Source organism: Peromyscus californicus, unplaced genomic scaffold (genome assembly GCF_007827085.1).
Source record: "Peromyscus californicus insignis strain IS unplaced genomic scaffold, ASM782708v3 Scaffold_16__1_contigs__length_79575227, whole genome shotgun sequence".
Lineage (NCBI taxonomy): Eukaryota > Metazoa > Chordata > Mammalia > Rodentia > Cricetidae > Peromyscus > Peromyscus californicus.
Genome location: NW_026294458.1, coordinates 3,938,406 through 4,075,549, shown reverse-complemented (window position 1 = coordinate 4,075,549; position 137,144 = coordinate 3,938,406). Strand labels below are relative to the sequence as shown.

The 137,144-nt window shown below is 48.1% G+C and overlaps 3 protein-coding genes across 14 annotated transcripts; 1 reads left to right on the top strand and 2 right to left on the bottom strand.

Moving 5' to 3' along the window:
* Positions 1-26,053: 26,053 nt before the first annotated feature.
* On the top strand, positions 26,054-92,986 carry Med15 (mediator complex subunit 15). Of its 9 annotated transcripts, none has more exons than XM_052740069.1 (18): positions 26,054-26,191; positions 48,449-48,536; positions 60,768-60,819; positions 63,409-63,438; positions 65,488-65,700; positions 70,907-71,139; positions 73,042-73,374; positions 74,727-74,855; positions 83,514-83,633; positions 88,457-88,584; positions 88,700-88,827; positions 88,989-89,123; positions 89,193-89,256; positions 90,115-90,181; positions 90,530-90,690; positions 90,777-90,943; positions 91,365-91,467; positions 91,983-92,986. In XM_052740069.1, exons 1-18 carry the CDS (start codon positions 26,124-26,126, stop codon positions 92,188-92,190), a joined length of 2,427 nt encoding a protein of 808 aa, XP_052596029.1. In that variant the 5' UTR covers positions 26,054-26,123; the 3' UTR covers positions 92,191-92,986. The 9 variants fall into 9 exon arrangements, with proteins under 9 accessions (XP_052596029.1, XP_052596022.1, XP_052596021.1 ...); XM_052740061.1 differs by having other exon boundaries at positions 26,056-26,191; positions 91,365-91,463; XM_052740062.1 differs by lacking the exon at positions 63,409-63,438 and having other exon boundaries at positions 26,055-26,191; positions 91,365-91,463.
* A 704-nt stretch (positions 92,987-93,690) lies between these two features.
* On the bottom strand, positions 93,691-99,066 carry Ccdc74b (coiled-coil domain containing 74B). 2 transcript variants are annotated; one of them, XM_052740058.1, is made up of 8 exons: positions 98,094-99,062; positions 97,276-97,320; positions 96,302-96,361; positions 95,482-95,647; positions 94,520-94,703; positions 94,357-94,436; positions 94,227-94,283; positions 93,691-94,063 (listed from the first exon to the last, which is right to left on the bottom strand). In XM_052740058.1, exons 1-8 carry the CDS (start codon positions 98,350-98,352, stop codon positions 93,820-93,822), a joined length of 1,095 nt encoding a protein of 364 aa, XP_052596018.1. In that variant the 5' UTR covers positions 98,353-99,062; the 3' UTR covers positions 93,691-93,819. The 2 variants fall into 2 exon arrangements, with proteins under 2 accessions (XP_052596018.1, XP_052596020.1); XM_052740060.1 differs by lacking the exon at positions 97,276-97,320 and having other exon boundaries at positions 98,094-99,066.
* A 2,160-nt stretch (positions 99,067-101,226) lies between these two features.
* Smpd4 (sphingomyelin phosphodiesterase 4) lies at positions 101,227-126,024 on the bottom strand. 3 transcript variants are annotated; one of them, XM_052740055.1, is made up of 20 exons: positions 125,945-126,024; positions 123,239-123,319; positions 120,344-120,430; positions 118,547-118,689; positions 118,390-118,465; positions 117,850-117,958; positions 117,718-117,770; positions 117,464-117,615; positions 115,217-115,346; positions 112,421-112,492; positions 109,094-109,180; positions 106,086-106,231; positions 105,472-105,562; positions 104,938-105,038; positions 104,249-104,412; positions 103,921-104,117; positions 103,378-103,611; positions 103,142-103,273; positions 102,858-102,986; positions 101,227-102,661 (listed from the first exon to the last, which is right to left on the bottom strand). In XM_052740055.1, the coding sequence occupies exons 2-20, from the start codon at positions 123,275-123,277 to the stop codon at positions 102,332-102,334; spliced, it is 2,472 nt and encodes an 823-aa protein (XP_052596015.1). In that variant the 5' UTR covers positions 123,278-123,319; positions 125,945-126,024; the 3' UTR covers positions 101,227-102,331. The 3 variants fall into 3 exon arrangements, with proteins under 3 accessions (XP_052596015.1, XP_052596016.1, XP_052596017.1); XM_052740056.1 differs by lacking the exon at positions 109,094-109,180; XM_052740057.1 differs by lacking the exons at positions 123,239-123,319; positions 125,945-126,024 and adding an exon at positions 119,457-119,588.
* Between the last annotated feature and the right edge of the window lie 11,120 nt (positions 126,025-137,144).

The following is a 137,144-nucleotide window of genomic DNA, read 5'->3' as shown; positions in this document are numbered from 1 at the left end:
CCAAAGAAACCCGAGGAGTCTCACTAAGTAACTGTGGCTCCTCCCACCATTTCTCACTCTGCTCCTAAACCTCTCCAACCCAGGGGCTGGACTTCCCTTCCCTTCCCCCAGCTTCTCTTTCCTATATGATTGAACCCATTTTGGCTACACTCTCTCGGTGCTCTTGGCTCCCACTCTCCTTTCTCTTCTCTCCTTCCTCTCTTGCTCCCCACTCACACACTTTCATGCCCCAGTCTGTTCTGCTGGCCATGTTCAGTCTGGACCCTTCCGGATGCCTCTGGATGTTCTCTCCCTCAGACCTACAGTAAACCTTTTCCTCAACCATGCCTAGGAATGGTCATGTCCTCAGTTTCATTCACTTCCCATGCTGTCCGTCTCCAGTGCGGAGTCCCTGTCTATGGCGCTGAATAAATCTGTGGCCTCGAGGAACCACTGGGATCGTTCAGGACTGGCTTCCTGTTTAGTGTTGCTTTCTTTCTTCGAGTCTGGGAAAGAACTAAGCCTCACATGGCTCTGGCCCACACCTGAATCAACTGCCACTCCTGACCGTGATCCTGGAGGCTTTGTCCAAATTCCTCATGCTTGGCATTGAAAAAAACTGCGCTGAAAATCTAATCATCCTGTTTTGAAATTCCTTCTCCTTTATACAATTTCACTCATTTTCTTTCACACAAAATCCAAAATTCTTTTTTTTTTTTTTTAAACTTGTTTCTTTTGGTTTTGCAGTGGGAGTGGTTAAACCCAGGGCTTGGTGCATGGTCAGCAAGTGCCCATGATCTAGCTGAACTCAACCCATAAGTCTGCTTCTTAGTGTTTTTCTTTTCTCCTTGATTGCTTTGAGGCAGAGTCTCACTCTTCAGCTTAGGGTAACCTGGAACTCACTCTGTAATCCAAGGTAGCTTTAAATTTGTGTGAATTCCTCCTGCCAACCTTTCAAGTGTTGTGATTGTAGTCATCGGCCACCAGGCCCAGGTGAACTTTTATTTTTAACCTGTGTACAAGAGTTATAGTTTTATCAAAATGTGAAAACTGGAGTTACAGCTGGACGTGATGATCCATACCTTTAACACCAGCATTTGGGATGTAGAGGCAGGTGGATCTCTGTGAGTTCAAGGCCAGCCTGATCTACACAGTGGGTTCCAGACCAGCCAGGGCTATATAGTGAAATCCTGTATCAGAAGGGATGGGGAATTAAAATTATATGTAAAATACTCGATTTAACATATATGAGCCTGTGTTTCAAGATGCATTCCCAAATGCTGCACCAAGGAAACTGATAGTTTCCTGCTGAAAGACTACACTTCCCAGCTTCCCTTGTGGACTGCGGAAGTTGTTTCTGCCCCTTTAAGGGCTTCATCTTGTCTTCTCCTATGGGCACTTTGGCTGTGTGCACACGCTTGTGACACAAAGTTCCCTCTTGCTGTAAATAAACATGGTCCCACCTAAGGTCAGACCAAGCATCTCTTTCCTCTGCCATCTCTCTGCAGCTTTTATATAACTTTTTACTAATCTATCACATGGTCATTCTCAGTACAAACGCAATCTGTTTACAGAAACAAGCTTGGAGGGAGAGATCAAATTTTATGTCCTATATAGTCTTCTGTTATCTCTACCATATAGTATTCTGCCGTGTGTTGTCAAAAAAGGCCTAAAGCAGGTAAAAGAAAGCGAAAAGTAAACATAAAGTTTGTTTAATATAAATTAATATTCAAAATCAGGTACATAAAAACCGGTCATACCTTGATATCCTCCCTATGCTAATTCCCTGCCAGGTTCCACCCTCCTGAATGCTTAAGGGAAGTTCCTTGTCTGTGTATCCTGCATAATGGGCGTTAACAGCTTAGATGCAAGATTGTAAAATGTCAGTATCGAACTTCTGCCCTCCGGGGTTCTCCCATTGTGCTGTAAGCCTGTATTTAAGACCTCTTCTCTCCTTCAATAAACAGCATTTGGCATTTAAAAAAAAAAAAAAAAAAAAAGAGTCACAAGAGAAAAAAAAATTGGTCATAAAAGACTGAATGTTTAGCAGGTAGGTGGTGGTGTACACATCTTTAATCTCAGTACTTGGGAGGCAGAGGCAGGTGAATCTCTAAGTCTGAGGCCAGCCTGGTCTACAGAATGAGCTCCAAGGACAGTCAGGGATGCACAGTGAAATTCTGTCTCAAAAAACAAACAAACAACAAACAAAAGACTGAAATAGTAAAATGGGTTAAATTTACAATATACTTGCATGGTAGGAAAATCTCAGACTCAAGAGTTCCCTTGGATGGAGCACAGGTTCTTTTGAATAGGACACAATTTCTCCAAAGTTGCATACTAGCCTCACTTAAGGTCAAGGATTGTGATGGCTCTTCTTGGTTGTCAACTTGGCTACAGAGGAATCAATTAAAACCCAAAAATGGAGGGCACTCCTGTGAGAGATTTCTGTTTAATTTGAAGTAGGAAGATCTACATCTAATCCAGATATTTGAGGTAGGAAGACACACCATTAATACAGATCTCTAATCCAGAGCTAATCTGGGCCACATCTTTTGCTGGAAATCTATGTAAGGACATGGAAGAAGGAAGCTTTTGCTCTTTGCCTGCTTGCTCTTGCCTTTCCAGGAAGTGTTGTAGGAATTTAGCAGAGTCACTGTGTCCGGGGTAGACATTAGAATGAACAGCTATTTTCTAGAAGTACTTTGACCTTGAAAAATCCTTGTGGAAAACAGTGATTGTTTTCCGTGATTTGTAGAATTGTTTTACTGAAGGGGCATTGCAGCCATCCCGTGACTTAGGTCACAAGACACCTCAAGCACACCTGAGGCTCTTGTATTGTTGTGTATTGCAAATGATACATAATGAAAGACTAGAGTCATAGGGGCATGTGATGTTCTCCTTCAGTAAGACATTAGATTAGGGACCTTGGTATGCTACTTTGTGTAACAATCAATAAATATGCCTTTATACAGCTGTTTGGGTTTCAGTCCATCAGAGAGGCTGGACTTTTCCTGCTGCCACAAAGGCCTTAAAATTTCATCTTGGAGTGCCTTATTTCTTCAATCAACCCATGCTACACAGTGTACCCCGACAAGGAAGTCCATTCCTTCACTGGCATTAGAGCCTACTTCTTCAGGATTCCAGCATATACTGAAGACCAACTAAGGCATCCTGCCTTGTGGACTGAGCAACTACTAGATACTTGGACCATAACCAACCATTGTTGGATTAGCTGGACCACAGCCTGTAAGTCTGTCTAATAAATTCCTCTTCTCATCTATACATATTCATTCTATAAATTCTGTTACTCTAGAGAACCCTGACTAACACAGGATGCATGAGAAATAAGACTGCTGGTACTGCCTCTGGCTGTATTGGCCTGGCCATCTCTAGCCATGTAGGCCAAACCAAGAAATAACCTCCTCTTTATCGATAGAAAAGATAAATTACTCCTTATGTCTCATATGACAGGGTGTTTTAGTTAGGGTTTTCTAGAGTCACAGAATTTATGGAATGAATCTCTCTCTATATATATTCTCTATATATAAATAGATAGATAGATAGAAAGAAAGATAGATAGGAAATTTATTGAAATGACTTACAGGCTGCAGTCCAACAATGGCTAGCTGTGAAGAGAAAGTCCAAGAATTTAGTAGTTGCTCAGTCCCATGAGGCTGGGTTTCTCAGGTGGTCTTCTGTATATGCTGGAATCCCAAAGACATAGGCTCCAATGCCAGTGAAGGAATGAATGTGCTGATAAGGTGAGGGCAAGCAGGCAAAGAAGAAGGAACCTCTCCTTCTTCTGTTATTCAATATTATTTTAAGGTGTGTTACTTTTGTTTATGTTGCATTTGTTTAACTCTGTGAAGCTGTGTTACTGTGCCTGTGTAAACACCTGATGGACTAATAAAGAGATGAATGGCCAATATCGAGGCAGGAGAAAGATATATGGAGCTGGCAGGCAGAGAGAATATATAGAAGGAGAAATCTGGGAGGAAAAGAGGAAGTAGCCAGAGAAGGAGAACTCCAGGGGCCAGTCACCCAGCTATACCTCAAGCCATGGAGTAAGAGTAAGATTTACAGAAGTAAGAGAATGGGAAGAAGCCAGAGGCAAAAGGTAGATGTGATAATTTAAGCTAAAGAAAACTGGCAAGAAACAAGCCAAGTTAAGGCCAAGCATTTATAATTAAGAATAAGCCTCCTTGTGTGATTTATTTGGGAGCTGGTTGGCAGGCACCCCCAAAAGAGTTAAACACAACAACAGCATTCTTCCATTGTCCTTGTATAGGCTTCCAGCAAAAGATGTAGCCCAGATTAAAAGCATGCCTTCCAGCCTCAAGGTCCAGATCAAAGACATGTTGTCTTCTTGCCTCAAGATCTGGATCACAGGTGTGCCCTCCATTTCTGGATTGTAGTTTATTCCAGATATAGTCAAGTTAACAACCAAGAATAAACCATCCCACAGGGGGAATGGATTATCTTGCCCAGTGGAGTATCTCAGTCTGTGCCCGCATCCTAAAAATCTCATCAACAGAGAGGCAAATAACAATTATTCTGCCCTTAATGTCTCCAGAACTGACATATGAGGATTCTGTGAACAGGGGGACCTTGTACCTAAACCTACCACTGGACTAGCCTGGGACCTGCATACTGGTTCAGTTCACTATGCCCTTTACCCTGGCATTCAATCCTTCTTAGTGAAAGCTAATTTCAGGGTTTACACCACAACCATACCTTGATTAAAGGAGTATGTCAGACACTCAGTCATCAAACTCACAGCTTTGGAAAGTTATTCAGAATATCCAAGCTGTGTCTTTGGCAGTTGGTTTTATATATGTAGTATCAACAAATGATTCTATTATGTTTTATCCCAAGCCTTTAGATTCTTCAGGAGATGGCTGAGATCAACAGCTCTCAACCTGTGGGTCACGACCCATTTGAGTCAAATGACACTTTCACAGGTGTCTCATATCAGATATTTACATTACTATTCCTGACAGTAGCAGAATTACAGTTATGAAGTAGCAACAAAAATGATTTTATGGTTGGGGGTCAGCACAACATTAGGAACTGTATTAAAGGGCTGTAGCATTAGGAAAGTGAACTACTGACTTAGATGAAGGAGGTTCTCTCCAACCTGGGCTCACCCGTGGTGCTCTGAGAATATAATCTAGCCTCTAACAGATACAGAGCTCCAGGGCCCACAGGAGTACACAGGCTTGGGCACCTGGTGGGACCAGCCTGCATTCTCTTGAAGCCCACAGGAGTACACAGGTTTGAGCAGTGCTGTTTGTGGATATTTCCTAAGAAATACCAAAAGCCAAAACTCCTTCAATTTGGTTATCTTGTGTTGTTCGAATTGTAGATGGTCTTTTAATAAAAAAAAAACAAAAAACAAACAAACAAACAAAAAAAAACAACCCAGAGCCAGATATCAGGGTGAAAGCTGAAAGATCAGAGAAGCAGAACAGCCAGCCACTAGTTCTTACCTCTATGAAATCCTCAGCCTAAAGAGAGTGAGTTCCTATTTCCTTGTGCCTTATACACCTTTCTCTGCCCTGCCATATTACTTCCTGGGATTAAAGGCATGTGTGCTTCCCCAGAAAACTTTTGGATTGTCAAGTCCTGGGAGAGGTAGCTGTATCATTTGTCCAGTCTCTGCATAATGAGAAAGTGCAGGGCTTGTCTCAAGTCCTTGCTTAAGTGGTCGGTGAGGCTGGATCACCTCAGCTAGCCACCTCAAAATTGTCCTGAACAGTTTGTAGTCCAAAGCCAATCTTTGGGTGGTGTTTGTCATCTTAGTGGTGTTGTCCTGATGAAATTGTCGTTGTGGGGTCCCATATCCATTTGGAGACTTTAAAGTTGATGTTAGGTGTAGACATGATTCCCTACAGAAAACTGATAGAGACTGAAACCCAAAATCATGTACAAGAAGCTAGATGAAGCCTTTTTTCTAGGATTAGTTAGTACTCTATATGATCATTAATATCATGACAAAAGTTCAATATATATATTAATCTTATAAATTTTGACATAAAATTTATACCTTAAGAAAAGTTTTAAAAAGTCAAAATAAAACCAAAGAATTTTGAGCTTAGTGGCAATAGAATAGTCCCTTAATTTTGGTTTTCTTTTGTCCCATACCAGGTGGCTCTTCTGACATGATACAGAGATTTTGGATTTTCCTTTTAACAAGCATGCTTGGGTTTAGAGAAGGAGAGAGCCATGCTTTAACTCCAAAGCCAGCTTTAATTTTTAATTGAACTGGGACTACAAAAAGACTATTTGCATTATGTGTCTGTAGAGAAGAACAGAAACAAACATTTAGGAAGACTTATGAAATTTTATCCTGTTAGATATGTGATGTAAAAATAGGCCAATTTACTCTTTTTCTTGGGACATTTTTTCTGGATGATTTGTCCTTTTTCTTCAGATGTCTCATTTGTCCAGTGTTCTTTAGATTCCTTGCCCTTCATTCTCCTGAAAGACAAAAAAACAACAACAAAAAACAACACCCTAACTTTGGGGAGGTTCCCTTTTTGCAAATTATATCTGATCAAATGAAAGCATTTGTTAGTATAAGTTAATTTAAATTGAATGGTCATGCTGGTTGATGAACTATCACCTCTTTTAATTAAGATTGTTCAAATCAAACATTTATCAGTTTTGATGGTATCCTTAGCTTTTCTTTTCCTGTAGAAACAAAAGCAAAACCTCATCCCTAATATAATACATCTGGTTTCCATTCTGAGGTCAGCACATCTTTGAAGTATATAGGCTGATTTAATTCTATAGTTTTTTCCATTATCCAATGTCTCTCCACAGCTGTTGTTCCTTTCTCATTAGCATTGAAAAATTCAAAGTTAATAAAGCATTATGTAATCTATTTCTAAGGGTCTTTATTACCCTCTTTCTGTTTATTTAGCATATCCTTTAGAGTTCGATTTGATCATTCTATGACTGCTTGGCCTGTAGGATTATGTGGTATACCTGTAACATGTTTTATATTGTAATAAGCAAAAAACTGTTGCATTTTACCAGACATATGCTGGAGTATTGTCAGTTTTAATTTCTACAGGTATACGCATGATGGCCATAACTTCTAGCAAATACATGATTACAGAATCAGTGTTTTCAGAACTCAAAGCAGTTGCCCATTGAAATTCTGAATAGGTATCAATGATGTGGTGTACATATTTCAATTTTCCAAATTCTGCAAAGTGAAACACGTCCATCTACCAGATTTCATTCCTCCGAGTACCCTTTGGGTTACTACATCCTGCTGGTAGTGGAGTTTGATTGTATAAAGAACAAGTAGGACATTTCCTTGGCTTGTTGCCAGGTTATTGAAAAATCCTTTTGTAAACCCTTACTATTGATATGATGTTTTTTGTGAAATTCTGAGGTCTCCAGCACATTTCCTATCAATAGTTGATCAATATCATCATTACCGGCAGCCCCATATGAGATCAGATATGAGTTATATATAAGGAATGATTCCTATTCCTGATTATTTCTTGTAACTGAATAGCAAAGTTAATTCTGACTCATCAGGGATAAATTCTGCAGTCTCAATATGTAAGATCACTCTTTCAGCATACTGAGAGTCAATAACTATGTTGAGAGGTTCTGAAAAATCCTTTAATGCCATCAGAATGGCATATAATTCTGATTTTTTTGAACAGAATTATAAGGACTTTCAACCATTTTGCTTAAAATTTCTGATTTGTAACCTGCCTTTCCTTTTTGGTTTGCATCTGTATGAAATGTAGGGGCTCTAGATATTGGTGTTTCCCATACAATGGGAGGCAGGGTACAGTTAGCTCTCTTTATAAATTTAATTCTGTTGCTTTTGGGATATTTGCTGTTAATTGTTCCCAAATAATTACTCTTTGCCAAGGTTCACTTTCTGCCCATATTTGTCAATTTCATCATTAGTTAAAGGTACTACAATTTCTGCTGGGTCAATTCCTGCTAATTGATGAAGTCTCAATTTTCCTTTTAAAAATCAACTCAGAGATCTTTTCCACATAAGTTTTTAATCTTTTACTCTGTTTATTTGCTAGAAATATCCATTCCAATATAATATCTTCCCTCTGCATTAATATTCCTGTGGGAGAATGCTTAGAGGGTGAAATAACCAACATGCAATCCAGCTTTGGATCCACATGATCCACATGTGCATCCTGTACTTTCTTTTCCACCAAAGCCAATTCTTTCTCAGCTTCAGCTGATAATTCTCTTGGAGTATTTAAGTCCTTGTCACCATCTAAGGTTTTGAACAAATTACTCAATTCATCATTTTTTACCCCAATAGTGGTCTGTAATTGGAAATGTCTCCCAATAATCTTTGAAAGTCATTAAGAGTCTGTAGTCTATCTCTCCTAATTTGCACCTTTTGGGGTCTAATTTTTTGTAGCTCTATTTTATATCCTAAATAATTAATAGAATCTCCTCTTTGTATCTTTTCAGGAGCAATTTGTAATCCCTAACATGGCAAAATTTTCTTTACTTCTTCAAACATTCTTTCTAAAGTATCTACATTTGAATCAGCTAGTAAAATATCCTCCATGTAATGGTAAACTTTAGATTGAGAAAATTGTTTATGTATTACTTCCAATGGCTGTTGTACGACATATTGGCATAAGATTGAGTTGTTTAACATTCCCTGTGGGAGAACCTTCCACTGATATCTCTTAACCTGCTGGGAATTATTATAAGTAGGCACAGTGAAGGCAAATTTTTCTGTCTTTTACTTGTAAGGGTATTGAGAAGAAAAGTCTTTTAAATCGATAACTATAAGAAGCCATCCTTTAGGTAACAGAGTAAGCAAAGGAATTCCAGATTTTAGAGAGCCCATTGGCTGTAGTGGTATTTGCTCTGCCCATGACCTTGGGCTATATGGCCCAAAGGAGGCGGTGTTTCCTGCTGCTGTATGTGAGCTTTAATAAGGAGTTGGAGAAGAATTACATGCCCCTTCTCCCTGTGAAGTGGATTTGCTCCGGGTCAGATCAGAGGACAACTTCAGCTATCTACTCCATTTTGTATTCATGAGTGTATTTCCTCAATTTATATCATAATAAATTCTGTTACCAATTTAATAGACTCATGTGGATTGATAATAAGTGGCACCCATGTGACAAAAAGACCCCACACTCCCTGTAGCTTCTGTCTGTAGCCTCAGAGACTTGTGTGCTAGTTGCACGTGAGCCTCACTAGCACCCCGAGCCACGTGGTCCCAACCACGTGGATCTGAGCCCCACATGTCCCCACTGGGGCTACTTATGTGACCAAACCCTAATGCATGCAGGCTGGTGAGTTTCTCCACCCTGCAGGGCCCGTGCAGCCCAAACCCCCAGAAACGGCATCTGAATTGGCCTCTTCAAGAGGTAGATGTCCAATTTCTAGGGATTGGAGCCCTATCTCAGGTAAAAGAAAGTTCGAGATGGGTTGAATGCATAGGGCCAGAAGAACAGAGAGGAAGCCTGAGGCCATATGTGGCAAAGGTAGCAGTGAATCTATGGGGTCAAGATCTGTTACAGCAGTGGAATATCCAGATTAAAATTCCTACACTCTCAGAAATAAAATACAGACCAATGCATGTTTCTGGGAATAATGTTATAACATACTATAAAAAACAGTCACCAACCATTCAGGCTGTACATAGACAGAGGGCAACTGCTGTTGAACTCTCAGAAGTACCAACAGCCTTACCTTTAAAATGGCTAACTGATAAACCTGTCTGGGTTGGACAATGGCCTTTGAGAAAAGAGAAACTACAAGCTTTAGAACAGCTGGTCCAAGAGCAGTTAAATGCTCAACACATTGAAGAATCTACCAGCCCTTAGAATTCTCCTGTATTTGTTGTTAGAAAAAAAGTCTAGTAATTGGAGAATGCTGACAAATCTGAGAGCTATTAATAAAGTAATTCAGCCAATGGGCTCCCTACAGACTGGGGTGCCCTTGCCCTCTCTGCTACCCAAAGAATGGCCTATATTAGTTATTGACTTAAAAGACTGTTTCTTTACTATACCTCTACAAGAAAAGGATAAAAAAATTTGCCTTCACAGTACCTAATTATAATAATTCCCAGCCAGTTAAGTGATATCAATGGAGGATCCTCCCACAGTGAATATTAAATAGCCCTATCCTGTGCCAATATTTTGTACCAAAACCATTGGAAATAATTTGTGTGAAATTTCTACAATCCATAATTTATCATTATATGGATATCTTATTAGTTGATCCAAAGTTAGATACCTTAGAAATCATGTTTGAAGAAGTAAAGAAAATTTTGCCTTGCTGGGGACTACAAATTGCTCCTGAAAAAATATGAAGAGGAGATTCTATTAATTACTTAGGATATAAGATAGACCTCCAAAAAATTAGACCCCAAAAGTACAACTCAGAAAAGATCGATTGCGGACTCCTAATGATTTTCAAAAATTGTTAGGAAGCATTTCCAACTTGCAGGCTATCATTGAAATACCTGAAGATGGGCTAGTAAATTTGGCTAATACCCTAAAAGGGGACAAGGACTTAAATAGTCCAAGAGAATTATCAGCTGAAGCTGAGAAGGAATTGGCTCTAGTAGAAAAGAAAATACAAGAAGCACATGTGGATCGTGTGGATCCAGAACTTAAGTACATTCTGGTCATACTTCCCTCCAGACATTCCCTCACAGGGATTTTGATGCAGAGGGAAAATATTATTTGGAATGGATATCTACCACATATACCAAGTAAGAAGTTAAAGACTTACATAGAAAAGATCTCTGATTTGATTCTAAAAGGAAAATTAAGACTTCGCCAGTTGATAGGAATGGATCCAGCAGAAATTTTGGTACTTTTAACTAATGAGGAAATTTCCTTGTTATGGAAAGATAATGAATACTGGCAAAGAGCCTGCACTAACTTTTTTTGGAGAGATTAACAATTGTTATCCCAAAAGCATAAGAATAGAATTCATAAAGAGAACTGAATGGGTCCTTTCTCACATTGTCACAAAAGTCAATCTCTGGAGTCCCCACATTCTATACTGATGCAAATAAATCAGGAAATGCAGGTTATAAATCAGGAGACTTAAGTAAAGTGGTTCAAAGCCCATACAACTCTGTACAAAAAGCAAAACTGTATGCCATTCTTATGATACTAATGGATTTCACAGAACTTCTCAATATAGTCACTGACTCTCAATATGCAGAAAAAGTTGTTTTACATATTGAAACTGCTGAATTTACTCCTGATAATACAGAATTAACTTCACTATTTACACAATTACAGGAAATCATCAGAAATAGGGAACATCCTATATATATAACACACATCAGATCCCATATGGGTCTGCAAGGTCCTCTAGCACAAGATAATGACAAGATTGATCAGTTACTAATAGGCAATGTGCTAGAGGCCTCAGAATTTCATAAGAAACATCATGTAAATAGCAAGGGTTTGAAGAAGGATTTCTCCATCATTTGGCAACAAACCAAGAAAATTGTAAAAAAAAAAAAAGTCCTACTTGTTCCTTCTATAACTGAACTCTATTACCTGCAGGAAGCAATCCAAAAGGTATACAAAGAAATAGAATTTGGCAGATGTATGTGTTTCACTTCACAGAATTTTGAAGATTGAAATATGTACACCATACCATTGACACCTATTCAGGATTTCAATGGGCAACTGCTTTGAGTTCTGAAAACACTGACTGTGATTATACACCTATTAGAAGTTATGGCCATCATGAGAATACTTGTACAAATTAAGACTGACAATGCTCCAGCATATGTTTCAAATAAAATGAGACAGTTCTTTGCTTATTACAGTATAAAGCATGTTAGAGATATACCACACCATCCCACAGGCCAAGCAGTCATAGAAAGATCCAATTGAACTTTAAAGGATATGCTAAATAAACAGCAATAGGTAACAATGACTCCTAGAAACAGATTACATAATGCTTTATTAACCTTGAATTTTCTCAATGCTGATAAGAAAGGAACAGCATCTTTGGAGAGACATTGGACAACAGAAAAAACTCCTGAGCTAAACCAACTAGTTTACTTCAAAGATATGTTGACCTTGGAATGGAAACCAGGATATGTCCTACATTGGGGAAGCAGTTTTGTTTTTGTTTCTACAGGAGAAGAAAAGTTATGGATACCAGCAAAATTAATAAAATTTGCTTCAAACAAGAAAAATCCCTTGATGAGAATAAGTAATAGTTCATCCACCGATGTGACAACTCCATAAGTTGTAAGAAAAACTCAACAAAAAGGACTTGGGGCAGGATTCTGTTTTGTCTTTACAGGATAATAGAAATACCCATCTTCAAGAAATCATAAAGCCTTGGACAACTAGACATCTACCACATTAAAGGAAGGACCTATCAGTACCAATATACTCTACAGGGTAATAGCTCAATGCCTAACATCTTTAACTCTAGAATAGTTGTGGTCCCAATTCAATTATAAATCAAACTGGCTTTGGAGTTGGGATGTGGCTCTCTACTTCTCTAAACCCAAGTATGCTGATAAAAGGAAAAAGAGATTCTGCCTCATATCAGAAGAGCCAACTAGTGTGAGACAGAAGAAAATCAATAATCTAAGGACCACTGTTATCAAGATTCTATTTCTCTCCATGCTTATTTTTGATTTCTTAGAATCCTTCTTTACATGTCATGTCATCTTTAAATCCAAATTTTCCATTTTGATATTAATAATGTTCAAGTATTTCAGAGTGAAAATAAATCTTTCCAATAGCAATCTCTGAAGTCTCCAGAAGGAAGATAGGGCCCCACAACAATGACTACTTGGTCCAGAAAGATACCATTATACCTAAGAACATTACTCAATGATCAGCTTTGGACTGAAAATTCTTCAGGACAGTTCTAAGATGAGGTGGTCCATCACACTACACTTCTAGCCAGAATCTCAGACAATCTTATCCATTACTGAGACTGGCTTCAGACTCTATTGAGACCTAACTATCTACGCTTTCTTACAGAACCCCACAGAGATACCATTGTCCTCTAAACAGCACAAAGTAACTGTAAGAAAACAATGCCCCTCTCCCAAATGGTTCATTTTCCTCATGGTTATGGATGGATGGTTATAGGGTTGGGATGGAACAATAAAATTTGGACTCAGTATTCTCCTTTAAAAAAGGAAAAGGGGAATGGATAGGTATAGGATATTAAGGTAGATTATTGTATTTACTAGTAAACTAATTCAGTAAAATATCAGCCTTAGATAATTTGCAGTGATATGGATTCTTGTATATTGATACAAATGTAAACTATTCTTATATTCCTATTTAAGATAATTTATATATTGATACAAATACAAAACTATATTTGTTGTATTGTACACATATTCCTACTCCTGTTTGAAATATTTTGTATATTGATACAAATGTGAATATTATATTTGTCATACTGTATGTATGTTCTACCTCTGTTTAGGATATTTTGTATATTGATACATATTTAGGATTATTGTCATTTTGCATATTTCACTATACATTCCTGCTTCTGTTTGAGGTATTTTCTATATTGTCACAATTTTGAGGTCATTGTCCTTATATAGTACATCTGCATACACATTGTTATCTTGTTAATGTGAAGCCTTAGTCCTTAAGTTTTTTAAGTAGAGAAGATTTACAGAACTAAAGTCAACCATGCTTGTCATTTCTATAGTTATGTTAGTTAGGTTCTCCAGATTTACAGAAACATATGTCAAATGGATAGGTAATCTTCAAACACTTTATAGACCTAGAGAAGATGTCATTTAAATGTTTTTATAACTTAGAATTCTGTTGACATGAGACATGATTGCTCCCAGCAGCGCCGATCTGTTCCCCAGAGAATGTTGGGCTTCTGAGACATTGCTGTTTGGAAGTTTGTCCTTCTTGGCACAAAATGGCCTGCTGGGCAAAGAACTGCCCTTGCCTCCACTGCTGACAGTATGAATGCTGTCCTTTCCGGATGAGCAGGACACAAGGAAAAGCGACTAGTGAACTCTGCCAAGGCAGGGTAAGATGGTTTTTCAAAATTCCTGCTTCTGAAAATGATCTGTCAGATATTCTAGGCCTGTAGCCCAATTGGTTGCTCCAACAATGCTGAGAAACTTTAGATGACTGTCCAGGCTACCAGCTGTCTCCATCTATTCTCACAAGGATTTTGGAAATTGCTTGCTTGTATTTTCTGTTTTCTCGGGTATTATTATGTTCCTATGTTTCAGGTCTTTGATGGAGCTGAAGACTAGATAGTTACAGTTACAATCTTCTAATATCTTAGCTAGAACATGTTAGTACTAGAGTTAGAATCTTCAAGACAGGACAGCTATTGGAGTAATCTCAGGAATTTGCCATTTACCCGTGTTCTGGACATTTAGTATGTCTTTCTTGTTTGATGTTATGCTTGTTCGTTATAGTTCCATTTTTATTTATGTTATTACCCTTTGTTTTTCCTGGACAATACTTGATAACCGTTCTAATTGTACATAGTTTGCATTAAGATTAAATCCTTCTTATTTAGAAGAAAAGGGGAAATGTAGTGGTATTTGCTCTGCCCATGACCTTGGGCTATATGGCCCAAAGGAGGTGGTGCTTCCTGCTGTTGTACATGACCTCTTATAAGGAGTTGGAGAAGGGTCACATGCCCCTTCTCCCTGCTCCTGCCTGAGAGTTGGATTTGCTCCTGGTCAGATCAGAGGATGACTTCTGCTGTCTACTTCATTCTGTATTCGTGAGTGTATTTCCTCAATTTATATCATAATAAATTCTGTTGCCCATTTAATAGATCCACGTGGATTGATCATAATAATTGGCTGAATTACCTTGTTAATAGATCTTAGATCTGTTATTATTCTCCACTTACCAGATTTTTTTTTTTTTTTTTTTTTTTTTGACACAGGGTTTCTCTAGGTAGCTTTGCACCTTTCCTGGAACTTGCCTTCTCAGTTCTCTATATGAAATTCACAGGCCTCCCTCTCCTAGGGCTACTACTAGGTCTAGACACAATTTACATTGTTACTGGATCAGATAAACTCACAGAACACACTTCAATGTAACTTTTTACTATTGACTGCTCTCTGTATATCCTGGTTTGTTTATATGAAGATAGGAAAGCTGTCTCACTTCTGTTCACTTACATATCCTTCTCAGATCTGATGATGTTTAGAGAAGCCTCCCTCCTCCTTCACTCACTCAACCACTTCCATTCGGTAAATTTCCTCCGGTTATAGGTTTAAAGATATGTTTCATTGGGCTGAAACCAGAAAATGTTCATGCCTTTTAACTCAAAGCCGTAGCCTTTTGCTATGACACCAAGATGTAAATCTGTTCCAGTTGTCTCATAGGTTCCTGGGAAAAGTTCCACTACTGTATCAAGAAATCTGGTCTGATGAAAAATTTTGTAATTTCACTCTTCCTCCCAGACTCATGTCAAAGCAAATCCACAGGGGGTCCTCCAGATACACCAGCCCCTGCACCAGCTCCGAGGATGCCAACCACCAACCAAAGATGCCAACTGAGCAAATACTGTAACAAGCCTTCTGAGCTCCCTTAAGGAACAGACGCCTGAGGACTCCAGGATGACAGCCAACTGAATGCTTCTGCACTTACACCTCCGCCGTGTGTGACTCCCAACTTCCCCCTCCCACTTCGCCCCTTGTCAGCAGGAAGCAATCTCAAGAATTCAGTGCTGTCATTCCCTACACACACACACTTGCTATCCATAACTCACCTTTTTTTTTTTAATGTCGAATGCTGTTTATTGGAGGAGGGAAGAGGTCCGAAATACAGGCTTACAGCACAATGGGAGAACCCCAGAGGGCAGAAGTTCGCTACCGATGTTTTACAATCTTGCATCTAAGCTGTTAATGCCCATTATGCAGGATATACACAGACAAGGAACTTCCCTTAAGCATTCAGGAAGGTGGAACCTGGCAGGGAATTAGCATAGGGAGGATATCAAGGTCAAGGTCAGCAAGCAAGGCAACAGTTACCCAAAACGGGGACCAGGACCCTACAGGTCCCCCTTTTACTAAAAAATGAGCTTCTGACTTAGGTTGCCGGGGAAGTCAGCAGGTCACCTTACCCGTCATGGAGATGCCTGCCTAGGCCACACAGGCGCTCTGTCTTAGGTTGGTGAGGGCCCCCCAGGCATTACCCGTCTCTGAATACTCATTATCATATAGGCTCAATCATGTGTGAGCTGCAGAGTTAACTGCTGCCAAATATCTCAAAGTGGCTGGGCTTGCAATCTGTGTGTTCGACACAGAAAAGGCCAACAGAGGCCCTATCCCATCCATAGCCAGTAGGCTAAAGGCAACTGAGCCATTCTCTTCCTTAACGAGCCTTACTGCAAATTGGAGTCCTTGTAAGATGGTATCCCAAAAGCAAATGGAACTTGAGTTTATAAATTTATAATTTTCAAAGCCAATCGAAATGTATATAACTATTGAATTAAATTTATCATGCCCAATAGGATGAAAGATTAATTACCTGTTGTAGCTACTTTTGCTGCCAGGGTCTCCACTGTGCTAGCTGTAGTAAGCAATTATGAAATGGTAATCCCAGAAACAGTAGCAGCGGTGTCCACCACTGCTATAACAGCAACAATGGCAGCAGCAATGTCAAATTCTCTTCTGGAGCATGTGGGCATCCACTGGCATGGATACAACTCCAGGAACATGAACCGCCAAGGCCCATTTTTCTTGATCCCAGCACAACTTAGGCTGGCAGCTCTTCTGGAGAATCCAACCGCATGGCTACAGTTCCTAGGCTTATGTTAATGCTTGCCAAAGCTGGCCATATTGGGCTCTCAATTGGCATCAGAAGTGGAGAGTTTTTCATTAAGGCCCAATAGGTCTCTGTCATGTTGGGTTTCAGCAGCAGTCACAGGGCACACACAGTGCTCAGGAATCCAAAGAGGAACCTCATTGTCCTGAGGAAAGACATAAACAGAACCCCGGGCCTACACCAACACCAGATCGGGTCTCCTTCAAGTGCTAGTAGAAAGATCCTTCCATCGTTCCAGAGGGTGATTTGCAACAGGAGACCTCCAGTGCTTATCTTCAGTGGATACTCCAGCAGAAACCACCGATAAAAAATTTAAAATAAGCCGGGCAGTGGTGGCGCACGCCTTTAATCCCAGCACTCGGGAGGCAGAGCCAGGCGGATCTCTGTGAGTTCGAGGCCAGCCTGGGCTACCAAGTGAGTTCCAGGAGAGGCGCAAAGCTACACAGAGAAACCCTGTCTCGAAAAACCAAAAAAAAAAAAATTTTAAATATATAAAACAAGGGAAAGAATAGAATGTGGAGAGGAATGATGAGTCCCCAGTTCCCCCTTTTTTTACTCCAGCAAAATATGTTTGTTTGGCTCCTTTTTAAACAGTTCAAATTTTTCTTTTCTTTTTTATTTTTTTCATTTTTCACTTTTTCAGATTAATCAATTTATCCACCTTTCTATTATCAGCTTGATACAGTATGTATTCCCATCTTAATTGTGAAATGTTTCATTGAGGCTTGCTCAGTAATTGAGTAAAACCAAAACTTATTATAAGCCACAGTCATCCTAGGGTCCCCCATGATATATATATATATTCTCCATGGTACTGTGGGTTGTAGTCTGATTGTTCTTTATTTTATATCTAGAATCTACTTATGAGTGAGAACATACCATGTTTGTCCTTCTGGGTTTAGGTTACCTCATTCAGGATGATTTTTTCTAGTTCCATCCATTTGCCTGCAAATTTCATGCTTTCATTGTTTTTCTCTGCTGAGTAGTACTCCATTGTGTATATGTACCACATTTTCTTAATCTATTCTTCAGTTGATGGGCATAGGTTGTTTCCAGGTTCTGGCTATTACAAATAGTGCTGCTATGAACATAGTTGAGCATGTATCTTTGTGGTATGATTGAGCATTCCTTGGGTATATGCCCAAGAGGGCTATGGCTGGGTCTTGAGGTAGATTGATTCCCAATTTTCTGAGAAACCACCATACTGATTTCCACAGTGGTTGTACAAGCTTGCATTCCCACCAACAGTGGAGGAGTGTTCCCTTTGCTCCACATCCTCTCCAACATTGACTGTCATTAGTGTTTTTGATCATAGCCATTCTGACAGGTGTAAGGTGATATCTCAGAGTCATTTTGATTTGCATTTCTCTGATAATTAAGGATGTTGAGCATTTCTTTAAATGTCTTTCAGGCATTTGTGATTCTTGTTTTGTGAATTCTCTGTTTAGCTCTTTAGCCCATTTTTCAATTGGATTGTTCAGTATTTTGATGTTCTTTATATACTTTGGAGATCAATCCTCTGTCAGATGTGGGGTTGGTGAAGATCTTTTCCCATTCTGTAGTCTGTCTTTTTGTCTTACTGACCGTGTCTTTTGCCCTGCAAAAGCTTCTCAGTTTCAAGAGGTCCCATTTATCAATTGTTGTTCTCAGGGTCTGTGCTGTTGGTGTTATATTTAGGAAGTGGTCTCCTGTGCCAATGCGTTCAAGAGTACTTACTACTTTCTCTTCTATTAAGTTTAGTATAACTGGATTTATGTTGAGGTCTTTTATCCACTTGGACTTGAGTTTTGTGCAGGTGATAGATACGGATCTATTTGTAATCTTTTACATATTGACATCAAGTTATGCCAGCACCATTTGTTGAAGATACTTTCTTTTTTCCATTGTATAGTTTTGGCTTCTTTGTCAACAATCAGGTGTTCATATGTGCATGGATTAATGTCAGGGTCTTCAATTCGATTCCATTGGTCTGTATGTCGGTTTTTATACCAGTACCAAGCTGTTTTTGTTACTATAGCTCTATAGTAGAGCTTGAGGTCAGGGATGGTGATGCCTCCAGAGGTTGCTTTATCATACAGGATTCTTTTAGCTATCCTGGGTCTTTTGTTTTTCTATATGAAGTTGAGTATTTTTCTTTCCAAGTCTGTGAAGAATTGTGTTGGGATTTTGATGGGGATTACATTGAATCTGTAGATTGCTTTTGGTAAGATTGCCATTTTTACTATGTTAATCCTACCTATCCATGAGCATGGGAGATTCTTCCATTTTCTGATATCTTCTTCAATTTCTTTCTTTAGAGATTTAAAGTTCTTATCAAACAGGTCCTTCACTTGTTTAGTTAGAGTTACCCCAAGGTATTTTATATTATTTGTGGCTATTGTAAAGGGTGATGTTTCTCTGACTTCTTTCTCAGCCCTTTTATCATTTGTGTATAGGAGGGCTACTGATTTTTTTGAGTTGATTTTGTATCCTGCCACTTTACTGAAGGAGTTTATCAGCTGTAGGAGTTCCCTGGTAGAATTTTTGGGGTCACTTATGTATACTATCATATCATTTGCAAATAGTGAAAGTTTGACTTCTTCTTTTCCAATTTGTATCCCTTTGATCTCCTTTTGTTGTCTTATTGCTCTAGCTAGAACTTCTAGTACTATATTGAATAAATATGGGGAGAGTGGACAGCCTTGTCTTGTTCCTGATTTTAGTGGTATGGCTTTGAGTTTCTTTCCATTTAATTTGATGTTGGCTGTTGGCTTGCTGTAAATTGCCTTTATTATGTTTAGGAATGTTCCTTGTATTCCTGATCTCTCTAAGACCTTTATCATGAAGGGGTGTTGGATTTTGTCAAAGGCTTTTTCAGCATCTAATGAGATGATCATGTGGTTTTTTTCCTTCAGTTTGTTTATATGGTGTATTACATTGACAGATTTTCGTATGTTGAAGCACCCTTGCATCCCTGGGATGAATCCTACTTGGTCGTGATGGATAATTGTTTTGATGTATTCTTGGATTCAGTTTGCCAATACTTTGTTGAGTATTATTGCATCAATGTTCATGAGGGAGATTGATCTGTAATTCTATTTCTTTGTTGCATCTCTGTGTGGTTTGGGTATCAGGGTAACTGTAGCCTCATAAAATGAGTTTGGTAGTGTTCCTTCTGTTTCTATTGAACTCACCTTTTTATAATAATTAAAATGGAGAAATGTTAGTATTCTGACCCACCCCTTGGAGACCCACCTTGCGTCCTGATGTCATCTTATGTTAATTCCCCTTTAGGAGGAAAAATCCCTTCCCCTTACTTTCCTCCCTCTCACCAGAGGTAGTGTGCACCTCTCTCCTTTTCTCTCTTCCCCTCTCTCTTTCTATCTCTCTCTCCTTTCTCCTTCCTTCTACTCCCTCTACTTTCCCACCAAAATAAACTTGTCACATGGACATCATGTCTGCCATGTGAGTAACTTTCCACCGCCCACATGGTGTGTCTCACCCACTCCTAGACACCTTGTCCAAACCCACCAAGGCCTCCTGCACAGCGTCTCATTCCAGAAAGGACATGTGCTGAACTTCTTGAGCAGCACAGCTACTCCTGGTTTTCCTTTCCTTTACCTTAGTGAATCGTAATTCCATCCACCTTGGCTCCTGAGACACTGTGCCTGGCTTGGTGTTACATCTTACAGGTTGCAAAAAAGAGCTGTGGTAGCCCACACTTTTAATCTTGGCATTCAGGAGGCAGAGACACATGGATTTATGTGAGTTTGAGGCCAGCCTGGTCTACAGAGTGAGTTCTAGGACAGCCAGGGCTAAGCAGAGAAACCCTGTCTCAAGAAAAAAAAAAGTAAGTTCCCAGCCACCAAAATTATATATATGGTTTTAGTTTTTCAGTTACTGTAATATAAAGACCCTAACAAAAGCAATTTAAGGGAAAAGGAATTTGTTTTGGCTCAAAGGCGATATCATCTGCCGTGGTGAGAGTTGTGGTGGCCGGAGTATGAGGCAGCTGTTTTTGTTTTTTTTTTTTTTTTTTTTTCTGCAGTTGGAAAACAGAAAGCAATGAGTGGTAGCACTTAGCTTGCTTTCTCCTTTCTCTTCAGCCCAAGACTATAGCTCACAAAATTGTGCGGCCACAGTTAAGGTGGGTCTTCCCACTTCAGTAGTCCCTCATAGGCATGCCCAGAAGCTAGCCCAATCAATATGATTCCTTCATAGACATTCCCAGAAGTTCGACTCCTAGGTAATTCTTGATCCTGTTGAGTTGATGATCAATATTAACCATCCCAATGCTTAGTAGACGATTCATTTCAACTCTCTCGAGGAGCCCATGCACACTTGGCTACTACGTCTCACTTTCTGCCATTTTTCTGAGAAGTGCACACCCATGCACAGGAGTGTGCCTCACTTTCTCCTGAGAGCTCAATACTATCTTAAAATATGCTTATTAACATCTCCAACTGTATGCTTCATTGTTGCTGGCCCTGAATTATTTTCTGCATTAAAACCCCAAATCCCTGTTGAACCTAAGCTGATGTCCCTAGAAGATTAGGGCAACATCTCAGGACACTAGGTATGACATGTACAGAAGTGTCTCTGTTCCTTCACTGCTAACATGAATTAAAAAATGTCAGCACATAATGAGCAAATATCCTCAGGTTTCAGATCATCTTGTATTTTTTTCCAGGACTCTAGCAGGCAAAAACTGTATAAAGCACAATATTGTTTTTCAAACAATCGCTCATATCTACCCACTACAATGCTTTAAGAGCCAAGCACCTGAATGGGATTAACTGATGTCCCAGAAAAATATTCCAAATCTATGTTAGAGATTTTAAAAGACTGATAGATAGATGGAATCTTCAATAACTTAGGAGAGTTGAAATATTTTATGTCAGGAGCCAGCTTTATCCCAAGCATCATTAGCACTACAAATAGCCATTTGTTACAAAGTTCTTTGTTTGACCTAACATAATTGTGACTACTAGGTAAATCCTTTTGGAGTATACGGACTCGTGTTCCAACAGGACTAAGAATGTCACCAGACAGCGTCCCAGCCCTCTAGCAGGAGCACATCTGCTTTGCTGTAACCTTTCTGACATCTCCACCAATATATTTGAAAGTGTCTTGATTTATGTAACATTCTCCGTTCTGTTAGTATAATTCTTCACAAAACTCTCTTATTCCCTTTGAAGTGAGAGCTGTAATTTTTGTGTTGAAAACAGTTTTTTTTTCAGCATCTGTATGACTCTCTGCTTATGGTAGTTGAAGTGAGAAATGTCCCCCATAGGTGTGTGTATTTGAAAACTTGGTCCCCAGTTGGTGGTCTGTCTAGAACTTTCAGGAGGTGCAGCCTTGTTGGAGGAAGGGAGTTACTGGGAGTGTGTTGCCTTGCTCAACTTCCTGTTCTCCCTCTCTTCTTCCCCTGCATGGATGAAGTGTGATCAGCCAGCTTCCGTCCTGTTGCCATTCCTTCCCTGCCATGAAGACTATCCCAATAGAGCCATAAAGTACAAGTGAAGCCTTTCTTTTCTTCCTCAAACCGCTGTTGGTCATGGTATTTTATCTTAGCAACAGGAAAGTAATACATCACTGTTGATGATCTAGTGCTGGTCTGCTTTCTATTGCTGTGGACACTACAACCAAAAACACCTTGGGGAAGAAAGGATTTATTAGGCTTACACATCCTGATGACAGTCCATCATCGAGAGAATTCAGGGCAGGAACAGAGACAGGAAACACGGAGGAAAGCAGCGTACTGGCCTGTTCTTTTATGACTTGTTCTACTGCTTACTTTCCCAGGACCACTTGTCCATGGGTGGCACGGCCCACAGTGAACCGGGCCCTCCCACATCAATCATCAGTCAACAAAATACCCAACAGATATTCCCACAGGCCAATCCGATGGAGGTAATTCCTCAACTGAGATTCTCCCTTCCCCAGAGACTCTAGTTTATGTCAAATTGACAAACCAGCACATATAGTTAATAGGTGACTAGAAAAAAATTGTAAATGTATTTTGTACATTAGTTACTTACATTTTGAAAAATTTAAACAGATTTGCTATTATTCAGTCTGCTTATGTGTGGGTATGCATGCGAAGTCAGAGGACAACTTTGTGGAACTGGTTCCCTCCTTCCAACTTTATGTGTATTGAACTCTGCTTATGCCCTATTCTCTTCTTCTCTAGTGTGTAAAACAGTGGTTTTCAGGCTGTGCTGTGTCCTGAGAGTTTCCATTTCACAAGCTGGTTTTTAGTCCATTTTGAGGGTGGAGGATTGTGCTCCTGGGTGAATAAGTAAATAACGCCTATCATATAACTTGTAAGTAGATAACATCTACCATGTAACATATAAGTAAATAATGCCTATCATGTAACATGTAAGTAACAATGCAATATATAAGTAAATAACATCCATCATGCAATATATAAGTAAATAATGCCTATCATGTAATATATGAGTAAATAACATCCATCATGTAATATACAAGTAAATAATGTCGATCACGAAGTGCAGACTGAGAAATTACTTATTGCTGGGAGTAGAATGGGTGCATTCTGTAAGTTTATCCAGGTGAATTGAGACTGCAGAGGCATATGGGAATATTAAAATCATATTATAGAAATCAGACTCAAGAATGTATTGAACATGTCAAACCAACCAAAGGGTGCCACTCCCTCACACGAACTCTATAAAGTGGGGACAGCAACACCCGGCCCTGGCGGCTCCTCTGATAACCCAAGCGAGCGTCAAGGTGAAGCACTCCTGCTTGTTCCTGGGACTTTGCCTCCATTTGGTCCCCTTCAGTGGGTGTAGTCTCCTCGTGCCTCTGCCCGCCTGCCCCATGGTCTGGTCCCTGACTCTGCTTTTGTATCTGTAGCTGATAACAACTTCTCTCCTCAACCCTGACTCTCCTGAGGCCTCAACAGCAGCTACTTCGACGGTGGTTTTTCGACAGTGGTTTGGTTCTGTTATCTGATCAGTAGACGGACTCTCTTGCATTTCTATAGCCCGCGTCTGAAACGTCCTGAACTATGTTGTTGCTGAATATGTGTTCATTCTGTAACCACATACATATGTTTATATATTTTATTGGGTACTGTGTGATATAAGTTAATTTTGGCAATTAAGATTGGAATTAAAGAACCTGCATTTACCTTGGCCAGATTACCAAGCTGGGCAGGATTACCGGCAAATCGCTACCATTGAAACCACTGTACCTTGCGAACTTACTCTTTTTTGTTTTATTGGCAATTTAGGATGTGAAGTACTTTGATTTTAGCCTTCTAACACAAGATAGCCTAGTTTAGATGAGTTCACAAGCTGAATGCGTTTTCATGGAGCTCAGTTTCTGGCAGACAAGCAGTCCCTAACACCTTGGTGGGCACCTATGTTCTGATCTGCAAGTGGTGAGCTGAGCAGTCTCTTTTTTCCCTGGTGGTCAGGGCTTAAGAAACATTAGGCATTGTTCTAGTTTTATAAGCCACTGCCAACCTGAATGTCTCCTGGGAGGTGAACACTATGCACACGGAAGCGGTCTTCACCCTTTTCACTCTCATACACCTTGGAGATAGGCTCACACATGCTCACCATGCTGTGCCAGTTCACCACAAGGAAGACGGCTTGATTATTGTTGAGCTGTAACTGCCTTCTAAATATCTTGATGAACTTAGTCGTGTTGACGTGGTCGGGCACGAGGAACTTGGTTTTGCCCAAGACCAGCAGCTCCCTCTTGCCCTTTCACAGCGTATCCTTGAGATCTTGGTGGGGTGCAGCACATTTTCCACTCTCTGACGCTGCAGCGCTACGGCATGGCGTGGGGGTCACGGGTCAGTGGTCTTCGGCTTAAGCACAGCCACTTCCCTTGTCTTGCTCTTTATTTTTATTTTTTATTTTTTTGAGATAGGTTCTCTCTACGTAGCCTAGCCTGGTTTGGAACTCTTGTGTGATATGAGAGTTAAGATTAGTCATTAAGATTTGAATAAAGAACCTGCATTAGCCTAGTCCAGGCTGACCTTGAACATACCTGTTGCCTACTTTTGCCTCCCAAAGGCTGGGATTAAAATCTTGTACCATCATGCCTGGCAGTTTTGAATTTTCTTTTTAAGGCTCATTACACTTGGTTTTTAACCCACATGTATTTAAGACTTTTCCAAAGACAAAAACAAAACAAACAAACAAGCAAACAAAAAACCAACCTCCCTTTCCCAAATGCTTTCTTCTGTAATAATAAACAAATGGATGCTTTTTTTGAAACAAGGTCTCTCTACATAGGACCTGACTGCCCTAGAACTCACCATGTAAACCAGGTTGCCTTGAATTCAACAGAGATCTGCCTGTCTCTATCTCCAGTGTGCTGGGACAAAGAAAGTTCTTTTTTTGTTTGTTTGTTTTTGTTTTTGTTTTTCGAGACAGGGTTTCTCTGTGTAGCTTTGCGCCTTTCCTGGAACTCACTTGGTAGTCCAGGCTGGCCTCGAACTCACAGAGATCCGCCTGGCTCAGCTCCCGAGTGCTGGGATGAAAGGCGTGCGCCACCACTGCCCGGCACAAAGAAACTTCTTAAATGAAGACATTCATATAGTTTGGGAAAACAGAGACTTACAAAATTGGCTAATTACCTTATAATCGTTACTCTAAACTAAAATCGTGTAAACATTGAAAGGTGAACTCAAGACATACAAGCACGTCAACACTTAACCACTTAACAGGTCAAAATACTAAAAATGCCTTGTATTAAGAGATGAACCACTAAGAAGTAAGGAATATGAACTACAGAGAAAGCATTAATAGAAATTGGCTTTTGCTTCTCTCTCTCTTTTTTTGGGACAGGGTTTCTCTGTGTAGTTTTGGTGCCTGTCCTGGATCTCCCACTGTAGACCAGCCTGGGCTCAAACTCAGAGATCTGCCTGCCTCTGCCTCCCGAGTGCTGGGATTAAAGGTGTGCGCCACCACCGCCTGGCTTAGCTTCTCTTGAATATTGAACTTAATGATTCAATGAGCAGTGATCTTAAATCTAACATTGCTTTTTAGTGACAATACTAGTTTTATCTTGATAACTGTAAAATGTACATATATGTTAAATTAGATATTAAAATTCCAATATTATAACATTATTTAGGAAAAAGTGTACTATCCATTAGCAATTACTCCAACAGCAAAATTAGCCAACCTCAACACTGACAACAAAATATAAGTAGATCTCATATAGCGCGCGCATACATATAAGGACGCGAGACTCCATTTCCCATAACCTCCTGGTACTTCCGGCGTGGCCCGGCAGCGGGATCGCTCGGCTTCCGCGTTCGGGCCTGCGCTGTGTTAGAGGCGGCGGCGGTGGCGGCGAGGGACGCGGGCTACGGGCATGGACGTTTCGGGGCAGGAGACCGACTGGCGTAGTGCCGCCTTTCGGCAGAAGCTGGTCAGCCAAATGTGAGTGTGGCCGGGGGCGAGGACCGGGTGGTCGGACCTTCCCCGCGGGGCGGGTGAGGCAGGGCTGGACCCGCCGTCGACCCTGGCTGGCGGGAACCTGCGGGGTCCGCTGGGCGCCGGGGACGTGCGGGGGGTCCTTCTGCAGTCTCCCTGGCCTGTCTGGGCGGACAGGGACTGCTGGCTAGTTTTTCTGGGGTCGAACTCTGCAAACCCAGCAGCCCTGGCTAGTGAGTCATCGTCCTGAGCCGCCTCGTCATTTGTGTGCTTGAGTGCAAATTTTCCTCTGCTTAGATTGACACTGAATACAGAAAGAGAAAGAGGCAGCCAAAGAGTTACCAGGGGTACCGCGAGGCTTATTACAAAAAAACAAAAACCACATCAATGAGGTGGAGGAGGGTGGATGGAAGATAAAATTGGAAGATTAGTAGGTGTTTGGGCTGTGGGCAGTGGGGACAGAGAATAGTGTTCTTTTCTCTTCCACAAGGTGTGTGGACTTGGCCGAACGGTGGCAGGAAGCAGCTGTGGAGGGTTAGGGAATGAAGGGCTAGGGTGCCCCTGCTCACCGAGCTCCGCTGAGTGCTTGTTTCACTTTGCCGCTTTACTGAGCTTCCGGAAGCGTTTAGAAAATTGCTTGTGGCACAGCCTTTTCCCTGAGGGTTGGTACTGTCGGTAAAGGAACAGATAGTACAGTTGTGTCAATGCTCGATCGTGTTGTGGGTGCTGAAGTGTTAGGTGAGTAGGACTGGAGCAGCCTGGTAGAGTTGGTGACAGATTGAGCTCTAGAAAGAAAAGTAGGAGGGTGACAGGCCACCATCCCCAGCAGATGACTGGGAAATCATCATGAAGGACTGTTGTAGGTGGAGGGTTCTGGGTCTTGGGAGCAAAATAGTCAAGGAGATAGGCATGAGTGTGAGCAGGTGGTTAGTGATGGGGGTGTTGGGCAAACAACTTGTACCTGTGTTTTACATGTGATCTGCCTTGAGGTGGTCCAGCATTAATGTTGGGAAGGTCCCTGAGTCCCTGGAGATGAATTAAGGACCCAAGAGGCAGTTTGGGGAGTTTTTTGCTCTAGAGGAGTTGGTGGGGGTTCTGTTTTTTTCACTCACATTCCTGGTGCTCGATCACTGTCCATCTTATGGTTTCATGAATGGTTGTAGAAGACACAGTGCAGAGATTCTGAAGGCCCACGTTAGGTGAAGGGAATTGAAAGAGGAAGACAGATTCCAGAGAGAGGGGGATGTTTGGACACATCGGTGACTTACAGGATGGAGGGGGTGGGGTGAAGCAGTGTGGAAGGAAGGAAGCATCAGGACAGAGGAAGAAGTGGATACTGGATCAGTGGCTTGGTACCACCACAGAATAACCTTGGACCGTTTTGCATCAGTTCAGCAAACAAGTGTTTTGTTTTGTTTTATATGTATGAGTGTTTGGCTTGCCTGTCTCTAAGTGTGCCGTGTATGCCTCGTGCCCTTTAAGGTCAGCAGAGGGTGTGGGATCCCCTGGGACTGGAGTTCTGAGCTGCTTTGTGAGTGCTGGGAATTGAACCTGGATTTTCTGCAAGAGCAGCCACTGAGTGCTCTTAACCTCTGAGCCAAGTCTGCAGCCCACAAGTGCTTTATTGACACACTTGAGATATATCTAAGTGAAGTCTTAGGAGTGATCTGAGCCCCAGGGCAAGGTTCTCTGGGAAAGCCCAGAGATTTGGAGTAGTCAGTTGTCATCACAGACAGTGGGGGAGGGCTGTGGAAGGGTCTGAGGTCTGGGGGAAGATTGCAGTGTACTGGATGTGTCATAATGCAGCTTCCTGTGGGAACTGAGGTGCCTGCTACCTCTGTAAGATAGTGCTGCTTGTGTATTACTTTATTTTCTGTAGAAACAAATTATATCTCGTCATTTCTTTATGTCAGAGGCTCAGGTAAGATTTGGTGAGTGTTAGTTACAGGGCTGAAATTTAGATGTTGGCAATATACACTTTTTTTGTTTTTCGAGACAGGGTTTCTCTGCTTAGCCCTGGCTGTCCTAGAACTCCCTCTCTAGACCAGGCTGGCCTCAAACGCAGAGATCTGTCTCCTCTGCCTCCCGAGTGCCGGGATTAAAGGCGTGTGCCACCACCGCCCAGCTGATATACACTTCTTGATGGAACCTTTAGGGGCAGAACCTTCCAATCCCATTCAAGGTGCTGGTCAAATTCTACTGCTTAAACATGTAAGACAGAGGCATGTGCTTCCCTTCCTGGCCACTCCCCAGGGGTCAGTATGTGCTCCTGGAGATTGTGCCTTGTGCTTCCCTTCCTGGCCACTCCCCAGGGGTCGGTATGTGCTCCTGGAGATTGTACCTTGTGCTTTCTTTGTGGTCTATTCTAACATTGGCTGGTTTTTCTGATACTCTCCAAATCCAGCTTGGAGAACATTCTCTGCATTTCACAGGTCAGTTTAGAATAATGCCACATTATGTATCCTTAATCACATCTGTAAAGTTCCTTTTGAGGTATGGTGAAGGATAGTCATAGGTTTTAGGGAATAGGGCCTATGTATCTTTGTGGAGGGAGGCAACATTTGCTTACCACATTGGGGTGAGCATATCAAAGGTTGCCTTTTAAGAGCAACCAGGTGTCTTAGTTTGCTTTCTATTGCTGTGAAAAACACCATGACCAAAAAGCAACGTGGGGAGGAAAGGGTTTATTTCATCTTACGCCTTGTCCCTACCATCAAGGAAAGCCAGGATAGGAACTCAACCAGGGCAGGAGGGGCTAGAGAGATGACTCAGTCAGTGATTAAGACCACTTGTTACTCTTGCAAAGGCCCCAGGGTTTGATTTCAGGCCCCTACTTGGTGGCTCACAGCCATCCATAACTCCAGTTCCAAGGGATCCAAAGCCCTCTTCTGACTTGAGCAGGCACCCGACATAAACTGGTGCGTTTCTATACATGCAGGCAACATCTTCAGAAACATAAAAAGTAAATAAAAATTGGAGAGCTGTAGTGGTGCGTAGCTTTAATTTCAGCACTCGGGAGGCAGAGACAGGCAGGTCTCTGTGAGTTTGAGGCCAGCCTGGTCTACAGAGTTCCTGGACAGTCAGGACTATATAGAGAGACCCTGTCTCAAAACAAAACAAAACAAATGTGTATCAGCCCAGGAGTCTGGAGGCAGGAACTAAGGCAGAGGCTGGAGGAGTGCTGTTTCCTGGCTCCTTCAGGGTGTGTTCAACCTGCCTTTCTTTACAGCCGGGGCACCAACCCAGGTGGCACTGGCCACAGTGGACTGGGCCCTCCTTATCAGCCATTGACCAAAATTCCCCACAGGCTTGCAGGCCAATTGGATGGGGGCATTTTTAGTTAAGGTTCCACTCTTCCCAGATGACCCTAGCCTGTGTCAAGTTTACAAAGAAACGAAGCGAGCTCATTGGGTGCTCCCACTTCTTCGGTTTGCTTGTTTTCTCTCCAGGGTTTGCTTTGCTGGTGACTTGATTTCTTGTGTTCATAGAGTTTAAGAGGATTTATATTGGACTAATCTACACAGCTTTTGTTCCGACTTCTTCCACTGTTTATGCTGTTGTTTAAATTTGGCCATTTTGGGAAATGCTTCAAGCTCTAGTGATTTATAATAGATGAGGAATAATGAAAGCCCAGGGCCTGTGTATCTTTGTGGAGGGGGCAACATTTGCCTCCCACATTTGGGTGAGCACATCAAAGGTTGTAGGGAGTAGCTCAATAGGAGGTCATTCATGTAGTCCCCAGGAAGCCCTGGGTTCAGTTGTCGGTTGCTGGGGAATGTGGAGCTACGGAAACACTGGGAAGGTTCTGGGAACTTTCAGTGGAGAGGAAACATCTCTCATTGAGGAAAAAGCAAGTTTGACAGTTGTAATTGGGAGTCTAGTCTTCTTAGCTTCCACTGTGTCTACCTTTCCAGCCTTTCCTAGGTCACACAAATGAGGACAGCCTGTAGCCCCATGTCATCAGCAGGCCGTCCACTGCCCTGTAACCTGGATTATATTTTTGTAGCTCCCCTGTGATCCAGCTTCTCTGATCTTTTCACTTTAACATTCAAAATTCTTCCTTTATTTCTTTGGTTTTACTTGCTGGAGATTGAGCTCAGGGTCTTGGGTGTGCCCAGCATATCCTCCGCTACTGATCTGTACCTCTAGCCACTGTCTCTTTAAAACAATGGTTACTAAGTATTTAGGGTATTCAGAAGATTGTGACTCCACTGTTGTCATGAGCTACTTTCTTCCTTTCCATGTCTGCTTTGGTGTCAGATAGTTAGGATCCGTCCCTGTCCCCTCATCTAAAGTGAGTCACCTTCTGGTAGGTTTAATTCAGCCCTTTTTAGTTTCTCGGGGAACTCCAGTCCTCTGCAGTGTGCAGAGTACAGGAGGCAGTGTTTTTTGGGGTCCACCTGGCCAACCTCCCCTTTACAGTGACCGTGGATTATGTGTTGTGAAACTGGAATACTTCCCTCCTCTACACATTGCCTTTGTGACCTTGGCACTGCTTGACCTTTCTGATCAGGTCCCTCATCTGTGAAATGACACTAGTTTGTCTCACAAGGATACTGGGAGGGACACTGAAGAGACTTCTGTGCAAGCTTTGTAGGGTCTAGGGACCTCACAGTGACAGGAGAGGCTATGACTTGGGTTGATGAAGGTGGCCTCCCTAAGCCCAGGTAGTTTGATGCAGTGACATCTAAAGAAACCCAAAGGAGGAGAGTAGGTAGGAAATGATCGATTGGTTCATATTGACTCTTAATGAGGCATCTATACTTCCTGCACAACCACAGGAGAGAAACTATTCTTAGATCCTCCTAAGCAGGGTTTTGTGGGGCTTTCTTGTGGGATTTTTTTGGTTCATGTTTGCGTGTCCCTGGTCTTCAGGCTCTTGGAAAACAAGTGTGCGTCTGTCCTGACTTGTCCATGCCTGACACCAAGTAGGTTCACAGCAAATACATAAGCAGTGAGTGAATGCAAGAACATCATCAGTTACTTCTCTGTCTTTCTGTTTATGTGTGTAAGCCAGAAATTGATACTGTTCTCAGTTTCTCTACCGTATTTTTTGAGACAAGATCTCACTGAATCTAGAGCTCACTGATTCATCTGCACAGGTTGGCAGCAAGCCCCGAGGATCCTCCTCTTTCTACGCCCCGCCCCCGCCCCGCCCCCCGGGTCTGGAATTACATATTTATGCATCCAGCTTTGTACGTAGGTGCTAGATCTCAGACTCGGGTCCTCATTGCTTTCCAGCAAGCCCATTACCTACTGGGCCCTCTCCCTAGCCTGCTCCCTGATCTTAATTTTCCTGCTGTGCTGTTCTCCTCCCCTTCCAGGTAAGAACTTTGATAAACTGAGCACTGTTTTTGAGAACATAAAAACTGATAGGATATATTCAAAATGATCATAAACTTTATGTCAAGAGAAAATTTCCCCTGCTGACCGATGGTCTGAGTCTGTCATCTTCCTCTTGAGGCTTTTGTCTCTGGTACTCCTGAGTGTAGCATGTTTCTGAACAGATGCAGGAAGGGGTAGCTGCAGCTGGGGAAAGGCAGGACTGTGTTAGTGTCCTGGTAAAATGTCAGAAGGCCAAGGAGTGCATACTGTGAGGCCAGGGCAGACAGGCAGTTGCCAGTGATTTTTGGTGTTTGTTCTCTCTCTACCAAAGTCTCACTCTTCATGGTGACACATGTCTTTAATCCCAGCATTACCAGCCCTAGGGAGGCAGAGGTAGGCGGATCTCTGTGAGTTTAAGGCCAACCTGGTGTACAGAGCTAGTTCGAGGACAGCCAGGGCTACACAGAGAAACCCCATCTCAAAAAACCAATCAAAAGAGACAAGGGTCTCATGCAGCCCAGGCTAGTGTTGAACTCATCATGTATCAGAGGTTGGCCTTGAACCGATTATACCATACCCAGCTGTGTTGAGTTGGCACATGTTGTCTTCATGCACCTCCTTTTTCTTTTCCTTTTCCTTTTTTTAAATTTTTGGTTTTGAGCTAGGATATCAGTGGGTAGACTGGGTAATTTGAACTGGTCTGGAGATGCTAATATTGTAGGCATGGGCCCGCCACCATGCTCAGAGCCAGATGGACTTGTTCTAATTGTAAGGTGAGGAGGCAGGCTTAGAGAAGAGCTCCCTGCTCTCAGTTACTCTTCATATTACAGGTGGATGCTGGCTGGACCATCCTGTGATGTTAAAGGCAAACTACCTTTTCAGATCTGGGAGAGTAAGGTTGGGTCGTGGAACTGGGTAAGGGGATGCTCAAATTTAATCCCAGCCAAGTGCAGTGGAAGCTTTTAGACAGGAGCCTGCCACTGCTGAGTCTCCAATTTATAATGTCAGGAATTCTCCATAGACCCTTAGGAGACTGGAGGGTGAACCCCTAATGCCTTTTTTTTTCCTTTAGGAAGGCAGGTTGAGAGTCTCACAAACAACCCAGGCTGGCCTTGAATTCCAGGTCCTCCCTTCTCTACCTTGCTAGTGTTGGGATTACCATCGCCACACCTAAGTTCCTGATGATCTTTGACCTCCTGTGAACCTACTAGAGCTGACATACTTACATTAATTTTCTGATCAGAGATCTTTCGGCTGTTGCCTGATGGTGACTGAGGCTGTGACTCATTGAAGATGATGCTGGCCATTCTGAGGTTGGGGATTGTGGGCACGTTGTTTTCTGCCTGCTGCAGTCCCTGGCTGGGGTGAAGTCATCACCTTAAAGCATTCTTTAGGCTAATAGTTTCAATTAGATACCCAAGGGAAATTTTTTAAGTAATTCTTGTGAACTTTCCAAACTAAAAGTGGGCAGCTAAAAATCACAAAACCAAGCAGGACAGTTTAAAGACCCCCATGTCCTTTTTTTTTTTTTTTTTTTTTTTTTTTGTACTCTACGTTCTCCCTTTAGCTGTTCTGATACCCAGGGTGTATTTGGTGGCTGCCCATTGCCTGTAGACTCCACTCTTGAGCGTTCAGCCTTCCTCCAGGGCCTGCACCTGCCTGCCCTACCCTCATTCCACATTACATCCAACCAGGCTGCCTGTGGATCCTCAGATGAACCCAACTCTTTCTTTGACTGCTGTGTGCCTTGCTTGTTCTGCCTGAAAGACCCATCCTTCCTGTGGCTGAGCTGGGCAGCTCTTCTTCCAGGACACTGGGCCTCCTGTCCTGTCCCTTGTCCCTGAAAGTCAGTGAAGACGAGGCAGTTTACAGACTGTTTGAAGGTTTGTTTCCTACCAGCCTAACTCTGCAGGGTAGGAACATTATGAATGCTTTTGGAATTAGCATTCATTCCTGTCTGGCCATGAATGTTAGAATGCACAGGATTCATGAGTCTGTCTGACACAGGTTTCATGAACACTGTTGTGGGCCTGTTGGGATGTGGTGCTGGGGCTCACTGTTGGGTACTTAGCTTGAGTAAAGACAGAAGTAACACATGAAGATGTTGGTCAGCCAACTAAATCAACTTGGGATACATAAATGAGGATGAGCCATCTAGCAATACACTATTCTAGTACTCTTTTTTTTTTTTGGTTTTTCGAGACAGGGTTTCTCTGTGTAGCTTTGCGCCTTTCCTGGGACTCACTTGGTAGCCCAGGCTGGCCTCGAACTCACAGAGATCCGCCTGGCTCTGCCTCCCGAGTGCTGGGATTAAAGGCGTGCGCCACCACCGCCCGGCCTATTCTAGTACTCTTAAATTGTTCATTTCTTAGCCATTTCTTCCCAAGATATAATCCAAGCGTGTTCATACCCTGGTGGAGTGAGGATGCTCACTACTACATCGTGGAATGGAGCTCTTTTATTTTTTAAGATTATCCTTGTTTTTAAGAGTGTGTGTGTGTGTGTGTGTGTGTGTTAGTGTGTGTGTGTAAGCATGGGTATGCACTGGAATACAGGTGCCCTTGGAGGCTAGAATCCCCTGGAGCTGGAGTTAAAGGTGGTTGTGAACTGCTGGATGTAGGTGCTGGGAATCAAATTTAGAGCCTCTGCAAGAGTCATAACCTCTGAGCCATCTCGCCAATTTCTAAAGTGGTACTTTTTTTTTTTTTTTTTTTAAAGACAGGGTTTCTTTGTGTAGCTGTGGCTGTCCTGGAAGTAGCTCTGTAGACCAGGTTTGCCTTGAACTCAGGGATTTGCCTGCCTCTGCCACCTGAGTGGTGGGATTAAAGGCATGCGCCATCACTGCCTGGCTACATGTGACTTTTTATCAGTTGTGCTCCTGATGCCTGTGGAGACCAGTAGAAGGAGCCAAATCCCCTGGAACTGAGCCACCATGTGACTGTTGGGAATCCACCCAGGTCCTTTGGAAGAGCAGACAGTGCTCATAACTGCTGAGTCATTTCTCCAGTCCCCCTTTTCCCATTAAAAAACATTGACTTTGGCCGGGCGGTGGTGGCGCACGCCTTTAATCCCAGCACTCGGGAGGCAGAGCCAGGTGGATCTCTGTGAGTTCGAGGCCAGCCTGGACTACCAACTGAGTTCCAGGAAAGGCGCAAAGCTACACAGAGACACCCTGTCTCGAAAAACCAAAAAAAAAAAAAAAACAAAAAAAAAACATTGACTTAAAAAAAAAAAAAAAGATTTGTCTTTTCTGTGTATGAGTATTTGCTTTCATGTATGTCAGTGCATTGAATGTACACCCTCAAAAGCCAGAAGAGAGGGTGTCAGATCCCCTGGAACTGGAATCACAGATAATTGTAAGCACTGTGTGGGTGTTCGAGCTGGAACCTCAGTCTTCTGTAAGCAGGAGGTGCTCTAACCCACTGAGCCGTTTCTCCAGCCCTTGGCTTTGTTTGCTGTTGTTTTGGTTTTTCAAGACAGGGTTTCTCCTTGTAGCCCTGGCTGTCCTGGAACTCAGAGACCCACCTGTTACCTCTGCCTCCCAGCAGTGGGGTTAGAGTCGTGCCCTGCCACCACCACCATCTGACTCTGTTAAGTAGTCCAGCCTGTAAATTAAGATCTTCCCATTGTTGAGTGTGGAGTAATATGTGTCAGTAATTCCAGTGCTTGTTTGCAATTCCAGGGCCTCAAGGCTAGCCTGGGCTACACACTAGGTCTTACCTTTGAAAAAAAGATGGTAACTGAGGGGAGTAAACTCTTTTATTAGGTTTCTATGGATAAACAAATAGACACCTGATCCTAGAGAGCCAAAGGTATTGAATTTACTGTTCCCGAGTGAGAGGCTCATTTCAACTATCAATTCGTTTCTCTTTTCCCCTTTAATTATTTTACTTTTGAGGATATCTCCTATAATGAATATGGCTCTCTTTAGAAATTATTTATTTATGATTCTTTTTTCAAAACACCCACTTGGGCAGGATGACTAAGAACTTGTAACCTGCCACCTCCACCTCCTGTGTGTAGGATTGACAGGCTGGGAACTGAGTGTGTCGGGCAAGCATGTTCCCACCAGGTCTGCATCCCCCAGATCTCTTTTTTTCTTTGTTTTTGAGGCAGGGTCTTACTGTTTAGCCCAGTCTACTGAGTGCTGGTCTAATAGGTGTCTACCACCATGTCCGGGCTTCTATTCTGCCCTTAAAATTTTTATTTTTACTTTTATTTTATGTGTATGAGTGTGGCCTGTAAGTGTATATGTGCACCATGTGCATTCGGTGCCTATGGAAGCCCGAAGAGGGTACCGGGTTCCCCAGAACTGGGGTTCCTGTGGTTGTAAGCTGCTATGTGGGCATTGGGAACCTAACAGTAGTTACTTCACTTTCTGTGGATGTCGGAATGGAGTCAGGCTGTGTTGGGACGTGGCCTTTAGCACGTTGTCCTGAGCAGTCTTCTTAAGTGATCCCAGTTTATATGTCCAGCAGTGTCAGGGAATACTCCTTGCTTGATGCTTGGATCTGGTGTTTTCATAGCATCTGCCTTTATAGCAAGCAAGCGGTCTTTTTTAATTTGAATACACAGCCAAGTTTGAGACCCTCTCAGGTACAGTGGCAGTCAGACTAGACAGGATGGTTTTAGGAGAAAGCCTATGAAGGAAAGAGGGTTGGATTTGGTGAGTGTGTGTGTGTATACTTGTGTATGCGTGAGTGTGGTTGCATACATGCACTTGCGGAGGAAAGAAGGGAGGCACATGTCAGGTACCCACCCTGCAGAGAAAGCCTTAATGCTGTGTGGATTCTGAGAGATGGGTGCAAGGTGATTTGTGTGGGTGTCAGTACCAGTGCTTCAAGGAGAAATGTTCCAGCAGCAGTGGTGCGGAGAGGCGGCCTGGACGCAGTCTTCTGAAAGGGGCATAGGATGAGCCTGCTGTAAAACTAGGCCCTATCATTGTTAAAAATGGGGTGAATGGTTCAGGCACTGCCTGAGTTGTGATCCTTGGAACTTACATAAAGGAGAAAGGAAGAATCAAATCTACAAAGTTACCCTCTAACCTCCACACCCCACATTTGTCTGTCTGTCTGTCTCCCTCTCCTTTCACTCCCCTTCCACACATACATAGTAAAATTTTGTTTTTAATTTTTGAAAAAGGAAAAAAAAGACTTATGACAAAAGGGAGGAAGGGATCCCTTCAAGTGGTTCTGTTTGGTGAGCAAAGCAAATAGGTAGTCAAGGCTTCATCGCCTCTCAGCGACTGCTCCATCAGTACCTCAGAGGCTCGCCCTGCCTTAGTGAGTCTCCTCTGCTTGTTTTCCCAGGGGAGGGTTATGGAACGAGGGGATACAGACTGCAGCCTTGGCCTCAGAGAAGTGACTCTGTGGAAACAGCCTCAGCCCCGCCTCTCTCTCTCTCCTCAGCCCCGCCTCTCTCTCTCTCTCTCCTCAGCCCCCGCCTCTCTCTCTCTCTCCTCAGCCCCGCCCCTCTCTCTCTCTCCTCAGCCCCCGCCTCTCTCTCTCTCTCCTCAGCCCCGCCTCTCTCTCTCTCTCTCCTCAGCCCCGCCTCTCTCTCTCTCTCCTCAGCCCCGCCTCTCTCTCTCTCTCCTCAGCCCCGCCCCTCTCTCTCTCTCCTCAGCCCCTCCTCTCTCTCTCTCCTCAGCCCCGCCTCTCTCTCTCTCTCCTCAGCCCCGCCTCTCTCTCCTCAGCCCCGCCTCTCTCTCTCCTCAGCCCCGCCTCTCTCTCTCTCCTCAGCCCCGCCCCTCTCTCTCTCTCCTCAGCCCCGCCTCTCTCTCTCCTCAGCCCCGCCTCTCTCTCTCTCCTCAGCCCCGCCTCTCTCTCTCCTCAGCCCCGCCTCTCTCTCTCTCTCCTCAGCCCCGCCCCTCTCTCTCTCCTCAGCCCCGCCTCTCTCTCCTCAGCCCCGCCCCTCTCTCTCTCCTCAGCCCCGTCCCTCTCTCTCTCTCTCCTCAGCCCCGCCTCTCTCTCTCCTCAGCCCCGCCCCTCTCTCTCTCCTCAGCCCCGCCTCTCTCTCTCCTCAGCCCCGCCCCTCTCTCTCTCCTCAGCCCCGCCTCTCTCTCTCTCTCCTCAGCCCCGCCTCTCTCTCTCCTCAGCCCCGCCTCTCTCTCTCTCTCCTCAGCCCCGCCTCTCTCTCTCTCCTCAGCCCCGCCTCTCTCTCTCCTCAGCCCCGCCTCTCTCTCTCTCTCCTCAGCCCCGCCTCTCTCTCTCCTCAGCCCCGCCTCTCTCTCCTCAGCCCCGCCTCTCTCTCTCCTCAGCCCCGTCCCTCTCTCTCTCTCTCCTCAGCCCCGCCTCTCTCTCTCCTCAGCCCCGTCCCTCTCTCTCTCTCTCCTCAGCCCCGCCTCTCTCTCTCCTCAGCCCCGCCCCTCTCTCTCTCCTCAGCCCCGCCTCTCTCTCTCCTCAGCCCCGCCCCTCTCTCTCTCCTCAGCCCCGCCTCTCTCTCTCCTCAGCCCCGCCTCTCTCTCTCTCTCTCCTCAGCCCCGCCTCTCTCTCTCTCCTCAGCCCCGCCTCTCTCTCTCCTCAGCCCCGCCTCTCTCTCTCCTCAGCCCCGCCTCTCTCTCTCCTGTTTTGGTCAGTATAGCCAGAATTTTGGGTGTAGCACTTCACTCCCTGCCAGATAACATTATAGGGATTGAAAAACAGGAAAGTGTTTCTGTAATCTCTCTGCCCAGTTGTGCCATTATTAACATAGGGATACATTTCCTGTAGACCTGTGTGCTTCTCACACGACTGAATGTCTTGTGTTGGTAGGCACACACACACACACACACACACACACACACACACACACACACGACTGAATGTCTTATGTTGGTAGGCACACACACACACACGCACACACACGACTGAATGTCTTATGTTGGTAGGCACACACACACACACACACACACACACACACACGACTGAATGTCTTATGTTGGTAGGCACACACACACACACACACACACACACACGACTGAATGTCTTATGTTGGTAGGCACACACACACACACACACACACACACATATGACTGAATATCTCTTATGTTGGTAGGCACACACACACACACACACACACACACACACACACATATGACTGAATATCTCTTATGTTGGTAGGCACACACACAGAGACTTTCCTGAGTCCAGTTCTGAGTTGTAGTTTTTTTCCTGCCTGAGGCTATTCTTTCTGCCTGGGCTGGTTCTGACTGCCCCTGTGTGTCCACAGCTTCCATTCACTAGAGGCGTAGACTTATGCATAGCCCTCCACCTGCCTAAAATGAACATAGGATTTAATGCTCTTTTGAGGAAAGTTCTTCCTTGGACTTTTGAACGTTTTTTCCAGTTGCTCTGAGAGGTAACAACATATGGCCAGTGTTCTTTCACCTTCACTGTCTACTCCCTTCTGGGCTGTTTTAACTCACACCCAGGATGCCATGTGATTTTTAGCTGAGTGCTGATCTCTAAAGGTAGGGCTTCTTGTCCTAGAACCACAAAACCATATTGACAGAATGCTGTGTAATTGCTTGATGGTGGTTGAGATGCTCTGGACCCCAGGCTGACATCAGAGCAGAGGTCAAAGGGTCTCTCCAGCTCATGGTTCTTGTGTGTGTGTTTGAGTCAGGGTCTCCCTATGTAGCTTTGGTTGCCCTGGAGTTCACTATGCAGACCATGAACTCACAGGGGTCCATCTGCCTCCTGAGTGCTGGAGTGCTGGGACTGAAGGTGTGTGCCACCACTCCCTCGTCTAGTTCTTTGGAGATTAAACCAACAGGTTGGAAATACCAGAAGCTCATGTCATTTGAGTCAGCTCAGAGTTTAAAGGGCGGCAGGCTGGCTGTTCTTGAGGCTAGTCCTCGTTGATCTCACCCACCGGCCTTCCTGGGAGGAGCAGGAGGAGGAGAGTTTAGCAGCTGAGAGAAGTGTGAAGAGAAAATGTGCAAGTCTCCGCTCTCTTCAAGTCCAAAATACCCATTCCTATATGTAGGCAAATAGTTACATTCTGAAATAGGCTATTTTTGTCTCTGCGGCTGGAGAGATGCCTCAGTGGTTGGGAGTGCTTCCTGTTCAATTATGAGAACGGAAGTTTTGATCCCAGCACCCATTCAGCAAGCTGAGCATTTCACAAGCACACCTGTAACTCCAGCTCTGAAGACTTCAGCACTCTTCCTAGCCTCTGTATGCACAGATGTGAATGCACCCGACATGAGTGAATCTAAAGTCAGGGAACCTGCAAATGTTTGTTGACTGCATGTTTGCTGATAAAGGAAGACGTGCTATAGTTTGGCAGATGTGCCTCAGCTACCTGTGCGGTTTAAGAGCCCAGGTGTTTCCTTGGGTGGCCAAACAATTGATGTCTCACCATTTCCTCCCTGGAAAGTGAGACCACCTGGCTACGTGGGCAGGGAATTGCTGCTGTACATTAGAAGGTGAGCAGTGACATTGGCTGCTGGCACTCTAAAGACCCCGAGGAAGTCGGAGACTAGATGAGAGCCAGGCTTGTGTGGGAAGGACAGAGGCCTTTCCTCTGGGGTGTAGGGAAGCACTGGGGCTGAGCTAGAAGGCCCCTTTCAAGAATGTGGACATGGTAGCCTTGCCTCCCTCCAAGTCCCTACCAACTTCTATTCTGTGACCTGGTTTGTTGCTAGAAGAGAAGCGTCATGTCTTTTAGCTGACACAGGAAGGTTTAGAAATGTGAATAAGCTGAGATTGGAGCCAAGAGGGAGAGCACTTGCCCAGCATGTACAACCTGGACTCCATCCTAAGCACCACAGAAAGAAAAATGAATCGGATTTTCCTCAACAGTGGCTGATGTTCATTGTGGAGTTCTCTGTGGCATTTACTTTTCCTCTTAAGAACAGAAAGACATTTTAATTTATACTCTGAGCAAGCAAATTTCCAAGTTTTTGAACTAGTTTAAACCTGAAGAAGTTTTTTCTTTTAAGATTTATTTTAAATTATATTTCAGGATGTTGTGCATGCAGGTGCCTGAGGAGGCCAGAGGAAGGTGTCAGATCTCCAGGAGCTGGAGTTGCAGGTGGTTGGAAGCCACCCAACATGGGTGCTGGGAATCCAACTCTGGTCTTTGGAAGAGCAGTACAAAATCTTAACCTCTGGCCATCTCTCCAGCCCCAGGAGTTTTCTGTGTCTGTGGAACATTGTGAGCATTTTAAAAATCACTGTATTCTGTATATATGAGTGTTTTGCCTGTGTGTATGTCTGTGGACCAAATGCACTTACGGTGCTTATGGAGATCAGAAGAGGGCCTCAGGTCCCCGGAACTGGAGTGGCTTATGGTTGTGAACCACTACGTGGGTGCTGGGAATGAACATGGGTCCTCTCTAGGAGCAGAAAGTGCTCTTCACAACAGAGCCATCTCTCTAGTCCTTCTCCACCTACCTCCTCCTGAGACAGATTCTCACATGGCAGCCCTGGCATTCCTGGAACTCTGAGGTCTGTCTGCTTCTACATCCTGATTGCTGTCTTTAGAGTAGTGTACCACCACTCCCTGCTTTTTGAGACAAGGTCTCATTCTGTAACCCAGGCTGGTTTCAAACTTGCTTTAATTTTCCTGCCTTAGCTGCCCAAGTGTCCTCTATTACAGATGTGAGCTGTCCTAACTCACTAATTCACGGTTATTGGTTAGTGACCGTATCTCAGTTTCTAGTCCAGGAGGACCTGGAGCAGACTGCTGGCCTCAGTCACTGGTCGGAGCTGAGATGAGAAGGTGAGCCGCCACAGTCAGCTTTCATGATTTGATTTTTCCCCACAAATAACTTTGTATTTGTCTTTTTTAAGACAGGGTTTCTCTGTGTAGCCCTGGCTGTCCTGGAACTCACTCTGTAGACCAGGCTGGCCTCGAACTCAGAGATCTACCTGCCTCTGCCTCCTGAGTGCTGGGATTTAAGGCATGTGCCACCACCACCTGGCTATAGGGGCCATTCTTATTCAGACCACCACAGTAGACAATTTAATTTTTAATGACTAAATTTTTTTTGTGATGGTGTACATCTTTAGTCCCAGCATTCAGGAGGCAGAAGCAGGCAGATCTCTATGAGTTTAAGGCCAGCCTGGTCTACATAGTGAGTTGTAGGTCAGCCAAGGCTACATGGTGAGTCAGTCTCTGTCTGTCTCTCTCTGTCTCTCTGTCTCTCTGTCTCTCTCTGTCTCTGTCTCTCTCTCTCTCTCTGCCCCTCTCTCTCTCTCTCAATAACTAAATAAATGAATAAATAAATGTATTAGACTGGGCATGGTGGCATACGCCTTTAATCCCAGTGCTTGGGAGGCAGGGCCAGGAAGATAGATCTCTAGAGGAGTTTGAGCCCAGCCTGGTCAACATAGTCGATACAGTTCCAGACTAGCCAAGGCTACATAGTGAGACACTGTCTCTCTTATTCGTGTGTGTGTGTGTGTGTGTGTGTGTGTGTGTGTGTGTGTGTGTGTGAGTGTGTGAGTGTGTGAGTGTGTGGGGGTGGGGGTGGGGGTATAAGGCTGCAGGTAAACATCAGGTATGTTCTTCCGTCAGAGCTCTCTGCCTTATTCCTGAGACAGGTCTCTGACTGATTAGAGGCCAACAAGGCTCCAGGATCTGCCACCCCAAACTCCCTGCACTGTGGTTACTGATGAGTGTTGCTGGACCTGGCGTTCTGTGTGGTTTGGGTCCACCAGACCCTCATCACGCAGATCCTCATGCTTGTGCAGCAAGCGCTTTACCTACTGAGACACCTCCCAGCCCCTAAAATGTAAACTGCGTGTGAACTGCAAACGTCATTGGCCCTCTGCTCTTGTTGGCCACCTTTGACCCTTGTCCTCTGGCCTGTGCCTGTGTTCACACTAACTCGTACATGCTGCTTCCTTCTAAGTTTTGAATGGTCTGCAGATTTGCTTTGTAGCCCTGCACTCCATTATCTCTGCTTCTGCTCCCAGTGTTGGGCCGAGTGAATCAGTAATGAACGTTCACATTTTATGCCTACACAAACCGTGCACCATGCGCAGAGGCATGCTGCTGTTGATAGTTGGTTTTGCCTTCGGGCAGGTGGGGTGTTGCTTTTCTATACTTGTTGATAATTCTTCCCATGTCTTTTTACTTGTGTCTCAGCACAGTTAACCTTGGGCTTCTTGCTACTGGGTTCTCCGTCCATTGTAGTTTTTTTCCTGGGCCCTGCCTTCTATAGCCTCTAGGTGTGGCATTAGGGGCTTTTCCAAAGAGTAGGTCCCTAGTGGTGTCCCATTGTGAAGAGGGAGGCAGGAATGCATGGAACAAAAGGGACTCCTTGACAGATGGTGGTGAAAAGGTGGCAGATACCTTTAATACCCATCTCTGGTGACAGGCCTGCCAGAACCTCTGCCGTCCTGGTGCTGTGTACGCCTTCCTCATTGTCTTCTAGTACTTGGTTACTAGTGGTTTAGGTTCTAAACATTCGGGGGAGGGATCTCCCATGCAGTTGTGTGCTTCTCTTCCAGGTGGGTGAACAGACTGTATACACAGGTAGTAATTGGCCAGGAGTCTGCCTGGATAAAGATGGTGTGGGCAGAAATTCCTAGCACTTGGCAAGGGAGACAGGAGGATCAGAACTTCAAGGTCATCTTCAGCTACATAGTGAGTTCAAAGCCAACCTGGGCTACATAAACCCTATCTCAAAATCAAAACAACAGCAACAAAAACAAAACAAAAAGCAAGGACTGGAGAGATGGCTTAGAGGTTAAGAGCAGCTCTTCCAGAGGTCCTGAGTTCAATTCCCAGCACCCACATGGTGGCTCACAGCCATCTGTAATGAGATCTGGTGCCCTCTTCTGGTGTGCAGGCATGTGTTCAGGCAGAACACTGTACGCATAATAAATAAATACTTTAAAACAAACAACAAAAGCCAAGGCCAGGTAACCCCAGCACTCAAGATGAGAGGAAGGAGGATCTCTGAATTCGAAGCCAGCATGGTCCACATAGTGAGCTCAGTGATAGAACTACATAGAGAGACCCTATCTCAAAAAAACACCACTAACAAAAGCACATACAAAAAAATAAACCTTAAAAAAGGTGGGGGAGGGCTGCTGTCTTTTGAGTTCAAGATGGTGAATCTGACAACCAAAGGGGAAAGGAATCTTTCAGGAGACCAGAGGAGTTGATACCCTTTCCCTCAGTATGAAAGAAGGCCAGCCAAGGAAGGAGCCGGGCATTGCCTGGGTAGAGGGCAGTGATGAAGAGAGTGGGTCAAAGAGTCCTAACAGAGCTGAGAGGGTCCCTGGGTGATAACCAGGGCCCTAAGAACAAGGCATGGAAAAGGGTCAGGAGGGGTCAGGGAAGAAGAGTGGGAGAGACTGCTCTGTGCTTGTTAGCACAGCCTTGGAGGAGGGCCTTTGTGCTGGAGTGGTAGAGTGGTCCACTGTTGAGGATGCCCAAGATGTGTCAGTCCGTGTGGGGACAGCTTTGTCTGAAGGAGCGAGCTGCAGGGACTCACTGGTACCTCATCTGGGAAGACAATAATATTGCTGTGCACTGGACTTTATTAGAGGATGCCATCTCACTGCACAGTTAGGATCTCTGACTTGTTTTTTCTTCTTTTTTTTTGGACAGGGTCTCACTGTGTAGCTCTGACTGTCGTGGAACTATGTAGACCTGTCTGGCCTCAGACTCACAGAGCTGCACCTGCCACTGCCTCCCAAGTGCTGGGATTAAAGCAGTGGTTCTCAAACCTTTCTGATACTGTGGCCCTTTAATACAGTTCCTCATATTATGGTGACCCCAACCACAAAATTATTTTCGTTGCTGTTTTATAACTATAATTTTGCTACTGTTAATGAATCATAATGTAAATATATAATATACAGGATGGTCTTAGGTGATCCCTGAAGGGATCATGACCCAGGTTGAGAACCACTGGATTAAAGGCTTGTGCTGCGATGCCAAGTCCCCCCAGAGTTTCTCACTGTCTCACTCATTGCTGCTTAGGCAGTGCCCCAGGCAGTGCCTTTCAGATAGACGTATGCTTCAAGGGCAGCTGTGGAAGTCAGGCCACCTTCTAGCCTTTTTGTGAAGGGAGATCTGGGCCTGTAATGATTGATCAGTCCATTCTAACCCAGACACCCAGGCAGCTGTGGCCAGAACAGCATGATGGATGACATGAGAAGGGGCCTAGTGTCAGGTCCCAAGAGACAGGAGGCTGTATGTGTCAGAGTGCTGGAAAGCACTCTGTGGGCGGGGTGGGGAGATGGCCAAGCGCATTCAGGGTGATCAGAAGGCTGGATCGCAGCCAGGTTTGCCAGGGTTAACTATACCTGATCATAGCCTCTGCCAACCTGTGGTCTACAAGTAAGGGAGGACTGAGTCAGGCCACACCCAAGACCTGCAGGGGTGAGGTGTGTCGGGGCAAAGTGCATGGAGAGGAAGGCCAAGTGCTTGGCTGCTTTCCACTCTACTTGACTGGAAATAAGCAAAAACATTTGAAAATGTGGTTCGCATCTGGCTTTATTAAATATGAAGAGACTGTGCCGGCACTGTGAATGGGATGTAAGATTGGCAGAATATGGTGTTGTTCCGTAGGCTCACAGCAGACCTGGCTTCTTCCAGCTGGGGTTGTATCCTTCCATGTGGCGTGGTGTGGGTTCACGTTGTCACCCCTCACCCCCAGTATGTTCCAGCTTCTCAGAATAGGATTATCTTTGGCTCCCAGCTAGGTTGATGTGCCTTCAGTTCTGGGTCTCTAACAGTTGGTTCCCACTCCCTCTGTATCATGTGACGTTACTCTGATGGGAGGGTAGAGCTCACCCTCAGCAGCTCACCCTGGCATCTGATGATGCAGAAGAAACTTGAAGTAATAAAATGGATGCTGAGGAGCGCTGCCTCCACTGTTACTGGAAGCTAAGTAGTACCTTGCCCTGACCAGGCTTGTTAGGAACTGTAGGAAAGAAAATGCTGCCATGACTGAAGTCCATAACAGGCCACTAGGCCCATCCCCACATCAAAGGACAGGCCTTTAAAGGGCAGCTCAAGGGGGCAGCAAAGGGTCTCAACCACTCGTAAGTCCTGATCTGCCACTGAGTCAGTCCTCCTGTGCTCTTTTCAGGAGAAGCCCAGTTTTGCTAGGTTTTCGGATATCATTCTGACCCTGGGTAACAACTTGAAAAGAACAACGTTGATGTACGTAGGAAAGAATTCTGGCACTTGTCTTTTGCAGTGTTACTCTCCCATCTGCCCAAGTGGCGAGACTTACAGTCTCTCTGTTTAAGTTGTTCAGTGTAACCGGGACCTGAGGGGCATTTAAGGATGACGGTGTACGTGGAATGTCTAAGCCCAGGGCCTACAGAAGCAGGGAAGGTTTTCTGTTCCCTTTTGTGCATTACCCAGGACCAGTCATGTGCTGTTACTAAAGAGTCTCCTCCTCTTTCCTTTAGGAACCCCAGTACTCAGAGTGGGTTTCTCACTGGGAAGGCGCATTAAGTTGATGTCGCTGGGACACTTTGCCTGCTGCTCACTAAGCACCTTTCTCTGTCCAGGGTACTGGTTGTGATTAGTTATCTGACTGTCTCAAAGCTGACACAGTCTGCCGTGTCCTGGGTCTGTCTGCTCGCTGCAGGACTCTGCTGCCGGTATTCTTACTGAGCTAAGGCTGGACTGTGTTGACTGGTTCTAGTGAAAGTAACTGGTCGCAGCTTGGGAGAGCCCTCTTAGGAGCCTGGCTTGGCCTTCGTTGACAGCTGCTTCCGACACAGCCCATGTGTGACTGTGTCCCCTCAGACTCGTGTGCCTGCTCCCCTCATCCTGTGTCCACATCCATGTTCTGGCTGTGCTGCTCATCTGCAAGTCTGTGACTTGCTGCCCTCTCTTGGGTCCTGGTGTTGGTAGACTGTTCTGCACCTCAAAATTCTTACTGAGTTTTTGTGGCTGTTTACCTCTCGGTCCCTTTTTTATACCTGCCAGAAGGCAGAAAGGGAACAGATAGGGCTTTGGGGACACAGGTGAGGCATGTGTTAATCCTGAGATTCTCTGGAGAAAAACCAGGTCCACCATTTTGGGCCAAATTAAAGCAAGCTTTTATTAAAATATTAAATACTGACCAAGATGGAAATTGGTCAGGAGTACTCCCTGGAACTTCCAGCTGAGTGGCCCTGTGACTTGTGTTGTTGGGGCTTTTATGGACAGAACCCATAGGCCACCGTACTTTCCCCATGAAGCTTTGTCATTATTTTTCGAGAACTACAACTCCCAGAATCCCAGGAAGTTACCTGCTCCTTGGGCAGGTGGGGCTTACAGGTTATTTAGGGTCTAACACATGCTTCTGAGCACAGGTCTGCTCCATCTCAGTGTGGAAGCCTTGCAGCCTCGGCCCCTTTGCACTGGGTCTCCCGTGGCCCCGCTCCTGCCTGCGTCTGTTCCTACACTTCCTGTGGACTGGTTCTCGGTGCTGTTGTACTTCACCACTGTTATGTCTCTGTGGCTCCAGGGGCCTTTCTTTTCATATGTCTGCTCCACACCTTGCAAGCAAGCACCTGCTGCTGCCATCTTGTCTGCCAGAGCTTCAGAAGGAGATAGAGGAGGCCAGAACTTCAGATATTCCTGTTAGTAGATTTAGCAATGTGATGTTTTACAATTAATTTGATTTATTAACTAGTGGGGGATAGAGAGGGTATGCGTGTGCTATGACATGCATGTGGGGTCAGAGGTCAGCTTTATGGTGCCAGTTCTTTCCTCCCACCTTTTCTGGGTTCTAGGGATCAAACTCAGGTTGTCAGGCCTGTGTGGCCGTTGCTTTAATATGCTGAGCCGTTTCACTTGTCCCATGATGTGTTCGGTATATCTCATCATTGATGTGCCCACGTGTGCTTTTCCTGTGATTTCAGAGGCGAGGTGCTGTAGTCCATACACCTGTTCTTCAGTAAGTAGACTGAGCTGGTTTGTGTTTCGGAGGTCAGAATGCTTTGGAGTACCAGCTTGACTGAGTTCCAGCTCAGAGCCCCCAGCTTGCTGATTCGTTCGTTTACCAGCAAGCACAGTGCTGCAAGAAGACAGACTGCTGGCAGAGCAGAGAGCCAGGCTCCAGGCCCCGGGCCCCGCTTAACACACTGCCCTCCTTCTAACGTATACATGCCTGTTCTTTCTTTCTCTTTAGAAAACACTTATTTTCTTTTATGTGTAAGAGTGTTTTGCTTGCATGAATGTGTGCATATGCATGCAGCGCCCTCGGGCCAGAGAAGATGTTGTATTTCCTGAAACAGGGATTACAGGTGGTTGTGAGCCACATGTATGTGCTAAGAATCAAACTCGGGTCTCTCAAAGAGCAGCAAGTGCTCTTAACCACTGAGCCATCTTTCCAGGCCCTCATACCTGTTCTTTCTATGTGTACGTACAGGTAGAGGGAGGCAGTATGTGTTCTGTTTGGCCCCTCATAGTGTGAAGTAGAACCTTTACTAGGATAGTCCTTTTATATCTGTGTATAAAATGTATTTTAGATACTTTATTGTTGTTTTATATTGGTGTGAACTGTCTCCTGTTCTCAGTAAGTAGAAGTTGGAGCTGGTCTCTTTGGCCCTGTTAGAAAAACATGAAATTGTTCCACAGAGACGCTTGCCTTTGGCGGAATGGGATGTGACATCTGTGGACTGTTCATTTTACAGGGAAGAGTCTAGAACTGCAGCCCCGCTCTACTCAGGTGGAGAGCTGGGTAGGGGCTCAGGCCACTCAGAGGCCTAGAAATCAGAGGCCTAATTAACAATGATCTCAGCAATCTCTTGGGAAAGTCCCTTTGTTCTTCCTGCCCAGGGGCTTCTCTTCTTTCTGGTAATCACCTTCCTGTCCCCCTTCTCATGGCCCTGCCCTTACTCTGGTTAGCTCTGGCCACTGCTCTGCCGAAGAGCCTCTCCCTTCATTCCTTGCCCACACGCAGCCAGGCTGGCTACCCCGGGACAGCACCTGTCTACCAGGAGAAACCTGCTAGTGTATGTAAATATCTCTTCTTTTGTATTTCAGTGAGGATGCCATGAGGAAAGCTGGTGTGGCCCACAGTAAATCTAGCAAGGATATGGAGAGTCATGTGTTCCTGAAGGCCAAGACCCGGGTAAGACCCTGCTGGCCAAAGTCCCCAGCAGAGCAGTTCCAGGAGGGGAGAATTGCTGAAAGTGAGCCCTTCTGTGTGGATCCTGGAGAGGGGGAGTGCTTGCTTGCTGATCTCAGATACAGCTGGCTTCACCACAGCACTCTGGAACGTCCCGTATCCATGGACTAGGCAAGACTCTGGATGGGCACTGAGTCTCTAGGCTCTGCCTCTGACCTGTCAGATGTCTGTAGTCAGCCCTGTGATCCCTACACGGGGCTCCTTGGATCCCGCTGCTCCTATGAAGGAGAGGTTGGCTTCATGCTCCTGGAGCCAACACCGAAAGGTGGGCAGTGTTTGGTAAAGTTGAGCTTGGAACTTCCCAGGTGGAGTTGGTAGAAGGATTTCCAGGCTGGTGCAGCACCAAGGCCTTTAGGTGACTTTCTCCTAATTTGTTAGCTCCCAGGAGTGGAGGCTAGAAGTGGAGCAGTGGGATGGGAAGACGGCTCAGCAGTGACAGGCCAGACTGTTCTTGAAGAGGACCCAAGTTCAGTTCTCAGTACCCATGGAGGCTGGTTCATGACAGCCAAAACTCCAGCTCCATGGGATCTTCTGGCCTCCATAGGCACCTACACTCTCATGCACATCAGCTACCCATTCCGCCCCATTCCCATCTCCACCCCTACCCGCCCCCCCAATTTTAATTTAAAGCTGGGTGTGGTGGTGCATGGTTTTAATCTTTAGCACTTAGGAGGCAGAGGCAGGTGGATTTGAGGCCTGCCTGGTCCACATATTGAGTTAGGCTAGCCAGGGCTACAAGTGAGACCATCTCCAAACAAACAAACAAACAAACAAATAAATCCATTAAAAAAGTAAATAATCCATTAAAAAAGCGATGCAAAAATGGCAGACATGAAGTGAAGTTGAAGTGTGTTTTTGTTTACATGTACACGGAGGGACAAGTTTCAAGAGCTTGTGGACTGCTCTCTGGGGGTATGACATACATTTTGTTCTTTTAAAAGCATTATTGAGATTGAATTAAGGAACTGAAATCCACCAATTTGAGGTATATAATTCAACCATCTAGGATATTCTGAGTCATGTGGACAGTTACTGCAATGTAATGTTATAATATTTTACAGAAGCTTGATACACATTAGCAGTCTTGCTCCATTTCCCTCTAGCCACAGCAGCCACTCACCTACTTTATTGCTGTGGATTTTCCCCTTTGACCTTGCTTTATAAACACAATCGTAATGATTTTTGCAACTTCTTTCACCTAGCATAATCTTGTCAGGGTTCATACATTAACCATGTTGTAGTGCATACTTGATTCTGTTTTTCAAGACAAGATTTCATGGTTGTTTTTGCTCTTTGCTCTTTTGGGGGCCCACCACCCAGCTCCCAAATAAATACACAGAGGTTTATTCTTACTTATAAATGCCAGGCCTTAGCTTGGCTTATTTCTTGCCAGCTTTTCTTAACTTAAATTATCCTATCTACTTTTTGCCTCTGGGCTTTTATCTTTTCTTACGTCTGTAAATCTTACTCTTACTCCATGGCTGGCTGTGTGGCTGAGTAGCTGGCGGCTGTGTGGCTGAGTAGCTGGCTGGCTGTGTGGCTGTGTGGCTGAGTAGCTGGCGGCTGTGTGGCTGTGTGGCTGAGTAGCTGGCGGCTGTGTGGCTGGGTGGCTGGGTGGCTGAGTAGCTGGTGGCTGTGTGGCTGAGTAGCTGGCAGCTGTGTGGCTGAGTAGCTGGCGGCTGTGTGGCTGAGTAGCTGGCGGCTGTGTGGCTGTGTGGCTGGGTGGCTGGGTGGCTGTGTGGCTGGGTGGCTGGGTGGCTGTGTGGCTGGGTGGCTGGGTGGCTGGGCGGCTGTGTGGCTGGGTGGCTGGCTGGCTGGCTGGGTGGCTGGGTGGCTGGGTGGCTGGGTGGCTGGCCCCTAACGTCCTCCTCTCCTTGTTCTTGCTCCTCTCTCTCCTCCCAGATGTCTCCTTCTAGTTTATCCTCTCTGCCCACCAGCCCCGCCTATCCTTCCTCCTGCCTCGCTATTGACCATTGAGCTCTTTATTAGACCATCAGGTGTTTTTGACATGCACAGTAACACAGCTTCACAGAGTTAAACAAATGCAATGTAAAAAACCGCAACACATCTTTGTATCATTAAAGCACATGTTCCACAACATAAACAAATGTAACACACCTTAAAATAATATTCCACAACAGTAGACTAGGCTGGCGTCAAGAGATATGACCTGCTCTGTCTTCTGAGAGCTGGGATTAAAGACATGTGCCATCATGACTGTCCCTGATTTCTTTCTTTGTTGAATTATACTAACATCATTTTCTGTATATTGGTGTAATCAGTCTTCATTTGGGTTGTTTTCATTTTTGGGGCTATCATGAATAATAACTTTACTTTAAATACTCACTAGTTTTTATGTAGATTTGTTTCATTTCTCTTGAGGAAACGGAAACTCCCTACATACTTGGGGTTTGAGTCTGACTCAGGCACTATTAAACTTTTCCAAAGTAGCTGCACCGCGTGAAGTCCAGCAGCAGCCCAAGGCTCTGTCCCCCCCCCACACACACACACACATTTGTCCTTGTCTTTGTTACTGCAGCCGTTGGTACCGTCACTTTGGTTCTGATCAGTGTTTGTCTGGTCAGTAATGACATCCATGTGTAAACATTCTGTGGTGAGATGTCCATTTTTGTCCTTGGATGTTTTTAAGTAGTAGTTTATATATTTGATACATAGATCATCTCATTTGCAGGTATCTGGGAGATGGGTAGTTTATATATTTGATACATAGATCATCTCATTTGCAGGTATCTGGGAGATGGGTAGTTTATATATTTGATACATAGATCATCTCATTTGCAGGTATCTGGGAGATGGATAGTTTATATATTTGATACATAGATCATCTCATTTGCAGGTATCTGGGAGATGGGTAGTTTATATATTTGATACATAGATCATCTCATTTGCAGGTATCTGGGAGATGGGTAGTTTATTGGTTAGCTCGTCCTTTGTATTTGTTTTGCAGTGGTGCTGCTGGTGTCAGAGACTCAGTCAGAGCAGTCTACCACTGAGCTGTAGTTTTGAGACATGGTCTTTCTCTGTAGCCTTGATTGTCCCGAACTCACTCTGTAGACCAAGCTGGCCTCAAACTCAGAGATCTGCCTGCCTCTGCCTCCTGAGTGCTGGGATTAAAGACATCTACTACAGTTAAAGGAATTTTGGTAAAGACTTAATCGAAGCTAGGCACAGTGATGCATGTCTTTAATCCCAGCACTCAGGAGGCAGAGGCAAGTGGATCTCTATGAGTTCAAGGACAGCCTGGTCTGCATAGTGAGTTCCAGGACAGCTGGAGCTACATTGTAAGACCCTGTCTCAAAAAAAAAAAAAAAAAAAAAGATTTAGTTGAATCAATCAGCTATTTCTAAAATGTAAGTTTTGTTGGTTCCGCTTTGTTTATTGTCTTAGTTTATGACAAGCCAGTCTAAATTTAGTGGCTTAAAGGAATAACCCCTTAGTTCTCCTGGGTCTGTGGTCTGGAGTTGAGGTGGTTGGAATTGTCTAGCTGGGTACTTCTACTGTCTGTCTTCTGCCTTTTCTTGTGACTGCTTTTGGAGGGGCCGGGCTGGGCCGGGCTGGACTGGGCTGAAGATCCATTAAAGGCTTCACTCATGATTGTGTGTGGCTTTTACAGGACCTTCACATGGCGTCACTATGACATAGCTGAGACTTTGTTGTGTCACGTTTGTGTTTCTGGAGGAAGAGCTGGAACTTCTAGTCCTCAAGTCCTAGAGCATCTTTTGTATGTAGGAAGTCTAAGGCCAGTGCGGCGGGTCAGGAAGGGAAGTTGCCTCTGCCTTTTGGTGTGGGCAGTGAGTCCAGTGACGGTTGCATTTCCACCACAGAGTAGCCATCTCCAGAGAGCTTTCTAGTGGGTGATGAATAAACCTTAGCTCCCAAAGGAGGTACCCAGAGGTTCATCAGCCCCTCACCAGTGCAGTTCACTCTGCCTTGGTCGTTGATTTTTTACAAGTGGTGCCTCAGTGATCTCTTTTGAAGCTGTCTCTAAATCCCTAACTCCACCAGTAGGCCCTGACTAAGTGGAGGAGAACTGCTTGTAGGAGCAGTGTTGACTAATCTATCTGTCTGTTCTTTTGCCTTTTTGTTTGTTTGTTTGTTTGTTTGTTTGTTTGTGACAGGGTCTCACCATGAAGCTTCTGTCTGGCCTGGAACTCAAAGAGACCAGCTTGCCTCTGTCCCCACGTGCTGGGATTAAAGGTGCACGCCACCACACCTGGAAAGTCTATTTTTAATGGCAGTTGCTTGCCCTCTTTTTACCCGCTGTTCCCCGTGGAGATAGGTGCCTGCGGTTGTAGTGAGAACCTTCCTACCCAAGGTACCGTGGCACCCCAGGTTCACTGTGCCTGCTCTGGTTTCCAAGGCTCTGTTAGAACAGTTGTGAAAGAGATTTAAAAGGTCGTACTCCAGGAGCATTGAGGAGAATGAGGGAGGATAAAATAAGATCAGAGAGATTACAGCTTCTTTAGAGACGAGTAACAATAGGAGGCAAAGGTGAAGGTACTTTTTTAACAGATCTTTCCTCAAGTTTATTTGTAAAAATAGCATGGGGTCCTGATCATCTGCAAGTGTGTAGGTTTGTCACACCAGTCCATCTGTCTTCACGTTGGCAGACAGAAACCTTTTCTGTGGGGCTTCACAGGGGCCTGGGTACCTTTGGGAGCCTGAGCTGGAGCTGAGGCTTCTGCCTTGGTTTGAACCTTGGGCTTTGGTTGGCAGAGCCTATGACCCTTGGCCACGTAGCTTCTAATGCACTTCCCAGGTGTGGAGGTGAGCGATGAAAGCCAGACGGCTGAGCTTGCAGTGGGGCCCTTTGGCATCTTGGGTTTGACCACCTTGGGCTTCCCAAGGGCCTTGATGGCCTCTGCATTGTTGGCCTGCGTCTTCCTCAGGCCTTCCTTGTGCTTCTAGGCAAAGCACGTGTTCCTTAGGAACTTGGCATCAAGCCTCTTAAGAGACTTGTCTCCTTGTGACCAGGGTTTCTTGATGCCATTTCTGTGACATTTTGGGATTGGTTGTGTGTGGTGTGGTTCTTGGACTTGGCAACCCAAGGCTCCTGAAGTGCCTGGGACTAGAAGAGAAACTAGGTGAAGGTAATTTTAAAACGGTCTGTTTCTTGTCATACCTCCCAACCCCATTGTTGAGGATTGAACCCAAGCCAACCCTACTCTACTTCTACATGCTAGGCCCACGAGTCACTTTGCTAGTTTTCTCTGTTTGTAAGATATGAAGAATTTTTATACAAGACAAAGGATCCCATGGAGAGAGGATAACTTTAGAATTAGAATTATTAATTCTAAAGTTATACATTAGGGTTTTTTTTTTTTTTTTTTTTTTTGCTTTTTCGAGACAGAGTTTCTTTGTGTAACAGCCCTAGCTGTCTTGGAACTCTATCCTGGAGACCAGGCTGGCCCTGAACTAACAGAGAGAGATCTGCCTGCCTCTGCCTCCCAAGTGCTGGGATTAAAGGTGTGTGCCACCACTGCCCAGCTTGTTAGGTTCTTTTTTTTTTTTTTTTTTTTTGGTTTTTCGAGACAGGGTTTCTCTGTGTAGCTTTGCGCCTCTCCTGGAACTCACTTGGTAGCCCAGGCTGGCCTCGAACTCACAGAGATCCGCCTGGCTCTGCCTCCCGAGTACTGGGATTAAAGGCGTGCGCCACCACCCGCCCGGCTTTGTTAGGTTTTTTATAGTGTGTACTGTTAGCATAAATTTAAGATAATAAAGCTGGTCTGGCACTGCCCACCATCAATCTCAGCACTCGGGTAGAAGTAGATCATTTCTTTGAGTTGAAGCCAGCCTGGTCTGCTAAGTAAGTCAGGCCAGCCCCACCAGTGCTGTATATATATGTTTCAAACAGTTTCTCTGTATAGTCCTGGCTGTCCTGGATCTCGCTTTGTAAACGAGGCTGGCCTCAAACTCACAGAGATCTGCCTGCCTCTGCTTTCTGAGTGCTGTGACTAAAAGTGTGCGCCACCACTGCCTGGCCAACAATTTTTTTTTTTTTAAAGAGACTAGCTAAGCTAAGTTCTCATTCCTTAAAGGGCTAGTCCCCCCCCCCCCCTTCCTAGTATCATTCTAATTTGGTCATTTTATCTATGAAAAAGGTCCTTTATGGAAAATCAATTATTTTTTACATATCTACTCTGTTCTGGTTGAGACTGTTCGTATTTGACAGATAATTTCATAGACACAGTCAATCCATTTCCATCTAAGCCCCAGCCCACAAGTTACACATAGAGAAAACAACTTAGACATCTCAGCATTCACAAAGAGAAGTAGAGGTAGGGAAAAAAGCATAAGAGGGAGGTACGTAGGTCAGTGTTTGTGCAAGCCTGATAAGAGACTTATTTATATATTTACTTTAATCACGGTGCGTTGTGTGTTCTTCCTGCTGCCAAGGAACCAAGTCCAAAATTTCTGTTGATTCCCCGCCCCCCCACACCCCACTGGGTTTCTCTGTGTAGTTTTGGTGCCTGTCCTGGATCTTGCTCTGTAGCCCAGGCTGGCCTCGAACTCACAGAGATCTGCCTGGCTCTGCCTCCGGGGTGCTGGGATTAAAGGCGTGTGCCACCACCGCCCGACCAAAATTTCTGTTTTTAATTAGGGCAGCAGTAATGGTGACAGTGTCTTAAATGCTCCTGTAGTTCCTAGTAATTGGTTCCGTCACATACAGATCTCATTGGTTAGTTACAGCTACAGTTTGGTTTCATATTGTTTTAGAGCCAACAGTAAACAGTTCCAAATCCAAGTCATACTCATCAACTAGGAAAAGCCTATGCATTTTACTCGTTCTGTGTCTGGGGTGTTTATTGAGCAGTCTAAGCAACCATCAGCAGAGGGACTGGTGACAGTATCTGCTGTAGTCCAGTTCCTGCTGCCCAGTGTTCCTTGGCTGCTGTGGCAACTCTAAAGAGGACATTTCCTTAAGAAATGACTTCACATCTTCGTGGACAGTCACTTCTGTCAATCCCCTCCCCAGCTACCTGGCCAGGCCCAGTGCCCCAACCTTTATCTTCTGAACCTCTTGCATTTACCTTCTGAGTGCTGGGATGGCAGGCTTGTGTCAGCACGCCCAGGCTGTGCAGTGCTGGTGATTAAAGCCTCGGCTTTGTGCATCGAGGCATGCTCTGTCCTGTCAACTGGGCTGCATCCCTAGCCATAGGCAGCAGCTTTCTGGTGTAACTCCGGAAGCCCAAGCAGCAGAAGCAGCAGCCAGTTCTGACCTCATCAGAACCAGCCCTGGGAGCTGGTGAGCTGACTCCGCAGGAAAGGAAGGCACTGCTGCCTGAGCAGCTTCCGGAAGCTCTGGCCCTGCCACCCCCATGGGAGAAGAGACGCGCTGCAAGCGGTGCTCTGACCTCTCCTTGCATGTCCATAGCATGTCTACCTACATGCATGTACGTGCAGCTAATTAAAATACAAACCTCCGTGCATTAGAGGACACATGGAGAGACTGAAAAACAACTCAGAAAATGTAAGTAATATGTGATGAGGACTGACTCTCTAGTTCATGTAAACAACACTAAAAAACAGGCAAAGGGTTTGAATAGGTATTTCTCAAAAGAAGGTGTAAACTGGCCAAGACGCATATGAGGAGATTCAACACTGCTAATGGTTAAGGCTGGTGAGGTGGCTCGGGGTAAAAGCAGTGAAAGAATCGACTCGAGATAGTTGACCTCCACACGTGTGCAGTGACACGAAGTGCCCACATACAGATCACACACATGTGCACAAATAATAGGTGAAATAAATGGAAAAACAAACACTGCGATGTGGACATAATGACACACTCTTATAACCCCAGCACTCGGGAGGCTGAGGCAAGAAGATTGCCACAAGTTCAAGCCAGTCAGGGGTAGTGGGATAGTGAGATCCTGCCTGAAAAACAGAAACAAAAAACCACCAAACCACAGTGAGGTACCAGTTCATACTTGTTATGATGGCTATGATTTAAAAAAGAGTTGTAGCTGGTAGTGATGAACCTGTAGTTCCTGTTACTTGGGACCTGAGGCAGGAGGATCACTTGAGCATAACATAGCAAGACCCCCATCTAAAAATAAAACAAAAAAGACAAGAAGCAGTGTTAACAAATGTAGAGAGATCAGAGTCCTTGGACATTGCTGGGAGGGTGTAAAATGGCGCCTGTGCTATGAAGAGCAGTATAGTGATTTCTCAGAGTAACGACACTCCATGTGTCTGTTCCTAGGTGTAGTTCAGCACAAATGAAAACATCCAGATAGTCCATGTTATCATTCATAGCAGCCAGCAGTGGAGGGCTGGAGAGATGGCTCAATGGTCAAGAGCACTGGCTGCTCTTCCAGAGGATCCAGGCTCAATTCCAGCACCTATGTGTTGGCTCACAACAGTGGTAACCCCAGTTCCAGAGCATCTGAAGCCCATTTCTGGCCTCTTTGGGCACTACATGCACATGATGCACAGACATACATGAGGCAAAATACCTATACACAAGCTAAAATAATAACTTTTCTTAAAGCCCCAAATAGAGACAGTTCAAATGCCTATTAACTGATGGGTAGATAAGTAGAATGTGTCCATATCTGGTGGTATTGTTTGGCTGTATAAAGTATGAAGTGTTCATATTACCACAGAGTGAGTCTTAATAGCGTGATAGACATTCTGTGTGTGAAGTAGAACAGTCACAAAGAACTGCGTTTTGTATGCATTTTGATAAGATATTCATAATTGGCAAACTGATGACGAATTATTAGTGTCCTGGGTCTGGTGTAATAAATGACTACCGATCTAGAGGCTTTGGTCTCTGGGTCCCATGCCTCTTTTCTCTTGAAAGGTCACACATGTTTATAGTTGGCTAGTTTTGTTTTCTTTCTACCTGCCTGCCTTTCTTTCTTCCGTCTTTTTTTTTTTTTTTTTTTTTTTTTGATAGGGTTTCACTTCATAGCCCAGACTGGTCTTGAACTCACTATCCTGCCTTGCTTCATGCTTTTTTTATGGACAGAACTACGAAACAGCATGTTTTTGGGTTTTGTTTTGTTTTTTGTTTGTTTGGTTGGTTTTTGGTTTGGTTTGGTTTGGGTTTTTTTTTGTTTTGTTTTTCTCTGTGTAGCTTTGCGCCTTTCCTGGAACTCAATCTGTAGTCCAGGCTGGCCTTGAACTCACAGAGATCCGCCTGGCTCTGCCTCCCGAGTGCTGGGATTAAAGGCATGCTCCAGCATGTTTTTGAAATAATGAATAAAGCTCCATAATTTCCCTCTGTGTTTTCAGTTGAGATTAGCCTTACAGCGTTGTTTGAAAGCGTCTTGGAACCACGTGTGTGATGTAGGAGTCCCATGGCCTTTCCTGTCATGGCAGATAGTCCTCACTAGTGACCAGGTGTGGTCATTGTTAAGTTTAAGATTCCTTTGCAGCCTTGCTTGTGTCCATGTTCTTCACTGAGAACTGATGCAGTTTTGGGTTTTTTTTTCTTCTCTACAGAAGAGGACCACTTAAAAGATGGATTTGTTTGTTTGTTTTTTTCTATAGTATTCTGCCAACAACTTGATACTCATTTGTTTCTGTTGAATTTTGAGTTTTTCTTTTGGTTTCTTGCATTTTCTCAGTTGTGAAAGCTCGATAGGGCTTCTGAGTGCAACCCAATAGCACGGTATGTTGGAAAGGCTGTTTGCTGCCTAGTTCCTGATAGTTGATACTTCCTATGACTTCATCTGACCTTTAGCGTTTCTTCTGCAGATGGGAGTGACTGTGTTCAGAGCCCTTGGGCAGAGTGCCGGGTGACATTGGCATTTCCCTTCTCATGTCTTGCGGGAGCTCATTCTAGGCTGCTGTGGTTTGTTCCTTCTGCAAGACTGATGGGTATTTTGAAAGCCTGTGAGGATGACACCCACACTCTCCTGTCATATGTGTGTGGGGTGTTTTCGTGCATGAGCTCAGCCCTCACTGTGCTTTGCTGCCAAGCCACATCCCCAGCCGCTCCTGGGCCTTTTCAGTGTTTTTCTGTAAACTAGCTAGTGTTAGTCATCTTTGTATCAGTTGGTGGTTGGGAGTACTAAAGGCGTTAATACATGTAAAGTTTTTAGACCTGGGCCTGGTACCTTGTATCTTTTAGACATGTCTACTCTGGTTATGGGATTGCTGTTTATAGTCTCATAAACTGCCTTGGATGTAGCCTGAACATAAGAAATTGTGATGATGAGCGGGGCAGGAGGAGTAGAGAGAAAAGGGCAGTTATCTGCCCCTCAGCCTCTTTCCTCAGTCATCCTAGAAATTTTAGGGGCTCTGGAGATGAAAGAAGGGCCATACTGTCTCTTTTCAAACAGAGGATGGGAACGTTCACTCCTGTGGGAAGTTCAGTTTGGCCACCAATGTCCACCACTGATGGTAAGCAGCCAAGGAGCAGATGGCAGCTAAGCTTTGCAGTCAAAGGCGCAGTGACAGTAGCTGAAGGCTCCTGTGGAAAGTCTCCTTGGCAGCTTACCCACACACCCAACATGTTCCTAGGTGACCAGCCCTTGTGAGATGCATAAAATACGCTCTGTATGTAAGAAAGCCCTGTAACTAATTGCTCTGTGCCCCACCCCTCTGTCCTGGTCTATAAAGCTGAATTGGACCTTGATGACTGTCGTACTTAGTAGGCCACAAGTGGTGCTGGTCATCTCAACATGATGTGTCTACACACCTGGCCCCAGGCACTGGATCTTCTGTCCCAGCCTATATGTGGAAAAGACTTTGGGGATGTACTCCTGTGCTCTGTCTACTGTGTCTTGGGTCTGAGTAAGCATAGATCATTCCCTCTGGAACCTGCTTCTTCCGGTCATGTCTTTCATGGTAGTAGAAAAAACTTGCTAAACTGTTGTAAAGATCACGGAGAAAACAGTGTAGGTCTTTAACAGAAAGTCACATATGCCCTGCCTGGCCCTAGGGTCTCTTCCACCGGACCTCAGCCATCTTGTTTCCATTCCTGACTCTGGCCTCAAACATCCCTATTCCCCATTCACCACAGGAGCGTACTTTGGGTACCAGGCCTCCCTTGACAGACTGTCTTTCGGTCAGAAATTGATGGGGCATTGGAAAGGGGTGTTGACAGAGCCTCGTTAGTGTCCCCTGTTCCAGCTGTGCGTCCTTTCCCACTGTCTAACCCCATCCCTTGGGGACAGATTTCCCCAGCTTCCCTTCATCTTACTCTGTACTGGGAGACGGCGATGAATGGAGTCTGGAAGTTCATGAGGGATGACCGCTGTAGACAGTCCTAACCGGACAGGGCTCCATACTCGTTCAGTCTGTGTTCTTCTGTCTTCTCCTTCGTCACCTTGTCAGTCCCAGGATTGCTTTGGAGAACAGCTCGTGCAAACGGCAGACACTAGGGCTTTGCTCTTCGGAACTTCCGTGCTGGCAGAGTGGGCGTTTCAGTGGAGGGAGAGAGGGATGGCATGAGACTTTAACCCAGGCATCTCTTTTATTCTATGCCTTGGTGTAGACTCATAGTAGTTATTTTGCTAGAAAACCCAGGAGTGTCCTTAGATACACAGAGGACATCAGTGGAAGGCAAGCCCCACTAGGCAGTTTCAGAAACGGACAGCTCAGAGCAAAGGCCTCTGCAGGCAGTGGTCTTCAGCTCTCACATTTGAGAGGGGCTTTGCTCTTTCTCTCTCTGTTCAGCCAACAGAAGAGCATCCTCAGTCATCCCGGAAGTTCTAGAGGGCTTTGGGGAAGAAGGAAGGACCATATCTGTCTTCTGGAACACACACAGATTTGTGTGTAAATACCCGTCTCACCAGCAGGGGAAAGGCCACCACAGTGCTGTTCCAAAAAGCAAAAGTACTAACACATCAGTTGTGCAAGCCTTGAGACTTTGGGCCGAGTCCGTGGACACCACACATGACACACATTGACTGCCCTGGATAAGAGGAGCTTGCAATGGGTTTTCTTAGCTGAAGTGCTCTCTTTGTCGGGGTGGAAGCTCTCTGCACCCTTCTTAACCTGTCCCTCTAAGTGGGGGGTCACTGACACCCTCCCTGTGAGAGGTGGGTTCCACAGGAAGCCATCTCAGGCAGTTCCAGAGGCCAAGGCTTGTAGAAAGCAGCTCAGCTGGATGGCTGGGCCATCAGGGGTGACAAGGGGGAGTCACATGCCTTTGCTTCTCCGTTTGGGATTAAAGTACTTCCTGTTTTTCACTTTTAGGACGAATACCTTTCCCTTGTGGCCCGACTCATTATCCATTTTCGAGATATTCGTAAGTAAGAGTTTCTATTTTGGGGTGATTGTGCTTCTTTGAGGGGCTGTATTTTGTGGCTGTGTGGTAGGAACTCTCAGGCAGGCCTTAGCATCTGAGTTAGGACATCACATGTTTCTGGGGTGTTCCTCACTGCTTCTCCCCACCCTTCTAGGCCTCAGCCTCAAAAATGTGCGTTTTGACTTACGGAAATGTTGGCCCCAAAGTGATCTGAAGTGGGCTTCTGTTCTCACTCCTTTTATGACTTTCCATTTGCCTCTGGGTAGTTCTTAAGTGAGCAGTTTACTTTGTAATGGGTTTTATTCCTTAAAAGTTAATTTTGTTAATCCTAGGAGACCTGAACTGTTTGTCTCTATGAGACTGAAGTTTTTGAAGTCAGTTCCCCAAGTCCCTGCTCCCTCTCTTTGCTGTACCCTTACCTTAACTCTTGTCCCCTCTGATTCAGAGGGGATTGTTGTGGTGTTAGTCTGGTGAGCAGCTCCCTGGCTTCTCAGACGTGGGTTGTCATAACCTCCAGGGCAAGATTCTTGGCACCTTGGCGTTAGGCAGAGGCACCCAGTGCTGCTGGATGGGCACAGCCCATGACGGGCACCAGGGCTGGTGAGCACCGAGTTCCAGCTGACAGCTGTGTAAGCCCCAGACAGGCTTGTCTTGATGGGCCACTCCCCCCCACCCCCCCACCCCCACCTCCACCGCAGGTTGTCGTGGCAGCACACAACTGCCTGTAACTCCCGCCCCGCCCGCCTGTGGTGTCAGGTCCCTGAGAGCAAGGGGGGACACTGAATTCCAGTGCTCAGTGACAGTCACTCCACACTGACTTTTCTTTCTTTTTTCCCCAAGACAGGCCTTCCCTGTGTAGCCCTGGCTGTCCTGGAACTCACTCTGTAGACCAGGCTGGCCTTGAACTCACAGAGATCTGCCTGCCTCTGCCTCCTGAGTGCTGGGGTTAAAAGTGTGCACCCCCATGCCCGGCTACTCCACGCTAACTTTTAAAAACAGATTATTAAATTGTGTGTATGTGTGTGTATGTATCTCTGTATGTGGGTGTGCACATGTGAGTGTAGGTGCCCATGAAGCCTAGAGGCATCAGATCCCCTTGAGCTGGAGTTACAGGCAGTTGTGTGCTGCTAGATGTGGGTGTTAAGAACTAAACTCTGGTCCTCTGCCAGAATAGTGCGTTCTTAGCCAAGTGTGGCGGCAAAGACCTTTAATCCCAGAGAGGCAGAGGCAGGTGGATCTCTGTGAAGTTTGAGGCCAGTCTGGTCTACTGAGTGAGCTCCAGGACAGCCAGGGCTACACAGAGAAACTGTCTCAAAACCCCCCCCCCCCCCAAAAAAAAATCTACAGCTGTGTCAAGTTGGCATAAAACTAGCCAGCCACAATCTTTGAACCATCACTCCAGGCCAATTCCTCACTAAGTCTTTACCAGAATGGCCAGCAAGGTAGACTTCACCAATCTTGCTTTTTTTTGGAGTATTGGGAGGTGCTTAGGTACTTAGGAGAAGAAAAAGTCTGGAGAGTAGGCAGCTGGATATCCTGGCATGGATCTCCACGCCCAGCTCTTTAGGATAGTATCCTGGGATGCACACAGCCCAGCTCTTTAGGATAGTACCCTGGGACGCACACAGCCCAGCTCTTTAGGATAGTACCCTGGGACGCGCACAGCCCAGCTCTTTAGGATAGTACCCTGGGACGCGCACAGCCCAGCTCTTTAGGATAGTATCCTGGGACGCGCACAGCCCAGCTCTTTAGGATAGTACCCTGGGACGCGCACAGCCCAGCTCTTTAGGATAGTATCCTGGGATGCACACAGCCCAGCTCTTTAGGATAGTACCCTGGGACGCACACAGCCCAGCTCTTTAGGATAGTACCCTGGGACGCGCACAGCCCAGCTCTTTAGGATAGTACCCTGGGACACGCACAGCCCAGCTCTTTAGGATAGTACCCTGGGACGCGCACAGCCCAGCTCTTTAGGATAGTACCCTGGGACGCGCACAGCCCAGCTCTTTAGGATAGTATCCTGGGATGCACACAGCCCACTTACTCACATGGAAGGACTAAGCAGGAAGCCCTGGACCACCAATTGTTAGGACTCCTCTTTCGTAGGGACTGGGTCGGTAAACTCGGTTCCCTCACCTAGAAAATGGAGATGACGTCACCCTGGAGTGAGCTGGAAGTGGAGGTGCTCCAGTCCTCAGCGCTGTGCTTTTAGCCCCAGCCTGGGTTCCTGTCACTGGTCTGGTTTGTGACTTTGGACCTGGAAGAAAGAAAAGGCCCAGGGTCGCTAAGCTCAGGGTGTGCTAGCCTTGGGGATAGTTCACTGAGGTGGAGCCCCAAGTTTCTTTGCTCCCTGTGCCCCCAGGCTGTCGATGTGCAGCAGTGCTGGGTTGGCATCTCCTCACTACTCACTAGAGTAGCAGCAGCTCCTTGGGACTGAGTCTCTAGGTTCTGTCGGCCTTGTTTCTATGCATGGTCAGTTCAGTTCAGCAAATGACCCCTGGTCAGACACCTGCAGAACTGACCTGTCCAGGGATGTGTGTGTGTGCAAAACTGTTTACACTGGGGTTTTGTGTTTGTGTTTCTCTGTAGATAACAAGAAATCGCAAGCTTCTGTCAGTGGTAAGTTTTCCAGTGTGGGATGGCAGGAATGAGATAGTCCATGCCTTGCATGGGTGTGGGGGGGTGTCAACCACGTACTGGACTGGAAGGTTCCAAAGATCTCAGGTGGAGTGGCAGCTGATGAGCTGTGTCCCAGGTCTTCTTCTCCCTTTGCTTTCTTGTAGACTGAAGTTCCCCCAATGCTTTTCCATCTTGTTTTATTTAGCAGAAAGATCATAAAAACTTAGAAGGCTTTGTACATTTCCTAGAGAAACCATTGTATTGTGGCATTTTAGTGTAATAACCCATAGTAATATGTCATAGATAATAGCTGTGGGAATTCACTGCCTCTGTTTCTTTCTCTTTTGGGTGTGGGGGCATGTTTTTGAGACAAGTTCTCTCTATGTAGTCCTGGCTGTCTATATATAGACAGGACTATATATAGATAGAACTATATATAGACCAGGCTGGCCTCAAATTCATAGAGATCTGCCTCTGCCTCTTGGAGTGTTGGGACAAAAGATATACAACCCCACACACCGAACTGTATTCACTTTTTTTTTGTTGTTGTTTTAATTTATTTATATCTTATATATGAGTGCTCTGCATGTATACCTGCACGCCAGAAGAGGACATCACATCCTATTATAGATGGTTGTGAACCACCATGTGGTGGCTGGGAATTGAACTCAGGATCTCTGGAAGAGCAACCAGTGCTCTTAAGTAGCCCCTGTTTTTTGTTTTTTGAGATAGGGTTTCCTTGTGTAGCCCTGACTGTCCTAGAACTTGCTGTGTAGACCAGGCTGACCTCAAACTCAGACCCGCCTGCCTCTGCCTCCCGAGTGCTTTGATTAAAGTCGTGTGCCACCACCGCCCGGTGTACTCACTTTCTTAAGTTACAGAATTGTTTGTGAATTCAGAAATCTTTAATATCAAGGTTTATCATATAAGGGGAATTGTGTTCGTTGAATTGAACTCTTGAGTTCTGCCTTCTGAGCTATCATAATGGAGTTTGCAGATCCTCTCTGGCCAGCTGATCTTCAGCCTGTCAGAAAAGGGTATGAGGTTCTGTAGGAGAGCGTTTACGTAGCATGTGCAAGGTACTGCGCTCCGTCTGCAGAACCTGCCCCCACACCCCCCCAAAAAAGTGTGCACTAGCACTGCCGACTGTGTGGCTTTGTGGCTTACCTGGAGCTCTAGGCACCTCTGCTTGGATGGCTCCCTACCTGCAGCCAGGACTGGTCAAGAACATGTGGCCTGGGGAATGCCTGGCCCCTGTCCTGTTAAAGCAGAAGCTCAGTGGGTGCCACCCAGTTCTGTGGCCAGATGGCCGGCCTGTCAGAGGCAGTTGTCTGCTGTGACGATGACATCTGGCTCCTCAGCCTTGCTTGTGGCATTGCTCATTGACCTACACCTCTGTCCTGAGGCCTAGTGGGCATGGCGTTGCCCCTCAGCACTCTGTGGAGGGAGCCCTCTCACATTCCTTTACTTGTTCTGATGTCCTGCTCCTGGCCCCGTATCTGTGCTGGAGCCGTGTTCTATAGAGAGCGGCTGCAAAACACAGGGCATTGGTTGTCAGCCTGCTTGTGCTCTCCCTAGGAGGCCTGCCAGTGCTCTCCCTAGGAGGCCTGCCAGTGCTCTGCTCCTGTCGTCTAGCCACATGTTCCCTGCCTGCTGGGAAGAAGAGTCTCATACTCTGGTGTCTCTGGAGTTGGCTGTGGGCTTATCCCATAGGAGGTCTGGACAGGGAAGAAGGATCTGGTTGCTAGTGACTGAAGTGAAGCTGTGCACATCACAGGGCTCCACTGTAACCCAGCAGTAGGACACTGGCACAGGCTGGCTGATACATGGAGTATGTTCCCTGGTCCTGAGGCTCATGTTCCAGCAGTACCCAGAGTCTTGTACCCCAGGAATTTGGGGGAATTTCAGGCCTCTGGCTCCTACTTGTTTGGGAGTTTGAATTGGCCAAGCACATAGGAGGGAGGGGATCCGTGCCCCAGGAGCAATTTGCCTGTGAGATTGCCCAGTTGGGGTTTCATCCTCAGACACCATGCCCTTGTGTTCCCACAGACCCCATGAATGCACTGCAGAGCCTCACTGGTGGACCCACTCCAGGAGCAGCTGGGATTGGCATGCCGCCTCGGGGCCCAGGACAGTCCCTGAGCGGGATGGGTGGCCTTGGTGCCATGGGACAGCCAATACCCCTCTCCGGGCAGCCACCCCCTGGAACTTCTGGGATGGCCCCTCATGGCATGGCTGTGGTATCTACAGCAGCTCCACAGAGTGAGTACTGTACTCCTGGGCAGGCGACACTGCACGCTGTTCTTGTGTTCGAAGTGTTCCTGGGAAAAGTGTCAAGGAGCACCAGATAGCTCTGTCCTGGATAGCGGGGTATACAGAGGAAAAGCCAAGCCTTCTCTGAGCATAGAGGAGTGAGTAATGCCGGCCTTCCTAGCTGGGGCTGTGAGCATGGGGAGAGACTTGCTTATTTGGAGGTTTGTGGTTTGTTTGGTTGATTGGTTGGGTTTTTCAAGACAGAGTCCCTCTGTGTAGCCTTGGCTGTCCTGGAATGCTCTCTGTAGCCCAGGCTGGCCTTGAACTCACAGAGATCCACCTGTCTCTGCCTCCCAGGTGCTGGGATTAAAGGCATATGCCACCACCGCCTGGCAAGGCTGTGTTCTGTTAGTGAAATAGAAACTATTTGCTGAGATTGGTGGACACAGATGATTGATACTGTTTGCACCGTGCCCACACGGGAGCCATTGAGGTTGTGGGTGTCTGCTGCTGCTGTCCCGTGGTCAGTCTGTCTTGGTTGTGCATTGCAGTCATTCGTTCCTCCGTTGGGCTCTGCTCTCTTGACAGAGGTGCTTCGCCCTCCTCACACCTTCCGTAGGACATGCCCTGATTCCTGCATGCACTTGCCCTGGCTGGGACTTAAGTTGCAGTCAGCTACATTGGTAGATTTATTTGTTGGAGACCAAGTCTCACTATATAGTCTCGGCTGGCCTGGAACTTGCCGTGTAAACCAGGTGGCCTTGAACTTGCTCAATACTGCTGCCTCTGCCTCCCGAGTGCTGCTGAGGTTATAAGCTTGTGCCCCTATCCTGGCTGTTACTTGCTAGTTTATAGTAAGAGATTGCTTTAGAATGTTGGCATTGGAATGCTTTTGTGATTTGCAATTTGTCTTGTAATCCACTCCTGAGACTTGGTCTTAAATAAATTATTTTGCAGACATTGAGTGGAGAGGCTGTGGTATCTGTTCATACCCCCTCTCCAGTCTGATGTTGGCCCACATCCTGTTTTCAGCTTCTAGGCGCTGCTCCGCCGGTGGCTGTAGTTGGAGGCTGAAGTGGTTCTCCACTTCTGCATCCTGCTGTCTCTCTGCCCTTGCCCTTGCCCTTGCCCTTGCCTCCTGGGCTCACTGAAGTCTGTGCCAGTGGCGGCCTGCTCTGTCCTCCTGATGCCTTCTGCAGGCACTCCTATGTCATTTAGCCCAGTTCAGGTCTTCAGCCGGTGTCCCTAAAAGGGCACAGCCTAGGTCAGAGGTCGTGCCAGAAGTAGAAGCTGCTGACACTCTTAGCATATAACGCTTCCCTGAGGTCCTCGAGCCCTGCACAGTCCCTAGCACTGGTGGTGGTGGGGACTTGGGAAGGAATTTAATGTTGGTAAGAACTTACTGCTAAGCCTGGTGACCTAAGGTTAACCTCTAGAACCCACATTTTGGAGAAAACTGTCTTCTACCAGTTGTCCTCTGACCTTTACGTGTGTGCTGGGGTATGCGTGTGCCCCCCCCCCCCATTAAATCAATGTAAAAGTTAGAGAGTGTATTAGCAAGCTTTGTACTTTTAATGACATGTAATAAGTTGAAAACTATTCATAAGACAGTGGAAGTAAGTTATAAATTTCAAAGCAATAGGAAAAATGGAGTGAAAAACAAAGCCATAAACAAGCCAAACAACGTATAAAGTCCAGTACAATTATCCAAAAAGATCCTTGCAATTTGAAAAAGCAGAGGCTGGAAGGATGGCTCAGCAGTTAAAAACAGTACTGCTCTTGAGCAGACCCAGGTTCGCTTTCCGACACCCATATGGACTGACTCACAACTACCTGTAACTCCAGTTCTAGGGGACCCAATGCCTCTGGCTTCTGCAAATACTTACATTTATGTACAACCCTCCCCCCCCCCACAATTTAAAATAAATCTTTAAAACAAAAGAAAAAAGCAGAAGCTTAGAAAAATGAGAGACAAGGCCTCAGTGGTAAGAGTGCCTGTCTAGTGTCTAGTGTGTGTGTGTCCTACATATTCAACTTTCAGAGAAGGCAGAGGCGGAGATATGTTAGTCCTAAGGAAAGGAACTTAGCTTTGATTTTATTTGTTTTTTTAAGATTGTGTGTGTGTGTGTGTGTGTGTGTGTGTGTGTGTGTGTGTGTGTGTGTCCACAGAGGCCAGAAGAGGGCATTAGATCCCCTGGAAGTGAAGTTACAGACAGTTGTGAGCTACCCACCACAGGTGCTGGGAACTGAACCTGAGTCCTCTGGAAGAGCAGCTGAGTTCTCTTAACTGCTAAGTCATTTCTCCATCCCCAAGTTTTTCTATAAAAGATAGACTGTAATACTTCTATTACATTTTAAGAGACATACCTGTAAGTGTAAGACCCAGAGAAGTGTGAACATAGATGAAAAAGATGGAGTAGACAATTACCCCAGTCCCATTGGTAATGGCTAGTTAAGGAGACAAAAATTGGTTCATTAGATAATATATTTTCTGTTTTATTTTATTTATGTGTTTGAGTGTTTTGTCTGCGTGTATATTTGTGTACCATATATGTACCACCTAGTGCCTATGAAAGCCAGAAGAGGGCATCAGATCTCCTTCACCTGGAGCTTTTGGTGGTTGTGAGCTGCCACATGGATGCTGGGGTGTGAATGATGTCCTTAACACGAGCAGCTCTTAACCACTGAGCCATATATTAGAAAGGATTCGAACGACATAATGATAATTTAAGCACAGGATGGAATAAATGTTTATGAAAATAACCATGAAGTAAGCCTCATTAATTGCAGAGTATTATAATTGATCATATGTTTCCTGGGAATCAGAGATAGAAGTCTGTAACACAAGAGAAATGGAAAAGTTCTCGAACCTGCCAACAGTGTCTAAAAGAAACTGTGACAGCAATGCTAGTGGTGGAGCCAGTCCTTCGTGTGTTCAGATGAGAATGTGAACTTGTTCTCTAAAAGTTCAGCACACGGGAGCTGGGAGGATGGCTCAATGGTTACTAGCACTGGTTGCTCTTGTGGGGAACCTAGATTAAGTTCCCGGCACCCACGTGGTGCTTAACGACCATCTGTAATTCCGGTTCCAGGGGTCGGACACCCTCTTCTGTCTGTGAGCACTGCACACACGAGGTTCACAAACACATGTGAGCAAAGCATCCATACATATAAAGTAAGAGTGAGGCCGGGCGGTGGTGGCGCACGCCTTTAATCCCAGCACTCGGGAGGCAGAGCCAGGCGGATCTCTGTGAGTTCGAGGCCAGCCTGGGCTACCAAGTGAGTCCCAGGAAAGTCACAAAACTACACAGAGAAACCCTGTCTCGAAAAACCAAAAAAAAAAAAAAAAAAAAAAGTAAGAGTGAATAAACCATAAGCATGCAGGGACTAGAGACCTGACTCAGCAGTTAAGGGTGCTTCCTGATCTTCCAGAGGACCTGAGTTTGGTTCCCAGCACCCACCTCGGACGGCTCATAGTCACCTGTAGCTCCAGCTTCAGAGAATCCGGTGCTCTTTTCTGGCTTCAGTGGGCATATGTGGCATACACTCATAACACATACACATAAGTGAAAATAAATATTTAAAAAATGAAGCCTAGACTGGGTAGTGGTGGTGCACACCTTTAATCCCAGCACTCAGGAGGCAGAGGCAGGCAGATCTCTGTGAGTTCCAGGCCAGCCTGGTCTACAGAGAGAGTTCCAGACCAACTAAGGCTACACAGAGAAACTCTTGGAAAAAAGAAAAAAAAAAAAAGCCTATAGCTCAGCTGCCACACTCCTGAGGGCGTTTGTCCCAGAGGAATGAACTTTTGCATAAAAACTCCATGTGCAAACCCTAATAGTGTTACCTATAATAGCCTGGGCCTGCTCTCCCTCAGCTCTTATACCCATGTGATAGTCCTGTTAGGAGGGTCCATACTGTGTAGAAGGAAGGAACCGTCACTAGTACCACTGCACCTGGGTTACCGGATCCGTGGGAATGGGTAAGCTCCAATCACAAAGAGTGCATACTATCCTCATTTAAAAATAATGTTTTTAAATGTGTCGGCCAAGGTGTTCGGTGCAAGGCTAAGCTAGTCCTCCTTCTTGGGCTTCTCCATAGGAGGGAAGAGTAGATCCTAGCTCAGGAGGAAGGCCTCTCAGATGGGCTCTTGATTCTGTACCACATTTTTAAAAGTTTTATTTTGCGGGGAGGTCAGAAGACAATTCTGGGAGCTGATACTCCTTCCAACATGTGAGACCTAAGAGGAGGTGTTGAGTGGGAGGTAACAGTTGAGGGATACTTGTGTTGGAACTATTGAGTGTCTTCTTTTAGGGATGGTGACTGGACCCATCCAGATCTGGTTGTGATCTTGTAATTTTACACAATGATATCACTGGGCTAAGTATACAAAAGATCTGTTGTTGGTTTTTTCTATTAGTTTTATTGAAGTACAATTTTATTTATTTATTTATTTTTGTTTTTGGCAGGGTTTCTCTGTGCAGCCTTGGCTGTCCTGGAACTCTCTCTGTAGACCAGGCTGGCCTTGAACTCACAGAGATTTGCCTGCCTCTGCCTCCTGAGTGCTGGGACTAAAGGCGTGAGCCACTACCACCTGGCAAAATACAATTCTTATTAATATAGTTTACTTGTTCAAGATTCACTGCACTATTAGTTGGTTTTTTTGTATATTCACACTTTCACAGCTATCATCCCAATCAGTTTAGAATGTTGTCATAGCTCCAGGAGAAGTTTCACCTTAAAAACTGTTCCTATCAGGATTACACAGTAGCTCAGACATGGAAGTTTCCCAAGTGTTTACCAGTTGATGACTGAATAGACCAAATCTGGGAGTATAATAAAAAAAAAATGCCGTGTGGCTCATGACCTTCCACAGCCTGAGTGACCTTTAAAAGGAGAGCACACCTGATTCCTAATGACATTTGTATGACGTGTTCAGATAATAGTATAGTACTGCTTTCCAAAGGCTGAGTACCCTGTCCACCCTAGAGACTCATGGCCCTTTTCTTTCTCTGATTGTTAGAGAGTAATTCATGATGCCAACTCCCCATCATCAGTATAAGTGCAGCTTCCTGCTTGACGTGTCTCTAGTCAGAAGAGTGTCCAGCAGCCAGAGGCAGCTCTCTCAGGAGGCAATGGCTGTCACTGCCCTCCTTGTCATGTTGCTCTGGGACACCTCAGGGTGGCACAGCCTAATTGTAGATGCTCTCTCCAGCTCAGCTGCAGCTCCAGCAAGTGGCATTGCAACAGCAGCAGCAGCAGCAGCAGCAACAGCAGCAGTTCCAGCAACAGCAGGCAGCACTGCAGCAGCAGCAGCAGCAGCAACAGCAGTTCCAGGCACAACAGAACGCCATGCAGCAACAGTTCCAAGCAGTGGTGCAGCAACAGCATCTCCAGCAGCAGCAGCAACACCTGATTAAGTTGCATCACCAAAGCCAGCAGCAACAGGTACCAAGTTCCCTTGTCGCTCTACTGGCCTTAGTCCTGTAGTCCTTGAGCTTGGAAGCAAGTGTCAGCCAAGGTGTTCGGTGGGAAAAGTAGAGCCTAGCTCAGGAGGAAGGCCTCGCAGATGGGCTCTTGACTCTGGACCAGGAACCGCTGTGTGTAGCAGGGTCTATAGCATATAGGAGCCAGCAGAAGGAAGAAGGGAGGCGGACACTCCAAACTCAGGACGCTTAAGTTGTGTTGTTGGCACGTTTCTCTTTTTTTCTCCCTTTTTTTTTTTTTAATTCTTTTAACTTTATTGATTCTTTGTAGATTTTGAATCATGCATTCCAATGCCACTCATCTCCCCGTCCACTCAAATCCTCCCTCTATCCTTGCAATCTACCCCCCAAAGTAAATTCAAAAGAAAAAACAAAGACCAACCATAACAGAAAACGAAAACAAACAAACAAAAGAATCTTGTTGTGAAGCTGTAGTGTGGGCCATTGAGTCACACTGTGTACCCTTTAGTCCATTCATCTTTACTTGCAAGTGTTTATTGCCAGGAGCCATTGGAGTCATTGGTCTGGATCGAGGCCTCTGGCTTCTGCTACACCACTAATAACGGGCTCTCACTGGGGCTCCTCTTGGATGTCCTGTTGTTGTCCTGTGTCATGGAGATTCTGATGTTTTGGATACGTAGCTTCGTCCCCTTCACATGTTCCAGCAGCTCATAGATGAGGTGGATGTTGGGGTGGGCCAACTCACAGCCTTGGTTCTGAGCCTGGGTGGTAGCTGGGTTGGTCAGCCCACCAGCTTTCCCCCATGGTCACTACCCGGGCGAGCTCTCCAGCACTGCCTCAGCCAGGCCACCCAGTGCAGCCTGCAGCAAGGGGCGGGGCCAGTGCTCCTGCTCTCAGGCCCTGGGATCCAGGTCCCCCTCACTCATATTATCAGGGTGAGCTCTACTACTGTTTTGCCTAGGCAAGGTGCAGGGCCGTGTGTGTGTGTGTGTGTGTGTGTGTGTGTGTGTGTGTGTGTGTGTGTGTGTGTCTGTCTGTCTGTCTGTCTGTCTGTCTGCCTGTCTGTCTGCCTGTCTGCCTGTCTGGGTGTCTGTGTTTGTGTTCTCTCCTGTTCTTCACTCACACCACCAGGGTCAGCTCTACTGTTTTGCCCAGGCAAAGTGCAGGGCCAGAGCAGTATGTAGTGGGTGCTGGGGCTCACCTACACCTCGACAACAGGCATTTCTTTTGAGGACACTTAGAACTCCTGTTTTGTTTCTTAGTGTTTGGGTGCAGAATCAAAATTGTTAGCTAGTGTCCTGCAGGGCATCAGTATGTCATTCTAGAAGTGCTGCTGGTCAGAAGTGGCTTACATCAGAATCTAGATATGCTCACATCCATTTTCCTAGCAAGTGTTGATTGAGGGAAGAAAGACCAAGGAGGCTCCCTCAATCTTCTGGCCTCCTCTGGCCTTGGAATTTCCTTTCCCAATGCTGACTGTTAATCTTTAGCCTTACATGTTCCTTACAGTCATCCTCATGAGGGTCAGACTGCTGACCATTCCAGGAGGGAGACAACGAGCCTGTCTGGAGAGGCACAAGCAGCTGGAGTTGCTTGAACTTGAGGCCTGTCTGCTGTTGGGATGGTGCCTATTATCTTCATTACCTTCTCCTGGACCTGTGTCACATGAATCATGCTAGTTGTGAACCATCCTTTAGTGGCCAGGACACGCGAACACATTTGGTTTGTTCTTAGGTCTGAAACAGCTACTGTTGGTGTGAAGAGCTGAGTCCTGAATTTGACTTTCCCATTAGGAGAGGCGGTGAAGGCTGTGTCCATTTCACTTACCCCAAGCTTCATGGGGTCAAGGCTAGCCCCCTTTGGGCTGTTGACTAGTAACTGGGTATTACTATTTTGTCCTCAGATACAACAGCAACAACTGCAGAGGATGGCACAATTGCAGCTGCAGCAGCAACAGCAGCAGCAACAGCAGCAAGCTTTGCAGGCCCAGCCACCAATGCAGCAGCCGCCAATGCAGCAGCCACAGCCTCCCCCTTCTCAGGCCCTGCCGCAGCAGCTGCAGCAGATGCATCATCCTCAGCATCACCAGCCGCCACCTCAGGCTCAGCAGTCCCCAGTTGCTCAGAACCAACCGGCAGCACAGCTCCCACCCCAGTCACAAAGCCAGCCTTTGGTGTCACAAGCACAGGGCCTCCCTGGACCAATGCTGTATGCTGCCCAGCAGCAGCTGAAATTTGTGAGTACCGGATGCCCGTGGCAGAGCAGCTGCGTCTCCTCTGGTGCTGTGTGTGGTCAGCAGTACCGGTGGCATGTCTGGTACATGTGGTGCGATTAAGAGGGAGCCTCACCACGTGGGAGGGTACGCTTTGTCCATTTCTGTTGGTTTGTTTTCCTGTGGGTGCCGGGCTGGAACCTGGGAGCTTCATGCAAACTAAACATGCTCTACCACCAAGCTCCAGCCCCAGCCCTTTAGCCTCCTTACTACCGTACTTCTGAGACAATATTCACGTAAAACTTGATTATTTCCTGCCTCATATGCACCTCAATATAAAGTAAATCTCATAGCATTTACAGAAAACAGACTATTGCCAGCTAAACTAGTTGCCATGAAAAAAGGCAGTTTGAGCATCTTTTCTGATCTCTGGGTTTTGTGGCCTTGCTACCTGTGATTCATTGAGTGACATCAGGACCGAGATCCCACCTGCACTGAATGTCAGGGTAAAGGAGAGTCAGCTGGAAGGGTTGTGAGTTGCAGGTACAGTCGTTCACATACTACCTGGAACCAGCCTTTTGGGACCAGAACCTTGTGCACTCCTTGACATGGTGCCTACAAGATTGGGCCGGGTAGCTTGGAGATCTAAGGAGGAACTCCCAGTGTGCATCTGGCCGGGACCTGCCCTGTACGTGCAGTGGTGTCTGCACGTGGTACCCCACAGTTACATGTGTCTCCTGTCTTCCATCACCCGAGGTCACCTTTCCAGCTAAGCCATCTGCTGTCTGGCTGGTCTGCTTTCCTTCATGGAGTCTGGGCTCTCACTGTCACTCTTACGGACTGAGCAGTCAAGCTGTGTGCTCAGCTTTGGAAGTTGTTGCTTAGCTTGTGGTTGTGGCTGGTGTGCATGGGAGGGCTTTTTTCTTGCCAGAGTGGGACTTGGCTCTGCCAACTCATAGGCAGGCTGGTGTGGGATATTCCTTTCCACCCCGTGTGGTCAGGCAACAAATAGTATGGACATCATAGCTCATGGTGACATTGCAGTCCCATCCCTCATCCCGAGAAAGAGGCTGCTTGTTTAAAAAAGAAAAAAAGAAAAAAAAATTTTTTTTTTTTTGGTGAGGGGAAGGGGGTTTCCTGCGGTGCCGCAGTTTGAGTGTCGAGGTCAGAGGACAACTTTTCAGGAGTCAGTTCTCTCCTACCACACGGGTCCTAGGGCTCAAACTCAGGTCATCAGGCTGGACAGTGGGCACCTTTACCACTCAGCCATCTTGCCAGCTCTGAAAGTTCCTTCCGCTCTTCAAGGCTCCCACGCAGGTAGTGGGTGCTCTGCTCTCTGTGCAGGTTCCAAGTTGCTTTTTCCTTCCTCCTTCAAGGTCCGTGCTCCGATGGTGGTCCAGCAGCAGCAGGTGCAGCCCCAGGTGCAGCAGGTGCAGCCCCAGGTGCAGCAGCAGGCGGCAGTGCAGACAGCACAGGCTGCCCAGATGGTAGCTCCCGGCGTCCAGGTGAGGGCGGGCTTTGGGCACCCAGGGTCTCCGCAGTCACCAGCAGGTGTGTGCCTGCCTGTGCATAAAGCTCTGGGATGAGAGTTGTGGTTGGGTTAGAGGCTCCAATGGTAAAGTATAGGGATTTTCTATCCTTTGCGCGTGCGCGCGCACGCGCACACACACACACACACACACACACACACACACACACACACACACAGAGTGACTTCTCCCTTGGGACTTGCTGGAACCTGCTTGTTGCCTGGTGTGTGCTGTTTCTGTTTCTTCTTGGGTACCCTCATCCTCCTTCCTTCATATCTTTTGAAGGAGATGCTTTAAAGAGGAAAGTTCCATCCTCTTTCAGCTTCCACTGGAGCCTCAGAGCACAGCTAGCTGGGATGGACGGCAGCTCTTTTAGAAAGTGATGGGAATGGTGGCATCTTATGCTCTGGCCTGTGCCACAGCAGGAACAGGAAGAGAGCATCCTGGGCTTGCGACCCTCAGGAGCTTGTGCTGTGTGAGGAAAATGTTTACAGCATCCCTGTCACTGACAGTTCATGCCCATTCTCTGCACATCAGATGTCGGTGGGCAGGAGGCCTGGGCTAGCTGTTCTTGGTGTCTGAGGAATTGGACATCTAGGGTCCCTGTGAATTGTCTTAAAGATCTGGTTCATCTTTGTACTGTCCACAATTCTTCCCAGCAAGTGGGCAGGCACCCTGAGAAGCCTGACTTGGGGCTTAGCTTAGAACTCTGGCAAGGCTCCTGTCCACAGAAAGTACCAGGACTACCCTGTGTCCCCTCTCAAGGCCTGCGCTGAGGTTCATGAGCCAGGTGAACTCAGTGTCCGGATCCATGACAGCCTGGGTCAGGATGTATGTGTCAGACATCATTTTCCACTGGGGAGGAGTTCTTAATGACAGCCTTCCTGATCCTCAGTGTCACAGCTGCGGTCCCCAAGGAGAGGCAGGCGTATAGTTGCCCTCTCTCATCCCCGTACCAAGTGACCCGGGGCCAGGGTTCCTGTGCTACCTGCATACTCAGGTTCATGTGACCCTGTGTGAAAACACCGTGGCTTTCCCGTGTGTGCTTGGGGAGTCTGAGCACCTGGGGGTTACAGTCCATTTCCCATCACCACTGTGTGTCTCCGGCTTCTGGTGGCTCCTTCCTTTGATGTGCAGGGGTCTGCTGAGAGTCAGCACAGTGTGGCGACCCAGTGACTGCCCTGCTGCTGGAAGACATCTTTCTTGTTCCTTTATCACCTTCTCTCTGGTGACCTGGGATTCAGAAGCTATGAACCTCTGCATTGCTGGCTCAGCCCAGTAAGAAGGGAGGACAGTGGGTAGCCATGAGAGGACAGCAGATGCCACAAGTGCAGGCCTGTTTGACTGTTTGCTGGCTTCTTGCTGGAGCAAGTGTGTATCCTCTTGCTAGCTTTGTGGGTGTCTTATCAGCCACCAGAAGCAGGTGTGGCCATGTGTGCTTAGTGCTGCATAACAAGCCTGTGCCAAGTGCACAGCTTCCTTCAGTCCCCGCCCTGCCACTGTGGGGGCGTGGCCAGCTGTCAGCAGTCACCTGGAGCACACAGCTCGAGTGTCAGTGTCTCCTTGACCCCAGGGGGAGATGAGTGGCAGGTGCAGCTTAAGGTAGGCGTAGGTCCTTTCTGATCGAGTGGGACAGCGAGAAATTGTCTTATCTGGTAGTCAAGAGGGTGATCAGTGCTTTGGTTGATTTCCTCGTGGATTGTTTTTTTAGGACTGTGCTATCTGTTTTAAGAAGTGTCCTCCACCTGCCTTCAGTGCCTTCTTTGGGCCTTGTATTTCTGTGTTTCTCAGTCCAAATGTGATGTCTCAGGAGTCAGTCCTGCCACTGATTTTCTTTCTTTCTTTTTGAGATTAATATAATTACAAGCTCTTTTTTTTAAACTAATTGTTATTTCATGCATATATATGTGTGTATATATAAATGTATGTCTATAAATATATATTTCTAAATATAACCTATTCAGTCCATATAATGTTACTTGTATGTTTCCGGGGCTGATCGTTTAGCACTCGACGACCAGTTGGTGTACTCTTCCCTGGGGAAGAGCTCCTCTCCTGCTTCCAGCTTTCCTCAGTCACCTCTGTGTAGGGTTGAAGCTTCATAGGCTTTTCCCTGTGCACTTTGGATGCTCGTTGGTGTCATCTTGGTGAGACTTTACGGATGTAGCTTCTGATGTTGCTAGGAGGCACAATCTCACAGTTGACTCCCTGGTCCTCTGGCTCTTACAATCTGTGTCCATTCTTATACAGTGTTCCCTGAGCCTTCGGTGAGAGAGAATGTTGTAGATGCACAACTCTGCGTCTTGATTGGCTGTCGTTTTCTGTAATGATCTCTCTCTTGGAAAGAGAAGTTTGCTTGATGAGGGATGTAGACCACACTTGGCTGGGTTTCCATGAGGCTTGGTTTCCCTCTTGTGAGGTCTGTTGGTTACTATGGTGTGTGTGCCACTGCTGCCCTCGTTCCTGGGCATCATAGCCAGGTAGGGCTGTCGCTTGCCTTCCTCTTTGGAGGAGGGCGCATGGTGTTTTCTAGTACTGTGAAAGCTCGTCCTCGGGGAGGGGGCATGCCGGTCATTTCATTTCCAATCAGGTCTGTGGGCTGTTTCTGAACTGCATAGTGTCTTCAGCTATAGGGGCTCATTTTCCACCCCTGCGGGGGGCGGGGGTGAGAACCAAGGGCAACAGCAATAAGCTGTATATTTTGGGAGTCTCTTGGACAGCCCTGACCAACAACTCAAAAGAGGGCTTCTCATGTCTACTATTGGGGTTCTGTTAGCATGGTCTTTACGTCTTAAAGGGAGCACTGCTGGCCCTGATGAGAAAAGTTCATTAAAACTTTGTGTGTGTTATTTTACTTTTGTATATCTGTACACAGAATTAGCTTGTAGATTAGCTGGTTATTTATCTGTTTAGGTGAATAGTTAACAGTATGATTCTTTATGTCTTTTCAGACATCTTTATTGTTGTTTCACCTTCCTCCTCCTTGCTAAAGGGCCCCTCCTCTTCCCATTTCTCCTACCGGATCACTTGTGTCTGCTGCCCCCTTCGCCCTCCTGCCACCTTCTGTATTCACCTGCTGCGTTACAGTTTTATGGGGCCACTTGGCTGGTCTCATTGCCTTGTTCTGGCAGGATGGGGAGAGGAGCATGGCTGGGTGGCTTGGGCATGATAGACCCTCCTGAAGGGAAGAGCCCTGGAATCAAGGCATCTTTGAAATCTAGGTTGCTTCAGTGTCAGGAAAAGGGCTGTAGTGTTCTGATGTATGAACCTCAACAAAGTGTGATGCCTGGAGAGAGGTATAAGAGAAGCACCCAGAGCAGGAAACAGTGTGTGTTGTTTCTGGTTTTCTCATATCACTGAGGTTGTATTGTCTATGCAGATTCATTTATTTGAACTTGGCCTCAGGAAGACCTAGCTGGCCTTCAACTTCCTATGTAGCTGAGGCTGACTTTGAACTTCTCATCCACCTTCTTCTACCTGTGTGTTTGGATTCCAGGCATGCACCACTACACTCAGTGTATGCAGTATTGGTGGAGCCAGGGCTTTCTGGGTGCTAGGTAAGCACCCCATCACCTGTATCCCCAGCCCCTGTGCAGTTTATAGATGACGTTTTCCACGATGTGTGTTAGCTGGCTTTCTGTCACGGTAGTAAAATACCTGACATGATGGGCGCAGAGAGGAAAGGTTGATTTGGGCTCATAGATGTGGAGGTTTCCGTCTACAGCTACTTGACTCCACTGCTTTGGGGCCAGTATTGGGGCAGGCATCATGACAGGGAGCATGTGGTGGATCGGAGCTGCCACTTGAGGCGACTGGGACATCAAAGAGAGGAGGGACCCATGTTCCAGTTTCCGTATACTACAGTGGTTACTTTTCCTGTTGCTGGAATGAAATGCTGTGACGAAAGTTGAGAAGGAGTTTTTCAAGGTCCAGTCCACAGCGGTGGGAGTCAAGGTTGCAGAAGCTTGGCACAGCCGGCCACAGTGCACCTCACAGTCAGGACGCAGTGAGCAGTGGGCATGTGCTGGACACTTTAATCCCAGCACTCTGGAAGAAGAAGCAGGCAGATCTCTCTGAGTTCAAGGCCAGCCTGGTTTACATAGCAAGTTCCAGACCTCTTCCGGCTACAGAGAGAGACCTGATTGCAAACAAAACAAAAGCAGAGAGCAATGGATGCTTGTGCTTAGATTCTTTTCTCTTGTTGATGTAGTTCAGGGCCCTGGCCCAGGGAGTGGGGCCGCTCCTCTCAGTTAACCTAATAAGAGAATCCCTCACAGGAATATTGGAAACTTGTCTCCCTGGCGATTCTAAAGACCATCACGTTGACAATTAACACTATCACTTCTATACACACTGGTCCAGTAGTACCACCTGAGAAATGAGCTTTAAAAACATTTGTTTGGGGGCTGGAGAGATGGCTCAGCAGTTAAGAGCACCGACTGCTCTTCCAGAGGACCCAGATTCAGTTCCTGACACCCACATGGCAGCTCACAACTGTCTGTAACTCCAGTCCAGGGGACTCAACACTCTCACACAGACATGTATGCAGGCAAAACACTAATGCTCATAATATAAAAATAAGCAAGTTTAAAAAAATGGCCAAGTGTGGTGGTGCACGCCTTTAATCCCAGCGCTCAGGAGGCAGAGGCAGGCAGATCTCTGTGAGTTCAAGGCCAGCCTTGTCTACAGAATGGAGTTCCCAGAGCCAGGGCTACACAGAGAAACCCTGTCTTGAAAAACAAAACAAAACAAAAAGAAAATCTGGATCATGGTAAGCAAGTGTTCTGCCACTGAGCCTCAGCCCACAACCAAGCTTCTAAGGCTTATGATTTGAGATCAGAGAGCACCCTCTGCAGGCAGAGACTCCTGGGCAGCCTTATTGGAGTATTTTGGTAGTTTTTCAGGAGTGAGTTACAGGGTGGCTTTGAGGGCTCTTGCACAGAATGGCAGAGACAGATGTTTGTCCCCTGAATTGTCTCAGAGACAGAGAGAGAGTAGTAATAATAAATGGTAATTAATAATAATATTAATAATAATAATGAATGGTGCCAAAGAAATCCTGGATAAGGCTCATTCAGTACCTGTGGCTCCTCCCAATGTTTCTAACTCCACCCCCTACCCTAAACCTCACCAACCCAGCTTCTCTTTCCTAAATAAACCAGCCATTTCCACCACACTCTCTCTTGGCTCACTTTGGTCCTCAGCTCCCCCCCCCCCACCTCTCTCTCTCTCCCTCTCCCCTCTCCCCCTCTCTCTCCTCATGGCTGGGTTCAGTCTGGACCCTTCCAGATGACTCTGGCTGTTCTCTCCTCATTTCTACAATAAAACTCTTCTCCTCTGGCTATGATCAAAAACACTAATGACAGTCAATGTTGGAGAGGATGTGGAGCAAGGGGAACACTCCTCCACTGTTGGTGGGAATGCAAGCTTGTACAACCACTGTGGAAATCAGTATGGCGGTTTCTCAGAAAATTGGGAATCAATCTACCTCAAGACCCAGCCATAGCCCTCTTGGGCATATACCCAAGGAATGCTCAATCATACCACAAAGATACATGCTCAACTATGTTCATAGCAGCACTATTTGTAATAGCCAGAACCTAGAAACAACCTAGATGCCCGCCAACTGAAGAATGGATGAAGAAAATGTGGTACATATACACAATGGAGTACTACTCAGCAGAGAAAAACAATGACAGCATGAAATTTGCAGGCAAATGGATGGAACTGGAAAAAATCATCCTGAGTGAGGTAACCCAGACTCAGAAGGACAAACATGGTATGTGCTCATTCATAAGTGGATACTAGATATAAAGAAAAGAACAATCAGACTGCAAACCACAGAACCAGGGAGGCTATATATATAGCATGGGGGACCCTAGGATGACTGTGGCTTATAATAAGTTTTGGTTTTACTCAATCACTGGGCAAGCCTCAATGAAACATTTCACTATTAGGATAAGAATTTGTACTGTGTCAAGCTGATAATAGAAAAATAAATAAATAAATAAAAATGAAAAAATAAATAAAACTCTTCTCTTTAACCGTTTTAAAAAAAAAAGAAAAAGAAAAAACCATGTGTTGCAGCTTTCTGCATGTGAACTATCACATGCCACAAGACAGGCCACCACCCAGCCCTGTGGAAGTTGTTGGTGTGGAGGCCCCAAGTAGGAGTCCATGCTCTATTCCTGGAGTGTGCCCTCAGTAGCCGAGTATCCTGGTAAGAGTCTACTGGTGACAGGTGACAGGTGTGGTGTCAGAAGTCTTGGCCTGGAGTGAGTGTTCTAGAAGGATCCTAGCCCTGTGCTGTTTGTTGTATCCGTCTTTATCTGAAGATGCTCGTGTTGCTGGCAGAGATGAAGTCTCCTTCAGTGGCGTTCCTGGGGTCCACTGTAAAAGCAGAGACTGTCTTTATTTCCCGTGTGCTGGTCTCCTCACTTTCTGTTCTAGTCATATCAAACTGAGACAGTTCAGGGGACAAACATCTGTCCTGTGCGCACACACAGTATGACTGACTGAGAACTGACCTTTGACCAAACCTTGACCAAGAGGCCTTTGTGTCTGTCCCTCGGGCCCCCTGTACGGTGGCCACAGCGGGGACCCAGGCAGACTTCTCTGTCTTTGTTAGAATTCCTTTGCAGGTGGCAGTGGATTGAGAAGTAGAGAAAGGATCGGGGACAGTAAGTTGCACTAGGTGGCTGTTCATCTGATCCTGTGAATATTTGCACTGCCTGCCCCTGGATTTCTGCCTGGGAGAAAATGGGCTCTCCTTGTCAGAAGTTCTTCATAAAGAAAACCAGTCAGGGCACTGACTGCTGTTAAGAACCTGGATTCGGTTCCCAGCGCCCATGTATAGCTTACAACCGTGTGTAACTAACTCTCTCTTCCGGCCTCCAAGGACACTTCATGTTCATGGTACACAGACATACATGCAGGCTAAACACTCTACACAGGAAATAAAAAAAAAAACCTTAAAAATAAAATAGAGCTGGAGAGACAGCTTGGGGGTTAAGAACTCTTGCTGCTCTTCCAGAGGACCTGGGTTCAGTTCCCAGCACCCACATGATGGCTCACAGCCATCTTTAACTCCAGTTTCAGGGAATCCAACGCCCTCTTCTGACCTCTGCAGGTTCCAGGCATGTACATGGTGCACATACATACATGTAGGCAAAACTCATAAACATAAAATAAATCTTTAAAATATTAAAAAAAATAAATAAACAAGAAAACCAGCCAGAAGGTCCGTAATGTTTCCTTCTTGTTTCTGGAGACAGGTGGCACCTCCCACGTCACGCGCTTTCCTCTAGGTGCTCTGTCATTTGGAAGGAGTGCTGAGATGGTACTGTAGCCCCTGGTTGTGAATGGACCCCCCTAAGTGACCCCCAGTTCTACCTGAAATCAGTCACCTTTATCTCCTCCTCCCCCAGTGCAGGCAGAGGGCCCTCGAACATTGTCTACCCCTGACCTGTGGGGGGGGGCTGGTTGAACAGCCCCCTCAGGACCAGCGGGTTGGTGTGGCAGGAGTGGTGAGGGCTGTGCCCTTCTTGGCTCTTCACGTGTTCTCTTTGGAGTCTTCTGTGGTGCTTGCTGCGGCCCCTCCCTCCTGTGTGTGATGTGGCAGGGTCCTCACAGGCCTGTCCTGGAGCCTTGTCTCTAGCTCCCTCTGCTGCACAGATTGAATCATCTACAATACCACCCTGCCCTGGGGGCTTACCATGTTGCTCCTGCTCATCTCTTGACTCCTGGGCTGAAGTGATCTTCTCACATCTGTTACTGGGTTTGGTTTGGTTTGTCTTAGTGGATAGGTCCTACTTTCTGTACCAGGTTGTGTTATTTTGTTCTAGTTTGTGACATGCTGATTGCATGTAGGCCTTGCTTTCCAGGAATTAGGTTAGGCTCCATCCTTACTTCAGAACACAGAGTAAGGACAGCCAGCCCCAAAGCCATGACAGGGATAGCCTGCAGTTGGCTGGCTGTGTGAATCAAGAAACAGAAGTTGACCCAGGGAAAGGTTTCTGTGGTCCTCGAAGCTCCTGACTCTACAGCTGTTTTTCTGTCCCTGTGGAGAGCCCTTCATCTTTAATGAGGAAGCTCCTTGGGAGAACCCCAGGCTCTCCTACCACCCCCCGCATTCCTCCACACTCCAGAACCAGCATCCCCAGGAGGCCAGATGGGTGAGAGGGCCGTGGGCTCCAGGTACACTGGAAGAGCAGGTCACTGCTCCCGTGCCATCCAGCTTTGTTCTGGGCAAGCCTGGCTGACATGTCCTCTTTCCAAGTTTGTCCCAAGAACTTGGTCTCCCTAAACTGCCGTCTGAGCAGTCTGGCTCTGACACCCCCAGGCCATAGGGTGTGCTGTGCCTGCGACTCAGAGGTGTGTCTAGGACAACCACCACAGGACTCTGGCTAGTAGAATATTAGGTCTGGCTTACATTCTTGGTACCTCTCGACTTTGGTGCTTCCCTGAGCCTAGGATGTGTGCTTGAACATGTCCTCAAACCCCCCCCCCCCACCGTCTGGGTCATTTGAAGGGGCCTCACCTCTGCCCACTCCATGAGGCTGCACACACCCTCACCCACCATGCACCGCAGTTCTTGTTGCAATTACCTTGTCTGTTGTCCCTCTGTCCTCAAAGATGATTGCTGAAGCCTTGGCCCAAGGCGGGATGCACGTAAGAGCCCGGTTCCCGCCCACCTCCACCATGTCTGCTGGCCCGTCAAGCTCCATCTCTTTGGGCGGACAGCCCACAGCACAGGTATTTACAGATCGGGCTTTGTACAGGGCTCGGCCCAAAAGCTTGGGTTTCTTCTGAGCACCTTCATGAAACATACCTTTTTTCTTTGTCAGTGACTTCCTTCATGGTGGCTTTCAAAGCAGTAAAACAAGTGTTAAATTTTGCTTGAGGCCAAGCCCTGCTGGTCTGTCTGTCTTTCTTTTTTTTTTTTTTTTTTTTTCTTTTGAGACAGGGTAGCCTGTGTAGCTGCCTACTAGGTATCTCTGTGTAGCCCTGGCCATCCTGGAACTTACTCTGTAGACCAGGCTGACCTTGAACTCAGAGATCTGCCTGACTTTGCCTCTGCCTTCCAAGTGCTGGCATAAAAGGCCTGTACCACCATGCTCAGCTCTTGCTGAAGTTTCTTGAGGGGCTTTTTCTGTGCTTTAAAATTGTCGTGCTTTTGTTTTCGTGATTAAATAAACAGGTAGCATGGCTGGGGATGTACTCGAGTTGGCAGAGTACTTGCCTAGCATGCACAGGGCCCTGGGTTTGATCACCAAGCTACATGTATAAAATTGAGAGTGGTGGTAAGGTTAGAACTCTTGAAGTGAGTTTGAAGCCAACCTTGGCTACATGAGACTCGATCTTAAAGGAAAACAATGTGGCTTTCTAGGACTCCGCTGCCTGTGCTGTAGAACTGTGTGCAGCTTTAGTTCCCACCAAGCATCCAGATCCTCCGTGGTACCGGCCACATTGGAAGAACTCACTGCTGTTGAGTTGTGTGGTCCAGGTCATTAGGTTCAGAGTAAGGTGGAATTGTAGGGATGAATGACTTAACAGAAGACTGTTTCTGTAGAAACGAAAGGTCCCGACGTACTGAGGATGTGATGTATGTCAGAGCTTGAGCGAGGTTCTTTGTGCATAGAACCATCTTCGTTCACACTGTGGCAGGTGAATTCAAGCATTAGCTCCTTTCACAAGTGGAAGGGGCTGGGAGGTAGCGTGTTGAGGATCGGGACTCACGTCCTGTCAGGAGAGTCTCCTCAGAACCCTCGGCCCTGCTTTTGTTGCTGCTCTTGACGGCCTTGCTCTCTCCCCTGAGTGACAGAACCCGTCTGTGCATCTCTTGGAACAGGTTCTGTCCTGAGCCTCATCCTTTCTCCATCGCCTACTGCGAGGTAGCTCCTGAGTTGTCACCTGAGTAGGTCTTAGGATCTATAGCACTTCCTAACCCAGAAGGCAAGGAAGTGAGGGGAGAGAGAAAGACAGATAAAGGCTAGCACAAAAGGTACTTTGAAAAATTTGGGTCACCCTCATAGAACATTGTGCTTTGATTGACTGAGCTATCTCTGGTAGATGCCAACCTAAGTCTACCCAGACTTACCCATCGTCCTCCTGTGAAGTGCTGGCAGGTGGGGACATGTCCACGCAGCTATGGGCTAGTGTGTTGAAGACAAACGCAACAGCTGTAGGAATCTGGAGCAGTGCCGTGTGGCCAGAGGATCTAAGGCAAGGCGGTGCTTTGCTTTGGTTTGATTTTTTTTTCCTCAACTTTTTTTGAGACAGGGTTTCTTTGTGTCCTGGAACTCACTCTGTAGACTAGGCTGGCCTTGAACTCAGAGATCAGCCTACCCCCTGCCTCCCGAGTGCTGGGATTAAAGGCGTGTGCCACCATGGCCCAGCTTGTTTGATTTTTTTTTTTTTTTTAAGCACATTCATTTTTGCTTGCTTTACTCAGGATAAAGGCCCCAAGAACACTTAAGGGAGGGAGGTCAGTGGAGAAAAGCCTGTCTCCAGGTTCTCTGTGGCCCTTTTGATTAGCCTCCCTCCCCATCTGTGGTCCCTCTGACCTCCTGTGTGTTTTCAGCAGTCTACCCAGGTTCTTCCTTCTGACCCAGCCATGCTAGTTCCACGTGCTGTACCTAGCAGACTGCCACCATTGCTGAAGCACCGTGTTTACGGTGCCTGGGCTTGCCCTGTGAGACCTTGAGCGAGTTACCTCACTGAACACACCGTGTTCCTGCCTATAACATGCAAGTGACGGATGGTGTGCCAGGGTCTGTCAGAAGCTCTGCCTCAGGTGCCACTGTGGGTTTTGTCAGCACCTGTGACATACCCATCTCTGGACTAAAAATGTGACCTGAGAGCACAGCCAGTGTCCGTGTCCCGTCTCGTTCGTCCCATTCCCCCCCGACCCCCAAGAGGCCCCTTCCCTGACAGCAGAAGCCGAGGAACAGCAGCCCTCTCTGGTTCTTCCCCACACCTTTGCTCCTTGCTAGGTCACTTCTGACTTGAGATAGTCTTTGGGCTGCTCCTTTGCACAGGGGGTATCTGGTGCCTAAGACGAGCAACTTGGCACTGACTCCTAGAAGGTTCTGCGGAGGGGCTGGAGTTTCCGAATTATAGAGGTGAAAGGGCGCCCTTGGTTGGCTTCCTTCCTGTTGGAAATCTTTCTTCTGCCTCCTGTCCTCTGGGGCCTGCCAGCTGCCCTGCCCGGGGGCAGCCAGAGAATCCAGGCTGACCCCATACTGGGTCATCTTCTGGGAGTTCCAGACCTGGTAAAATGCTGAAGTTTGCTGGGGCACATGCCGCATAGGTAGTTCCGGAAGAGCCTTATGTATAAATAGGCTGAGTGCAGTCTGGACTCTGGAGACCTTGAAGAGGAAGTTTTTAGACCATGTTGGGGGGCGGGTGGAGAATCATGACACTGGTGTCCAGGCTTCCCAATAGGAGAGAGACCCTCTTGTCCCCAAAGGCATGACCCTTTGGCTGGGTCCTGGGGTTTTCTCTACATTGGAGGCTTCTCTATCCCCATGCTCCACTGCCTGTTGCTCCTTCATGTCATAGACCGCTGTGTTATAGCTTGGGATAGCCGCTGTGACCTCGGCTGTGTCCTCAACAAGGGCAGAAGGTGTCAAAGCGTGTGTCCTGTGCCTGAGTGGGAGTGTTAAGGTGGGACATGAACTGTGAGATTTCTTCCTACTGTGTGGCCTTGTCCAGTCCTGTGGCCCTCTGGGCACCAAACTGTGGCCAAGGAACAGCCACCAGGGCTAGCTGCTGCAGCCAATGTCAAGTGCAGGCGGGCAGTTGGGACAGAGAAAGAAGGGATTCCAGGGTCTCTGGGAACATGGGAGGGGCAAGAACCCACTGTATGGAAGACTAGCCAACAGGGCAGGGCTTGCTTGGACCACAGCCTTTTTTGGTAGCATCTGTAGTCTGCATGGAACTGTGTAGTTCTGGGACTTTGATAGAACGTGGTTGGTTCCAAGCAGGTTTTATGGTCTGTGTAACCTATACCTGCCCTGGTGTCCATGGATTCCTAATGCAGCCCAGCACCACAGGTATGCTGGATGCTCAGAAGAAAGACCTGCATGTTGTCCACCCAGCCCAACTCTGACTTAAGTCAGGTGAATCTGCTCAGAGGAAGGCTGGGCTGCCCAGCAGCCAGAACCTGAATCTGCTCTCGGTCACAGAGTGACAGCATTGTCTGGGCCACACCTTTTTTTTAGGTTTTATTTTTAATTATGTGTCTATGTGTGTGTATCTGTGTGGGGGGTTGTACATGTGAGGGCAATGCCCACAGAAACCAGAAGGCGGCATTGAGTCCTCTGGAGCTGGATTGATAGGTGGTTGTGAGCTGCTCCAGGTGTTTTGTTTCTAGGAACTGAACTTGGGTCTGTGAGCTTAGTCTGAGATGGCCAAGCAGGCCACCATGCCAGGCCCCGTGTTGTCCTTGGCCTGGCCAGTGTGGGTGGACAGATGAGAAGTGCAAGTATCATCTTCTGAGTTGGATCTGCGCCTGTTCCCAATCTGAGAAGTTAGGAGCCTACTCACAGACAGTAATCTTTACCCAGCAATGATGTGGCAGAGGTGGTGTGGGAAGGTGTGGAGGTGTGGCCCCCACGGGCATCGGTGTCTAGTAAACCGGGGGAGGCACCAGATTGACGTGGTCTGCAGAACTGGCTGGCCTGTGAGCCACAGAAGCAGGCTGTGGGGGTGCTTGGTGCATAGTGATTGACTGGGGTAAAAGAGGTGCTCCCCGATACTTGGGGCCTTTCGAGTTGGTATGGCTGCCAGGGTGTCCCAGGATGGCATGAGACCAACGGGCAGCTGTCTCTCCATCTGGAACGGCCATCCTACGTGTCTCTGCTGAGAAGTGGGGCACGTACACCCTGCTTCCTTTGCGGGCTTCTGTTTTCAGTCCTGGGAGTCCTAAGCTGCAGTCGGCGGCCCTGGTGCTCACGGTGCTGCAGTCCGGCCTGTGTCTGTTGTCCGGGTATGCATTGACGGCAGAGGGCAGACACCTGGACAGAGCCAGGCCTCTGAAGCCAGAACTGCTCGGAGCCCAGGGGCCTCTGATACAACTCACCCCTTCAAGTAGGCTCTGCCAGGCCAGCCAGAGGTGCTAGCAGTCGGTGTAGAACTAGTAGATATGCATGTGGCTCCTCAGCACCTCCAGCATCTGTACCGATCACAGAGCCACTTTGTCCAAGGCCTTGTCCTTGGAGCTAGAGTCAGACTGGAAGACGACTGTCTCCAGTCTTCACTGACTCTCAGAGAATGTTTCCAGACAGAATATGACAGAGCATAAGGCCTTCCTAGGCTCCCTCCTTACACACCAATGCTTGAGAAGCAGGCCATTACCACAGCTGTCCCAGCCCAGAACCCTGAAATCCTTATGGGCCCCACCAAGGAGCCAGGCTGCCCCTTGGATACCATGTGTTACATGGACCCAGAGGAGGGGCTTGTGCCTGGGTGTGTAGCTCTTGAAGAGAAGAAGGGCAGATAAGATGGGATGTCGGAGCAGTGGGTGCTTGCTATGTGTGTGTAGCATGGAGCCGACTAAGTCTCTCCACTTCCAGGTCAGCCAGAACAGCCTCACCATGCTGTCCTCACCATCACCGGGCCAGCAGGTGCAGACCCCACAGTCGATGCCCCCTCCCCCGCAGCCATCCCCACAGCCTGGCTCACAGCCCAACTCCAATGTCAGGTAGGGTGCTGGGGGTGTGCACGAGCCCATCCTCCCCCATCCTCCCTTCACCCCATTTGGCCTCAGCTGGCATGGTGTTCTGGGCTCAGACCTGCTTCTATTCACTTGGCTGCAGCTCCGGCCCTGCCCCATCCCCCAGCAGCTTCCTGCCTAGCCCCTCACCACAGCCTTCTCAGAGCCCAGTGACAGCACGCACCCCACAGAACTTCAGCGTCCCCTCTCCTGGACCTTTAAACACCCCTGGTAAGTTGGGCCTGGGCTGGGTGGACAAGTCTACAAGGTGCCTAATCCCCCTTCCCCTCCCAAGGTCTCAAGTTGTGTAAAGGTCTCACGGGACCCTCGGAGCTGCTGTGGCACTTGCCCACAGGTTGTAGCCATCCATCTTACCAATCCTGTCCCCACAGTGAACCCCAGTTCGGTCATGAGCCCAGCCGGCTCCAGCCAGGCTGAAGAGCAGCAGTACCTGGACAAGCTGAAGCAACTGTCCAAGTACATCGAGCCCCTGCGACGCATGATCAACAAGATCGACAAGAATGAGGGTAGGCTGGCCCAGGGTGGGGCGGGTCGGGGCTCCAGGGCCTGCTTCTGAATGCCCCTTTCCTTCCCAGACAGGAAAAAGGACCTAAGTAAGATGAAGAGCCTGCTGGACATTCTCACTGACCCCTCTAAGCGGTGAGTGCTGCTCTGGGGCCTTGGGCAGGACTGTGCTGTACCACAGCTCACAGAGGGTCCCCAAAACTTGGTGACAATGTGGGTTTACAAAGAGTCCAGCACTCTGTGGGCCATACTTGAAGCACGGATGACTTCACCATTAGATGTGTGCTGAAACGTCAACCCTGTCTACACGGTCCCAGCACCCACCTTTCCACCCTGTTCAGGGCCTCATGGTCCTCACACGTCCACCCGTGCCTGTCATAGCTGGTTCATGGGCCGCTGTGCTAGGTGCTGGTCTGTACTGGCCCCACCTTCAGCTACCCATGACAGGGTGGCTGAGTAGGCCTTGGGCGGACTGCTGCGTCTCACCCCGTGTGTGTCGGCCCGGCTGCGGCTGTGTGCACGGTTGTGAAGATAAACCCATGGGACCTATGAGAAGCTCATGGCTGACCCTGGGCTGCCCAGCTTCCAGCTTCTGCCCACTGGCCGCAGGGTGCTGTGCACAGCAGTGCTCAGGACTGCACATGGATGTGTCTCCACACCTACCCAAGTGTCAGTTCAGCTCACCTTAGGCTCCGCTGTCCTTCAGGAGGATTCTCCCAGGGTCTGTAGTCACTGTTGGGGGGGGGGGGGGCTATTGGAGTTACACAGTCCTCCAGGCCCTCTTAGGTTGGAATCCTTCAAGCCACAGGGCCAAGATGGGGCAAGAGCTGGCTCGGGTGAGACTGAGACCTGCTGGGTCTGTTCTGGAAGAAGTTAGAGGGCTCCTGTGATGGTTTCCAGTGGCTGAGGCTACCTGGATGGTGATCGGGACCAGCACCCCAGAGTCACCTGCTCCAGCCCTCCACAGTGTCAGATCATGTGCCCTCTCCTCAGGTGTCCCCTGAAGACCCTGCAGAAGTGTGAGATTGCCCTGGAGAAACTCAAGAACGACATGGCAGTGGTGAGCGGAGCCCAAGGGCCCCACCCTGTGGAAGGAGTCTTTAAGGACCGGACTAGACCCGACCTGGAAATTGTACCCGGGGGAGTAAGGAGGGGAGAAGTCACTCTCTGCCCCGGATCCTTACCTCTGTCCCCTGCACCTGCCAGTTCTGTTCAGATCCCGGCCTGAGGATAAGGGCACTGGGGTGGGAGTGAGGCTGCAAGGCTGGAAATATGTTCAGAAAAAACCACCATTGTTTGCACTCTGCCAGGGTAGAGGCTGTTGGGGACCCTGGGGTCTGGAAGATTCCTCAGAATGGTGAGGCCCTGAGCCCAGGCCACTGACCCTTTCCATCTGTCTTGTCTCTAGCCCACACCCCCACCACCACCAGTTCTTCCAACCAAACAGCAGGACCTGTGCCAGCCACTCCTAGACGCAGTCCTGGCCAACATCCGCTCCCCTGTCTTCAACCATTCCCTGTACCGCACATTCGTGCCAGCCATGATGGCCATCCACGGCCCACCTATCGTGTATGTACCCCAGGTTGGGCCTAGCGGTAAGTAGCAGGCCAGAGGCCGTGTGACATCTGCATAATCACTTGGGTCTCTTCCCCCAGGTCCCCAGTGGTGTGTTCCCGGAAGCGCAGATTTGAGGAGGACGAGCGGCAGAGCATCCCCAATGTGCTGCAAGGTGAAGTGGCCAGGCTGGACCCCAAGTTCCTGGTGAACTTGGACCCTTCTCACTGTAGCAACAACGGCACTGTCCACCTCATCTGCAAGCTGGGTGAGTGGGAGTGGGTGCCTTGCCATCGTGCTGGAGGCCGATCTCCAGGGCCTTCGGGTTCACACTTGCTCGCGGCGTGGCCTGCCGCCGCCGCCGCCATTGCTGCTGCTGTAGCCTCACTTCCCGTTCCCACCCCAGCTCCCCAGACCTTCCAGCCCGAGTCTGCTCATCTGTCTTTCTCCACAAAAGTAGCTGTGGTTGCTAGAGGTCCCGGGGAGACGATTGGCAGGCTCCTCTCTGCACAAGTTGTTTCCTGGCTTTAGAGCCTGAGAAGCTAAGAGGCCTCTAGGTCTGCAGCAGGTTTCGGTGGAACCCTGTGGAGGGTAGAGAGCCCTCTCAGGAGCATGGATGAGGTGCGCAGGATTGTGTTGGTGCTTGCCAGGCTGTTGGCCAGGTCACATGTGCAGTTTTTGTGTCACAGATGACAAGGACCTCCCTAGTGTGCCACCCCTGGAGCTCAGTGTGCCTGCTGACTACCCTGCCCAGAGCCCGATGTGGATCGACCGTCAGTGGCAGTACGGTGGGTGAACCTAGAGAAACCAAGGCAGCAGGGTCATCTCTGGGCAGACAGCAGAAAGATGCCTCCCATCTCCCCAGTGGGCAGGGCAGGCTGGACAGCAGTTGCCTGGAGATAGAAGGGCCACTCTGCCCTTTGCCCCTTGCCCACAGTTCCAGGGCACCTGTCAAGTGGAGGAGGGCAGTCAAGTTCGTGATACTCCTTTGGAGCTCTACAAGGTGACCCAGGGCCACCAGCAGGAGCTCCTGTAGCTCCCTCTGTGTGATAGTGCCCCCAGGAGACCCCCTGGGGTGGGAGCAGTACCTGAGGATCTGCTGGCACACAGCAGGGACCGTCTGGGGCTCCGGACCCCATGTGAATGAATTCCAGTTCTTAACTGAAAGTGTGGCTGGAAGATCGCGCCAACCACCGTGGAGCTCAGGGGCCTGAGGGGTGGCGCCCCTTCCCAGAAGTGCTGCAAGAGCTGGCCAGGCGACTGCTGCCTCGCCAGGCTCGGCACTCAGGGCTGCCACTGTGTTGCAGATGCCAATCCCTTTCTGCAGTCAGTGCACCAGTGCATGACCTCCAGGCTGCTGCAGCTCCCCGACAAGCACTCGGTCACAGCCCTGCTCAACACCTGGGCCCAGAGCATCCATCAGGCCTGCCTCTCAGCTGCCTAGCGGACTTGAACTTCAGGACTGCTGGCGGCCCTCGGGCTGCAGACTTCACACCGCCTACCAGACGTTACTAGTGTTGGCTTAGAGGGCCTGGGTTAGATTAGCTTTCCCGCTTTCTCCTTCTGTCTTGGGGGCCTGGCACATGTCTCCTCGTGTTTGTGCAGTGTTGACCAGGTAACTGTGGAGCTAGCTGCATAAGGGTCTGGACTGTTCCCAGGAAGGTTGTCCAGTGGTTTCTTCCAGAAGTCAGGCCCCACACTTCCACAGCCTTTCTGGACTCTGTCCACTCAGCAGCATGAGAACTCAGGTCCCATCTAAGCATCTCTGTCACAGTCCACTGTACTTGTGTCTGGAGAATGTGGGGGACACAGGAAACCCTCACTATACACACAGTTCTCCAGTCACAGCCCTCAGAAGGCATGTGGGCACATCACAGGGATACTTGTGAATCTGGGGCACAGGTTCAGTCTGAAGGGAAGGCCAATAAGGCGGCAGCAGGTTCTCTGCCACCAGCAGGCCCTCAGCTTCACGGGTTTCCTCATAGTGCTCTGAGGAGGACTAGCTGGGGTCGGGAGCTGTCCCTGACATTCCTGTGCCACTCTTGGGTGAAGGGCTGTGTCAGTGCTGAGACATGAGTGGTTAGTCAGAGACTGTCACTGGGACCCACAGCCTCAGAACACCATATTCCTTTTCTGTCTACCACCAGGAGTCTGGGCTTCCTTCAGTATGCTGCCATAAGTATGCACTTGCCACACTGGGCAGCAATGGGCCGCACTCTGATGAAAAGAAATTCCCCCTTTTTATATGTGCACTACTCTGTTATATGATTCTTATAATAAATTTATTATTCCTGTGTTTGTCAGGAGTTCACTGCATCGACCTTTTTGTGAGTCTGGGCCCGCTGTCGGGGATGCTGTCCATCTTGGGAAACCCTGGACTTCATCCACGTTCTGACATCACATCCTGATTCAGGCCCAGGCCCCAGTCTAGTGCTGAGATGGATGCAGTGGGCAGTGGTGGTGTGAGGGCTGGGCAGCTGGGCAGGAGGAGGCAGAAGCTGGCCACTTGAGGTGGCAGCTGCTGGTCTGGGGTAGTGTGATCTGGAGAGGACAGTTTCCCTCAGCTGTGGTCCTGTGAGCCCTCAAGCAGCTCAGCCCAGCCAGACTGGTGTCCAGGCAGCCCAGGACAGTGTCTGGTTCTCAGTCATACCCATGCACCTAGAAGGCAGCCCTCAGGCCAGTCAAGTAACAAAGCCAGCTGCCCAGAGTGCCACGAGACCGCTGGTGCACAGCATCTGGGGATGATGCACCAGCCTTGGCTGCGGGATAGGAGGGCACTTCCAGAGAAGCAGGGCCACCTGACAGCGGAGAGGAAGGAGGCTTAGGACTTGGAGAAACAATTTTTTTTTTTTTTTTTTTTTTTTTTTTGGTTTTTCGAGACAGGGTTTCTCTGTGTAGCTTTGTGCCTTTCCTGGGACTCACTTGGTAGCCCAGGCTGGCCTTGAACTCACAGAGATCCGCCTGGCTCTGCCTCCCGAGTGCTGGGATTAAAGGCGTGCGCCACCACCGCCCGGCCATGGAGAAACAATTTTTATTTTCAGTCAACAGGTAGTAGAATAACATTTTATAATGTGCATTTGCATAAATGCAGGAATAGTAAAATAGAAGAAATAGACAGTTTCCTCAGTTCTGAGAGCAAGTACTTTATCTGTCATGGGTTCTGTCTGTCTTGGAATTCCGTGTGGCTGAAAAGTAGGGTTGGTGTGAACCACTGTTGAGAGATGACGGCTGGGCTCCAGGGCGCCGGTTCAGCAGCACCGAGCGGTGCAGTCGCCGGCTCTGCACTACTTGGAGCCTCTTCTGCCGCTCGGCAAAGTTGTTTTTCAGGCTTTGTTTCAGTGCAGGCAGGATGGCACGCTCTGCTGCAGGCATTGGGCTCAGAATTAGGCTGGGGTGGAGGAAAGGATAGTCAGGGCAAGTGGTTGCCAGCTGCCTCAAGGGTGCCCTGGGCCAGTGGCCAGGCTGGGAGCAGAGCCTGCCTGGACCCCTACCCTCCTGTCTCCTGTGGCACCAAGCTGTGGGGTGCCCGCTTCCCTGTGCCTGGAACTCACCACTTCTTAGAGAGGCCCTTGGCGGTGACCCTGGGGAACTGCATGGACTCCTGGTCCCTGGGAAAGGAAGTTAGCCGTGAGGCCCACGCCTCCTCTGGGCTGGGGCAGGGTGCTGGGCACAAGGACTCACTTTGGAGAGCCTAGCCCAGCCTCCTCAGCTGCAGTTTTGGACCTTTGGTTCCCTTCCAGGAGTGACTTGAGGTGCTGTAGCTGAAAGACAGACAGACAGACATGGTGGGTGCCATGTCTCAGGCCACTGGCATGCAGGGCCATGTGCCTGCCCGGGGCCTCACCTCCTGGGCCTGCAGGAGGTTGGCGTTCCACAGCTGACGGATGACCACCTCACACTGCTGCACCGTGGTGGGCTTACGCAGGTGCGGAGGCAGGTTCAGGATGGAGGCCGTCCCTGCCCCCTGCCGGCCATGCATGCCCCCCAGCAACGTGACCCCAGAATTGGAAGCCTCTGCATCCTCGTCTCTGAAACATTACAGCAGCCCAGAGGCGACCTGTGGGAATGGTCTAGCCATCCCCCCACAACCTCCCTGGGGTAGCACCCATGCCTGCCAGCGTGGAAGAGGCCCATTTCCATTGCCAGGGTGTTCTGGAGCCAGCTAGGACCCAAGTCTCTCTTCTCCCACTGTGTTGAGGGGGCACCTAGCTAGCTGCCAGGTGACCCCACCCAGCATGTTTCTTGCCCAAGGTGGATCCAGGAGTTGGGGCTTCAGAGAAGGTGGAGCCGGACTACGGGGACACTAGGATCCCAGAGCTTGGTCTGGCTCTGTACTGCTAACCCGTGCCTCCCGAAGGCGGACTGACCAGACACAGCCAGGTGTGGTGATGCACACCTGTAATCCTCATACTCGGGAGGCAGAGGCAGGTAAAGGCCTGCAGAGTATGTTCCAGGCCAGCCAGGACAGCGTATCGAGACCCTGGTCCCCCACCCCACCCCCTTCCCGGCAAACTAATTAGGAGGCTAAATCACTTTTTGTCTCTTCTCTGAGGAAACAGTAGTTTAGGGGTTTCCACTGGTCCCCTGTAGGTGAGGTCAGCCAGGGGTCTCTGCAGGACCCCCAGGGGAGAGAACAAAGCAGTGCCCAGTAGATGGACAGCAGCCTGGCAGCTGCCTGCTCCCTGGAGCCCATTTCCATCATAATGGAGACAAGGCAGCCTGCTGGTCCCAGGGTGGAAACCTACTAAGGGTAAGCTTGGGGCCCCTGGGGTGCAGGCCTGGTCCTCGGGTGCAAGCAGGCCGTACTTGGCCTGTCCCTGCGCCTCAGGGACTCTGTCCAGCTTGCTGCCGTGGAACAGGGCAGCACTGCTGAGTGACTGCTCTTCCAGGTCTGTCTTTTGGAGAGCGTCAGGCTTCAGTTCTTGCTTCTTTAAGGAGCCGGGCTGGGGCCTGGTCTTGCTTTGTGAGTTGGCTGCAGGGCACACCAACAGGGCCGTCACAAAAGGCCTTAAAAGTCATAGACCCATTCTCTAGGATCAACCAGTGTACCCAAGAAGCCCTGACCCTGCATCAGTTTCCTCCACTGTCCTGAAGAGAGGGAAACACTTTCCAGAGGGCTGCAGAGAGGAGGGAATAAAGTGGACAGGGAAGCCTGTGATGTGGTGCCTGCTGGACCTGCCAGAAAATCACAGTGGTGGACACTGGCCTCCGTTCTGGGTAGAAGAAACTGGAGGCCTGGGATCTGGCCTGCATGCGTTTATTTCCCAAGGCCCGCTGATCACGTGGGGCTGCTGCTAGTGAAGTTGCCTAGCCTCCTGTAGGAGGTGAGTGGAAGGAGAGGGGCGGGGCTGTGGGGGAGCACTGACCCTCCCGGAAGGAAATGGGCTGGGGACTTCTTCCTCCGCTAATGACACAGCCACTCACTACCCTCCCTGCATGGGCCTGCTGCATCATCTGGCTGTGCCACACCGACAGGCTTTGTCCTCTTAGTAGACCCTCCCCTCAAGGACTTCTTTCTGCTTGTTTCTGTACATAGGATATTGGGGCCACCCCCTTTGCCAAAGAGAAGGGTTTTCAACTAGGCAGCACCTCCCACCAGACTGCCCAGCCTGGGGCCCTGGCTCACCAGACGTGATGGAGTTGGAGGCAGACTTGTTGGACTGAAGGCTGGATGTAGAGATGCTGCCTGTAGGGAAGATGCAGGGCTCAGCCTGAGAACCCGCTTCTGCCCACTACCTGGCCCTTCATGCTCAAGCAGGGCCTCCCCAAACCTGGCAGGGCTGTGTTCCACACTCCCTTGTGGGAGCTGCACACCTAGACGAGCCCCTACAGGAGCAGTTACCCCTGGACAGGCTTCTGCAGGGGCCAGCTGCAAAGTAGAGGGCCCGTGACTGAAGGAGCAGCAGGCCCTGAGGCCGGTCTTGGATCAGACACAGCCTCCGTTCCCACCTCTACGTCCTGCCAGGGCCACCAGGAGCTGCGCGGGTGCAGCCACCAACTTGGGCTGCACTGGGCTCAAACCACCATGCTAGGTCATGCTGCCCTGCTGGAGAACAGCCCTCCCACCTCCTGTTCTCGGCATGTCTTCACGAAGAGGGATCCTGGGCATACCAGGACTGGGATGTTTAACAGATCACCAGATGACCTGAAAGTAGAGAACCTAGGAACTCAACTGATGTGCCCTTGGGCTGTGAAGGAGGAAGTGCTTTGAATACTGGCTAGTTCTCAGGTCCCTAAGGCTGCTGTAGAGATGGCAGGAAGGAGTCCCCAGAGTGGGTGTGCTGAGAGACACCTCACTCGAGTGTAAGGAATCAGTGACACAGGGCTGGGGACCCCAGGGGCAGGCACCACAGCAGCCGTCAACCTACCAGGGTAATGAGGTCCAGGAGATGGGGGCTGCTGCCACACGGGTGTCTCAGGAGTTCTGCTCAGCAGCCCCCACTGTTCTACTGCATAGACCTCATGCCTTTGGTGCTGAGAGCAAGCCAGCGTGCTGTGGCTGGGAAGGTGACAAGTGCCCCAAACTGGCCCCCTGAGTTAGCAGGGCTTTGTGCTGCTGCACAGGTACTGGTTTGTTCCCAGCAGGCGTCTGAGTCCTACCTTTTTTCTGAGGCTTCTCATTCATGATTAGTTTGTAGTGGAGATCTGAAAGCAAGCAAATACTCCTTACCACACCTAAAATCTACAGCCACTCAGAGCACAAGTGTGGCCCCACCAGCTTTTTCCACCAAGCCAGAAATGCCTCTGGCTGGTCCCTGTCATCCCCAACACCCGCGAGGAGCCTATCCACTGGGCCAGTCAGGGACAGGGCTGCGGAAGGCAGGATGGCTAGCCTTCCAGGAGCCCCAGGCAACAGGGTGTGTGTGATATGAGGCCGGTCAGTGAGACGTGGGGTGAGCCTCACAGAAAGCATAGAGAGGGAGCCCTAATGTAATAAGATGCCCAGTGAGAGAATCTTTGGCATTCCGGGTAAGAAACAGTACCAGAAAAAGGGAGAAACTGAGGCTACAGGGTGGGAGGAAGTTGAGGGCCCTAGCTAAGGTGCTAGCAGCACAGTCATGTCACACAGAGGCCTCAAGTTCTGAGTAGGCCAAGCCTCGGGGTTGGGGAGCATGAAGCGTGCCCCGCTGGTAGGGATGGGGGCAGTATCCGGGCAGTCCCTGCGCATGGGTTTAGTTGGTGACCATCTACTCGCATCTGCTCTGCTGTTTAACTTCCGCAACGGTTTTAAACAACGAGGTGGGCCACACACTGCGCTGGGCAGGGTGCACAGGAGGATCGGCGTTTGTGTGGGAGGGGGCACAAAAGGACCCACTGAAGAGAAGCCGCCCGCGTCCTTCCCCGCAGCCGAAGACTGTTCAGAGTTGATGGCCGTGGCCTTCGGGCTGTCAATGCCGGGCCGGCCCCCAGAGGCTCACCCTTGTTCTCCCGCTTCAGGTGCTCGATCTCCTCGTGGAGTTTGACCAGCGTCTCCGAGTGCTGCTGCTGTAGGAACTGCAGGCTCTTCTCCAGGTCCAGGATCCGCTTCTGTGCCTCGCTGAGCCCGAGCGGAGCCGGCTGCGTCCCCGCGTGCTGCGGGCCGACGGGAGGGCGCGGGCGTGGGCGGGACGCACCCCGGGAGCCTGGGGCCGCGGAGCTGAGGGGCCGCGCCCCGGCCGCCACCCCCGCCCCGCTCATGAAGGCGCCGCCGCCGCCGCTCAGTACCGGCTGCTATAGCCTGGCGCCCGGTCGCCGTGGGAACCGGTGCGCCCGAGAGGGCGGGGCCTGCGGCCGCGTTCGGCGGGGAGGAGCGCGCCGGACTCCTGAAGCCGCCGGAACCGTCCGCCTTTACCGCGCGTCGTGTGCGGGTGCGGTGCGGTGCGGGTGTGTGTGCAGACCAGCGCTCGACGTGGGTCTCACTCCCCACCTTTAGCTTGTGAGCTGAGCTCCTTCCTCGTTGCTGAGCAGGCCCGTGAGCCCCATCTCCATGCCGCCCCGCGCTAAGATCCCGAGTGTGCGTGCATGCGCCTTCCCTCCACTTCCAAGTGGGTGCTAAGGACCCGAATTTAGGTCCTCATACTTGGGCAGCAATCACCGTGTATACTTACTGAGCCACCACCCTAGCCCCGCTTGCACTTTTTAACAGGGTCTCGCTCGGTAGCACAAGATTATAGGTGTGTGCCACAGCACTGGTTTTAAACTCGTCTCTCACGTTGTTTTAATAGCTTACTTTTTAAACACATATCAATAGTTTAAAAAAAAATCTTCCAACACTGACAGAATCTTTGTGGATATAAGTAGGAAAAAAAAAAGCTGTCTGAACATACAAGAGAGACGCCTAAAGAACAGGAGGGCCTTTTATGCCAGCACTTGGGAGACAGAGGCAGGCAGATCTTTGTGAGTTCCAGGACAGCCAGAGCAACACAGTGAGATCCTCTGGAAAAAGATAAAAGCAATCTTTAAAAACGAGACAAAAGAGCCGGGCGGTAGTGGCGCACGCCTTTAATCCCAGCACTCGGGAGGCAGAGCCAGGCGGATCTCTGTGAGTTCGAGGCCAGCCTGGGCTACCAAGTGAGTTCCAGGAAAAGGCACAAAGCTACACAGAGAAACCCTGTCTCGAAAAACCAAAAAAAAAAAAAAAAAAAGACAAAAGAAAAGGAGGGCTGTTTGAAGGAAGCGCTCTCTCTTTACGCAGAGAACCCAGCCAGCAGCCTGAAACAAGGAAGGCCCGGCTTACAGTCTTTTTCATTTATGCGAGTCTGTATGAGTGTATACTGTGGGTGTGCATGTACCCATCCAGGCATTGACCCCCTGGAGCTGGAGCTGGAGACAGTTATGAGTAGCCTCTACAGATCCAGGTCAGGCACCAAAGCTACACAGAGAAACCCTGTCCAAACAAAAAAACAAACAAAACCCCACAAAAACAACAACCAAAAAAGCCAACCAAACCAAAAAAAAAAAAAAAAAAAAAAAAAATCATTTCAAACTGACCATGGAAGCTAATACCTAGGCTAGGTAGGCTACAGTGAGATCCTATTTAAAACAACAATCACCAGGGAGATGGTGAGAGCCTCGGTTCACTTTGTGCTGCTGTGATAAATACCACAACCAAAAGCAAAATGGGAAAGAAAGGGTTTATTTTAGCTTACAGGTTACAGTCTATCATGCAGGCGCCTGGGGCAGAAACCAAGGAAGGAGCACTGCTAACAGGTCTGTTCCCAGGCTCCCAGTCAGTCACCGTATCCAGTCCAGGCCCACCTGTCTAGGGATGGGACCACCCAAAGTGAAGGTCCCACAGGCACCTCCTCAGCCCAGGCTCCCTTTCCTCAGGTGTAAGTTACAACTGAAGCTAACTATGACAGCAGGTGAGGACGCTTGCTGGCCAGCCTGAGTTCAGTTCCTCAAAGCCACAAGACAGAAGAGGGCTGGCTCCTTCAGCTTCTGCTCTGACCTCCACACACACACCACGACACGTGTGCACCCACTCCACCCCCCCATAAGTAAATGGAAAAAAAATAAACTCCAGGAGATGTGGAGGGGTAGTCAGGGTGGATTGTATACATTGTATATATGTATGAAAGTACCAGAGGAAAAAAACATTTAAAAGATTTATCTCATAAATATCGATAGGCTGGGCACAGTGGTGGCACACGCCTTTAATCCCAGCGCTTGGGAGGCAGAGGCAGGTGGATCTCTGAGTTCTGAGGCCAGCCAAGGCTACATAGATAAACTGTCTTAAACACCCTCTCCCCCTAAAAAATATACTGGTAGGGTTATTGATAAGGGCTAGTCATTCAGAAGCTTTGACCAGGGGACTCGGGGACACTGGACACTGAAATGGCAACCGCCCCTCCCCCATAAGGAAGGCGCTGGCCTAGAGCTGGCTAGCATAGCTCCAGATGCTCATGACTCTTCTGGGGACTGGAGAGATGGCTCAGCAGTGGGTTAAGGGCACTGCAGAAGACTGGGGTTTGGTCCCCAGCACCCACAAGCAACATTTATTCACACATAATAAAAATAACATTCTTTTTTTGTTTGTTCATTTTCCGAGACAGGGTTTCTCTGTGTAGCTTTGTGCCTTTTCTGGAACTCACTCTGTAGAACTCACAGAGATCTGCCTACAAAAATAACATTCTTTAAAAAAAAAAAAAAAAAAAAAAAGCCAGGCAGTGGCGATGCACGCCTTTAATCCCAGCACTCGGGAGACAGAGCCAGGCAGATCTTTGTGAGTTCGAGGCTAGCCTGGTCTACAGAGTGAGATCCAGGATAGGCACCAAAACAACACAGAGAAACCCCGAAAAACATGAAAAAAAGGCTTCTGAAAGCCAGAGGTGATACTTGTTCTGGATGGACAGGAGTCAGCTCTGACACACTGAGAAGGGGAAGGTCTCACGACACCCAGTGTTAAAGTGAATCCAACTCGCACTAGGGAAGAAACAGGACTCCCAGGCAAAAAAGGACTGCATGAGGAGGTAACGAGGCGCCACTGTGCCCAGCAGCTTGTTCCACGGTTCCCAAGTGCCCAGGGACCCCACGCAGGTGAAGGTGCTAAACACTCAGTCCAGACAGTGAGAGTCTCCGAAGAATATTTTATTCGGATCCTTGGTCAGTTATGTTTTGGGTCGACTTTTGGTCATGAGTCCCATGATGTATTCTGAAATTACACTGAAATACAAAGACCAGTGTTAAAACTTGAAAAAAGTCCCATGATGTATTCCTTAAAAAACAGCTGTGCACACCCAAAACAAAGGACTGCTGCTGCTGCTGCTGTGTCTCCTGCAGGATGAGGACGAGGCCTGTGGTGTCTGAGCTTTGACTGAAGGTGTCCTTCTTTCATACAGGGTGCTGCTACAAGGTGAATTTCCCTTGAAGTCCTTGGTTTTCGAGGTAAAACCAACGCTGTTGCACTTTGTAGCCACAGAAGCTGCTAGGACCCAACTCCGTCCCCAGGCAGCCGGGGACCAGTAGCTCTGTTCACTGCTGGCCTGCCCCAGGGCACTCTAAGTGACAGCTCACTTAATGGCTTGTGGCCCAGGCCTGACTTGTCTGCCTGTCGTGCCTGCTGCTGCGGGTCTCCTGGGGCCCACAGCTGGGGACACAGACCAAGGGCAGCAGCGAAAGTGATGTTTAAGTGAATGCAGAGCTGACTTCTCAGTCATCTCTTAAAACTCGGCTTCTCCTTTGGAGTGGATGTGGAGCTGCTGTCCTGGTGTTTCATGGCGAGAGAAGATATCACAACCCATTCTGCCCACCTCACAGAGGCTTGGGCAGGATCAGCTCCCACAGACCCCAGGCCCAGAGCCTGCTGTGGGCACAACAGTCCCTGAGCTCTGCATAGCAAAACAGTAAAATGGTTACCAAGGCCTGGATTACTAGCTCAGCTACTTGTGGGACCTTGGGCTGAAGGTGATGACCCATGGCCAGCACTCATTGTCCTACAGAATGGCTCCTGAACCTTCTGACACCATCCCTTACAGACCTAGCCTGGACCACTCTCCCTTCCTACATTAGTTTCTTCTGAATAACTCCATCTTTGCAAGGAAACCACTCCCAAGAACTCCGAAGATGACCTACCCTTCTATTCCTGGCTTCAAAGCAACCTGCCAGGGCCTGTCAGGCCCAGGAATGGGTCATGTATCAACTCCCACCAGTCTGCTCAGGAGAGACGGCCAGCAGGTCAGAGCTGATGCAGCTTCCCCCGCTCCGTGAGCAGTGTCATAGCTATGGCATAGAGGAGGTAGCCTAGGACCAGAAGCAAGGAACAGGGCAGGGGCCCAATGCAGAACAGAGAAGCCACAAAGAAAGCCATCAGGAGCAGGAGCAGCGTCCGGTAACTGCCCAGGAAACGCAGGCTGAGCCTGGGGCCCCGGGCAGGACTGGTCGCCTGCCTCCGCCCCACAGGGCTCAGCAGATGTCTGTTGCTCAGGGCGGGCTCGGTGAGGTGATAGCGACAGAAGCTGCCGAGGAAGTCATTCCGGGAGCACAGAGCCGCCATCTGGCCTGCAAACTGAGTAATACACAAGGGCTCAGCAGACTGGGGACGGCAGAGCACCTCTATTCCAGGCTGCCTCGGGGCCAGGTGCTTCCCATGGGCTCATTCTCCACCCAGACTGCCGGCAGGATCCAGCAGGGCCATGAAGGGGTGGGAGCACTCTCTGGAAGCTATGTCCAGGAGCATTCCAGCTGCCCTGCTGCTCACTTACTCTGCGGTTGATTGCAGAGGACAGCCGGAAGAGTGCTCGGACCAGACTGGTGATTTCATAGCTCCGGATGGGCTGCAGCTCTAAGTCCCCCTGATACTCAATTTCAAACCTTCGCAGACCATTAATGATCTAGAAACCCAGGCAGTGGGAAAAGTTTCAAAAATACATCATTGCGAACAACACAGGCAAGAGGATGGGGGAAAGCCAAGGACAGATCATGTGACCTTATGTGCCCCTTGTGATAGAGGTGGTATCAGCGTGATAGTGGCCTGTTAGCAACCTACCTGGTAGCGGCCCAGGGGTGTAAGGATGAGTCCTTCTTCCCCCACAATGCAGTCTGGTAGCTGCTGCTTCCCATTCTCATCCCGTGTGTTCCCCAGGGCAAGTGTGAGCTGGGCCAGCTGGGCTTCACTTAGCTACCAGAGAGAAGAGCTCTGCTCAGGGGGATTTCAAAGGGAAGGAGGGGGAGCACTTCACCCCTACTGGAGAGTCCCTCAGAGAGGGACTGTGTAGGACATACTCGGAATATCTGACGCAGGTACTCCAGGGCCTTCTCCAGGTACTCATCTGTCTTGCGGACACTGTCCTGACCCATCTCATCCAGGTCATTGCCCGGGTAGCAGCTGTTTGGGTCTGTGGCGCCAAAGCCCAGCCATGACAGAAAGGACCGGCTAGCCGGACTCTCCGCACACTGGTCAGAGATGGACTTGGCAGTCTGTTTGGCCTGTGTGATGAGCTGAGCAAGGCGCAAGACCTGTGAGGGAGGCACAGACACGGCAAAGGGACTCGAGGGGCCACCAAAGGAGGTGTCAGCACCACTTAGGCAGGATGGCCCCGGGGAACCAGCTCTGGGAAGAGTGCTCACCCAGAGGGAAAAACAGAATCTTATAATTTACGGTGTGGACGGTCTTCATTATGAGAAAACACTAGGCGTTACTGGAGAGAGGAGGCTTGGGGCATCAGTACCCAGCCTTCCTTCTTCCCTGTACTGAAAACCCCTTCCCTGGTTCAGCTGGTCATTGCTTCAGGGACTTCACACTAGGGTGGACCTTCGGCCACTCACCAGGGTCCGGACCTCAGGACCAAACATTGGGGTGTATCTGCAGTCCTGGCCCTCCAGGCTGTAGACATGGCTCTTCACCTTGAATGAGGCATCTGTCACAACTGGGGGCCATGGTGACAGGAAGCTGCTGGTGACTGTGAAAAGCCGATGTTGACGGTGGGGAATGATGAGCTCTGGCTCTAGGAAGAGCTGCTCTCCTAGAAAGCAAGCAGCAAGCCGAGGCTGGCACCGGCTTCCCAGGAGCTCCTGGCAAGATTCCAGACCGTTTGCCAGGATCCTGAGGAGCTGTGACAATGCTGTACCTCCAAGCCCAGGGCTGAAGACTCACCTTTCTGGATCATCTCGGTCAGGTTGGGTTGAGCAAAGACCTTAGCCACTCGGAAAACCATGAGGGCGTTCTTGGGGCTGACCAGGTCTGTGCGGAGCGCACGATTCAGGAAGCTCACAAACAGCTTGGTGTACATCAGCAGGTTTTCCTGGATGAAGGGTGCCCTGGAGACAATGGCAGGATGGGCCAGTCAGGAAGACTATGCTGTAGACCTCTTGTTGGGGACAGGAGGCACACTGGTCCTTACTCCGTACAGTTCAGCCTTCCTGACACCCCAGCCGCTGCTGCCATACAAGGGGGTCACAGACGTTAGGCAGGAGAGGGGTGGAACACCTCGGTCCTCTGGTCTGACCCTTCTCAAGAGAGCCATGGGCACCACAGCAAGGACTATTTAAACAGATGTGAAGGGCAAGACTGGGACCCAGGAGAGGAAAGGCCATAGTAACCCCAACACCACAAGGAATAAGGTAATGGAGACACAGTAGCTGCTCTGTGCTGGGAAGGGTGAAATGGGGACCTTTGGGATGACCATGGAGCCCGGCTAGGCCAAAGCAAGGGGACGGGGTTCCAGGATCACTCTCTACCCATTCTGTAAGACCTGAAGTCCATCCCGCTCAGCACCTGTCTGTCCAGACAGCTTCGGCTCGAGGGCAGTAGTGTCACGGGGCAGGTGGGCTGGGGGTGCTCACCATTTCTCCGACACACACCGTGGCTGGGAATCATTGCTCTGCACCTGCTTCTCGGGGGCATACCTCCACGGCTGCAGGTAGCTCAGCCACATCTCCAGGACCTGGTGAGGGACACATGTGCCCTGAGGCCTGTGGTTGTAGGTCAGTGCACTTGGCTTTCAAGCACATCCTTTGGTGGTCTGGACCCGGCTCCAAAGATAATCCATGAAAAGATCTATGTCCTAGTTTAGGGCTAATACTTGTGGGCTCTAGACTTTCCCCCAACTTCAATGTAGATGCCAGTAAGTGAGCAGCTCTTCCTACATCCTCCCAAGAACACACTACAGGAGCTCAAGTATCTCATGCCAGCCCCTTAGGGAGGGTCGTGGGAGCTGAGCATGGCTCTTCTGTACCCAAGAGCCAACAGAATGACAAGACTCAGCAAGGCTTCCTCTCTAAGGCCTGTGATGCTAGCTCCTGTCAGCCCACCCCACAGGCTGCCAACGTCATGGCGCAGAGGGCACCGTGAGGGTGAGGGCAAGGGGCAGTGCTTACGGCTCTGAAGGAGGCGTCCAGAGGCCAGTGACCAAAACAGTGCTGCAGGAAGACATACAACTTCTGCTGGACAAAGCGTGGCACAGCAGCCCTGTGGGGACGGAAGGGTCAGGAGCTGTCACTTGCCCAGGGGGGTGTGCCTGCTCACAGGGGTCAGCCCTGGCCTGTGGGTACACTGTAGGGAACACTGAGCACTCCCTGGGGTAAGATCTGTTTCTAGCCCTGTTCTCCAGAAGAACCCAGGGGTCAAGAACACTCCTTTGAAGTCAGCCCGCCTGCTGACTGAGGTAAGTCGTAAGACAGAACAGCAAGGCTGTGATTTCTGGCCAGCCAGCTTTTCTCACTGCACAGGGAGCATCCAGAGTAGTGAGTGGTTCTCAACCTGTGGATCGCGACCCCTTAGGTCACACATCAGGTATTTACACTATGATTCCTAACAGTAGCAAGATTACAGTTAGGAAGGAACAACGAATAATCTGATGGTTGGGGTCAGCACAACATGTGGAACTGTATTAACAGCATTAGGAAGGTTGAGGCCTTCTGGTCTCAAACAGGCCAACAGTAGACATAAATAAGGAAACAGAGGCCTAGGAGCCTTCCACATCTACACCCACCTCTTGAACTCCTCCAGGGGGCTGGTGGCATGGGAGTGTGTCGACGGTGAGGCCTGGTCTGGCTTCAGGCTGTTGGCAAAGGCGTGCAGGTGCTTCAGCAGCAGGCGGACCACCAGCACGTGCTCCTCAGTGGGCGTGAAGGACTCCTAGGGAGGGGCAGGGTGTCAAGGCCAGACGAGACCTACAGAGACCCGAGACCCACAGCCGAGACCCACAGCACCTACTGCTCACAGTCTGCAGCCCACAGGTGACAAGCACCAGGCTGGGCGGGCCACCTCGTGCTGCTGGATCTGCCTGGCACCAGCTCACAGCACTGAGGCAAGTGGCCCTGTGCTGGCCCTGCGTGGGCTGGTGAAGCCGATGTCACCAGAGAGCACCGAGCTCTCCGCCTCGGCAAAATCTGGCCCTGCACCCTCAGACACTGCAGCCTGGGCTGGGCCTCAGGGCCCTGCCTCTGCTGAGCTGGAGGGCGGGAACAGGGTGGGCCACTAGCCCACCCAGGCTTTGAACCCAAGGTTGTCTGGCCACCTCCCAAGATGTGCAAAAAGCTCACCTTGCTCAAGTGAGAGTGTTTCTTTTCTCCCCAGTTCCTTCTCCAGCCACAAGCCCAGGTCCACCCGGCTGCCTGTCGTAGTCATGGCCAGATGGGGACTCGACCCTGGAGGAAGCCTGGGGGTCACTTCCACCACTGACAGTAGACCTGTAGTCAGCTCAAGTCCCCAGGACCAGAGTGTTCCCGAGCTTGTGAGGTGAACTTTATACACAACACTAACACAAATCTTCGTGAAAAGGACCTCTGATTGGTTCTCAGCCTCTCTGAGTGTAGGTGGTGCTTGTGGGAGGCAGGAGTGAGTCCAGTCAGGTACACTCCCCGCCCACTTCCTTTGGGCTTTGATGACTTGTTAAAGCGGGCAAAGGGCGCGGCCCTGTGGCACACATGAGCACAGGCTCTGTGTACAGCACTGTCTCCTCAGGCCTCCCGCCATGAAAACGCCTCCCTGAGGAGCTGAGCACGGTGGCACACACCTACAATCCCAGCCTCTGGGAGGCAGCAACGGGACTGTTGTAAGGTCCAAACCATCAGAGCCTACACAGCAGGCCAGCCAAGGCTACACAACTGAACTTTCTCAAAAATAAAGAATAGAAAGAAAAGGGAGAAAACACGGCTTGAAGGAGGCTGCTCTCTTCTGCTGACCTAGAACTTCCAAGGAAGAACACATGACAGTCGACACCCTCTGAAACAGGAGCTCTAACCTAATCCCCACTCCACAGTGGGGCCTGGGGATCTTGAAGATCACCATCCATCAGGGCTCTGAGCTCAGGAGGGGTCATCTCCAGAGAGTGCCATAAAGCCAGCCTGGCCTCCTGGGGGCTGAACCCAGGCCTTGAGCAGGTTTGCAAGATCTCAGCCACTGAGCTGCATCACCAGCCCTGGGCTTTTTGAGACAGTCACACCATGTGGCTCGGATTGGCCTCAAAGTGGCCATCTGCCTGCCTCCTCCTCAAGTGCTGATCTAGCTTGGTCTAGACAACACTTCTTGTCTCCTGCCATGAAGTCGGCCAGCACTAAAGCCATCATCAGATGCACCCCTCTGCCACTCTGGACCAGCACTGAGTAACAAAAGCCCTTTTTGTCTTTATAGTTGACTAGTCTGTGAGACTGCTAATAATAGAAAATGGACTGGAACATACAGTCACACAGACTAATAAATGGTAATGACCATTAGGTCGGGCCATAGTTCCCACTCTTATCCCCTCTACATACAGCTCCTCTGCTGGCAGCTGTCCTGACAAGCTGAGCAGTGACATCAGCTCAGTCCCTCAGCTTGGAGAGCAAACAGCTCTGTCACAGGAGTCGCAGCCCATCTCCCCAGGAGCAAGCACCGCCTCATCTTACCCAGCTTCTTACGGAGGTTCGAGATGACCAGCCCTGGGCACCCTTCCCAATCAATCTCCCCACCTCTCATGGGATTGGGTGGGGGGCTCACATGCTAGGGGGCATCATAGGTGTCCCCAGTGCCATCTGCACTTTCTAATGACAGAAGGATGTGCTCCCAAAGCCCAGGGCATTTCCCACTATGCCCAGCCTCCTCGGGTTCATCTTCACAGCTCCTGCTATGGGGTCTTCCCTGGAAACCCCTTCACTGCCCTCCCAGGGGGCTCCTCACTAGCTGCTGCTTCTGAGCAGGAACCCCACTGTGAGAAGCATTTATTATCCCATGCCAGCAACACTCAGTAGCCAAGCCTGGTTTTTGCACCTTTGCTCAAATTCAATGTCAACTGTTAATGCTCTTCCCCGGGGTATATCAAACACAGCCCTGTTTGGGAGTGCATCTCCACATTCCCACGGTTTCTCACTAATCAGCCAACTCCATTCCCCCAAACCCCTGAGGTCTGAACTTCACTCTACTGACCTCAAATTTGTTCACACATTGGTCATTTCTGCCTAAGCAGGCGGCAATCTCCACGAGGTCACCACTTGCTCTCATTTGCCTCTGAGTCTGTAAGGGGCTGGGACTCAACAGAAGGACTGACAGCCCTAAGGGCTCTGGGGGAACCCCAAGTTCTTCCTACTCTCTTGTGATACAGCTGCATCCTTCAGGCTGGGTAACAACTCTGAACAGGGCAGGAGCCACATCACACATAAGTCCTCTGCATAGTAAGGGTAAGTCAGACCACTGTAAGGATCCCCCACAAATCCTGAGAAGTTGAGACAGCTCTGCAGGCTAGGCGTAGGAGGAAGAGCCCATAATCTATGGCCGGCCAGGCTGTGTGTCTCACATAGCCACATGGCCACACACCAAAACCAGGCTGGCCTGCAGACCTGAAGGGCAAGTCAAGCTGAAGGCTCACTCGGGCCTGCCTCTAACACATGGGTGTCATTTTGCTCAGGACTCCCTCTTAAGGACCACAGCGGACTTCTGGGAGACCCTTACTGTGGCGGCACTGTACCAACACACACTCTTGCGCCCACCTTGGGGCAGGGGGAGGGAAGGAAAGGCCAGTACTTGATAGGCGTGGAGGGCCTGGAGGCTGGGTTGGGCAGGGCTGTGGAGGGCGCTGGAGACATTGAGTCGGTAGTGTAGAACCTCCAACTGAGAGACAACAAACAGAAAGGCCAAGAAGAGGCAGATTGGAGGACATGGGGTGGGGAAGGGGGAGGGTGGGAGAGGACAGGGGAAGGGAGATGGGGAGAGAGAAAACATGAGGAGCCCAGAAGAAAGAAAAAAGGAGAAAAAACAAAAAACAAGAACAAAAGTTCATCAGTGGCAATACCCAACAAACTGCCCAGCAGCCCTGGGTCTCCCACAGGCAAGCCCCAGCTGATATAGATGAATCCTCAAGATCCCCTACACAGCTGTCTGTCAGCCCTCACAAGATCCCCTACACAGCTGTCAGCCCTCACGAGATCACCAGGAAGTCTTGGGCCACTGGGGCTGCAGGCCTCAGCAGCTCTGAGGTCTGCCTAGTTGTTTTTCCAGATGTGTAACTCTGCTCCACTGACCCTACGATGACAACATGTGGTTATAGATATGATAACAGTGCACATAACAGCCCAGGACCTCACTGTCACTGGGACATGCTGCTGCTACCAAGGCCTAGCAAGGTGAGGCTCAGAAAAGAAACCTCTGAGCCAGGCACAGAAGGACTTGGGGGGTGGGGGTGTACAACTGGCCTTCTATATTATATATATGGGATCCACATGGACTTGACCAACCTAATTTAAGATATTTTAGAAAGGCATCTCTCTGGAATGTGTACACGAGGTATTGTAAGTATTTTGTTTTGAGACAGGGTCTTACACTGCAGCCCATGTGGGCCTGGAACTTGCAATTCCTCTGCCTTGGCCTCTGGAGTGCCAGGATTACAGGCACGTGTAGGGAAAACCTTAGAGCAGGACAGGTCAGTTCTGTGCAAGAGCATTTTATACAAGGGAATTAATGATGCACAGATCTGGGAATACCGAGGAGCAGGCCCTGAGGCCGTCCCTCAGGCACTGACTGAGGAAGCACTGAGGACTTCCATGGGTTGACTTGATGAGAAGTGACAGAGACCTTGCCTAGCCTATGTGAGGCCCTAGGTTCAACCCCCAGTACCAGGAGAAGGGGAGAGGGAATCTGTTGACCAAATCAGTAGATAAGGATAGAACAGAACCAATTCGCATACATCTAAAACCCACAAATACCCTCCATTCATTCATGTTCTCTCCAGTCTACGCAGATGGGCCTGGGCTCAGTCCACCAGGTTGCTCTCTGTCCCTACACTGGAAACTGCCGAAAGAGGGGCGCTTCCTAGCTCCAGCTGGGGAGACAGACTCTTCTACTTCTTGTCTCTCAGCACAGGGGGCTCCCAAGGGAAGGAACCCCCAAGAACCTGACAGTCACACCCCCCCAGAGGCTAGGGCAGCCCAGAACAGCAGAGGGAACAAACAGCCAAGCCAGCAAGCCTCCCGGCCCCACCCAAGCACCCTCCACCCAGCTCCCTGCAGCACCACTGCCTGCTAAAGCACTCCATCAACGCACACCCAATGCCAGCACACTCGCGCCCCACCAAGGCCAGGCCCTACCAGCATGCCCGCCAACTGCATGAGAGGAAAGGATGGACTGCCAGACACCGAGGAGCCTCCAGTAAGGGGAGCCAAGGCCCTTCCTCACAGGCTTCCTTTGAGCCAGACCCAGGCTCACCGCAGTGCTCCCAGAGGAACCCCACAGGGCAGGTCCCCTGCAGGCCACAGCCAGCACTGATCCCAGGCACTGGGAGTGAACATGTCTGACCAGAGTGGGATCTCAGGTGCCAAATTTTCTGCATGTGGCAGTCAGGGCTTGGTGGGGACTGGAAAGGATTTCTGGAAGGTATAGTACAGGCCCCAGTAACAGGATGGCGCTATGGAGGAGAGCAACTTCTGCAGCTGTCTTTCCTGGTTTCCAGCCATTGGAAACCTCTGGGTTCTCTGTTCTGTCTCAGTCAGCCAGGGAGCACCAACCTTCCACACACAGCTCACCCACCCAAGGTCTGGCCAAGAGGAAGCAACTGTGGGACAAGAGGGAAGTCCTCTCTCACACAGAGACAACCCACTGACCCTTCCCTCTGACCACGGAAGACAGACTCGTCAGAGGAGACAACCCAGAAGGGCCTTTCTGGTTGGCTCTTGAGGGCAGGTGTGGCTTCCACTCACTGGAAAGACAGCGGAGCGACAGGAAGACAAGCAGCAAAGCCAGCCTGTCTCAGCTAGGTCGAGCCACATGGACAAGGCTGAGCCAGCTGGGGCCTAGGAACCTGGAGAAGCCCAGTACCAGCCTTCTGTGTGCTAGCCTAGAGCATGAGCAAGTCTGGCTGGAAGCAGGAAGGATGTCACGGGCTGTCTGTGGTGCCCAAGGCCCAGGAGGAGTCTTCAGCCTTTCCCTGTCTTCCTTCTCCAACGTGATGCTATGAATGGACATCTGGGGGCTCTGCACTTTGAGAGGAGTGGAAGAGTCTCCACCTTCAACACAACAGAATGTTGGAGTCACAGAACTGGCCTACAGGGACGCTGTGGTAGCGGTATCCAGGGCTCACTACTGAGTTACAGGACATACTTCTCCCTGTGAATACCATCATCCATGCACTCTTCATTTTAAAGGAAGTGCTGGAGAATTCACCTGGCAGCGACAATCAGTCTACAGAGCGAGGAGGTACAAGCAGCAGCGTGTGTTGGTGCTGCCTGTGTGTGACTCTATGACCCACAGGACCCACCAGGCCACTCACTAACTGAACACAACTGTCTACTCTGACCAGTCCACTGGGGTACACCCAAGGGACACCACCACCAGGAGGTTCCAGGGACTCTACCACCTCCATCTCTCTCCGCAAACGCGTGTGCTACCCAGGGAGAAGACAAGGGAGGGCCGAGGAAGGGAAGAGGAGGAAGAAGCAGTCTAGGCCGCATGCAGGAGGGTTCCAGAGCCCACACATCACAAATGGCTGCTGCAAGTCAGAGCAGCAAGCAGGCAGAAGAGGTCTAAGGTCACCACAGCATGGAGGGCCTGCTCGGGGCCACCTGAGAGTATCAGGGCACTGCCAATGGCTGCAGAAAAACTGGACATGAACCCCAAATGGACCTAGAGATTTCTCTGTCCCAGAAGACCTGAGGCATTCCCAGTGGTGGGAAGGGACTGTGGAGAGGACAGACTCAGGCTCAAAGGTCACCTCTTACATACAGTAGCTGAGTGAAGGGTGAACAATGGGCTTCTGTTTCCCTCCATCAAAGCTGGGATAAGTAACTCATGCTGAGGACAGACACAGCAGGCTGGCAAGGGCAGGAGACAGGAGATGGATTAATAACCACAGAAACATACCTTGGCATGAGGGGACTGCATTTTTTGGTACATCTCCAAGGAATAATGATGAAGCCACATTTCAACAAAAACCTGCAAAAAAGGACATTAACTGATCAAATTGTCAACAGGGCACTACACCATTTAATGGTGAAGAAATCTTTCCAACAAATGGTACTGGAAACAGGCTGCCCACATGTCAAAGAAGCAAGCTGCGAAGAACCCGATCCCACACACAAGAATGAATGCAAACAGAATGCTGGCCTATGTATAAAAGCCAAACCATGAAACTCAGAAGGAAACACACGGGCAACTTTGGCCATAGCTTCTTTGAAGTGACACCAAAATTAAAAAAAAAAAAAAAAAAAAAAAAAGCCGGGCGGTGGTGGCGCACGCCTTTAATCCCAGCACTCGGGAGGCAGAGGCCGGCGGATCTCTGTGAGTTCGAGGCCAGCCTGGGCTACCAAGTGAGTTCCAGGAAAGGCGCAAAGCTACACAGAGAAACCCTGTCTCGAAAAACCAAAAAAAAAAAAAAAAAAAAAGACAACAGGAATGTTACCAAAAACAGAGCTTTCGTGCAACAAAGATACTTTTACTAGAGTGAAAGCAATCTACAAAACAGGAGAAAATACTCGCAACCCTCCACCCCTTACCTAATAAGGAATTTCTATGTAAATTAAAAAATTTAGCCCTATATCAAAAGCAAACAAAACCAAAGCTGGGCATGGTGACGTGCATCCCTGCACTCAGGAGACAGAGGCAGACAGACCTCTTCAAGATCAGCCTGGTCTACATAGCAAGTTCCAGGCTGGCCAGAGCTACATAGTGAGACCCTGCCATTTGGGAAAAAAAAAAACCCAGGCTGGTTGTGGTGAGGAAAAAAACAACCAAAACACCCAACACTCACAGTCTAATTAAAAAATAAACAAAGGTCTAGAAAAGACATTGCTCAACATAAGATAGACAAAAAGCCAATCAAACATAAAAAGATGGTCAGCGTTGCTAACCATTAGGGAAATGTAAACCAGAATGGCACCCCTTCATACCTACTATCACAGTTCCCAGCACACACACGCTGGTTAAGGGGCTTGGCTAGAGGCTCTGTTGCTCTCTTCTGAACATGGTGCACACATACATGAAGGAAAAATACTCATACAACAATAAAAAGAAAAAAAAGCAGAAAGTAATAGACAATACTGATTTCCCTTGTGAAAAAATGGAACCCGTGTACTCTACTTGGGTGAGGAGGGGGGCAGCTAGCTATAAAACATAAAACAGTAGTAACCAGAACTACCATGTGACTTCACAATGCTATTTCTAGATACATTATATTCCAAAGATCTAAACGCAGGGGGCTGGAGAGCTGGCTCAGTGGTTATGAGTACTTGCTGCTCTTCCAGAGGACCTGGATTCAGTTCCGTTCCCAGCACCCACTCAGGCAGTTCAGATCCAAAACTCTTCTGACCTCTGTACTTAAATGGTACATATTCACACATACATATACACACAAATAAAAGTAAAGCTAAATAAAATCTAAAAATAGATAGTTGTACATCAACATTCATAGCACACTAATATTCCCAATAGCTAAAAAGTTGACATAACCCAAATGTCTACAGATGAACGCATATAGCCATATAAAAGAGTGTTACTTGACCATTAAAATGAGAAATTTTATTTATTTGCTTTAGAGACAAGATCTTACTATGCAGTGCAGGCTGGCTTTGAACTAATATCCTTCTGTCTCAGCTACCTAAGTCTGGGATTACCAGGATGTGCCACCAAGTTCAGCAAAAAGAAGGAAATTCTGATCATGCTACATGAGGACATTATGCTAAATAAAGCAAATCAGTCACATAAAATATTCCACACAATCTAGATAAATCCTCTGGAAACAAGGTGCCTAGAAGTAGTCAGATTAATAGAAACAGAAGCAAAATAGTGTTTCCTGGGGCTAGGAGGAGGGGGAAATAGAGAACAGCAATAAAGGGCTAGTCTGTTTTTCAAGATAAAATGTGGTTTCACCCTGTCCCTCAAAGCTTAGGGAGCACCGTGGACTATGAGGGCTAAAGGACTATTCGAGCTAGAGGTCAGGAGAACTGGAGTCCAGTTTTCACACGACAATGACCTCCTAGGGCTACCATGAAAATAAGCAGGAGGTTTCTAAAAGCACAGAACCCCATATTCCACTTCTGTACAAGTGGGACTGAATTCCAGCCCACCCAGTTTTCTCTGTCAGGAGCAACACTGGCTACCACAGGAGCCCCAGAATCCAGCATTGAACAAGCTGATTTTCTCCAGACACTGGGGCGTGGAAGAGGGCAGGGCCACTCACTGAGTCTGCCACTTGTATCTACTGCTCAATGTCTGGGAGCTCACTGCTGACCAAGGTGGAGGTTTTGAGGGCCCTCACCATGCAGCACCATACAGAAATTTCTGCAGCGTATCTAGCGTATGGTGATCACAGGAAACCAAGCCTAGCAACCCAGGACGGTGTCAGAGGGGACAAGGTAGGGCACGTGGAACATACACACAGATGGATTGTTGGAAACTAGATGACTGGTGAATGAATATATCCTGTGAGAAAAGCAATACCGTGGACAAGGGAATCTGGACAGAAAACACTGTCTATGACATTTAGCTTACAAGAGTACATCCGTTTCTCCTCATCTGCTTTCTAAATACCACAGCAAGAAAATGCCATTTAGATCCAGCCCCCAGTTGACTAGGTGTCTTTGGGGTCTGCCCCACAGGGTGGAAAGTGTTAGCAAAGCAGTTTGTTCTGAAAGAAAAGCAGGGACTGGCCTTTGTTTTTACCTGGAGCAGAGTTTCTGACCGCCAGATCTCATGGGATGCAGGGTCTGCATTCACAGATGTCTGATGAGAGATATGTCGTTTTAAGAGGCTAGTGTGGAGACCATAGGAAGCAAAAGGCATGGCTGGAGTCCTGACAGGAGATACAGAAACAATAGTAAGTTAGGGACCCCTGCTGACACCAAAATCCATGATACCAATAGTCAATTACAACATACTGAATCACACAGTGCCACAAGGTCCATACTGATACACTTGACATCCTTACTATAACCTGTCCACTTAGCAAATGAGATACTAAAAAAGGGGATGAAATCAGAAAGTCACAACTTATGATATGCTCTATTAATAACTGTGTAATTGAGAATAGCACATGCTAACATAAATGGTAAGTTGACATTCTTCCCTGCCAAGTCCTTGATCCAGGTACAGAGCACAGATCTGAATTTACAGTAGAAAAACCTGGCACAGACCAAGCACCTGTGACCACTAACGGAGCTCAGGGACAGCAAAGATCTGATAGGACACTGGCAAGAACTTGGCATTACTACTGTGATGCTCCTGCTTACTCATCCCAAGCTGGGCCTAGGCATGAGCAGATACCCAAGGAAGGGAGTACCTACACCCACCCTGCAAACACGCCTAGGGACCTCTGCCAGTCAGGAAGCAGGAGGAATAAGGGACAAAGGGCTACAGAGATGACTTCTGTCCCGGTTGGTTTTTGTCAACTTGACACAGCTAGAGTCATCTGGGAAGAGGAAACTCAATTGAAGAAATGGCATCAGACTGTCTGGAGCAAGTCTGTCACGTATCTTCTTGTTTAACAGTTGATACAGGAAGGCCCAGCCCAAGGACGGCATGGCAGGGCCACCCTGTGCCAATGGTCCTGAGTGCATTAGAAAACAGGCTGAGCAAGCCTTGAGGAGCAAGTCAGTACACAGCATTCCTGCATGGCTTCTGCTTTAGTGCCGGCCCTGACTTTCCTCAATGACAGATGAAATAGACCTTTCCTCCTACACTGCTTTGCTCATTGTCTGGATCCCAGCACTAGCAACCCAAGACAACTGTGCACAGTGAGCAGCTGGCAAGAACCAGATTCCAGCCAGCAGACATGGGTGGGGTAGCTGGTGGTAAACACTGGACAGGTTCTCAAGATCTAATGGCGGCTTGGTAGCACACCAGCTTCCCAAGGCGGACAGCCGCACTGTACTTAATCAAGAAGACTGAGGCCTCTAGGAAACACAAAGGAATAGCAAACGGTCCAGAGAAGTCAGGCGTATCTGTAACCCCAACACTCAGGAGTGGAAACAAGAGGATTATGAACTTGAAGGCAGCCTAGGCTGCACAGTGTGAGTGACTGGACAGGACAAAACAAACAGGAGCCATAGCTGTGTCAAAAATTTGGAAATCCCGGTTAAAAAGCTTACGAATGTTCTATCTGGCAACTTTTCTGTAAGTGTGACATTACTTCAAAATGAAAAGTTCAAGCAAGCCACAAACCAGGCCCAGGCAATCACTTAGCACCCGAATTCCGCCTTGGAGAAGCCCTCCCCCCCAGCTACAGCACTACCAGGCTATCAGGGTCAGGTCACCAGCCATCACCACCTCAGCACCTCACCTCCCAGGTCTACCTCCATATTCGGAGGGCATCTGCCCACATGGTGAGTTTTCGATGAAGGCATGCCTGGTGTGCACATACCAGCAGACATGGCTGGACCAGAGCTGCATCAGTGCCTGCGACAGCCTCCTAGAGCAGGCACTGGGTCAGTGAGGTCAGGGAGGGAGCAGAGAAGCTCAGACACCTCCTGCCAGGGCAGAAGGGTTCCTACGGAGAACCACCAAGAGGCTCTGGGCTAAGGGCCATCAGAACCGTAGAAAAGCAGTTCTCCAACCTGTGCGGCACAGCACCAGGCTCAGCTTGTGGCCTGGCACAGAAGGCTTTCCACCCGGGCTCTCCCCTTTGACGGATTCATGTGATCATCTCTTCTGAACACAAGGCAGCCCCCCCCCCCCCCAATCACTGCTTCGGTAAGACTCAGACCCCACCTGCAGTGAGGGCTACTCCAGGGCAAGGCCTGTCAATGAGGCCAGAGACAAGCCCAACCCTCCTGTCTTTGTTAGGGCCCGGGACGTTGAGAACTGGACCCCAGAAAGGTTGGGGAACACAGACACCAACACTTGACTGAGCAATGCCATCAATGAGGGCACTCCCAGTAGGGGACCAGCTCTGAACGGTCAAGACAGCCTTACCTGGGGGCTGGAGAGGGGTTGGAGCCCCCTGGACTGGAAGCGAGTGGTGGAGGCACACTGCCTTCAGTGGGCAGGAACCATGACAGGTACCTGTCCACCAGGATGAAATAGGCACAGTCTGAAGTACGGACATGGAGGGACATAGGCATTGGCTAGAAAAGCAAAACTGTTATTAGAGCTGTGAGCGCCATGGAGGAGCCCTGGCCCCACTGTGGGATCTGCACAAGCCCCATGCGGAGGTGTCCCTTCTGTACCTTTTGAGAGATGAGGCTCAAAGCAAAGAAGAACATGTAGTATTCAAATGGGTCTGATGGCAGTGTCAAGGGGCAAACGCGGAGGCAGAAGCCCACCTTCAACCTCCCACACCTGGGGCCACCAAAGGATACTGAGGGCCAGGTTCAGGCCAAGGCCTCCGGCGGGAGGACACTGGATCTTGTTGTGGTACAGAGGACTGTCAGGGAGGGCATTCTCCTGGATGGATGCCTTCACAGGGCCCTGCGAAGAGAGGCCGGTTGGTGGGCAATCACCGGCACAGCTGTTACAGCCTTTGCGGGAGCTGCTGAGGCAGAGGCCAACACACAGACCCTGCTGTATGGGTACAGGGTCTGACCTCTGGGCAGGGCTGGATTTAAAATTTTCCTCTAGTCCTCATAAAGCTTCACACACACACGGGTAAGAACTGGGTGTTTGGAGTCCTACCTCCTTCTGTCTCTCACACCTCCTGAGCATCACCCTGCAACCTCCCCTGAGGTCTGGAGCCAGTACAACAGTCTCCATCAGCAATTTGTAATGAGCTTTTGAAAATGTCACCGCTGGAACTTCTGAGCCGTGACACCTCTCGGGCCCTGAAAGGCTCCCTGCCCACTCACAGCACAGCCACCCATCTGGGCACTCCCCAGCGTTTCTCACCACCACAGTGTACTCACAGGAAGGAAGGAGACAGGGAAGTCAAAGCTATAGTCTTCAGCTTGAAGCTTATAAACCAACTTCATCATGGGGCCACTGAACACGAAATTTAAAAAGGAGAGGAGTCTGTCAGCATGAAGCAGTACTCAGCCCTTCTCAAGCAGGAAACCCACCTACCTTGGGTCTAGAAATTCCATTGCTATGCTGTACTCCACAGGGCTCACACGCCCCTGGAGGCATCGGAGATTCCAACCAACAAGGACACCATCCAGGCTGCCAAAGATGCTCTCCACCAGCCATGGGAAGATGGCATGCAATTCCTGAAACAGTGCACAGTGAGGCAGTTGGCACGATCACTGAGGACCAGTGCCTATCCCTGTCTCTGTTCCAGTTTGCACCATATACCACCTGCCTAGGGTCACTGAGACAGACCCACAGAAGCTCTGCTCAGCGGTGAAGAGCTGTGGATTCTTCCACTGACTTCACGTAACACACCAACCTTAGATTGGGGCCAATTAAGTCAGCCTTTGACTGAAATATGTTTTAAGATTCATTTTTATTATTTTAAAAATTATGTGTATATGTATGTGGGTGTGTACTTATGAGGACAGGTGTCTGTGGAGTCCCGAAACTCATGGCAGATATCCTGGAGCTAGAGTTACAGACAGCTATGAGCTGCCTGACCTGGTTGCTGCAAACTGAACTTGGGGTTCTCTGAAAGAGCAGCAAGTGCCCTTAGCACTGAGCCATCTCTCTAGCCTCCCTCACCCCCTTCACCAATGTTTTCATTTTGTTGAGACAGAGTCTAGCTACATAGTAGGAGGGCCTTCAACTCATAGACATCCTCCTGCCTCAGCCTTCCAATTGCTAAGACTACTGTCAGTGTATACCACCATACTCAGCCAAGTACAGCATTCTTCAGGGGCTGGAGGTGTAATATAATGACAGAGCGCTTGCTTATCACATGTGAGGCCCTACATTCAATCCCCAGTATCACAAAACACTAACAACAACAACAACAAACAAAACTCCAATGGGGACAGAGAAAGCTTAGTCAGTAAAATGTTTGTCACACAAGCCTGAAGACCTGATTTTGATCCCCATACAAAGACAGAGGTGGCACTTGCTCATAATCCCAGTGCTGAGGAAGCAGAATCCCTGGGCTTGCTGGCCATCCATCCACCTAGCCTAAACAGCAAGGTCCAGGTCCCAGTGAGCCCTGTCTCAAAAAACAAGGTGGACAGCTGCTGAGGAACAATACCTGAGGTCGCACACACGCACATGTATACCTGCGCACACACACATATACACAAACACACACGAACACCATTCCCCAAAAACCCTTCTGCTCTTAACAGACATCTATTAAAAAGGAGAGGTTTTTTTGTTGTTGTTTTTTTTGTTTTTGTTTTGGTTTTTCGAGACAGGGTTTCTCTGTGTAGTTTTGGTGCCTGTCCTAGATCTTGCTCTGCAGACCAGGCTGGCCTTGAACTCACAGAGATCCACCTGGCTTTGCCTCCCCAGTGCTGAGACTAAAGGCGTGCGCTACCGCCACTCAGCTGAGAAATACTTTTTAAAAAAAATCAAAGCACTGAAATATAACAGCAGTATTAATTTGTTGTCCAGGCCAACTTTTTGGGCTCAACAATTCTAAGTGTGTATTTATATCAGAGTTTTCAATCTTAGTACTATGGATATTTGGGGCTAGATACTTTGTTGTTTCTGAGACAAGGTCTCAAGAAACCCAGGTGGGCCTTGCTGTGTAGCCTGGCCCTGAACTCCTGATCCTCCTGCCTTCCAAGTGCAGAGACTACAGTATGCATCACTATGCCAGGCTTTAGACTGGATACTTTGTTGTTGCAGGGAGCTGTCCTGTGTGTTGTAGGATGTTTCTAGCATTTCTGGCTTCAATCCACCACAGACACATTAAGGATTATGGGAGATACCCAAAGAGAGTTGCAGGTAAAGCTGTACCTTGGCTGGAAAATCTTCAATGACTTTCACCAAGTCTTGGCAACGCTGTGCAAAGGGCTTATTTATAGAGTCAGCTTTCAGGGTAGCCTAGAAGACAATGTGAAAGAACCGTAAACAGACTTGCCACACAGCATCTGTAAATAGTCTGCTTAACCAGAAGGGAAACGCAAGCATTGGCTCCAGCACTTCACGCATCAGGGGCTGCATCAAAGGCCCATGGCAAGCTTCTAGAAGAGAGAAGCTGTAATTCTACCACTTTTAGACCAAAAATTCTCCTATTACTTCAGAGTGCTGCATTATCAAAAGGAAACTGACTCCCACTGGCCCACAAGTAGGGACAGGACCCCTGTTGTATGGGGACCCTTCCTCAGTTCACAGGTGTCGAGTTTTTACACAGGAGATACAAACTTCCCACCTCCTCAATCACGACTGTATCACTGTGATCACCAGTAAGAATGGCCAATAAACACAGAGAATAGAACACCTCCTCTCTCTCTCTCCCTCTCTCTCTCTCTCTCTCCGTCTCTCCAAGACAAGGTTTCTTTGTGTAGCCGTGGCTGTCCTGGAACTCATTCTGTAGACCAGGCTGTCTTGAACTCACACAGATCTGCCCGCCCTTGCCTCGTGAGTGCTGGGATTGGTGTGCACCACCACACCCAGCCACCTCTTTTCTCTCAACCAGTGGACAGAAACTTACTAGAGTTATCACCTTAAAAAAATAAGGCAGCTGGGCAGTGATGGTGCACGCCTTTAATCCCAGCACTTGGGAGGCAGAGTCAGGCGGATCTCTGTGAGTTCGAGGCCAGCCTGGGTTACAGAGTGAGTTCCAGGAAAGGCGCAAAGCTACACAGAGAAACCCTGTCTCGAGAAAAGAAAAAAAAAAATAGGGCAATAATGTAATTGTATTATAAACTCAAAAAAATAAAAGAAAAATCACGGGTTGGAGAGATGGCTCAGAGGTTAAGAGCACCGACTGCTCTTCCAGAGGTCTGAGTTCAGTTCCCAGCAACCACATGGTGGCTCACAACCATCTGTAATGAGATCTGGTGCCCTCTTCTGTATACATAATAAATAAATAAATCTTAAAAAAAAAAAAAAAAGAAAAATCACAAACACAAAAAAAGGTAATCTGAAACTACAGATGGCCTCTGCCAATTCAATATTCATCAAGACAGCAGATAAGCCAATGAAACAAACACTCAGGACAGAAAACACGGAGATCTGCTGAAGTCATGGGATGTGGGGATAACACACTGACTCCATGGAAAAACGGCCTCTGGGCAAACAGATCAGGAGGTACTAGACTTTCAACAAACAGGCTTGTACCAAGGATATCTAATACCTTGACCATTGTCAAACAAGAAGGGACTGCATGGGGCCTGTCTCAGAGAGGCAGAGATGACTGTTAAGGCCATGGGCTAAGCCAGTTGGCTCCAGAGGATACACTAAGGAAGAATATTCCTTTTTTCCTTTCCTTTTCTTTTTTCTTTCTTTCTTTCTTTTTTTTTTTTTTTGAAACAGGGTTTCTCCATATAATAGCCCTGGCTGTCCTGGAACTCACTCTGTAGATCAGGCCTCAAACTCACAGAGATCTGCGGGCCTCTGCCTCCTGAGTGCTGGGATTCAAAGTGTGCACCACCACTGCCTAGCAGGATGAATATTCTTTTTAAAAAAAAAGCCAGGTATGGTGGCTCACACTTTTTTTTTTTTTTTGGTTTTTTTTTTTTTGGTTTTTCGAGACAGGGTTTCTCTGTGTAGCTTTGCGCCTTTCCTGGAACTCACTTGGTAGCCCAGGCTGGCCTCGAACTCACAGAGATCCGCCTGGCTCTGCCTCCCGAGTGCTGGGATTAAAGGCGTGCGCCACCACCGCCCGGCTGGTGGCTCACACTTTTAATCCCAGCACTCCAGAGGCAGAGGCAGGTGGATCTCTGAATTCAAGGCCAGCCTGGTCTACAGAATGAGTTCCAGGACAGCCAGGGCTACACAGAGAAGCCCTGTCTTGGAAAAAAAAAAAGTTTATGAAACTATCTTCTGGGAACTGAAGTGAACAATCGTCACCACTCACACCTGCCTCACATTCTGCTTTCCCAGCTTCACAGTCTAACACTTCAGATAAACCCTAACAGGCAACAATGGCCCTCTATTTTTCACTGATAATAACTATAATTATTAGAATACTGTATATGTACACAGAGCTTATGCATCGTGACCATTCTGATATATATTCTTCTCACTCTGGAAACGAAGGAAAACAACATTTGAATCAACTCTTGCTTTGTTTTCAGATGACTTCTCTGGCTGACTGGGAATTCACTATGTAGCCCAGGCTGGCCTCAAACTATTTACGCTCTTCCAGCTTCAGCCACCCCAGTTCTGAATCAACTAACTTGGTGAATGAGAAAATGAGTTCGGTGATTGAATGCATGCCGCATCCTGCACTAAGAGAAGGCATAGTAAGTATTCTAACACTGATTTTTGGTATTGTTTCCAATAAAAAAAAAAAAAAAACAGTAGAGAGTTTTTCAAATCAGCTGAGTATGGTGGCACATGCCCATTATAATCCCAGCAGTTGGGGAACTAAGGCAGAAGGAACTAGACTTCAAGAGGCCTGCACAGCCAGGTGTGGTAGTGCATGCTTTAATCCCAACACTCATGAGGCAGAGGCAGTCAGAGCTCTGTGAGCTCAAAGCCAATCTAGTCTACATGGCAAGTTCCATAACAGTCAGAGCTATACAGAGGGACCCTGTCTCAAAAACCAAAAAACAGAGGGCAGCAGGGCTCTATAGCAAGACTCTCTGTCCCCTAAAAGTGAGTCCTTCAAATCAGCAGAAAGAAATCCTAAGTCCCTTGCTACAGAGCCACCACGGCAACACGTCAAAGGCAGCTGACACTTACCAGGAGGAAGCTGGGCTGCTGCAGGTGAGGGAACGCCATAGCAGCCTTTGGGAAGTCAGAAATGGCCGCCTTAGGGAACCACTGTGGAAAGACAAAGACAGAATCTCCACATCCTCTACACAACCGATTATACAATTTCACAATGCCCAGGAGAGCAGGTGTTGGACTCAGGACAAATCACACCGCATATTCCTTTGATTTCTAAAACACAACCCTCACACAGACCACAGCTGCCAGCTTCAGAACTAGCTTTGTGGTAGCGACTGCTTGGTAATGCTTATACAGAACTTGCTAGATGCCAGGATTGGCTTTAAGGGCTTTCCATTTATTTCCCTATCTAATTACCAGTGACAGGCAGCATCCTTAACCATCCCAAGATTCTTCTTCCATGGGTATTCAATCAAACACCCATCTAAGCACTGTTGTAAAGAAATTTTAAAGAACCGAGTGAAGTACAATGTTGGTGGACTTTAAGAAACAAAGCAGAGCTCAGCTAGAAAGTGAGAATCTCGAAGAAACTAGAACTGAGAGCTACTTGAAAAAGCCTGGAAGCAGATTCCTCCCTGCAGATTAAAGCAGATCTTGATTTGGCCCTTCTAATGCCCTAAGCAGACACTTCACTTAAGTCGGCCTGGACCTGTGACTATGTAACTAAGAGAAAGCAAATACAAAAGGTGCTAAATTAGGAATAACAGAAAGTACATCGGCACAAAAACCCCACGAGGCTGACACAAATAAGGAAACAGGTAGAAAACAGCAAGATTTCTCAACACCAACCAAGATTCGGTTAAAATCTTAACCGAATCTTAAAATCTCTTATTTGAAAGAGAAAGGCAAAACATATAACATGCTCTTTGCAACAAATGAAGAGCAAGTTCTAGGAAGGAAGCCTTGAAATGGCCACCAAAAATTGGGGGCTAGAGAAATGGCTCAGAAGTTAAGAGCACTGACTGTTCTTGCAGAGGTCCTGAGTTCAATTCCCAGCAACCACATGGTGGCTCACAACCATCTGTAATGAGATCTGGTGCCCTCTTCTGTCATGCAGGCATACATGCAGGCAGAACACTGTATACACAATAAATAAACAAAGTCGGGCGGTGGTGGCGCACGCCTTTAATCCCAGCACTCGGGAGGCAAAGGCAGGTGAATCTCTGTGAGTTCGAGGCCAGCCTGGTCTACAGAGCTAGTAGGACAGGCTCCAAAGCTACAGAGAAACCCTGTCTCGAAAGAAAAAAAAAAAGAAAAAGAAAAGAAATGGCCACCAAAAATTAGGGATAGCTCTGCAGCTTCCTACCTCTCTGTCCCCGTGGTCAGAAATACTAATCATAGTTAGAAGGAGCAGAGAGGTCCTGGCAGTGGTAGTTCACACCTTTAATCCTAACACTCAGGAGGCAGAGCCTGTGAGTTCAAGGCCAGCCTGGTCTACAGAGCGAGATCCAGGACAGGCTCCAAAGCTACACAGAGAAACTCTGTCTTGGAAAACAACAACAACAACAACAACAACAACAACAAAAAAAAAAAAAAAAAGAAAGAGAGAGAGAGAGAGAAAGAGAGGGAGGGAGGGAGGAAGAGAGAGAGAGGGAGGGAGGGAGGGAGGGAAGAGAAGGAGAGAAGGAAGGGAGGAAGGAAAGAGAGGGAGGGAGGGAGAGAAAAAGAGAGAGAGAGAGAGCGAGCAGAGAGGAAACCTGCATTCCACTGACGGACTAGTGACAGCTTTCCTGGCAGAGCTCTGCCCACTACAGGAGTAAAGGTATCCACGTGGGAACTGGAGGTCTGTGAGCAGAGACGTTGAGCAGTAGGAGCAGAAAGCAGTTGCGGTTTTGAGAGGAGACCGCCAATCTTTGCCATTTGGCGAGAGAATCACTTCCCAGTTTTTTCCAATTCTTAAACTAGTATCAGTTTCAGTGCTAAGGAAAACTTGAAATGTTTCAGTCCTGACCCACATTGCAAACGACTCCAAAATGATCAGGGCAGTATAAAATTGTGGATTATTTGGTAAGGACAGAGCTCTAGAGGAGACAAGCAGCGCTCACAGAAGTGAGGGCCGGAGATGTCAAACGTGGGTCTTCCCACGAAGAGGGCAACGACTCTTGGCCACTTGATTTTTGACCCTGTCAGCCACGCCCCGTGCCGGTGTGCATGCAGTGCCAAAGGCATTCGCTTCACCCGACCCCTAACACCCACTTTCTTCAGGCGCTGCTTCCAACTGTTTTTGAGGTTTCTAACTATTGCGAGTCAACGCTCTCGGGCCAAGCTTATCGCGCCACAGCCAAGACCTCCTTTGGCTTCCCGCATTTGTTGATCACAACTGTTCTATACCGCGAAGTTTCGGGACTCGGAAACTGAGGCTCGGAGAAACCAGAAGGTAGAACCTGGACCCATGCTGAGTTCTACGACCAACATCACTGGCTAAGCCCAAGGTTCAATTTTCACTCCAAGTCCTCCCTCCCTCAACGCCCGCATCGAGCGTCCATCGAGCCCCTACCGGGACCGGCCGTGCGGACCACGCAGGAAGGCGGCGGAAAGGCATGGCCCCGGCGGGAGGCGGGAGGGTGCAGCCGGGCCCTCCGCTCCCCGCCGGCCCCGCTCAGGGGCTGCCCGAAGGCCCGAGTCCCACGGCTCGAGGAGGAACGGAGCCGGCCTCGGAGGGGACTCGAGGAAACCGCACGGTTCGGGGCTTCCTCGCGCGCGGCTCCCGTCACTCACCTGCCGTGCTGATGGCACAAACCTCGAGCCTCTCAAAAACTGAAGCCGCCATTCGGCCACTCGGCGCCGAAATGTCGTCATCAAGCTGCGCCGGGCGCCACGCCCCCTTGGCTTGGCGGGAGGTCCGAAATGCGGAGGATCTCAAAGGGATACCCTTCCAGAAAAGTAGAGGCAGAGCCAGGCGGATCTCCGTGAGTTCAAGGCCAGTCTAGGCTACCAAGTGAGTTCCAGGACAGGCGCAAAGCTACACAGAGAAACCCTGTCTCGAAAAACCAAAAAAAAAAAAAAAAAAAAAAAAAAAAGTAGATTAAAGGCAAGAATTTTGTTTACATGACTTCACCGGCACAGAAACAGCCCAGAGAATTAAAAATGGGACTACATGGCATTAAAAAGTTTCTACAAAGGAAACTGAGTAGAGGGAACAGAATGGGAGAAAATCTTTTCTAGCTGTACTTTGGGGGAGAGGGCAATATTAATGTCTAGACTGTATAAAGAACTATGAAAATTAAGCACCCAAACTACCAATCAATAAATAGACAAATATGAGCAGACAGTTCCAACAAAGAAACACAGGGCTGGAGAGGTGGCGTCCAAAGGACCCGAACGCCCACATCGGTGTATGTAGTAAACGGGCAAGAATGTAGGTGTGGGCTACCAAACGCGAAAGCAGGTGTCAAGAGAGGAAGAGGATGGTGGTACCAGAGGACACACGTGACATGAAAGAGGAAAGGGAACTTCAGGAGTGGAAAGTACAAGCGGGGAGAGGAGTGAGAAGAGCAGGGAGGCGAATCAACAAAAAAAGCCATTTTTAAAAACCTTCATACTTTATAAGCTAATTAAAAATTTAGAAAGCCGTTGTAACCAAGCCCTTAGGGAGTGCTTCAAGTAGGGAACCTGCACAAAATAGATAATTACGTGCAATCATGAATACCCGTCAAAGAACAGGCATTTACCAAGTACCCAGAATATGCCAGGCATGGTTCTGGTTGTTGCTACCTAAGCGAGTGGTTTATCAGGGGTCTGGTCTCCATACAGCGGACAGCTTTCCATCACACTATCCCCATGCCTAACACTAGGAGCTCAGTACAAGTCAAGCAATCAACTACGTAAAGATTCCTCCCGACCCCCGCCCTCCTCGCTGGAGCTGCCTGGCTGGGACCAGCGAGGACCCTGCATGGAAACGAGCGGCCAATAGGAGGCGCTGTGGAATCTCCGGGCCGCGAGAAGCCAGAGGGATGGAGGGATGGGGTAGTGAGGTATGAGTGTTTTGCCTGAGTGTATGTATGTGCACCACGTGTGAGCCTGGTGACAAAGAAGGGCTGGAGTTACAGACAGCTGTGAGTTGTGAGTTGACCTGTTGGTGCTGGGAATCAAACCTAGGTCCTCTGGAAGTGCTCTTAATCACTGAGCTGTCTCTCCAGCTTCCTCCACCCCCTTCCTCCCTCCTTCCCTCCTTCCTTTCTTTTTTGACACAGGACCTAGAACTCAGGAGTCCCTGGCCTCTGCCTTCTGAGTGCTGAAGTGCTGAAGGCATGCACCACCATACCCAACTAAGCCTTCCATTTCTCAGCTTTTATACAGTAGTCAGCACGCCCCTTCAATGGAGAAGCCTCCCAAATAGCAGATTTGGTGATGGGGTGGGGGTAGGGAAACCCCTGACTCTTTTAAATTAAACACACACACACACACACACACACACACACACACACACACACACACACACACAGAGTCCAGAAACAGTGGCTACTTTCCCTTAAACAGAAGACACACTTTGGTACCCTCCCATGACCCCCTTCTGCACACACTCTGGGGAAATCATTATTTCTACACACATACCCAAGCACTGAGCCCTCCTTTGTGACAGTCGCAGTGCTAAGACAGCGGAAAGACTGTTCCAGTCTGTTCTGTTGTTGTGAAGAGACACCACGACCAAGGCAACTTATAAAGGAAGGAATTAATTTGGGAGCTTGCTCGCAGTTTCGGAGGGTTAGTCCCCTGATATCATATTGGAGAGCACGAGGCAGGCGGACGTGGCACTGGAGCAGTAGCTGAGAGTTTGCATTGGATCCATAAGATGGAGGCAGAGAGAGCAGACTGGGCCTGGTGTGGGCTTTTGCTACCCCAAATCCCACCCCAGTGACACACCTCCTCCAACAAGGCCACACCTCCTAATCCTTCCCAAACAAACCACTAACTGCGAACCAAATCTTCAAATATTGAGGCTATGGGGGCATTTTTATTCAAACCATCACAGTCATCCTTGACTACATACTGGGTTCAAGACCAAACTGAACTAAGACCCCATATATCAAAATCCAACCAACCAACAAAACACCAAAAACCCCAATAACAATAAAAACCGAAAAAAAAATTTATAGTAACCTGGAGTATGGAGACTCACATCTGTAATGTGTCAGACACTGGCACTGAGGAGGCTGATGCAGGACATGAGTCTAAGGCCCATCTGAGCTCCAAAGTAAAGATCATGTCTCCAAACAAAAACGAGAAAAACCCACCTACTTCAGGGGAGCCATCAGAAGCAATGAATATTGAGCCAGAGAAAGTGTTGAAACGGCAGAGCGCGTTTCAACCAGTCACAGCACACAGATGCTGTTTTATCTCTGGCACAGCAGTTCTGCCTGAATTGACTGCTGTTTATTATCTACAGCCAATAATTTCGGCTCTGCAGTTACTGGTCTGCCTCTTGGGTAGCAACCTGGTGGGACTTTTACATCCTGCCAGATCTGTCTCCTGCTGCTGCCATCAAATGTAGTTTTAACTACATCTTTATCATTCTATTTTTCAATAAGACTCAGAAGTCAGAGGCTGGGGTGAAAACCTGCTAGCTCAGAGAGGTTGAGGAGCAACTAGTTGACCTTCCCTCTTTGCCGGTGTCTCCAAAAGAAGCTTCCTTCCACTCCACCAAACCAAAAGAGACAACCACACTCAAAGTCCCTCCCCGCTGCTTCCTGTGTGTCTACCCATCTTCCAGACTCCCTATGATTACTTTCTGTCAACTAGTTGCTGGCTCTGCCTCCTGACCCAAGGTTGATTTTATTTAATTAACGCAAATGCAAACTCAGGGTTCACAGTGTGATCATATACCCTGAAACACACCTCTGTGTTGTTGTGGAATATTATTTTAACTGGGCAAAGATGTGTTACATTTGTTTATGCTGTGGAATATTACTTTTTTTTTTAATTCTTCAGCTGAGACAGCGAGAAAGGTGGTTTATTGTACACGAGTTACACTTGGCCACAAGTGAGAACAGAACTAGTCCGGAATGCCACAGGTCCAGGGCTGCGGGCCAGCGGGACTGTTGTGGTTGTAAAGAAAGCAGTCAAAGTCTCTCAGGTGGTCTCTGCAAGCCGATGATGATGTTCCAGGCCCATTGAGACTTATACTGATAGTAGCACACAGCCCAACAACTTGTACCAGCATCCCGGCCTTCAGCGTCCCTTACGTCTGCTCCTTCAGCCTCCGTGGGTGCACAAGCTGGTTTACTTGGACCTGTGCCTCAGCTTTCTTCTCTTGTGCTTCAGCCTGCACATTCGCTGCTTCCTCCACTCCGTTCTCATGGCACAGGAGTTTCAAGGAAGGTGGCGCTAAGGCCGGAGCACGGGATATTACTTTAACTGTGTGAAAGTGTGTTACATTTGTTTATGCTGCATTGGCTTAATGATATAAGGATGTGTGTTTAATTACACAAAGATGTGTTGCTGTTTCACCTTGCCTGCCTAAGGCACCTGATTGGTCTAATAAAGAGTTGAATGGCCAACAGCTAGGCAGAAGAGGGGAATAGGTGTGGCTGGCAGGCAGAGAGAATAAATAGGAGGAGAAATCTAGGTTTGAGAGAAGAGGAATGAAGGAAGAAGGAGTGACGAGAACAAGGGAGATACCCTGGGCCAGAAGCCAGGCAGCTGCCACTAGCCAGACATAGAGACAGCAAGAAAGTAAGAAAAGATTAAAAAAAAAAAAGGCAAAAATGTAGGTGAAGAGAAACAGATTAAGTTATAAGAGCTAGCAAGAAAAGAGCTAAGCTAAGGCAGAGCATTCAAAACTAATAAGTCTCTGTGTCATGATTTTGGAGCTGGTTGGTGGCCCAAAAGAAAAAGCCTGGTACATTATGTCAGAAATAACATCACATAATCAAGAGATTAAAAACCTATTGTAGGCCGGGCGGTGGTGGCGCACGCCTTTAATCCCAGCACTCGGGAGGCAGAGCCAGGCGGATCTTTGTGAGTTCGAGGCCAGCCTGGGCTACCAAGTGAGTTCCAGGAAAGGCACAAAGCTACACAGAGAAACCCTGTCTTGAAAAACCAAAAAATAAAAATAAAAATAAAAACCTATTGTAACCTATTAACAGAGCAGACGACTAGTCCCACCAGCCCATCAGGTAGTGGTGTGGACCTGGAGAAAAGCTCCCCCAGCTCGCTGGGCCTGCTCTCTGATGTGCCCAGAAATTTATTGTAAACATGTCTCAATTTGTGATGTTCTTTGCTCTGTAAAACTGTGAGACTGCTTCCTCATTGGCACACAGAATTTTGGGTAACCTAAGTCTGTGTTCCTGGGCCATAGCCACTCAAAATGACTCCAGAATCTTATTCCCTTCAGATGAGAGCTGAGTTGGGCCAGGCATGGTGGCGCACGCCTTTAATCCCAGCACTCGGGAGGCAGAGGCAGGTGGATCTCTGAGTTCGAGGCCAGCCTGGTCTACAGAGTGAGTTCCAGGAAAGCCTGGGCTACACAGAGAAACCCTGTCTCAAAAACAAATAAACAAAAGATGATGAGAGCTGGGTTGTTTTTTTGTTTTTTCCACTATTCCCGGGCGAGGTGTGCCTAGTGTGTGTAGTGGTAGGACCTTTGTAGAATAGCCAGTGACTCTATAATTGCTCTTAAAGCTGCTCTACAGGAGGAAATTTGCACCTGTACGGTGAACCTGGTCAAAAGTCAGTGGCTGGGCCAGGCGCAGTGGTGCACGCCTTTAATCCCAGCACTTGGGATGCAGAGGCGGGCGGATCTTGGTGTGGTTAGGTCTGACACAGTCTTGTGACCTACTACATGGCTCCAGGCAGCTGCTTTTCTAACTAGGTACAAGTGCCACACAAATCAACTAAGGTTTTAAAATTTGGACTAATTATTTAAACAAGTTGGTTTTAAGGGTCTTAAATCCCAACCAACACAGGTCCCAAATCCCTCTGATCTCAGCCCAAGCCGCACTCAAGCAGTTAAATGGTACTATGAATACTTTCTCCAGCGACAGTTTGTGACTAGGAATCGAGTGGCGGGGGGTGGGGGTGGGGGTGTCAAAACAAGACCCAGATGACATCGAGAGGCATCTGTTGCATTTCTGAGGCAGCAAACATAAGAGACAGAAGGCAGAAAGAGACCAGAGTCTGACCTCAACAGATGAGACTGTGCTTATTAGCACACACCGCAAGGGCAAGTCTCTCTGCTGTGGGAAATGCAGGGGTCTGCCAGGGTAAAGAGCTGGCTGTGATCCTTAAATGGGCAGCGTGAAGGGCTTGGGAGTGAGGAAATTGTCTGCGGTCTCTCCTCAGGTGATCACCACACCCCTTTCATACCAGAAAAGGAGGTAATGCCAGACCTGCATGGGGATTCTTTTTTTTTTTTTTTTTTTTAGTTTTTTGTTTTGTTTTAATTTTGACACATTACTTTGTGGGATATATTTACTGGTAGAGAGTACTTTAGAGTTTTCCCAGTCGTGTGCCTCCAACGCCAGCTGGCTATCAAAGCCACACTGTGAGGTGTCTAGACTTGGAAAACTCCTGTGAATGTGCAGCTCTGGGAGAACTTGGGAAGGCCCAGACAGGACCAGGACCCAAAGGGTAGATGTCCAGGTGCTAGACAAGCTGCTGCCAGCGGACAGGGACCACAGCTGGAGAATGAGCCTGCCTGGAGGAGGCAGGAGGTGCAGGCTGGGCTGCCAGCGGACAGCGACCACAGCTGGAGAATCGGCCTGCCTGGAGGAGGCAGGAGGTGCAGGCTGGGCTGGTCCTGATTCCTTGAGAAAGGGTCTCACTGTGTAGTTCTGGCTGACCTTGAACTCACTGTGTAGATCAGGCTGGCCTCAAAGTCACAAAGCTCTGCCTGCCTCTGCCTCCTGAGTTCTAGGGTACAAGGTGTGGGGCACCGGGCCTGGCCTCTGTCTCATTTTTCATCTGGACAAATGTATACAGGTTAAAAGGGCTTTGGCTCCAGACAATTGTCACTGGACTCAACAGCAAGTCCTCCTGTCCAGTGTAAACCAATGACTTGGTTTTTATAAAGGAACAATACCTTTTGGGTTTTGTTTGTTTGTTTGTTTGTTTGGGTTTTTTGAGACAGGGTTTCTCTGTGTAGCTTTGCGCCTTTCCTGGAACTCGCTTTGTAGACCAGGCTAGCCTCGAACTCACAGAGATCCGCCTGCCTCTGCCTCCCGAGTGCTGGGATTAAAGGCATGCGCCACCACCACCCGGCTGGAACAATGCCTTTTGTATGTACTGTTCTTTACCTCATGAGATAAAGATGTCTGTGGTAAAAACAGCTAATGGGATGCTCATCCATGGAGAGGATAGAGAGGACTCTGTCTGAAGACCTCTCAGTAGCAACTCCAGAATCACAACAGGGATTCCTTAGTTGAGTTTGTGGGGTGTGGTAAACATCTAGATGATGATGCTTTGCTCTGTATCTGCTCCTTCTCTGTATTTGCTACAAGCACTCGTCCAAAACCAAGGGCACAACTATGGTAGTGACTCCATGTACTGTATCCAGACTGCCTTGTGTTCTCCGTGATGTTTACCTGGGAACTTACAAAGCCTCATAGTTTAATAGTGTGCACATGGGCAATGTTAATTTATTCCATTAACCTATGTGTGTCAATTAAATTCAGCTTTCTTTTATTAAGTTGGCATTGCCCAGCACACCCTCTAAGCCAAACAACTGCCATCTTTGTAAGACCCATGGTGGCTGCTTATGAAAGATCATGACAGCTGGGCTTGATTGTAGATATTCCTTCACAGAAGAGGGGTGAGAAGGGTCACAGGACCCTCACTGAATCTCAGCCTCTCCTCTCAGCCAGCTGTGTGCAATTCTGGAGTAACTGCATTTGGCCTCGTGATTCAGGGGAAGAGCTAGATTGTACAGGCTGGGAAAGACTGAGGAGAGAGGGATCAACCTATGCAGTTACAGGGAAAAGATTTTACAATGTGGCTGCTTTCAGGGCACCCATACTCCTGTCAGGAACCCTTCATCCATGTGGATGTAAGCCCAATATACTCCCTGGTGCCTCAGGATGAACTTTGATGGTTTGTGGTGGGAATTTTTTTTTAAAGAATTATTTATGTATTTTATGTATATGAGTGCTCTGTCTGCATGTATGCCTGCATGCCAGAAGAGAGCATCAGACCCCACTGTAGATGGCTGTGAGCCACAGTGTGGGTGCTGGGAATTGAACTCTGGACCTCTGGAAGAACAGCTGGTAACCACTGAGCCATCTCTCCAGCCCTGTCATGGGGATCTTCTGAGGAGGGGTAGACATCGCTTATCCCCCAAGAGGAGAAACTTCTCACCACAGACAGTGAATTTATTTGCTGTTGGTATTATGCCTCCTGGTGTTAAGAAAGAAACCCAGTGAGTAAAGTGAAACGTTAGAAGGATGTAAACATGGAAATAGTTTAGTCAACAAGGATTTGTGTGTGAAGATTAAGACGGCTGGATGTTTCCAGAATGAAAAAGAAAATTAGAAAGCTTATGCAAGTTATGATGGTCTGAGTAAGTTGCTTAGGCATGTAAAAGATGAGACTTCAAGATGATGTATGTGCCAGGTAGTGGTGGCTCACACCTTTAGTCCCAGCACTTAGAGGCAAAGGCAGGCACATTTCTGTGAGTTCGAGGCCAGCCTGGTCTATAGAGTGAGTTCCAGGACAGCCAGGTACACCTAGAAACCTTGTCTTGAAAACTCCCACCCTAGCCGGACGGTGGTGGCGCACACCTTTAATCCCAGCACTCGGGAGGCAGAGCCAGGCGGATCTCTGTGAGTTTGAGGCCAGCCTGGGCTACCAAGTGAGTTCCAGGAAAAGGCGCAAAGCTACACAGAGAAACCCTGTCTCGAAAAACCAAAAAAAAAAAAAAAAAAACCACCCACCCCCAAAATAAAAAGAAAGAAAAAGGAAAAAGAAAGGTCAGAGGAGATATTTCTGTCAAGCTCAAGGGATTCTTGAGGACAGACTCCTCAACTAGCAGAAGCAAAAGATTAATTATGGCCACTTACATGACCTTAAACATCCAGCAAGGTGTTTGTAACCAAACCTAAATGATTGATTATTTTTTAACAGTCCAAGGGGTCACACTGCCCATACATCAGACTTAAATCCACATGGGATGTTATTTAGACAGCTGTTTTTCTTTAATGATTTCTATTTTGTGACAGGGTCTCACTGTATAGCCCTGACTGGCCTGGAACTTGCTATATAGACCAGGGTGACCTCAAACTCACAAATATCTGCCTGCCTCTGTCTTCCCAGTGCTGGGATCAGAGGCGTGGTCACCAGGCCTGGCTGACCTTATTATTGATAAGAGAATGGTGTACAGATACAGGATTTCAGGTCACTTCAGCACCTATCTGTGGTGAAGGACCAGCCCACTTCAACAAAATTAGCTGGTGGTTTGGGACATACCAGTGTGCGGGCTTCTCCTGCCTGGGACTTGGAAAACTAACACTCTTGCGTTCTCATCTGCCTCATATCTATTTCCAGACCCAGGAAAATGACTTCTTTTCTTCCCTGCATCTAACAGATGGGGTCTTATTGACAGGCTCTCTGGAGGGGCACCCCAAAAATGCCACATCCAACTCCCTAGATTCAGCTGAGAGAAGCCAGATGGGCCATCGCCCCATCCCACAATGCTGGTTATGTTACCTCTTCAGAGGGAGGTGGACAATACAGACAGAGGGAGAAGCTGGCTAGGCAGTCTAGGTCACAAAGAGTCCGAAGAAAAGTAATCAGGCCCTTTCTTGGCTAACAGTAAAAAGATGTCCTTGGGCCCCTTGGCAGCCTTCTCCCTGCCAGAGACTAGACACCCATCATGGCCGAGAACAGCAAAATATCAGCAAAGACCGTTGAGACAAAACTCTGATCAAGAAAATAGAATTTCTGGCCCGGGTGCTAACTTCACACTCTGCTTGGGCCAGGTCAGCCAATTGGTCAAGGCACCATCCCTGGGAAGGCAGCTCCCCTTAAACCAGTGTTTCACTTACAATAATAACTTACTCGTAGTAAAGACTTCAAAAAGCCAACATACACTGGTAAAGTTTGAAAAAAGATATATAATAAAGAGGCCGTAATTGTAAGAAACTCTAAAATAATAAATAAGAGGTAGTTAGCCCGGCGAGGACTCATTTGCTGATTACTCTTGTCCTTTGTGCTGATTAACCAGTCTCATCAGATGGTGACATTTGGGCTGAGAACCAGTCATCACCCATGCCAGGAATACAGATGGGAGCCATGCTGGCCCCAGCTGCTTGCTAGCCCGGGTTGGGTTCTAGCCCACCCTTCATAAAACAGAGCCGGGCAGTGGTGGTGCTCACCTTTAATCCCAGCACTCGGGAGGCAGAGGCAGGCAGATTTCTGTGAATTCAAGGCGAGCCTAGTCCACAGAGTGAGTTCCAGGACAGCTAGGTCTGTTTCACAGAGAAACCTTGTCTCAAAAAAACAAACAAACAAACAAACAAAAAATGACCATGGAACCTTTATAAAACAGACTGCCTTTCTGAGCTAACTCTGCTTTGTTGCTTTGTGGGTATTCCCTTGTGAGACATTGAGACTGTTTTGTTAATATCACCACACTTCTTTTTATATCAGACTAAGGAGGGAACACCAGACCCCTCATTGGATTTCTTTTATTTTTTACCTTTTTGCTTTGTCTTGTTTCAATTTTGAGACACTGATTTCAATTTTGAGACATGATGTACTTATTGGTTTCTAGAGAGGACTTCAGAATTTTTTCAGCTATGTTCATAGAAATATTAGAAATATATTAGAATAAGTTAGAAATATATTAGAAATAAGTTCATAGTTGCAATGAAAAAGACCAGCACTCCAATTAAATGATCTCACCATGGTTAAACTCTAGATCAAGAGGGCAAGCTGCCCAGAGAAGCAGAGGGCAAACACACCGGGACAGGGGGTGTACTTGGTTTTTATTCTGCTGTGGGGACTGTGTCTTGCCCATGGCTAGGGTCTGCCTAACAGTCTTAGGTGACTGGTTAGCAGGAAGGAGATGAACCAGGAAGGTGGTAGCACTCAGGCCAACAAGTTCTGTGAATGGGAGCCCCACGCTTAGTGTAAACCAAAGTGGAACCATTCAAACGTTTGTATAACGGTTTTATAAGGTGGGGAAGATGAAGCCTGGAATTCCTGTTCAGAAACAAGAGTTCTACAATGTTTGTCAGAAAAGGCTAGTATTTAATGTTTCTTGCGGTCTCATCCTCGGCAAGCAGATTGCACAGGAAGTGTTAATGAAGACAGCCTGTCAATCATTCCAAAGGTCAGTCTTGCCCACTCCGGTCAGCCTTGTCTCTGAGATTCCGTTTTCCCTCATTGCTTCTCTCTGTGTACCAGAGGAGTCATGTACACCAAGTGTACCAGTGGGAAGGACCCCCACGTCTAACATTCCTCTTGAGTTGCTGGATGTATTGCATCTGGGGTAAAGGGTAACTCAGAATAAACACACTATTAACAGTGTGGTGTTCCAGACTGCTTTCTTACTGTGCAGTAAAAATGTGCTCTTACGCCGGGCGGTGGTGGCGCACGCCTTTAATCCCAGCACTCGGGAGGCAGAGCCAGGCGGATCTCTGTGAGTTCGAGGCCAGCCTGGTCTCCAAAGTGAGTACCAGGAAAGGCGCAAAGCTACACAGAGAAACCCTGTCTCGAAAAACCAAAAAAAAAAAAAAAAAAAAATGTGCTCTTACAACAGAGACGATCTGTTCCTCCTGCCCCCAACCATCTGGACCCTTTTGTCTTTCCCTCTTTCCAACAAGCATTGACTAAGTAAGCTCTCTCTGCAGCATCCTTGTCTCTTTAATTGGTATTTGGGGATAGGACTGGTAAGTCTACTGGGGATGCTGGAGGCAGGATTTTAGTCATAACATTCCAGTTACGGTTTCTTCCACTGGCCATGAACACAAGACATATGTCCTTG

What these genes read in the sequence shown, in the direction of transcription:
- Med15 (XM_052740069.1), top strand. Translation starts at nt 26,124, where the DNA reads ATGGACGTTTCGGGGCAGGAGACCGACTGGCGTAGTGCCGCCTTTCGG. An exon ending in CAGAAGCTGGTCAGCCAAAT is followed by an intron (nt 26,192 to 48,448) that starts GTGAGTGTGGCC and finishes TTTGTATTTCAG; the next exon opens with TGAGGATGCCATGAGGAAAG. An exon ending in ATCTACAGCAGCTCCACAGA is followed by an intron (nt 65,701 to 70,906) that starts GTGAGTACTGTA and finishes TGCTCTCTCCAG; the next exon opens with CTCAGCTGCAGCTCCAGCAA.
- Ccdc74b (XM_052740058.1), bottom strand. Translation starts at nt 98,352, where the DNA reads ATGAGCGGGGCGGGGGTGGCGGCCGGGGCGCGGCCCCTCAGCTCCGCG. An exon ending in CCTGAAGCGGGAGAACAAGG is followed by an intron (nt 97,321 to 98,093) that starts GTGAGCCTCTGG and finishes GCTTGCTTTCAG; the next exon opens with ATCTCCACTACAAACTAATC. An exon ending in GAGGCGCAGGGACAGGCCAA is followed by an intron (nt 94,704 to 95,481) that starts GTACGGCCTGCT and finishes GTAATGTTTCAG; the next exon opens with AGACGAGGATGCAGAGGCTT.
- Smpd4 (XM_052740055.1), bottom strand. Translation starts at nt 123,277, where the DNA reads ATGGCGTTCCCTCACCTGCAGCAGCCCAGCTTCCTCCTG. An exon ending in GGTCAGAAACTCTGCTCCAG is followed by an intron (nt 112,493 to 115,216) that starts GTAAAAACAAAG and finishes CCTTTTTTGCAG; the next exon opens with GTTTTTGTTGAAATGTGGCT. An exon ending in AGGCCCTCCACGCCTATCAA is followed by an intron (nt 106,232 to 109,093) that starts GTACTGGCCTTT and finishes GCCCCTCCCTAG; the next exon opens with GAGTCCTTCACGCCCACTGA.